At 47.8% G+C, this 140,775-nt stretch overlaps 10 protein-coding genes across 10 annotated transcripts; 9 read left to right on the top strand and 1 right to left on the bottom strand.

Annotated features, from left to right (window-relative positions):
- Window positions 1-82,605: 82,605 nt before the first annotated feature.
- LOC134551684 (potassium channel subfamily K member 16-like) lies at window positions 82,606-92,316 on the bottom strand. The gene is made up of 5 exons (XM_063399585.1): window positions 92,034-92,316; window positions 89,901-90,021; window positions 88,027-88,193; window positions 86,308-86,476; window positions 82,606-83,553 (listed from the first exon to the last, which is right to left on the bottom strand). Exons 1-5 carry the CDS (start codon window positions 92,226-92,228, stop codon window positions 83,201-83,203), a joined length of 1,005 nt encoding a protein of 334 aa, XP_063255655.1. The 5' UTR covers window positions 92,229-92,316; the 3' UTR covers window positions 82,606-83,200.
- Window positions 92,317-98,505: 6,189 nt separating this feature from the next.
- LOC134550654 (inositol 1,4,5-trisphosphate receptor-interacting protein-like 1) lies at window positions 98,506-100,185 on the top strand. The gene has a single exon (XM_063397383.1). It carries the CDS (start codon window positions 98,506-98,508, stop codon window positions 100,183-100,185), a length of 1,680 nt encoding a protein of 559 aa, XP_063253453.1.
- A 3,897-nt stretch (window positions 100,186-104,082) lies between these two features.
- On the top strand, window positions 104,083-105,540 carry LOC134551519 (inositol 1,4,5-trisphosphate receptor-interacting protein-like 1). Its single transcript, XM_063399181.1, has one exon. The coding sequence runs from the start codon at window positions 104,083-104,085 to the stop codon at window positions 105,538-105,540; it is 1,458 nt and encodes a 485-aa protein (XP_063255251.1).
- A 3,121-nt stretch (window positions 105,541-108,661) lies between these two features.
- Window positions 108,662-110,185, top strand: LOC134551517 (inositol 1,4,5-trisphosphate receptor-interacting protein-like 1). Its single transcript, XM_063399180.1, has one exon. It carries the CDS (start codon window positions 108,728-108,730, stop codon window positions 110,183-110,185), a length of 1,458 nt encoding a protein of 485 aa, XP_063255250.1. The 5' UTR covers window positions 108,662-108,727.
- A 3,101-nt stretch (window positions 110,186-113,286) lies between these two features.
- LOC134551516 (inositol 1,4,5-trisphosphate receptor-interacting protein-like 1) lies at window positions 113,287-114,810 on the top strand. The gene has a single exon (XM_063399179.1). It carries the CDS (start codon window positions 113,353-113,355, stop codon window positions 114,808-114,810), a length of 1,458 nt encoding a protein of 485 aa, XP_063255249.1. The 5' UTR covers window positions 113,287-113,352.
- Window positions 114,811-117,900: 3,090 nt separating this feature from the next.
- LOC134551515 (inositol 1,4,5-trisphosphate receptor-interacting protein-like 1) lies at window positions 117,901-119,424 on the top strand. The gene has a single exon (XM_063399178.1). The coding sequence runs from the start codon at window positions 117,967-117,969 to the stop codon at window positions 119,422-119,424; it is 1,458 nt and encodes a 485-aa protein (XP_063255248.1). The 5' UTR covers window positions 117,901-117,966.
- A 3,118-nt stretch (window positions 119,425-122,542) lies between these two features.
- On the top strand, window positions 122,543-124,066 carry LOC134551514 (inositol 1,4,5-trisphosphate receptor-interacting protein-like 1). The gene has a single exon (XM_063399177.1). It carries the CDS (start codon window positions 122,609-122,611, stop codon window positions 124,064-124,066), a length of 1,458 nt encoding a protein of 485 aa, XP_063255247.1. The 5' UTR covers window positions 122,543-122,608.
- A 2,902-nt stretch (window positions 124,067-126,968) lies between these two features.
- On the top strand, window positions 126,969-128,657 carry LOC134550668 (inositol 1,4,5-trisphosphate receptor-interacting protein-like 1). Its single transcript, XM_063397397.1, has one exon. It carries the CDS (start codon window positions 126,969-126,971, stop codon window positions 128,655-128,657), a length of 1,689 nt encoding a protein of 562 aa, XP_063253467.1.
- A 3,820-nt stretch (window positions 128,658-132,477) lies between these two features.
- On the top strand, window positions 132,478-134,001 carry LOC134551513 (inositol 1,4,5-trisphosphate receptor-interacting protein-like 1). Its single transcript, XM_063399176.1, has one exon. The coding sequence runs from the start codon at window positions 132,544-132,546 to the stop codon at window positions 133,999-134,001; it is 1,458 nt and encodes a 485-aa protein (XP_063255246.1). The 5' UTR covers window positions 132,478-132,543.
- A 3,082-nt stretch (window positions 134,002-137,083) lies between these two features.
- On the top strand, window positions 137,084-138,607 carry LOC134551512 (inositol 1,4,5-trisphosphate receptor-interacting protein-like 1). The gene has a single exon (XM_063399175.1). It carries the CDS (start codon window positions 137,150-137,152, stop codon window positions 138,605-138,607), a length of 1,458 nt encoding a protein of 485 aa, XP_063255245.1. The 5' UTR covers window positions 137,084-137,149.
- Window positions 138,608-140,775: the final 2,168 nt, after the last annotated feature.

Below are 140,775 nucleotides of genomic sequence, written 5' to 3'. Positions count from 1 at the left end.
CAAGTCCTTCCTTGCACTTCCATCCACAGCTTCTCACAGCTATTCACAGCTGTGGCATGAGGAACATGCAGACAGTGCCACAGCAACTGCAGCCTGCAGCCAGGACAAAACACCACATTGCAAATTCTGGTTAGAACTGTTTGTTATTGGAGCTTCCTCCTCTTTGGAAAGGCTGTGCTAGTGCTCAGCAATTGCACCTTTACATGGCAAATGCTCCAGTCTCCAAGAAGAGCTTGCACTAAGGTGTGGACACTTGCAGGTGTTTTCTCACTGCCTGTCCCACCCTCACATCAGGCTCTGAGTGAGCCCCCCTGTACAGATGAAGGCTCCCTTAAGTGGTGAGATGAGAGGGAATTGACTGACAGACTTGAAATATTTATAATGAATGCCTGTGTCAGCATGTACCATTTTTTTCCTCTCTACTGAAGGATGCTACACACCAAAATAGAACATATGGTAAATGGACTGGAAGAATTGTTTGTCCTTCTGACTGCTAAAGATCTGTGCTATTTTGGGGGCTCGACTTGCACTCAACCTGCCACAGACATGGGGGACATCTGTTTTGGTCTGCAAAAGCCAGTGAAGTTATGCTAATGTAAACCCCAAGCTTCTGCATGTGTGGCCTGGTGGAGCTGAAGCTGCATGCAAAGCAAATTACTTCTCTCCTCGTACAGTAATGAAAAGCCCTTGTTCCCATCACAGGAAGTCCATGTGATCAAGCTCTGCTTGACACATCTGGCAGTCTGGGCTGGGTGCATCTGTAGGGAAGAGGAGCTGTTCCAGGTGGGAGGGATGTCTGTGCCCTCATGCTGCTCCCAGAGAAGGGTCTGGGCTGCAGCAGACTTTGGTTTCAGCAAACAGAGCTGTTGGCAGGAGCTGGGAGAGTTCTGATGTGTGGCTGGCTTGTTTAGGATGGGATCAGTCTCTTGGATGTTGGTGCTGTTCCCTTATCTCTTGGCTCTATTTGAGGTGACTTAGGGTTCAGCAGCAGCTCCCAGAAATGTGCCTTTCCAGAAGGTTGGTACTGAGCTACTGAAACAGCTGTATGCACATCTGTCTGGTTTGGGGAGGGAGTGCTGAAAGGGCTCCCCTGGCACCCATTCCAAGAAAATATTTACTCACTTTGAAGATAGCATGTTTTGTCAGTCCAGCTTTGGGACAAAACACAGCTTCAGAATAAAGATCCCTTGTGTCCCAGATGATTTCCAAAGCAAGGCAGGAACAGGACTGGGTTGGGAGCCTTTGTAGAACCAAGTGCAGTTAAAAATAAATGAAATATTCTTAATTTCACTTTAGGTAGCATGTCAATGGGACTGAACCCAGCTTGTACACCCTTATAGCAAATAGAAAAGCACAAAGGCAGATGAAATTCAAAATAATTTCCCCTTCCCTCCCACTCCTCCACACATCTGCCAGTGGTTTCTGACATGCTGTGGTGTGAGGACAGACTTTGGAAAATCCAGGCCAGCTCCCCAAAGAACAGGGTGTTAGCACATGTCTGTGCATGTTACTGATGAAAATGGAAAGTACAAGTGGGGAGGGCAGGAGGAGCCAGGCTGATGCCTCCACTCCTCGTTTCCTGGAGGAGGAGTGGGCTGGTGAGGGCTCTCCCTCAGGGGATTGTGAATAAAGTTGTTAAGTCCCAAAAAAAACCCATCTAAAAGAAGTCTGCCAGGAGTGCCCTTCCTCTGCCCAACCCTGGAGCACGTCCAGTGCTTTGCAAACCCTCTCACTGCCACTGCCACCTCATTAATGCCCACAGCCTCTGTGGCCAACTACATGCCTGCTGCCTGCCAGCTTTGAAACATTGCTGCACAATTCCATGAAAAGTTCTTTTTCAGACACTTTTTCTTCTTTTCAGGGTGAAGCTGGGAGTTGTACCAAGGCAAAAAGAGAACAGCAAACATCCTCCAGGAGGTCTGGCCACAGAACAATGGCCAGCAGGTTTCAGTGGCTCCACGTAGTCCTGCGGCCACGTCGGTGGATGAGCTGCACAGGGAGTATTTTAAATCCATGTGAAAGCTCAAGTTCCTTTTCACACTGGCTAGTTAATTTGAAATCTGGCATATATGTGGATTAATGTTTAACCCTTCAGTCTCTGTCCCTGCCTGAATGGCACTGGAGGTATGCAGCTGCCTCATGAAATGTGGACGTTGATGCCCAGGGTAGCGCTGTGTGCAGGAATGCTCTTCCCACCCCTCAGCTGGAAGGGTCCAAAGGATGGAGCATCTCAGCTGCTGGGAAATGTTGAGATGCAGGGGAGAAAGTGCTCTCACTCCTTTGACAGTGTCCAGATTATTGGCTTGGCAGACAAGTAAACAGCTGAACTTGGGCTTCCCCAGTGCATCAGAGATCAAACCCACAGCTCTGAAAGCTCAGTCTCAGCCCCGTGTCTTCACTCGCACCAAGTGGTTTGGCTAAGACCTCCTGAACCATTTTGTATGCTCAGCAGGAAAAGAGAGGGGGTGAACAAGGAGAATTTCAGCCCAAAATGAGAGTTTGTTGCTGCCTCTTGGCTTCTGTTGACTTCAGCTCCCACCATTTCCCTGTCTCCTCCTCAATTATAACTTGTCGTGGAACTCGGTTGCTCATGATGATTTTTCCATGATGTTAAAGCCAGGATCATATTCACTGAGTCTCACTTTTTCTGTAAAAGCCATGAGCAGGAGGGATATAAAATGGGATACAGGATTCATCTGTGTGGGACAGGTAATGTGTGTCTTCTGGAAGGGCCACTCAATGCCTGCACCACTTCCCTTAATTCTGCATGCAGGCAGCACAATGGGGAGGGTAACTTGTTGAACACCTTGCAGATCTTGCTGCTCACACATGATGTCTACCAGCTGTTGTTTTCCCAGTCTTACTGGCCTCTGTTCTTTGATTTCAAAGCTCCAAAGGCGCTTCTCAGATTTTACCATATCTGTAATGGTGTATATCAATATTGAGCCTACAGAGGACGGAGATTTATTTTCTTTTGTAACAAAATACTCCTTTAACAGTGAGCATTGTCTTCCTGAACACCAGTTCAAACCATGTATGAATGGTGTCCCAATTTAGACACAATCCTCCATCTCCAAAGCCTTCTGGGATGATGTTGCTGGAAAAATATTCCTGCGGCCACTGTTGTGCCAATGTTTTAATCCATCTTTTAATAAACTGTAACTGAAGAACAGAGTGTGGAATTCATCAAATGGTGTGTTGTACCTCACTGGGGAGTGGGGTGTTGGAGCCAAAACTGAAGGCAGCTGTTGCAACTGCTGCCTGTAATTCGGCCTCACCAAAATATTGACTATTGTTACTTGTGCCCCAACATGGAAAGCATTTAGCTCAGTGTCGGTATTGGCAGCACTGCCATTGTTGGAGTCGGGACTCTGGAGCCAGTGGAGCAAGCTCAGCCCCCACAGATCTGGGGGGAGGTGGGGCTAGGTGGCTGGAAAGAGCTCCCTGGACGTGCACAGCAGCCTTTGAAACGCCGGGCAATCCGCGTCGATCATCTGTTCCTCATAGAGAAAAGGGGAAGAGTTATTACGAGAGAATAATTAAACCAGCTGAAAGGAGCAAAGTGCTGGCAGGCTGCAACCTCGCTGCACAGACCACACAGCAGCTTGCTGGGATCAGCAGAAAGGGCTGGGGAGCCCCGGGGGAGGCACGGGAGGGAAGCTGGCGTGGTCCTGCAAGACCCTTCTGTCACCCCACGCCGGAGCTCAAACCCGACCGCGCCGACGCTCCTCGGAGCTGAGCTGATCTCCAGCAACAGAGAAGGGTAGCTCAGGCCTCCAAGTGCTTCCTCTGGACTGAAGGTCCAATGAAGAAAAATCTGGTTTGGTCTTAGGGGAATTTTTTGCACTGTGGGAGTGATTAAATGATGACACAGGTATGAATTTCAGTCCTTGGAAATGTTAAAAATTCTGCCCTTAGCAGCCTGGTCTAAGCTGGCTTTGTCCTGAATGAAGAGTGACCTCCAGAAGTCCTCTACAAACTCAACTATTCTGTCATTCTGTGCTTCCACTAGCTGGTCAGGGCATAAACTGGCCATCCTGGACTCGTGTCACCTCTTTATTTTGTGCAAGAGACAAAGGGACCCTCTTGATTAAATATTGGCCTGGTGGGGATTGTGAAAGTTGCCCACTGGTCACTGGGGGCATGTTGGGAACCAGTGTTTGGCCATTGCTCACCACCAGAAAAAATCTCCACTTGAAGACTCTCAGAGATTCACATCTTTTCTTGGTGGCTGGGTCAAATGGTTAATTGCCTTCATTCCTTGAAACACATCTCCTTTCAATCAGAATTGTGTCTGAATTCTAAAGCTGCAGTTCCAGTTTGTCGCTTTACCTGACAATTTATTCTAGGAGAGGCTACTGAAAACCCTCTTCTCCTCAAGAAGGTGAACTCCAGTAAGTCTCAGTATGATATCTTTAGTTTGTGACAGGAGAGTAATTCTCTCCACTCTATCAGTGGGGGACCAAGAGCAGGTAAACCTCTGTTGCGTGGTAACACCTCGCACAGCAGCTCCTTTATCTGCTCCTAGCTCTTAATCTCCACTAGGAAATTGTGCCTGAAATCCATTTCTCTGTTTAGCTGGTGTTTGCCTCCTTCTCTGTGCTGAGGCATTCCAAGGCTGTGATGGCAGGCAGGACTTCTGCCTGTGCCTCTGCTCCAGTCAGCAGCGTGGGAAGGGCTGAGATGGAGAAGGAAGAGGGTCTCAAAGGTCATTGCTCCAGGGAGTGAAACCAGCCTTGTGGGGTCTTCCATGGTGGTGTGTCCCAGGGTCAAGTTCTGCCATGGGTGGCTTGGCAGGGCTTGTCTCACCTGACTCTTCCCTAGCCAGCCTGGGGACCAGCAGGCCAGGGCAGGGTTCAGTGCTTGTTTCACTTCAGAGTTGAGGTTCAGCACGCCCTGGGCTGTGGTGCTGTAGATATACTCTGGATAAAAAATGAGCTGTCCTCCTCTCCCACAAACAAGAATCCCAGAAGTCCTGTTGGGAGCTGGTAGTCAAAGAATTGTTCAGCTGTAGGGTTGCAAGCCAGCCTATGAAGCAGTTTCAAGGCAAGGCTGTAGGAAATGGCTGGTACTTCTGTTCTGGCTAAAACATCCTCAGAGACATCACCATCTCCACTTTAGAGCTAGGGAAACACAGGCTCAGCTTTTCTTAAGTTTAGTCAGTGTGACAAGGTGGATTTCTGCTCTTCTTCCCTGTGGTCTGTATGGTCTGGGTGGAAGCACAGCTTGTTAGGGTGAAAAATCATAGTTTTTCATAATTGTGCCAGTGTCCCCTACCCAGGTGGAAATCCCTGGTGTCAGGGCAGGTGTCCCTTCTGTGCAGTGCTGTGTGACCTCAGAGGACAGATTTCATTTCCAGTGCTCCTGGAGATGACTGAAGATGCAAGTGATGATTGAAGAAGGTGAGGCTGGCAGGGGATGCAATCCCCCTCCTTTCTGAGATAAAAGGAAATACTGAGCCTCTGGTGTTCACTGACATATTCAGTGTTTTACACGTGGCACAGCTGGAATTTGTTCCCACAGTGGTATTGTATTTCCTGTCCTGTATCCTCCTTGGTAAGGAGAAATGTTCATCCCAGCACTCGTGGTGCTGGTGTAACTGGGAGAAGGACCAGACTGCAGCCACTGACTCCAGTGCTGCCTTTCCTTCCCCTCTGAGAAGTCCTTGAACTGACACAGCAGAGCTCAGAAATCAAATTCTACTCCCATCCCAGTCTGGAAAACTGGGCACCAGGATGCAGTCAGGTCCTTTAAGATTATTCAGCTTTTGAAGTGTTTTTATATACTAAAAAAAAAATAAAAATCCATCTTCCATTTCTCTTGTTCCCCCAAATAATTTTTAATAGTGTAGGAACCTCTTAACCTCGTTTTATAGTGAACTATACACCGAGGAAAGATTGAGTTTAGAACCATGAAATCAAAAGTAAATGTTTCCTGGAAAGCTGGCAAAACAAAAATGGACCCTAAGGTTTAATTCTTGCTGGCTTTCAGCTATGTTTCTAGATAGACAATATGAGACAAAAACCCCAACATATTGTTGTCATTCCCTGAATATTGCAACAGGACTCTTGTGTCTACATTGGCCTGAGCTTCAAGCCTTGGGTTCACTTTTTAAAATTCAGCCTGCTTGGAAGTAACAGTGATATCCTGCTTTGGTGGGCTTGCACGCAGCACTAATTCCAGCCCACTAATTCCAATTACCAAGAGAAGGAACAGAGCAGTTCACTGCAGGAAAACAAATAACCTATCCCTTTCTCTTGATCATCTCACACTTAGCTATTCCCAGCCATTAGTTTAAGGGCTCTAATTAAATTCTTCATGAAACTCCTGATTATATACCCCATGTGCAAATAGCTGTTTGTGCAGTGTTGCCAGAGGACCTCAGAGCTGACAGTGCCTCCAGCAAATTCCAGCTTCTGGGAATTCTGGGAGCACCAGCTCCAGTTCCCTTTCTCAGTTTTGACCATTGTTGCCATGAATTTTCCTGGTTTGCTGAGCGTTCATATTAAAGGAGAAATGTGCAGTTTCTCACGCTGGTGAATTGTAAACACAGGACCATGTTTTGTAAATATTGGCAATGTTATGAATTCTTTCTCCAAGACAAGGGGAGGTTGAATGACAGCCTCCTGGGCCAATGTGATGGAGAGGTGGCGATACCCTTCTCCAATCCATGGTCACCTTGCCACAGGTATATAATGGCAAATAAACTGAGGGGCAGGGCTCCTGCCCTGCAAGCTCTGTCGCACCCAGATCTGTGTCCCCAGTCTGGTTTTCTGGTTAGGCCTCCACGGTGATAGACCATAAATAACAAAGTACCTATTTCAGCTTCTTAGGCCTCCACGGAATTGTGAGCTTTGGGAGAAAATAACCTCAATACTTGGAGCTCACAGAGAAGAGGTGGGCACCAGGAAGGCAGCCAAGAGCATCTCTCTAAGGATCTGCAGGCAAGGGAAGAGTGGTGCCCAGTGTTGGAATTCCTGGCTCTTTCCTGCTCTAAGGTCAGAGCAAATAAAACTCAGCAGACGTTGCTTTTGAAGTCTCACTCTGAAATTTATTATCCTTATCTCTTACAAACTCATGAGATGTGAGTTCTCTCTAGCAAGTCAAGAAAGTGAGCTAAAATGGAGTCTATTTAAGTCCCAATTATCCAATAAACAGTTGACATCTATATTATTTATGCTTCTAATCCAATTGTGATCACCCAAAACCCACAATGCAGACTTCTTTCCCCCAGTAACAGAAAACCACCCAGGTTTGTGAAGAAGAAAGAGGAAGAAGGTGCAAAAAAAGACAACTCCTACACCCAGAGTTCTCCATCTTGGCTCCCATATATCACCATACACTAAAATCCCAAATCTAAGCTTTTCAGTCTGTGAGATCACACAACACTATCCAAACTCCATCCCCATGATCCCAGTGTTGTCACTCATTTTTAGAAGCCTGTTTTAAGGCCTCAGGTCACATGCAGTGCTTCCCTGGAGTTCTGTTCCTGTCAGCATAGAGAGTCCAAAATTCTCAGCACCTAGAGTTCCCACAGCCCAGAAAGAAGATAGGACCAAGATACTGCAGAGATTTTTATTTCAGGACTGATTTTCATGTAAATATGGATGGCAAGGAAGCGTGGGTCCTGGACACTTCTTCTGCCCATGGATCATGATGGTGAATGCTGGGACACTGCCCTTAAGCACTTGGCAAGCAGTTCCAAAACGAGAGCATGGGACTGACATTTTTAGAGCTTCTTTTCTTGAAGAAAAGCCACGTGTGGTAGTAGAAAGTGGACTGAGCACTACTTGGTATTAGAAGGAAGAAACATCATTAGAAACTGGGTTTGAAGGAGACCAGTGGCAGAGCTGTGAGTTTGGAGAAGCCTCTGTACACTTACAAAGTGTATAAAATTAAAAGTTCTTTCACCTGGTGGAGTGTTTCTTGCATACCCAAGATGTCCCAGCTTTATAAAATTTTGGTCTTCAATGCCCTCTGGCTGTAGGACAAGACAGAAGATGTTTGAGTCAACCAGTCTTTCCAAAGCCCCTAAATCTCCTGGACTCAATCTTTTCTCGTGTGCTGTGATGTTGGCTCAAAGCACTTTCCAGTCTCCTAGAAAATGTCACTTCACCTGCTGACTAAACTGTTAAACCAGCAACCTCTACTCAGCAGCTTAAACCATCTTATTTTCCTCATCTGAATGAGCTTGCAGTAAACATATTTAACTCTCCTGCTCCTAAATGTCACTTCCAAATCCTCTCTGCTGTCACGCTTAAGCAGCTTGGTGATAATTTTGTGACTTCCCGTGGAGAAAGGGAGGGGTGTCTGAATGCTGTGCAATGAAAGCTTGGATTTTTTCTGGCAGGTACAAAACGTGCTGGGGTTTTCATTTAACCCTGCAAGAGGATGACCTGTACAAATAATGGATTCAAGGGAAAGTTTGGAAAATGGAAAGAGCAGAGGTTGCTGTGCTCTGGCTTCACGTTGGGGCCATCTGGTTCCTGCCATTAATACGAAATGCTGTTGCTGGTAACAAAAGCACAGAGTGTGTGTGGAGGTGGGACTGCAAAGCCTCAGGAGTGCCTGGTGTCAGTGATTTGTTTTTGGGCAGCTGGCAAAAGTGAGGATTGTGTCTCACGTAGGCAGGTAACCCAAATAAACTTCTCTCACCCCTTTCTGGCACCAGCCCAGCCAGCTGGGGAAGGTGCACTTGCACACTCACACACCTTTGAATACTCTGGCAGTGTGGAAGAGCCAAAAAACTCATGGGTGACACCATGGGACATACCCATGCTGTGGACTAGTTTTTCCTGGTGCTGTGGAGCTTGTGCAGAGCCAACACCAGGAACAGCCTCCCCTGCTGAGGCTGAAGGAAATGTGCTGGGCTGCCAGAGCTGACACCACAGACCTTTACAGACCAGAAATCTTTGCTGGTTCTCAAGCCACGGCTGAGCTCGGGTGCCCACATCTGTGCCAAAAAACCCACCTGTGTTTGCATCCTGCTGTTTCATGCAGTGGCACTTGCTGCTCCTTGAATCAAGTCCAGCAGCTCTGGACACTCCCTCCTTCCCTCTGTTCAGGTAGTAACTGCCCTGGGCATTGTTGTTTGGTTCCCCACTGCAGAATTTTCTTGATGCTGAAAGGAAAAGAAGAACTTGATCTCTTCTCATTGTTGCCTAGAAAAAGCACATCCTAGAAAAAAAAATAGAGAGTGAAAAAATATAATGCCACTCTCCTAAGTGTCTCTTAGCTTCTTCATCTTCTTTTTTTTTTTATTTTATTTTTTTTAAGATCTAGAAACAGGAGGTTCTTTCAGTACATTTAGCTCCTATGTGCTGCCTGCCACTAACTTTTCTCCTAAGCTGGCAGTCATTTTCCAAAACAAAAGCTTTTACTTTTCCCCCTATGGCTTTTCCCAGTTATGGTAAATAAAAAATGCAATTGTAGAAAGGATTTCTCACCTTCCACACCGTGTTTGTTTTACATTTCCATATAGGTTCATGCAAAGACATGGGCTCTGAACCTCCCTAATGAAGCTCTTCCTGAATCTCTGGATTTAAAATCTTGCAGCTACCATGCAATTTGTAGCTGAATATTATTTTATAAGCCCCAAATCCCAGTCTATTCACTCTAATGTCATAAACATACCTATATTTAAGGTCATCAAGAGAAATGCTACCAGCTTGTCACCCAACCACAGCATTTTTGTTCTGCAGTGCTTCCCATCTGTTAATCTCTGCTGTGAACTGGCTGCTATGATAAACAAACTGTGCTTTTTCTTGGGCCTGGCTTTATCTGCACCTCCCAGGGGATTTGAAGGAAGGATCACATAGAGACACTCATGGGCAATGGAGAGAAGTTGTTCCTCCTGGGCTGGGATCCCTGAGGTGGCTAACAACTAAAGTTTCCAATAATTTCCAAAGGAGTGGCTGTTTCCCAGAGCTGACTACTACAGCTTGAAAACCACTTCACCAAAAAAGCTTTGCCAGCATCTGCTTAATTTTGGGGCTGTGTTGGATGCAAGCACATCTCTGATTTGCGTCTGGTAAAAATCCACTTGTGTGCTGGTGCCATGCAAGGGGATGAGCCATGTGGGACCCCGTTTCTCGTGGGACAGGAGCTCCCATCACCCAGCCCAGCCCTTGCCCAGTGCAGTTCTTGCTGCCCAAATGGTGCTCACTGCACAGGGCCAGGCAGACAGCATGGCTCCAGACTGCAAATCTCCTGCAGCAGTCAAGCTCCCAGCCCTGTGAACATGGAATCTGCCAAGCCTGGAGGAAGTGAGACCTCCAGGCCATTATTAGCCAACACAAAGCTTATAAAAGACTCTATAAATCAGCCCCTGATAAATAATTTCACGAGGAGGGCTGTGGTGGTGCAGAGCTTGTTTGGTGTTTGAAAGCCCTTGTCATGCCCTGCCAGGGGGACTAAATGCTATCACTGTGCTTCAGGTATTTTACAGTGTGCTGGGAGGGGTGTGTGTGGTTCTTGTTTGTTTGTTTGGTGAGGATTTAGTGTGAGAAATGGGAGAGCCAGGGAGATCCCACACATGGGGAGGGGGAGCAGGCTCTGGGGGACAGGGGCTGATTGATGCTGCAGGACAAACCTCCAGAAGGTGAGCTGGCCATGTTCTAACATCTATTTTGTATATTCTCTTTCGTGCAAAGCTCACAGGTTTTGATCCCTGACACATGGGTGCCTCACATCTGAAAGTGTTCAGGGCCAGGTTGGATGGGGCTTGGTTGAACGTGGTCTGGTGCAAGGTGTCCCTGCCCATGGCACGGGGTTGGATAAACACAGCCTTGAAGGTTCTTTCCAATCCAAACAATTCTATGAGTCTAAGTTGTACTCCTGCTCTGACACATCTCTCCTGACTCTGCTTGTGCTGTTTTGCTGTGCTGCCTCTAAGGCAGACAGTTATTGCCTCCCAGAGAATTCTTCAAAACAGTGTGAATCATTTTCATACGACAGAGTGTTTTGTTTCCATGGTTATTAGAGCCAGGTTAGCTTACATCCATCCTTCCTTGGCACAAAACATTTCTGTTGTCTTTTCAACTTGTGTATTTGTCTGGGCTCCTGCCACTGCTCCAAGATAAGAAATGTTTTCAAAGGAATATGTAAACAAGAGGTATGAAGTTCCCAGTTTAGAAACTAAGAGGTGTATAAAATCAACACGGTGTTCTTCAGAAAATGAGTTGGAATGTTTGAGTCAGGCATAGTCCAGCTCATCAGCTAAAGCTGTTGTCCCTGGCAATGGATAAATCTCAGCCCCCATTGAAAATGCCACTTTGATTTGTTGGTTTGAAACAAACACCCAGCTCCTTGGGAGAAGACTCAGTCTCCAAAGCAGAAGTGGCAGATTCTGACCTACAGCTGGTGCAGAGGAGTAGGAGGGAATCAAGGAGAAGGCTATTTCTCTTGTTTAAGAAAACCATTACTGATTATACAGCTCTGCTTGGGCCTGTTCCAGGTGCATTACAGTAAATGGAAAATCTTCTCTTGACACAAACGGGAGCTGGCCCCAGCTCCAGGGATTAAATTGTCTACAGGTGGATCTTCACAGGGGAACAAATCAGGATCCTGCTGAGCCGCTCCCTGATGAGTTTATTTTACATTCTTGTCATTTGCTGGCCTTACGTGTTTCATGTGTTGCCTTGTGGTGTTTGGCTTGTGGTCAGCTACAGTGGTCAGCTTGTCCAGCTCAAGTTGGTGCCAACCTCTGGGGACACCAGCTGCAACACCCATGGGGACATCTGTGATCCCTGCTCCAGAAATGGAGGGGGTAACCCCAGAGTTCATCACAAGATGCCAACTTCTGGACGAGGTGATGCCTTTCTGTGCTTTACAGAAGGTCCTGGTTGGTAACAACCACTTCTCTGTGAGCAGCTTTCTTTGAGACACAGAGAGCTGGCACCAGAGAGGGATCTTAGCTGGGCCTGGCAGCTCACCCTGGTGTAACACCTGGGAGGGTCTGCATAAATAGTAAATACTGAAGGGAGATGACAGAGATATAAAAGAATATGGCTGTGAAATGGCTTCTGTGAATGGAGCTGTAAAAGCAGCAGATCCAATTAGAGAAAATAGCTTTAAGTGCTTCTTTCTTTTCCCAAGGGAAGGGCTTTCTGCAGGTTTTTCTTCCTTCCTGTTTCCCCCTATTTTCTTGCCCTTATAGTCTTTACTTTTGCTCCTTCAGTTCATAAGCCTTCTTTTTCCTTGACCCAGTGGAGGCAAGGTGAATTTTTTATTGTTGATCTTTCAGGTCTGAGGCTGGTGGCCAAACACACTGCAGAGACCAGGAAAGCCATCCTGAGAGCTCTGCCTCAGAGCACATGGTGACTTCAGCAACACAGGAGGCATTTCCACAAGTGTCCAGCCTCCTAGGAGGAGCCCAGAAGAGCCCCAGATCATCTGTCTGTTCCTAGCAATCTGCTGTGCCACACACTGAGCAATCAACAGCTCTGCACACGCAGTTGGTTCACAGGACGAATCTCCTTGGAGAGATGTAAACACTGGTGAGACGGGTCAGGAAACATCTGTGTGGCAACCAAGGGTGGTTACAGAGGTACCTCATGAAGCAAACCTCACAGCAGCCATGGCAGAACATCATCAGAAGGTGGCAAGGACCTGCCTCAAGTCATGGAAATCAAAGAATTCCTGGAGCATCTGGTGGCACGGGGAAAGCCAAGCGCCTTTGCCTGGACAGCAAGGGGTCATGAGTAAGAGAAAAAAACCCCATCAGGATGTTATATTAAAAGCACATCTGTGCACAGTCTGGAATGGTAAATACATTTTCAGACTCCCCTCATAAAGCTGCAGTGTTTAAAAGTGCTGATAAAGTGCATTCCAAGGTCCCTGAAGTGTTGCAGTGCGCCACACACACTAGGCAGTGTTTATCCGGGAGACCAGCGCAGCGGCTGGAGGTGAATGGGCTGTATGTGTGCAGGGGAAGGATTCATGGGGTGTCACCAGAAAATGGGCCTCAGCTGCCTTCTGCTGGCCCTAGAGACCCTGGGCTACTCTGTTTCACTGTGCCCAGAACAGGCTGGGAAGCTGCTGGCACAGAGGAAGGCCCCAAGCAGCTCTCAGCATCCCTCACCACTGCCCCATTTGTGTGGGACAATACTCCTTCCCTATGAGGTCTGTACACATCCCACAACAGCTGCCCCACTTTTTAAGAGAGGAGTTCACAAATTCTGGGGCTGGTGCTGTTCTTTCTCCTGTGCCAGGTTTTTCTTGTAGGTTTATTATCACTCATCATGCCACTGAATTCCTCTTAGGCTGCCCTTTCTATTCTGCCCTCTCCTTGTGCACTCATGAGCCTTGGATGGGGTGTTGCTGCTCTCAGAGGAGCTGTTTTCTCTCCCCTGGCTCACAGAGGAGCATCCATTCTTCCCACCATATAAGAAGACTATTCAGACTCCTTATTTAGTTCCTCAGAATGAGAGGGTCCTTTGAGAATGGTTTGGAATAGAAGTTTCAAAGCTCTGTTTGCAGCACAAAGCAGGAGGTGAAGATGGATGGTTTGGAAAGCAGCTGCAGAGTTGGGCCAACACCTTTCTGAGGCTTGGCTGTGCTCTGGCTTTAGTGGAAGCTGTGATCTATTACAGACTTCAACAATCTGCAATACAAGTTTTGGGCAAGGGCTGCTGAAGAGTTTATCATGTAAGACAATATTTCAGAATTGCAGTGCCTTGGACCATGCAGTGTTGTGAAGCATTTCTTGCTGCTGTTTGGGCTGTGAGTGCCTAATTAAGCATCTTTACAATAAATTGGTAAAAATGACTGAATCTGGAGAGAAAGAAAGCAACAGAGCTTGGGGAGGAGCTGAATTCTAGAAGGTGACTGTGTAGGCGAGAGGGAGAGGAGAAAGTTCCAAACTAGAGGGGCGGCAGGAGGGATGGCTGAGGCTGGAGAGGGGAAAAGCTGCAGGGGAAGTGGTGTAATGTCTTGGTCCTGCCTGAGCAGTGGTGTGGGAAGGAGTGACAGAGGTGGGGAAGGTGGAACTGGGGGGACAAAGAGAAGCCAAGAAGAGACATTTGAGACACAGAAGACAGCCAGGATACAGCAGTTTCTTGTGACATAAGCTGCAAAAATGGCAGGCAAAACATTGAGCGTCAGCGTGCTTATGATGCCCAGTTTCCCAAGTCTGATGTAAGTGGATTTAACTCCCCAGGAACTTGTAACTCTTCATGTCTTGCACCTCTGGAGCGTACTTTCCTGGCTGCTGACATCTGTCATGCCACCTCCCGCTCGCCGTGCCACCCCGCCACCTGCCCAAACTCACTCACACTTCTGCTCCCGTGAAACGTATGAATCATAACTTCCACTGCTCTCTGCAAGATGGTGTTTTCCAGAAATAGCACCCTGCCAGCCAAGAGACGTGAGATTGCCCGTGTGGTGCTGGGGGCCCAAGGAGAGGAGAGCAAGGAAAACAAACCGCCGACAGCGCAGCGGGAGGAAGGGAAGCGCTCTGCAGGCTCCAGCCCCTCCCTGGGATTTTTCTCAGTGTGAAAGCTCAAACTATCAGAGCGTCCCAGTGCGTGATGAGGTTTGGGAATGGGTCCTCTATTGGTGGAGTATTCTTTGAGCTTCAAAAATAGATTCACTGACGTTTTAAGCTAGGCTAATGGGGGAGGAGTGTTCCGGCTGAAGTAGTGTGAGATGTTTTAATGTCACTTCGTAGAATCACAGAATGGTTTGGGCTGGAAGGGGAACCTCAAGGTCATCCACTTCCAATTCCCCTGCCATGGGCAGGGACCTCCCACTAGAGCAGGTTTTTCCAAGCCCTGTCCAACCTGGCCTTGAGCACTTCCAAGGAGGGACATCCACAGCTTCTCTGGGCAACCTGGGCCTCAGCACCTTCACAGCAAAACCTGCAGTGTTTCCTGATATAAATCCCTTTTTTCCTGGTGTTGGTTTCACATTAGACTTTCCAGTAAGTACAGTATTCCTTTAACTAACTCTAACCCAATCAGATGTGTTATAAATGCATTTGTCATTGGAAATTCTGTGAGGAGCATCTTCTGAGGTGTGGGATAACCATTACAACTGTGCAGCTCGTGCCATACTTGCAATTTATTCCTGATGCTTTGAATTCTTCCTCATCCACATGCTGTTGTTTATACTCCCTGGCCAAATCCTCTAACATGTGGTAAACTATTTCCATATGAACTGATCTTAACTGAGTCCTAATGCACGCTCTTATTTTTGATAAATCAATCTCACAGGTACCCATTAGAAGCAGAGCTGTGTTTATATGAATATTATCACGTATTAAAAAGGCCAGGGCCTTAGAGTAAATTTTGAGCTGAGGCTAAATCACAGTGCCTTACCTATCTAACCAGCTGCAATGGGTATTTTGGTTAAAAATGGTTCCAGAGACACTGTTTTGATGTTGCTGTGTCATGAAGACAAAAGATGCTTTTTCACTGCATAAAGGAAGTGTTATTTGGAGAAGTCATTCTGCTTTTCATAGGGTAAATACTTTCTAGGCTCTCTCATTTCAGTGATTACATCCACTTTTCAAAGCAGGTCTTCCACCTGATGCATTTCAGGAACACAGGTGGATATCATTCTGCACTATTTACTGCCAAAATTTGCTCTTCTCCTGACATATAAATGCTGGTTTGGTATGATACCACCAGGGATGGATTTAGAACATCAAATACACCTGCCAAAGCAATGAGGGGAAAAAAAAGAGGTAGGAAAAATGGAAAAGAGGTATGAAAGGCAATATTATTTTTCTTTTAATAGCTGCTATTTAATTCTGCTCACTCCCCTCTACTTTCTGTTCTGCAGGCTTAAAAGCTGTATTGTATGAAATTAGCCAGTAAAAGTTCCACATTTGCCAGATGTTCAGCTGAGTAAAACCCTCGGCAAAGATTTTTGGAAGGTCGTTTCCTGGAGAACCAGCCTTTCCCCTGCCATCCAAATCGAGGTGTGGACTTGCTGAACCTTTTGATCAAACACTATCTGCAGTTTCACTAAGTCAGATTTATTCCTGTGTAGGGCTGGGCTTCGATGAACCTTGTGGATCCCTCCCAGCTCAGGAAATTCTGTGACTGATGCACGGAGGAATGGAAGAGCTGGCCAGCCAGGGAGGCAGCGCCTTTAGAAGTTGTTCTCACTTAATTCCCACCAGGTATTAATTAGTAGGCTACCATCACATCCATTTCATAAAATGGATTCGTAATAAACTGCGTGAGAGAAGGTTTGTGGTCAGACCGAAATGCCGGGAATTTCCGCAGCGTTTGCAAGTCTTTAGGAACAATGGGGAAGCGAGGAACAGGCTGATAAAAACTCTCCTGGCTGTCGCAATCGCTATCGGGGATCTTTCAGCTGGCAGGGAAGCCGGGTGGTCTGAAGAAACTGGGTAGGAAGCTCTGCTGGGAGTTTCTCTCCTGCACGAAGCAGGGAGGTTTGGCTTTTGTGGATTTTGGTGTGAAATTAATGCTTTTATTTTTTATTTTTATTTTTTTCTCCCCCCAGTGAGGTTGACCAAAGCCAGAATCACAGTATCTTAGAACGGTTTGAATTGTAAAAAACCTTAAAGATGACCTGGTTCCAACCCCCCTGCCATGGCAGCTGGATTTTGTGGGGGAGAGAGTGCTAGCTCCATCCCAGTGCTCTGTCAGACACAGCCCTGACCCTCTGACTCCAAAGGACCTGGAAAGCAGAGTGGAAATGCCCAGGAGGCAGTAGCTGTCCTGCAGCACCCCAGATACCAAAGCAAAGTGTGGCAAAACCTGCTGCTCCATGCCCTAAACCACGGTGGGGAGAACATGCAAACCGTGTCCTCATCAAACATTTAGAAACAGAAATACAACTTTGTGTTTGAAACCGCGGGAGGCTTTTCCCGATTATCCATCCTGCAGCAGTTTTGTTCCCAGAACCTGCTTTCTGAGTGCTAGGCAGAGGGCCATCCTCCTAACTGGTATCAATCAGCAACAGCTCCATTCATTCAGAGGGACCACATTTAGCCCATCTGGACATTAATTTGTCTTTCTGACGGGACTTGAACGCTCACTTTGACGCGCTCGGGAGCTGAGGCTGCCAGCAGTTGTTTCTTTCCTTGGCAAACCTCTGCAGTGCTAACACAAGCACTTTTTTCCCCCCTTACAGCATGCACAGGCACCACAGAAGGGTTTAGCTGCTGGTTGTGGTGATCTCATGTGTTTTTGGAGCTCAGCCTTTTACGAGGGTGGTGCCTGGGGTGCAGACAGATGGGCTCTGCCCACCTCTCCTCTGGATGCTTGAGAGATCTCCCAGGTTTTTCCCTACAGTGTGATTTTGAATCGTGTCTCTTTTATTTGTCTTTTTTCACTCATTACCTGCTGTTCACCGTGGGGCTCCTCGGGGCTTTCTTGCTATAAATTTGATTTGGAAGTAGAAATTGGAAGTAGAAATCAGCGGTTCTGCGATTACAACGAGAAGGGAATGTGTCCCAAAGGCTAGGTGGATGTGGTTTGACTCAGGCTCTTGATACAGAGCTGGAAATTAAAACCATTCTCTGTTGATGTCCCTTTGGATGTCTACAAGAAAAAGACTACCTGGCCCTTTTCCTGGAGGTGAGGCTCATCAGGGAAGCACCACATGTGCTGATGTCTGAAAAAATAAGTAGGCATTGCTAGCAAGGTGAGAGAGTATTTTTATTGAGAAAATTTAAAGAATTACGGTTCTGTTCAAAATAGCCATGCTTTAAATTGAAGGGAGAAAAGTTTTCTGTGTCATGAGATTGAGGCTGATATTAAAGATAACCTTAAATGTGGCCTGAAAGCAAATCAAATCCCTTGCCTAAGCTGTGAGTAAGGCAGTGAAGTGAACATTTAAGGCAAAACCAGGTAGGGGAGTGATAATGAGGCTGTGGGTGCCAAAATTACCACATTCATGAGAGAAGCCAATTTCAGACTTGAGTGCACTCGGGCTGGTGGCAAGGGGACAGAAACAAGGCAGAAAATCTCCATCCCAGAGCATGGAAAATGCACATTCAGGAGCAATGGTGGCTCTTCAGTGCATCAATCTGGGGAAGTGGATGGTGACTGAAAGGTACAGGAAAGACAGGTCTGTACATAAGGAGAGATGGAAGCCCATTGCTGTGACTCCAATTATATGGATATAAATGAAAAATACAGCATGAAGTTAAATAGAAAATTGGAGAGAATGCAGCCCGCATCTAGCAAAGATGGGTTGTAATGTATAAACCTGATATCTTTGATAAAATAATGGATTTTTCTAGACGTAGATTAGATCTGTGGCATTTCCTAGCTGGATTCAGTGAAGTGAATATTGTGCCTTGTGACAAATGATGGGGTGAGCTGACAGGGAAGAATAATACAAGAACTGGAGGTGAGGGGTTATAAAAATCTCCAAAAGGAAGAACCAGTAGATTTTGCTAAAAGTAGAATTTTCAGGGAGGTGGGAAAAAATTGCTGGGGAAGTCCCTCAAGAGCTGGCCTTGAAATGAAGTCTAATTTGTTGTCAGTGATCTTGGGACATCTGGGACAGCACGAGCTGTCCCTGACACAAAGTCCTGGAGTATCTTTTGGGGAGAAGTGGGTGACCTTGAGAGAGAAGGAATGGTGCTGGGATGGGACAGCACAGCTACAGAATCATGGGAATTCCCATTAAGGGGGTCCAGTTCCCCTGTTCAGATAGAAAAAGGAAAAGAGATGTCTTGTGGGTATTAATAGTTTCTGCAGTCCTGAAATATGAGGAAGTCTGGTGTGGAAAAGAGGTGGCTGTAGCTCATAAGGGCAGAGAACAACCAGATGAGCTGTTTTGCTTGGCATGGAGCTGAATTCAGACTGAGTGCATGATGGGAAACAAAATGAGGGACAGAAAGTGATGAAGGTGTTAATAAAGGAGAAGTGTCCACCTGGTCCACAGTAACACCTCCCTTGCTAGTTCAGATGGCAGAATCACACCTGGGGCAAGGCAGCCACCCAGCTGGGGATCCTTTCATCCTGATGGTCTTCAGGTACCAAAAGCAGCTGCAAAAAGGCAGGAAAACCAAACCTGACCTGCAGCAGGACTAAATGTTAGTCATGACTTTCAGTGTAAGAGTTACAAACTGGTGTAGTGGAATGGAGTGGAGCCTGTGCGGTGCCCATCTCTTGGGCTTCTTGGGTCCTGCTCACACCATGCCAGGTGTGAACTGAACCTGTTGTCTGACAGAGCAGAGCACCTGGGCTGGGTTGAGGGGCATCTTTTCCACGGGGTTTTGTCATGGGTCTTGCCCCAGCAATGGGCCATGAAGGCAATTTTTTTTTGGAAGGAACCGGTGCATCCTTTTTGAGCTGTTGTTTTCAGCAGCTGTAGATGCCAATAAGACCATCTGAATAGTTTCAATTTTTGTGCACGTCTTGGAAGCCTTGGGCTATAGGAATTCATCTCTGTCCTCTAGTAACAGCCCTCTGAGGGCTTTTCCCATGATCCAGGCGAGGAAGGCAGTGGATTCATCTGCCACCTCTGGTTCTTTCATAAAGGCTTTCTTACATCAAAGTTCTTACAGTAGTTCTGCCTTTCCTGAGATGAATAGAATAAATTAAAGGAGAATTTTTAAAGAGCCTTTTTAAAAACCCTTTGTGTTTTTTTTGTTTGTTGTTGTGTTGTTTTCTAATTTTTTTAAAAATAAAAGTCCTTGATCTAGCAGAAAAATAATATCTGATCTTGGCACACTGGGGAAAACTAATCCCATGGCTCCTGTTGCTTGTCAGGAAGCCTGGACTGGTGATTCCTGCCAGTGTGACATGCTTTCAGGCTCTCTCTGAGTGCACGTTTTCCTCCCTGATTTAACAGCATTATTTTACACATACGTGCCACTTTTCATCTTAAAGGATGCTGGGGCACTTCACCACCCACATACAGCACTGCCAAAGAGGCAGAAAATAGCAGGCACACTTGAGAGAACCCCTTGTGGTCCCACAGATCCTGACTGAGATCCCTCAGTGCAGTGCACTCTGTGGAGTGTCACCTATTAAGGACGGAAGGCTGATGCAGCAAATGCTGTGCTGGAATAAAATGGAAACTTAAAAACCTTGCAGGTGGTGACTATTGAGCATTATTGTGAGCAAATAAAGTTTTGAAAAGAAAATTATGATGATTATTACAGTTATTAAAGAAGATGTATGGTGATGATGGTCCCTTTAGCCTGTGAGAGGTGAGGTCTCAGCTTAATGCTTGTATGCTCTGAGCTCATTGAAGTATCCTTCTTTCTTATTGCTCATAATTAAATCCACACCTGAGCACTCATTTACTGCAGTAGCCTCTTCTCTCCCCCTTGGATATTCCTGTGGAATACCTTTGCCACCAAAGGCAGAACTTCCCTAATCTTCCTTCCTTCTTCATTAAATTCACAGCTTTGGTAATTTGCAGATATTGTGGAATGTGGCTGTGTTTTCCACCCTGCAGACTTGCAAGGCAACAACATCGTTTAGGCACCATATGGTTCTCAACAAAGTCAGGTTTCAGATCCAACCTAAACAGTTTAATATTATCAAAAGCCCGAGCTCGCTGCAGCAATAACAACCCCTGCTTCCTCTCCCTGCATTGTGTAACCAGAGGAAGAAAGCTCTCAAAGCCAGCAAGCTGCTGTGATCTTGAACAGGGGCTGCAGGGCTGGGGAAAAGCCTTTGTAGCACCTTCATTATGATCCTAGGACGAGTGCCCACCTGGACCACAAAGGAAGTGCAAACCCAGGTCTGGTTTCAATTAGGATGCCTTAAAAACACAGACCAGGTTTAGTTCCTATTGTTGCCATATACAATTAATTTATTTGACGTTTAGGTTTTAATGGGAGAATGTTACATGCCTCCAAGCTGCAGAACACACTGTTGTCTCTATTACAGTTTAATGTATTTTTGACTTTTTCTCTTTTAGGGGCTGGGATCCCAGTTCCCACCAGGTTTAATGCAGGTTCAATATTTTCTGGTGTAGTTAATGTATTTGGCATGAGGAGGGGAGGACAGGCTGGGTGGGGACAGGGGAGCTGGGATGAGGGCTCATTCCTCAAGCTGCACTCATGGTACAGCGATTGGAAAAGACTGAGTCTTCCACTTCCTCACTTAATAGACCAAGAGGTCTCTGTAGAAGATGAGTAATGCTGCGTGGAACAGAGGCCAAAATGGAACAGGAGCCCTGAGATGCCTTTTGTTGCAGCAGCTTGGAGCAATCAGAAATGATTTCCCTCCTTGTGCTGTGATGCTATCAGCTGGCTGAGACCTCTGGGTATAACATTCAGCCTGGAAAAGGGATGGGAGAGACATTTGTGCCTGTTAGGTGACAAACCTAGGAAAACTTTTCCATTTACCTGTTGGGAGCTTCTACTATTAATAGGAGAATAAGAAGGAAGTATAAGTGGTGGTTTAATGTAAAAAGTAAAAGCCATTTACAGATTAATTAGCATTTTAAAGAGCCACAGGGGCTTTTTAGGAGAAAGCTGTATGGAGCTACCAAATGAAGAGATTTATGCAGAAGCAATGATCTACACGTGTTTTCTTGGTACTTACAGGAGGGTGAACATGTTAGAGATATTAGCAATGAGGTGTCTGTTGGTTAGCTGGGACAAAATAAATCATCTCTGTAACACGATGTTTCTTGTGACAAAAGCACCCAGATGTGGCCTTTCCTACCAAACTGCAGTGTAGGATTTGCTGGAGAGAGGTTAGACACAGCTCCCCAGCAAGAAAAGGATTATCCCAGCAGATTATAAGTGGGTCAATTAACAAAACAGTCCTTTCCTACAAGGGGCTGACCCTGATGTAGCAGGACAGGTCCCGTAGAGGAGGATGCAGGGGATGCTTGTCTGCCGTGTTGTCTTTACTGGAGTACGTGGGTTGAATAAGGGGCTTGTGATCTCTGCGTTTGCATATTGATATTGGGAAGAGCTCCCTGAGGAAATGGTGGGGAGCTTTTGCACAGGGAGCTTTCAGGGAAGATGAAATCAGAAAGGATTGAGAGTTGACAGTCTGGGAAAAGTCAACTCGTTCGTAACAAAAGGCAAAATTCAGCCCCTGGGATACAGAAGGCAATCAGGGGAAAAAAAACCTCAATCCTTCTTGCTCGGTGTGCCTGTTAGTTTAGTTTCTGCTGTGGAAAAAGGAACAATAAATGTTACTTTACATGCAGTAAATTAGGTGTGGTCTTTTGATAAAATCATATTGTGCCTTGCTGAAATCTTCATTCTGCCAACAATAAACCTGATTGGATTGTATCAGGAATAAGGTGTTTTACCTTACATATGATTTACCAGCAATGTTTTTGTTAGATGCAGCTATTTGTCTGGAAAGCAGAAGGGCCATTGTACCCTGAAAACAACCCCCTTCCTGTAAGCCCAGCTGAACAGATCTGTCCCTGAGGTGGAACAGCACCACTGAAACCTTCAGGAATGTTGTATTGATGATGATTAAAAGGAGTTGTTTTCCACACCAGGTCTCACCTCCCCCTCTAACTTTGGCATCCTAGAAAGAGGCAGGCAGGGGGAATGATGTTTATGCCCTTGGGTGTGTTTGTGTTTGTGGTGTTTTCACTGCAGAGGACAGTCCCACTAAGTGCTTTGACTCCAAACCAGCAGAGGTGAATTCATGGCCGGCCAAATACTCCATCTCAGCTGGGCAAAGTGTCCATCAAAGTGAGCAGAAGCAGAACCATCAAAGTGGACAGAAAGCTGAACAAAGTGCTCCACCCAATGTGCTTCACACCCATGGAAGCAGCAGCCAGAGGGGACAGTGTTTGTCACCAGATGCCCCATGTGTGGCCTCAGGGGGAAAGGAATGAACATTTTGTGCTTCCCAGCTCTTGCAAGGAGACCTGTGGCCATGCAGGAGGCTGTGAGCAGGAATATCTCAAGGAACAGTTACAAAGGTGCCACGACTGTGGATCCATGTGACCAGGACACACTTGTTCATTCTGATTTCAGTCATGTTTGCACTTTGACACTGGCAATGTGTCTTTGTGGGTTTGCTGTCCTGTAAAAAAAAAAGATTCTCTGGGATTTTTACATTTCTTCACTGGAAGGGTGGCCAAGCATTGGGACAGGTTGCCTGATGGGGGGGGAATTGTCTCTGCCTTGTAAAAGCTGTAGGTGTGTTGCTTAGGTTGATTTGGTGATGGTTTAGTGATGAATCTGGCAGTGTTGGTTAATGGTTGGGCTCAATGGTCTGATCTTTTCCAACATTAATGATTCTGTAATTTTAAAGGTGGAGTTTTTTATTGTTTTCAGCAGGCGTGAGTTATCTGAGTCTGCCTTGGGATTTGGGCTCCAGATAAAATCACCAATAAAAGCTGCTCCTCATTGATGAATTGTCTGGGAATCCTTTGCCTTTGGAGGATGTGTTGTTCCCTTCCTTTTGGAGGAGAAAGGGCTGGTTGGTTACTTGATGTCTGAGCTGCTCTTGCAGTCTCACCTCATCCATCTCAGTCCTGCACCTGCTGTATTTGAGCAAGACAGGGGTTGCAGTTTCTCCAAATGCTTGGAAATTGGGAATGACAGGTGAAGTTGTCATTTGAACCTTTCCATTCCTTTGTGGAAGTGAACATTTTTACTATTTTTTTTTTGCCATGGCTAAATAAGCTGTTTTGGTCCCCAGCTCATTCACAGATTTGACTAAACCAGCTTCACTCAGATTTTCTCCCTAAAACCACCGTGGCACAAAGCCAACGACCTTCACCAGGAATTGCAGGGCGAGAGGTTAAAATACAGAAAATCTGCTCCTCTGGAAAGACTCATTTATGGAGAATTGCAGGTCTCCCACCCCAATGAAAGCTTTTCAGCCACCTGGCGTAGGCGTAACGAGATTAGAGCCCGTGAACACGGCGTCGTCCCGCTGACCCTCCCGACGATTCGTGCCTCCATCCGTGTTTGCAGCGTGGTGAGCGTTTTCTGGTTGACAGCAGCGATGGCAGATGGTGTTTGTTTAATTCAGCTTGTTCCCAGCACGGTGTGGGCGGCTCTCTGCTGCCCAGGTGGAAGCAGGCACAGCGGGATCTGGGACATCCTGCAAGGCTGAGCCCACGGGACGCTTCCGGCACCATCGGGACATTGGTGGGGAGGGGGGTCTGCAGCCCCCTGTGCTTTCACCTTTCTTCTGCTGGGTCCTCTCTACTTTAAAAGTGTAATCCGAGCATTGCTCTGATAAAACAATTAGGCTCAGGCATGCAAAGCTTTTTTGGAGAGGCTTTTTGGAAGGTGAAGTGTGGGCCAGCAGAGGAACGGGATGAAGGGGGTGCAGCTGTGGTGTGGGAATGCTCAGGGGGGTCAGTGGCTTCCAGAAATGGCTGCCAATGTGAAGGACCTGTTCTCACCTGGATTTTAACTTTTAAATCTGTTATGAAATCCTCGGTGGTGGATCATTTTTAAAAGCCCTGGCAGTCCCAAGGCAGGTGGACTGTTCTGTGTCATTGTCCCTGGCACGGCTGTGGTGTGGTGAGAGAGCACATCCCCCCTGTAAATGCACAGGGGAGCGTGGCAGGGGAACAAAGACTGTGTGCTTGTGGATCTGTGAGTGTGTGTGGTGTGTGAGAGAGGGACAGTGCCAGAAGGGGAAGTCTGACCCTGTCCTTCATCCCTCCTGACTGCAGCTATGATTTCCGCTAATGGGAATCTAGAATGTTTCATTGCATGGGGTGTTTAATCTAAATTTCACATGCAACTCCCCTGCAGACAGGTTGAATGAGAGGGGTTTTTTCCCTCTTTCACCCCACCATAGTGCTGGTGACCCTCCCAGAGATAAACAGGGGCTGCTCCCCTGCCTGAGTGGGTCTCTGACTCTTTCCAGAGGAGGGGGCCCAGGAGATGTGGCTGGGAACAGAAGCTCTCTTCCATCTCCTAACATCCTTCAACACGTTTCACCTCCTGCAGCATCCATCAGGGGCCACCAGGGGTGACCCCTGTGCCCAGCCTGGCTGTCCCTTCCCTGGGCTCAGAGGAAAACCTGCAGGGTGTGGGGCCAGGTTCCTAAAGGAAGAATAAGGAGGCAAAGGAATGTTATAGAAGGGGATAAAATTCAGCCTAGGCACACTAAAATGAATCCTATAGGAGCCAAAGCTGAACTGGGGCTGGCTGTTCTGTGTGCTGGTGACAGAAAAACCAGTATGGGGTGTGACTTTCCACATAGCCCAAAAACTATGCAGAAAGTGATTCTGTCCCAGCAGAAAATCTGCTGGGGCTTGTAACATGAAGAAAACTCCTTTGGGTAAGCACAGCTTGATCAAACTCTGCTTCAGAAGCACCAGCTCCTCTCTAAACGTGGAATGTAATGGCTTTTGTACTTGTAGATGTCTCCTTCCCAGTTTGGATTGGGATCACATGTTGCAGTACCCAAAATTAGAGCTAGAATGGGGAGCCTTGCATGTTCATTTCTTGCTGAAATCAGGCTCCACTGAGGCTCCTTAGCATTTTACTGATAATTCTCCTTTGCCAGCAGAACTAGGCATGGGGCCTAATCCTGCCCTTATTAAATTCACTGGAAGTTTTGATGTGGATTTCAATGGCACCAGCACTTTTTCCCAAAGGGACAATGTGTTGGTTTTTTTTTTTTTTTCCTCTACAGCTCAGTCTTGCAACTGGTTTCTGCTGAGTTTTGCTGATTTCCTTCACAGGATCAGTAGCCCTAGCAATGGACAAATAAACAAAAATTATTCCCAGAAATGAACCCAGTCAAAGGGTCATTTGAGTCAGAAATTAGAAATTTAGTTAAAAAATTACTTGGAAATTCCCACATCTGGAATTCCTTTTACAGTAAAATAACTGGGATCAGGAAGTGTTAGATCCCAGCAAATTCCAGTTTGATTGCTAGCAGGTGCAAATGCAAATGAGCAAAGCATCATACCTGCACTTTGGCTTTGGATTTTGCCTTTCCAAATCTTCCAACAAAAACTCTTCATTAGACTTTTTTATCCCGTAGAAGAAAATTAGAAAATTACCGACTTTCAAGTTGGTTTCCTTGATTCCTTTCAAAATGAAAGCATCACTTGGAAACATGTGTGCCTGCAAGTCTGCTTGGAAGCGGGGCTGCCCCCTCTAACCCGGCTCATTTTTTTTAATTCCTTGAAGGTGCCGAAAGACCCCCCAAGAGCTTTTGATCTTTGAAGCTGTTTTATTGCTACCCAAAAAATTATAAGCACAAGAAAAGAAATATTTATTTAAAGACGGGAAAACAGTGAACTCCTGGGTGAGACGGATAAATTAAAAGCTGGAAAAATAACCTCCAACCTGGCCTGTGAGTTCTGGCAAGCTGAATGTCCTTGTCCTGCTGGTCACTGTGTACACCCAAAGAACCCACCTGTGCCAAAGTGTCTTTTTTGCCCAACCTTCCCTAGGTTTGGAGCTGGGCAAGCGAGGAGGCTCTGGATGCTTTTGATGAATCCAGTCTCACTGATTAAAAGGATAAGACATGTCAGAAACTGGAACACAGGGAAATCTTGGGAAAGGGGTGTGAAGGAGATCTGTGAAGGAGATCTGTGAAGTCATGCAGGGTGTGGAGTACAGCAGGGCAATAAAAGCCTCCTTAAAGCCCATCAGTGTCCAGCAGGATGTTGGGAGGGTGCAAAACCTCAAGGAAGTGTTTCTTTACAGGATGGATCAGAAAGGGATCATGCTGCATCCTGTAACCATAGAAGCCAAAGATTTTTAAAGGGTTTACAGTAGATAGACACATTCATGGGTGACAGAACCACCTGTGGCCATGAGGTGCAAACAGGAATTTGAGAGATGGCCACCTGCTCAGCAGCAGACAGATCTACTGTGCAAGGCCCTGGGAAAAGCCCTTTGCCCATCCCTCATTTCTGACACGCTTCCCCAACACACCCTCACTTCCCATGGGACCCCTTATCCTCCCTCCACAGGGACAAATCATCATCTCTGTGAGTTTGTCCTCCTGCCCTAATTCGATGTCACTCTTTAGAGTGTCTCCAATGACAGAACTGCTCCTGAACCCTCTCTGTGTCACTGCACAAAAAAGCTCCCTCTTTGCCAAGGGAGGCCCATGGTATTTCATCTCGCTCGAGGCAACAGATGAGAGAGTTTCCTCTTTTATGGCTTAGCTCAGATGTGGAGCCCACAGAGTTCCCTGGCAGATTATTAAAGCATTAACCATGCTCATTTAATAGCATTGAGATGCAGATAAGATGTAATGTATCATGTATTGTATTCCCCTCTCAGTGTGGCTGAGAACGTCTTCTAATGTCAAGGGCAGGTGTTTTTTGTGTGATACCTACTTAGTGGTATTTATGGTGATATTTGTTCCAGGGTTGCAGTTAATGTCGTGTCCTCTGTTTGGTTACACTCTGAGGTTGAACTGCATGTCTGGCACGTCGTTTGTTCAATTAATAAAACACCCTAATGAAGGTTAACAGCGCAGTGCGGAGCCGACACGCGTAAATCTGCCAGCCGTGCTGGAGAGGCTGCTCAGCAGCATCTCCCCAAGTGCAGATGGGGCAGATTAAAAGTGCTGCAAAACACTGCCAGAAACAGCTCTGAGCACAATCCTTCTGGCAGCCAGAGCTGGAGAAACGACAGAAAAAGAGCTGTGACGGGTCTCCCTGCTTTCAGCTGCCAGGAGCACTGAGGTAAATGTGACTTTTTCTGTGAGCCCTTCTGAGCTTTGAGAGAGCAGCTCCAGGGCTCTGTTTCTCTGAACATGCCTGCTTAGGTTCTCCAGGGCTTCAGGGGGATGCTGGGGCTCTGCTCTGCCAGGGGGAGCTGTTGTGGTGACATTGCAGACAGAGAAATTGCCTCTGTGGAGCCTCTGAGGTGGAGAGGTGGCAGGGGCTGATCCCAGCACAGACCCTGTGATGGCACTGGGCTGGTGCCAACCACCAGCCCAGGTATCCTGCAGTGCCCGTGGAGGAGCTCAGGGCTGCAAAAATGATGTCCTGGTCTCCTCTCTACCCTGGGAAAAGCCTCCCTAAAATCCAGGAAAGCCCTGGGCTGCAGTCTTGCTCCAGCAGCTACTGGGATAGTGTTCAATTATTTTTTGTTCCTTTAGCAAATATGATTTGAAGCCTAGGAAAATGTTAGAGGACTTTGTAATTTTGTTAACAACAATATTGTTAAGGAACAAGTTAAATTTCCAGATAAGTCTGGAGTCAGGAAAAATTTGTAGCTGTCTCTGAGTTATCTACAGCTGATCTGCCACCTAAGCCTGATCTCAGGCTAAAGGGCATGATGGATTTCTTCTACTTCATCAAAACAAGGATGATATTTGAGATCCACACCAAGTATCCGTGGCCCTCCCAATATGCTTAAGTGACACTTTGCTCCCCCATCCTTGGGTGAGAGCCATTGGATTCATGTGCACAAAGCAGAGATGTGCATTGTGCTCAGCAATTTGTTGACGTGTTTACCAACTGCGGCGACTTTTGTTGTTCCGTGGTACAAGGCTTAATTGAATTGTTGCCTTGTTAATTTTTTAATCAACTCATTATAATCTTTTAATGACTTTGGAGCAGTGGAGGTTTTCCAGACCAGGATATGCAGATAACCTGGGGCTTTGGGAGCCAGTTTGAACGATCTTCAGTAAATGAAGTCATTCTACTGTACACTGTAGTTTGTACAGAGATGGTTGTTTAGGATTTCACAGATGTTTTAGACAGGGAGGCCAAAATCAGCAGCAAAGGTATTTCCTGTCTTCTTCCAGAGTTGTTCCTGTGCCCTTTGCTCATTCCATTCTATTTAATTATTTCATTCATTTCCCTGGAGATGAAATGATTTGTCCCAGAGTTCAAGTGCTCCTAATGTGCTCATGCAGCTCAACAGCCATTCCCTGATACACTTCATGCAAGCATTACCTGCCAGTCCTCAGGTGGCCCTGCTGACATCACCCCTCCCCAGAGGTAATTAATCACTCACTGCCTCATTCTCTCCCCTTCATTCACACCCAGCAGTGGCAGAGCCCAGAAAATGGTCACATGGAGAGAAAACACTCCCGGGCATGGCTGGAGGACATTGCTGTGCTTCCTCCTTCCCTGCAGGTCAGTGGCTTTCCAATGAACATGTCACAGCTCAGACTGATGGAGAGGAAGACAGAGTCCTTCCCCAGAACTCACTCATCTTTCACTCTGCTCAGTCAGGTTTGGGAAACCATAAAATAGACCTTTCAAGCATATAAAGATCACCAGGGTAGAACATTTACCCAGATTTAGTGGGGAAGTAACATGAGTGTCATTGATGCAAAGGAAAGCTCTCCATCACCCCAGTTTGAGTCTCAAAGGCAATGCTCTGTGACACTTCAAACACATAAACAGTGTAGTGAGAATAAATATAATATATGGGCTTTGCCAATGCAAATGAAAAGCAATTATCCCAAATCGCAGTCTTAATTTATAAGCAGTCAGTATAATTTGAAAAACTGAAATCTGATGTTGCTAAATCAAATTCCTGTAATTCCACTGGGCATTAAGCACATAATAAGATTACACTGTGCACTGAGCATGTCCTTGTTAAATCTGCTGGCTACTGCATTTTTATTGCTCTCCTGGGGGTTTATTGAGTTTACACTTCCAGTAAAAGGTAATGTTTTCACAGTGTCTTTGGTGTGTTGGCCACACAAGTCTGTCTGCAGCAGGCAGAATTGTTAAGCCATATAATTTGCTTACATCCCTTAGTGGCTGAATTGGAAAAATAAAATGGCAATTAAAAGACACCATGCAGTTGTATATAACCAAATTAAAAATAATAATAATGAATCTGCTGTACTGTAATCAGTAAGGGAAGGAAGCCATGCATAAATGGTGAAGGTCTAGCTGTGAGACAGCTGAATTGATGAGCTCTGCTGCTCAGGCTTGGTTCTGAATGCCTGAATAGTGGTGCTAATATGATATCTGCAATTTATATACAAAAGTGACCTTGAGACTAGCTGCTCTCCAAACAAGCAGGAAGAATGGCATTTCTTTGCAACAGGCTGTCTGCAAACTTGGGAAACAGAGAAGGCAGGGGATAAAGGGAGGAGACCAGGTAACTTGGATTTTGGCCAGTGAGAGTCCCTGTGAACAGCACGATATTTCCTAGGGAAGACACAGAGATCAAATGAGCCATTTTAAAAGGAGGCAAGAAGCTAAGAAGAAACAATTTCCATCCCAACAAACCAAAGCAAGACAAAATGAATGCAACAGAGACACCAAAGAGATTTGCACACCTGTGAGGACTTAGCATGGACATCCTTGCAGGACCATCCCAGTGTCCACCTGCAGATGTGTTCTCCTGATGTTTGATTCCCTCCTCCTCTCTTATAAGAGTTGTTTAAACTTTTAGGTGTAGAAGTCTTCTTGAACATGCTTATCATTAATCAGGGTAATGCTGGATAAGCTTGATAGATGCATTAATTTACATTTTAAATCTTTGCTGTTGTGTCTGGGACAATTCCAGTGTAAAACTGTGGGCTCAGATCTCTCCTAAGAAGTGACACTGTTATTCCCTGGGACCTTGTAGGGTTGTGTAATCATCCTGTAATATTTAAATCTCAGTGCTCTTGAAGGGTCATCCTTTGTTCTCCCGGTTAGCTCACCTTCCAGAACACTTTTACAGTCAAGGTTCCAAGAACACCCTGCTTTCACAGATGAATTTTGTCAGAAAAGAACAGACCAAGGGAGCATTCCCCTCTGGGACTAAAGATAATTCTGCTAAGCAGGATTTGTGATGGCAGCATGAGAACAGTGCTGTGACCACTTATAAAGCCCCAAACCTCTGCTTAGGACTGGACCTGAATTGGAGAAGAGACTTTCATAGAATCACAGAATCATGGAATGGTTTGGGTGGAAGGGGATTTTCAGAACTATCTCTTTCCAACCCCCCTTACCCTGGGCGCAGACACCTTCCACTAGATCAGGTTGCTCTAAGCCCCATCCAGCCTGGTCTGGAATACCTCCATGCCAGACATTTCTCTGGCATGCTCTTGCAGTTTCCAGCAGCTGATTCTTGAGGAGAAAAAAATTTAAAAAGAGGGGAAAAAAAAAAAAAAGAAGAAAAAAAAAAAAGAAAAAAAAAAAGAAAAAGAAAAAAAAAGAAAAAAAAAGCTGGTTACTTATATAGGATTCCTGATCTGTACACAGAACTTCCTGGACTGACTTTTTCCTTCACCACTCCTTGTTTTCTGCAGATGCAGCATTACAGAGCCAAGCACATGTGAGGTCAGATTCTCACCTCTGGGGTGTCCTGCTGCTCATGCCAGCTTGTGTGGAAAAAGTGATGGAGGGTCACTCATCATGCAGTGAGTGCTCAGCTCTCTGCAGGGACTCATTTTGCTCTGGGTTTAATGATTTGCAACCTGGAGGAGTTTCATATGTCTAAACCCTCATGTCCTCTAGCCAGTCACCAGCTATTCCTGAAATCTGAATGTCAAGGCCAAAGTTTGTGTCAAACCTGCCTGGGCAATGCTGGAGGTTTCTCTTTGAAATGGTTTCTCAGGGGTAGATACACCAAGACTTTGACTGAATTCTTCCATTATTTGAGATTTATTGCTGGCAGTGGACAACTTCCTTTGGGAAAAGCTTAACATGAGATGACAGTAATTCACCAGAAGTTTGGCATGGTTTTACCCGAGGGAACTCTAAACCAGCAAGCCTTCCCATGACATAAATATCACAGAGGTCACAGAGCAATTAGGATTAGGGTTACAATTGTGTTTATCAGTGTCAGGACAATTATGTCTTCTAGCTTTGTTTGATGGGCAGCTTGAGACACCTACTTTGGAAAACTTACTGGGAAAGGGAAAAGCTTGAATCATAAACCTCAGCAGTGCTGTGTGTGCCATGCAGGCTGCCCCTTAAATGCTGAAAACATACTGGCACTGCCAGAACTGGATTTTCACACTTTTTTTTTCCACCACAAAGACCAGGAGGAAGTGAGAAGAAACTCAGCACACACAAATGGAGGTGCACCTTCCCATGTAAGGCCAGTGCTTGTGGGACAACCACAGTGCCTTGATCAGGTGCCAAAAAATTGATGAGGGCTCCAGCAAACACTAAAGAATTTAATGCAAGAAAGATACACAGAAACCACATCTGTCTTGTGTTTAAAAAGGGCTGAAGCTGGAGAAATATCAGTAACTGCTTCCCTGAGGTCAGGCTCTTCCACAGCCTTCTCCTCTTGAGTTAGGCTGATCTGTGCTCTGATGGCTATTGCCATGCTGGTTTGTTGTGCTGCAGCCTTCCACATTTGGACTTTGGGGGCATAAAACAGCCTCTGTTGTGCCCTCCCTTCCTCCCCTTCCCCCTGACATGCTGCATCTGATGTGTGGGATTAGAACCATGCAACCCTCTGAGCTTGTGCTTGGCACATCTCACACCAGGAAGGCAGAAACAAGGTGTGGGCTCAGAGACCACTGCCAGAAAATTATCCCAGAGGGAAGGCAGCTTTTATTTATGACCTCAGTTCATCACATGAGCAATAACTCACTTTATTCCTGCTCAGGGGTGGTGCTTTTCCTCTGAAAGGATGAGATGTAGCTTTTCATGAGGACCACACTTGTGTCTCTTTTCCAGAGAGGAAAGATGAGGATTCTGTATGTTTTCCATGCTGTAATCAATTTATTGCTTTATGGGATTCAGAGCTCCCCAGGAAAGTGTCCTGGATTGTGTCATGGTGCACACTACTTGCATGGAGACCTTTGATTCAGCTGGCAGACATTAAAGAAGACAAAATAAGTTTAGCCAGAATGCTCAGTAATGACTGCATGTGTGCAGCTGCAAGAAAAGCAGTGGCAATTGAGCCAAGAGTGGGAATTATTGGCAGCAGGGTCTGCATTCATGTGTGATTTATATTTTTTCTCCTGATTTATAATTTCTTTACCAGCTGTGCAAGGTCCCTGCTATGTCCCCACCTCACTGCTGTCCACCCTGCTGCCTCCCCAGGGCTCCTCAGATCCACAGCTGAGCATGACCTGCTCCTGACATTGGCTTCCACTGCCTGAGAGCCAGGGAGGTGCTCCTGAGGTTCCTCCAAGCCATAAATATTTGGGGTGATGTAGTGGAGTAAGAACTTCCCCTGTATACCTTACCCCAGGTCTGGAGGAGCTGGAAACAGACTGGGAGCTCAGGAACTGGGGCTGAAGCCAGAAAAACCAGAGCCAGCAAGGGAAAGATGTTTCAAGCTTCAATCCAGTACAGAAATTGTACAATCCAGTCAGAAAATTCCCATCTCAAGGCTTGACAAAATTGTCCTGACAAGATGGATTTTGTCCTCATTGTATGTTTTCTTCCTCCTCTCACCACCAGTGGGGCTGAGAGCTTATGGACAGCACTAGTGTCCCTCACATGCTGGTTTAACACCTTCACCTTCTCCTGCAGGATGCAGGGCTGCAGTTTGTGCTCAGGGCAGCTGGCGTGGAAAAGGTTGAAGCTGTTGAGGACACAGTTCTTTGCAGCTGAAGTCATTTTTACAAAACCTTCAGGAGCCAACTGGTGGGCAGAGGAAGAAGGAAACATTTGTATAAATACATCTCTGGGTTAAGGGATGCTGCAGCCTCCTCTCCACTTGCTGAGGAAACTTGACATAATTCCAGGAGCAGACTGAGCTGAAGAAGCAGAGCCTTGAGTACTCCTAGTCTTCAAGTGGGTTTTTCCTGTGTTTCTACAAGCAACTCAATGACTGAGGTAATGTCCAGCTGCAGCCAGGACTGACAGGCCACCCTTGGTCCCACATTTTGGGTGTGCAGCAGTCAGAAATATTGCCACAGGATGGAGACAGACCACGAGCCCCAGCAGTGCTGGTAGCTGCTCCCACTGGCATGCAGAGCCTTCATTTGTAGGATAAAAGGATAAAAGGAAGAAAAAGAAGGATGGTTTCTCTGGCTTGTTAATACGCAGGGTTTCTGCTGGGTGAAGAAGATGTCAAAACTCCGGGCCTCAGAGCAGTGAGGAGGCCAATAGAGCACAGAAAATGGGAAGCTGGAGACAAAGTACCTGCTTGTAATGAGCTGTTTTTTCAAAGAGTGGCTCTGCAGACTGGCTGGAGTCTGCACACACCTCCCCCCATCCCAGCACAGCCACGGTCTCTGCTGGGGCTGCTTCAGCTCAGGGTTTTGAATTAAACACAATTATGTCCTTGGAGAGGTGAAATCCTGGTCCTGTTGGCCCTAAAGCCAAAGCTCTTTTTTGACATTTCATAGAGTTATAGAACCATTGAAGCTGGAAAAGACCTTTAAAATCAGAGTCCAACCATTAACCCAGGTTCTCCACTAAACCATGTCCCCAAGTGCCACTTCCATGTGTCTTTTGAGGACATCCAGGGATGGAGGTCCCACCACTTTCCTGGGTAACCTGTTCCAGTGCCTGATCACCGTTTCCATTAAGAAATTGTTCCCAACATCCAATCTAAACCTCCCCTGACACAACTTGAAGCTGTTTCCTCTTGTCCTGTCCCTTGTTACCTGGGGGAAGAGCCCCACCTCCACCTGGCTGGCACCTCCTTTCAGAGAGCTGTAGAGCTCTGCCCCACCCTCCCAGGGACAGGGACAGAGCTGGTGGCCAGGCTGGTGTAATTTGCTGCTGGGGACTGCTGAGGAGGCAGGACTCACCCTTCCAGATGTGTGGTTTGGGGAGCCTGGGAACACCAGGTGTTGCTCAGCCAGGTGCTGCCACTGGGAAGGATGGTTTTTCCCTCAAAGGACCTCAGCAGGGACTTACAGGGAAGCCCTGGGGTAATTCCTGAGCTTTTCTGGCCTGGCAGCTCTGAGTGCAGCTGGACTTGGGCTGTGCTTTGCTGGGAGATGGCACAGCAGAAGCCACACTGTGTTTTCAGCGTTTTCCCCTTCCATCTCTGCTCCTGCAAACAGCAGAGCTGCCTCTCACACCAAGCTCTGGTGTTCAGAAAGGTGTGATTTCTGTGGAAGTTGTGAATTTTTGCGGTAAGACTTCCCTTTCTTCTCTTCCTTGTGATGGCAAATAGATTCTTGCAAATATAGCACAGGTTTATTTGAAAGGTTGGATCAGCAAAGTGCAATAGTGCATTGTACAAAGAAATGAGAAACAGATCCCAACTGTACTATTCCTTTGCCTTATAGTACATGAGGCTTTTTACACTATATTTAGAAATTCTTGTGGGTATGCTTAAGCCTTACAAGTTATAAAATTTGGAGCCTGCTGTTGCTAGATTAGGTCTGAGTTAGAGGCAGAGAGGGGATGCTGCTTTTACAGTCGTCCCAGTAGCTCCACCTCAGTACCAGGAGGGTGCAATCCCCCACAGATGGATGCATCTCCTGAAAACCTCATGCATAATTCTTTCTGGATGCTTTCCTTGCCCTCTTCAGCAGTGTTGGTCTCTTTTCCTCCCCCTGGGGAGGTCCTACCCCAGCAGGAACACAGCCTGTCAAGCCATTGCCTTTAGACCCTGGTGGGTGGTTTTGAGGCCAATACATCCAATTTGAATTGTCCTGTTACAAAAGGATGTCACTGACTGAGTTTGATTCTGCATTGGAGACACCAGAAGTACCAAACACCTCCTGCAGTTTCTCTGCTGGGAACAGCAGTCAAATTTATCCCCTGCTCTTTTGCACTCTTTGCAAGATGTACACCTCCAGTTGCCATTGCTTTCAAAGACTTAGAATCACTCCTTCCAGGTGGGATATAAATTTTTTTTGAACCACATGACAGCGTAAATACTTCTGCAAAGTGGAAGTGGGATTTCGTGCAGGCTTAGCCACGTACCTCAAGACCCACCCTCCTGGTGCCATAGGGGACTGATCCACAGGAGCCAACACTGGCTGAATCAAAGTGCTAGGGCTGAGGAAGAACTTGTAAAACATCTGTATTTTGCCTGTAGAAATCCCTGTTGATGGCAGTTTGGAAAAACAGGTCTCTGCTGGGAAGGGATGAACCAGGGATAAGGGACAGTCAGGACCAGCCAGATGTGATGCTCCTTGCAGTCTCCCAAGTGTATGACCAGCTCCCCATATCCCTAAAGATCATTTGTTCCCCACTTCCCACTCCTCAAACCCCCAGAATGTCCTGGTTTGCAGAGGAATTAACCACCATGCATGTACAAAATGATCTTGTTTTCTCAGCAGGGTGACCCACTGGTTCCTGGCTGGGATCTAACACCAGAGCTGCTGCTGTGCTGTTCAGCCAGCTGCTATTGATTTTTGTGTCGTGCACATTGATAGAGATGGTGCAGGTGGGAAATTGTGAGAGGAGACATAAATAATAAACTAAGGAAAGCTGCAGCAGTGGGGTGAGCGAAAAGCAGTCTGGCATTTACTGGAAGGCAGAGTTTAACGGGTAATTTTTCAACACAAAGACAGTTTTGCTCCAGAAAATGTTGGGCCTGCTTTAGCTGTTAGCTGTGCAAGGGGAATTTGGAACCAGTCCTGGGCCAGTGCAGAGAGTGGGGACAGAGTCAGCCCCACCAATTTCCTTGTGTCTTTTCCCATATGGCAGAGTCAGGAATAGTCTGTGCCCCTGCCAAGTACCCGGGCTAACAGTGGCCCTGCTGATCAATTAGCAACTCCAATCAACCTGGCAAGTAGGGCTTTTTAATCAAGATTTTTCTTTGGGGGAACGAGCTAAGTTGTCTTTCTTGCTCACTGTTCAGGTAGATTTACTGAGTGTGGGATAGTTGGAAGGGAAAGGAGGCCCAAGTGAGGGTTTGCTTAACACAATATGAGTTTCTAATATAAGGTAAAAGCCTTGCCAGCTGTCTTGGACCAAAATTACAAGCTCCTTCTCTCCTGTCTAGCACCTTTTATTCAGGAGGTACTGCACCATGCTGTGTAAGAACAAAGTCATGAGCCAGACGACAGGGAGGAAAAGGGACCTGTCATTTCTGAGATGGGAGAATTCAGCATGTGCACGGTCTGGGTCTTGTTTGTGGTGCTCACAGGAGCTGCAGCTCCTGTCCTGGGACCCACCAGAAGAGTGACAAGCTGTAGGGGAGACCTTTGGTGTCCTCAAGAGGATCCACTTGGGATCAAGAGAGTGCTCACAGCTGCATCATGCTGGGAACAAATAACCCACGAGTTCCAGTTATCCGCTGATCCGCTTTGGTGAGGAACAGAAAAGGAAAAGCTATGTCTAGAGCTGAGCCAGCTGTGCAGAGTGAGGAAAGGACCTGAAAACCACTGAGAGAAGAGTGTTAGAAAACTCAGGGTGACCAGGAGGAGAACTGGGACAGGAAAACCCTCTCCCTTCTGATGCCTTTGGAGCAGGTTGTTTTACCACCAGCTTGGTTCCACCCAGCTCCCTGTGCACACCCAAGGGTGCTGGCACAGAGGATGCAGCTCTGGGAGAGGCTGCCCACACTCCCTGCCCTCACAAACCTGGCCACAGCATCAGGAATCTCCCTTCCCTCCCCAGTTGTTTTTCCAGCAAGGAGCATTAATCAGTCAATTTGCCCGTGGTGCAGATGTCTGTCTGGAACTGTAATGACATTTACTAAAGGGGGCTAGAAATTATCACGGGGGGACTGCAAATAATGAAGGCAATGCCATTTATTGACACACGTGGAAGCTGTTTAATTTGGGATGTTGGCTGTCAGAAAATAGAGCTCTTTTGTGGCAGCAAGGCAATATTGTGCTTAATTTCAAGGTTCGTGCTTGCTTTGGGAAAGGAGCTGTTTTCAGCTTTTAGGTTTGGAGTTTCTTCACAGCAATAACCTATCAATTCAACACACATCTAAGTGTCTGATCTGCCTTGGCCTGAAAACTTTGATGATTTCTGCCAAGGATTTCTAGCTAGGAAAGGACATGAGAATTTTCATTTTTTCCCCTTCCAAATGCAGCTGCAAGCCAAGCCCTCAAGCCTGGGCCCTTGGGTGCCTTTCAGCCCCCAGCTTCTCATTTAGACATTCTGCTTCCCATTTATGACAGGCAACTTGGTTTTCTTTGATTTTTTAATGTGTTTAAAAGAGGCAAGCTCTTGGCCACCTTGTTGTAGAGTCAGCCAAGTGGACCAAGGTTTGATGGACCCCAAAATCCACTTTGATGTCACTTTGATGTCCACTTTTTAGGTACCACTTTGATGTCTCAAAGTGGCACCTAAAGCTGAGCATTGTGGGTTTAAAGACCAGGAAAACATCTCCTGTGAGGAGAGGATCCAGGTGCAGACCTCCTAAACTAATCTGGTTCTGTAGATCTCACACAAGAGACCGTGGAGTGCCCAGCACCTCAAAAACTGGGTGACAAACTTGGATGGTGCAAGAGCCAAGGTTTGCACAGGTCAGCTTTGCCCCTGAGTGCAGCTCCCACCAGGGCTGAGGGCTTGGTGCCACTTTGCATCCCCATCTTCCCATGGGGAACTGTGAAAAAAATTGGCTTTTTTTGCATATGTAATACAGAGGGGAGGGAGGACAGGGGCACACTGATTATTTTGGAATAATTTTTGACATCTTCGCTGTCTGGGCTGCTCAGAGTCACCTCTGGGATTAAAGCCCTCACAAGTGGCTCCAACAGAAATCTCCTCTCCCAAAGATGTGTATGCATTAGGGCTTATTTCACTGCTTCATTAAGAAATGGGACCAGGGGCCACCTCAGGGGTCACCAAATCCTGTCTCCTGCCACTGCAGGTAGACATGCTGTTAATCCCTTTATTATTGTACAAGGGCAGAGCTCGTGCAGCCTGGAAGTGGCACTGGGAAAGGCCCAAGGTCCCTTTACAGGACATCTGCCAGGGTCACATCCATCTCCAGACACATCTTCTGGGTTGCTGAAGCCCCAGAGGAGGCAGCCTGGCTTGTTAATTTTAAGTGTGCTTGATATGGTGTAGTTTGCAAAGCTATTATCATGAAAGGGCTCAGCAGCATGTAATCAGTGCTCAGCCCTACAAAAGGATCTCTGTTATGCTCAGGCTTCTCCAAAGGCCAGTTATAATCGACATTATTTATGTGGAAAAGTATTATTAGCTGAGTTTCCTTTATTTTCTTTCTTTTTTTTTTTTTTTTTTTTTTTTTTTAATGGAAAGATTTTAAGGGAGTTCTTTGTAAGGAGTCCCAGAGGCTCTGGGACTTTCTCTTTCCTGATGGGATTAGATTTTTTATTTATTTACTTTTTTTTTTTAACTGAATATTTGAAATACCAGGAAGGGATATAATGTTAAAGCCAAGCCAGTCAATGTGTAATTGTGGCACCAGTCTAGCCAGTGTGAAAAATGGTATTTTCTGTGTCATTATGAGAGCCTGGGAAATTTAAGAGTTTACCTTTTAACAGTCTCCCTAAGAACATGGGCACACGTTAATGATTGGAATAGGCAATTAAATGCAAAAACGGCTGACACCCTCAATGGCACAGGGTGGGGTTTGTAATGAATTAGACCTAGAAATAGATACTGGCAAAAAGCACCTCTGGAACTATTAAAAAAAAAAAAAAAAAAAAAAAAAAGAAGCTCAATCAGGCACTGCAGAAATCTCAATCACTGTGACAGCTCTGCCTCTGCCTTGAGTTTGTGGAGCAGAGAGGTTCCAGTGAGGGTCTCCTGCTCATGACAGCCTGGGCAGGAGTCCTCCTGCCTGGTGGCCATTTGTCCTGGCAGCTGTTGCAGAAAAAAAGATGGAAAATGGGCCGAATTGTAGGGTTTGGAGTTAATTTGGAGCAGACCCAGGGCTGTTCTGCCTGGACCCAGCAAGCCCTCAAAGCGAGTTTTTGCACTGACTGAATCACCTGCAAATGCTGTTTTATGGAAGTGAGAACTCAAGGAACCACGGAAGCTACAACAGAAAGAAAATGCCCACTCAGAGTCTGCTCTGGACAGCTCTGCACTCAATGCACAAGTGCTTTAACTCATTAGTGCCTTGTTTCATCAGGAATTTGGGATAAAGCTGGTGAAGAATTGGGCACTGGATTTACCAGGGCTCCAAAGCAGCCCTGTCACTGCAGGATGTGATGCTGTGCATCTCGAGGTGCAACCCACACCCTCCTGAAATGGACCCTGAATCGAATCCAGGCTGGTTCTGGTCAGGCTTGGACTGGAAAATCCTCATGGGTCCCTTCCAACTCAGGCTATTCCATGAACCAGTGTGCTTCGGGGCCATTCTTTCCCAGCCTGGCATACAGCACTACTTTTCTTTCTGCTGTGATCTTTATCCTTCATTCCCTGCAAATATTTACAGCGCCGATTGCAAATTAGCCTTTCTGCCTTTTGTAATGCATAAGGACGAGAGACGCTCGTTGAATATTCAGGATATTAACCAAAAAAAAAAAAAAAAAAAAAAAAAAAAAAAAAAAAAAAAAAAAAAAAAAAGCCATGTCCAGCATTTGCTGTAAATATGTATAAATGCTTATTGGATCTTACCCAGTAGCACCTGTTTCTTCTGGAAGAAAAATGCAAACAGGAGCCTTCTAAATGAAATGGCAAATTCAGGCGGTGTAAGGCAGGGAATGCTAATGAGCGATCGGGCACGGCGACCCTGCTCAGCCGAGGGGACACTCGGGGACAGAGAGATGGCTCTGATTAAACCCCAGCCACCTCAGCTCCCCGGGGGCCTGCAGATTAAAGAGCACCTGAATTCCTCTCACGCTCCGTGCTGAGCATCCCTCAGCCCGCAGCTCCCTCCAGCCACTGTGATGCCTCCTATCCACAAAAACACCAGACTGGCACTCTGCTCCCTCCTGCAGCCTCGGGCTGGCCAATTATTCTGCTTTAATTAACCCCTTAAACATGGTTTTTAATTTTTTTAAAATTATTATTATTTTTTAACAGGCGTGGGCTTTGCAGTGTTTATGCCTTAATGAAGTAAAGAAGTGATGCAGTGATAAATTAACCCTCCTGCTCGAGGTGGCGATGGGGCGTGACAAGTGAAGGGTTGTGCAGGTGGGGATTCAGGGAAGTTTAGTGCATTGCTGCACTTCAGGGATGCAGCTTTTCCTTTTTTTTTTTATCTTTCCCTGTGGAATGTCTTTGTCTCTCTTTTGGTTTTGCAGCAATTTTGATGTTTTAGCATAAGTTTGTCTTTTATTATGCGACTGAATATGAAAATGCTGAAAGTGCCTTTGTTCAGCAGGTTAATTTTCTCGCTGATGATTAAAAGGAGACAATCATTTAAGACAGCAGAATAAAAAATCGCACTTGGGATTTTCACTAGACCAAGAAATAGAGTGGAGGGATTTTAATAAAGGGCTGTCTAATTTGGATTTCTTTCTTTTTAACCAGAACGTGGAAACTGCTTCCCATTATGCAAAATCAATAATACCATTTTGAAATCCCATTTTCATATTTAATAGTTTGCTTCACATTGATGCTGGATCTTTCTGCATTCCAGCAGACTGACCCCAAAACTCAATGTAGGGGTATTTTCTGCAGTGACCTTCTATGTAAAACCTGATATTTTGTCTTCCAGCAATGGCCACTCTTGCTCTGTACTGAGGGGGACAAAAAGTTTAAGGTCAGAGGAGATGTTGGCGTGACAGAGGAGGGGATGAGTGGGGTCTGAATCTTATGTGGACTTGGAGCTTCTGCAGGATGATTCCAGGGAGGGGATTCCTCCCCCTGTGCCATCAGCAGATCCCTCTGTGCAACATCCCCAGCCCAGGAGTCCCCACTGGAGCTGACACAGCTTGAGGGACTCCTGCTCACACCCTGAGGCCTCTCCACATTGTCGTGGTCACTTTTTAATTCTAGCCAATATTCAGGCTAGGAATTTTGGTGCATATAGAGGATAACTCCCAAAACCTCATTTGCTGGGGGCCAAAAGCTCAAAAGCTTTGTGTAATATATTACAAATTTTTGTAATTTTTAAAAAATTATTTCTGGCCACTTTCTCTACACTCTTGAGTGCAGCTGAGTCCTGTTTCAGTTGTAGTGAGTTTTTTAGTTTTGGGTTTATTTCCTCCACAGTGTAGAGGGCCAAAAAGATTTTTACCCTGGTAAAAAAAGATATTCACTGTGCTTCAAGTGCCTGAGACTCCTGCTCATGCTCGTGAACAACTGTAAGAGCAGACATAAAACAGGTATGGAGCATCCTGGATGGTCCTGTGAGTCAGACCAAGGGAATTTTGGGACAGGACCTTGCAGAAGCCTTTTTTCTCCAGGAGCATTTGTAGTTCCACAGCCCCTCCTTGGCCTGGTGGTGTCCTCAGCTACTGGTGACAGCCTGGAGCCCTCCAGCTCTGATCAGTCCTGCAGCTCCTTCCATGCACAGCTGGAAACCCTCTTAGAAAAGTTGTTAAATTAAGTGAAAGCCAGGCTACCCCGGAGCAAAGAGAGCTCCCTCAGAAACAACGTTTGATTTGCAACCCTTCCCTCCCATGAGCTGCTCAAAGCAGCCCTGTGTTATACAGGTAAGGATGTGGCTGAGCAGCTATTGAAAATATGTAAAGCTGCAGAAAATAAATGGGCTGGACCTGCAATAACTCTCAGGGTGCCTCTGGCCTCCTGAAACAGCCATTTCATCACTGCCCTGCCCGTGTCTGCTCACATTTACTGACAGAATTTTTCACCCCAGCATGCAGGGAGAGGCTGGGGTGAACAAGGAGCCCTGGGCGGGCAGGATGTGAGATGCAGACAGCCTGGGGTGGAAGTCAAGGGTGTGAAATGGGAGGAAAAGTTGTTTCTCAGGCAAACCTCACCTTGCAGGGGCGGGCAGGGTGTTCAAGCTGGGACAGACTGTCCCATGCCCACCACAGCTCTGCCCTATCCTGTCTGGGGATCCTTTTGGTCCTGGCGACTTGTCTCTGCCTGCCTTCACAAAACCACCTCCTTACACCTCTTGCTCTCCCCTCTAGGAGTTAGGAAGTTCAGGTTTTCCATTCCAGCTTCCCTCCTCCCCTCCCTTTTGCACTCTGCAGCGTTTCCACATGTTCATCTCCGGGATCTCAGCTCAGCTTGGCCCACAGGCAGAAGAGTTTCCCATCATGAGAGCTGCAGACATGCACGGTGACTCTCAAACAATGATGTGTGGGGGAAACCATCCTCCAGCCTCCGTCCTCCCTGCTCAGGGGGCTCTGGAGCGGGCAGAGGCTGAGCAGGCACTGGGCTGCTGGCCAGCCTGCTCTTGACCATGAAAAAACAAGGCAAATACCATGACAGATCACAGTTCTGGCTTTGGGAAGGCACCAGCTTGTGCAGAATAACGCTGTCTCCTGCTGGATGGTGGAAAATGATCTTGTCTGGCAGAACATGCCACCCAGGTCCACCCCAGAGTGGCCTGTGATGGTTTTGTTCCTCCTGAGCAAGGGAAGTCTGGGCAGGCTGCAGAGCAGAAGAGTCATTGCCTGGAAAACTGGGAAAGTCACCATGGCAGGACCTGGAAGGGAACTGTGGAATAGCCATGTGCCTCCCCTCTTCCACAGACACCCCAGCAGTGTCCCAATCTCCTGGAGGGTGTGTAGAGACAGTAGTGTGAGGTGGGAAGCTTGGCCTTGCTGGCTCTGTCTGGCCCAGGACACAAGGTCCACCTCAGTGGCCTTTCCTTGCAGGAGGAGCACTCTTACCCAGGGCCACACATTCATGACTCCAGGGAGATTTCTGGCATCTCCTGAAATGGAATACAAAGCCCATCACCTGCCCCTGCTGCTGTGCTGTCAGGTACATCACAGTCTCTGTTCAGTTCCCCAGCACAGCCCAGGAGTCCCTCTCCTCCCAGTGACACCACCAGCCTTGTCTGCACACATCTGCATCAATCCAAATGCTCACATCCTGTCAGTCATGCCCAAATCCTCTGAGATCTCCCCCTGCCTCTCTCAAACATCACAAATGTAAAACTATCTCCAGCTTCCTGTGCTGCTTCCTTGCAGAAAATCCCTGCACAGGCAACACGGCAAACCTGTGAGGCAAAAGTCTTTCCAGCTCAATGGTGACTTTATACAGGACAGGAGAAACTCCATCACCAGCTGAAGAAGTCAAAGTTATGGATCACAGTGGGGGCAGAAAGGATCCCTTACTTGGGGGGGTCAGGCCCCACTTGCAGGTGCAGCAGCTGTGCTGTGCTGGGTGACAAGAACACTGTAAAAAAGCACACTTTGATTTACCTTCAGCCATAGCCAGCAGCACATGCCTGGGGAAAGCAGCAGGACAGGACCTGCACTCAGTGATAATTCTCTGATAGACTCCTCCACCGTGCTGCAGTGCAGAGAGTTCACAGGTCAACGTGGGTATCTTTGTAGAAGACCCAGAGGGGCTTTTTTCTATATAAATATGGCTCACATTTGCTTAAGCAAAGGAAACTTGCAGCTGTCTCTGTGCCCCAGAGAGGGGAGCACCACATTGAAACCCACAAAGTGTGATGGAGCAACTCTTGGGGTTTCTTTTTGTTTGTATTTTTTTTAAATTTGTGGCCATTTGTTGCTGCTGGTTTTATCTGCCACTGATAATTTCGCAGGCTGATCCTCAGTTTTTGCAGTAGCTGTGGTACTGAGGGGTAGCTCCTCATTCACTTCCTTTGGGTCATTTGTCATCCTTGGTTTCTCCCTTTTTTCCCTTTCTGGGGTGTCTCAATCTCCTGGAGCTGAGCAGCTCTGTACCCCTGGGGCATCTCCTCTGTGCCACATCGGGTTCATCTTGCTGAGATGGTGAAAGGCAAAGGAACACAATATTCAAGGATTTCTGGCTAATTCTCCATTCCTGATCGAACTTTTCACAGTTCCCCTTGTCAGAGGTTACCAACCTCCATGCTGATGTTTCACAGCCACAGAATCAGAGAAAGGTTTGGGTGGGAAGGGACCTTAAAGCCCATCTCAATCCAGTGTCTACCATGGCAGGAACACCTTCCACTATCCCAGGCTGCTCCAAGACCCCTCCAACCTGGCCTTGGACACTTCCAGGGATGGGACAGCCACAACTTCTGTGGGAAAAGTGTCACTGTGAAGTCCCTGGAGCACTGGGCTAACTGCCTGAAAAGCCAACTGAGTGCATTGTCCAAAGGCTTTGCAGAAAATTGGTTGAAGATGTAGACAAATGGACAATACTGTAGCTAATAGGAGGTTATGTTGGCTCCTGTAGGACTAACTGAAAATGTTGCCAGCTGGATACAAAAAGGGAAAAGTAATACTGAATAATTTATTTTTAAATAAAACACACATATGTTGCAAAGTGACTGGATTAAAGCTTCTGGGACTTGGGGAATTTTGTGGAATGCGTGTGAAATTCAAAATGTGTACTGTGCTGAGCTGAAGATTAGGCTGTTTCCAACTTTGATATTTTCTAGCTTTCCCTCACCTGCCTTGCAATGGCCCTGGGCAGTTTAAGCTGTGTTATCAGATGTGTGCTGGACATGTCTGATGAATGCCAAGATCTCACAGTTTGAGCAGACAGCTACTGCTCTGATCTGAACTGCTGCAGACTTTGAACAGGCTGTGTTTAAGCTGAAAGTGGGTGGTCTGAGCTGTCTGCAGACAGTCTAACTTGAGAGGGATCTTATTCCTGGAGCATATCTAACACCATATATCAAAAGTTACTTTGATTCTTATCAATATTCTGGAGGCAAAACTTCAAAATATGCCATTAAAACAAAGAGGCATGACTGATCTTTTTAAGAATTCTTGTGAATTTATTGTTCTCTTAAAGTCAAATAACCTAGGAACAGAAAATATATTTTCTGAGTAGATATGTAGGTTAAAGCAACTTCCTCTGTTTAAAAAAAAAAAGAAGAAGAACAAAAACTTTGGAAAACTATTTTTTCAGACCTTCCTGACGTTGTTTTGGTTGCACTAAAGAGTCTCCTTAAAGCTGTTCTCACAGCACAGCTGAAAATGACCTCCAGCAAGAGACAATTTCTTCAGCAAACAGCCAGCAAAAGCCCTATTAAAGAAAGTATCCTCATTCCTCACATGACACACAACCTAAATAATGGCCTTGTGCTGTCCCTGTGTCTTGATGATGTACATTCTGAGCCCGAGGGGATTTTCCAGAAGGGAGGAGGGCATGGATGGTCAGAGGGGAGACATGCAGCTATGTAAATACAGAAAGATTGCTGTTGTTTTATGCTCATATATATTTTATGCTCATTTATATTAGCTGAAGATAATATAACTTCCTGCTCCACCTACATCAGAGATACAGGCTTTGTACTGCTCTGTAACTTGAAAATCTCTGTGATTAAGAGTAGCTTTATTGTACAAGAAAGGGCAAAGCAAGGGAAAACTATGCTGGGAGTTCTGCACTCTCCTCAACTTTTACTTCTTTTGCTTGGGTCAAATGAATATATTATTTAAACTTGGAAATGTCTTGATGAAATTTCAAGAGCCATTAGGTTAAAGACACTATTATCTAAACTTTTTGTTTGCTTGATCTTTTTTTGGAAGGAGCAGTATAATTGATGATGGTAGAGACAATGCCCACAACTTCTTCCAGAACTCTCCAATAGTGTTTCAAAAACCCAGGGCACAGACCAGACATCCACATTCCCTTTCTGAATCACTCTGAAAATATTGGTGGGCCAAAGTCTCCACAACAGCTTTGGAAAGCAGCCAGCAGCTTCCTGGTTTCAGCTGCATCATTTGGTATTTCCCTGTGCATGAGAGAGGGCAAAATGGGATTTAATTCACTTTTCAACCCTGTGTGTGCTCCTAAGACACAATGCTTTAATGATTTTAAGCAGTCTTGTGTTGGAGACAGGCTTCTTATAAAAAGAAAAACAACTCTCATTGTGTAATTACTCAAAACAAAGCATAATGTAATTTTGCAAACAGCAAGAGCTTTGTTTTTTTCCAATTTCACATTAATTTTATTGGCCCCAAATCTGGGGCTGTTTTTGTGTTTGGGCTTTAACCAGGAGCAGAGTATTTCCTGTAAAAGTGCTGTTAACTCTCTGGCACTGTGTTTCCTCCTCCATAGTTTTGCTGTGAAGGAGTTGGTAGATTTATACAAGCTGAACACACTTTCCTAGTGACACTTTTTATTTTTTTCTGGTGATCATGTTTCCTAGAGGGTGCAGGCTTGTCTCTTTGGTTTACACTGTTTTCTACCAGTGGGGAAAGCACATACATCTGTGTCAGTCAACTTATACAAAGAACAGCTGGTTTAGCCCCTTAGAGATATTTTCCCCTTCAACAGAATTGTTTGGTCTTGTCTTTGCTGCTAAATTTTTAAATTTTTTTTCCCAGCCCCAGGGGAACAAGTGCTTGTCCAATATCCCGAGGTAAAAACACAAACAAGGCAGTAAAACTGAAGCACCCTGTGAGATAAATTTGCAGAGGTCAACTTCAAGCAAGATCACAGCGTTGACCTTGGTGAGTTTACCCAGAGTAAAACCCAAGTCCTCTGTCTTGGCTGAGTTGTTTACCTGAAGAGAGCTGCTGGCCATTAGTTACCTTCCAGTGAAAAGAAATAGAACTGTTTTTCCCTGGTGAAGACAAGCCTTTGGAGAGCTGACAAAAAGTTTGGTTGTATAGTCAGAATTTAAAATAAAGTGGAGATGCTGTTGCCTTTAACTCCTGAGAGCAGCTCCAGCAGGAAGGCACTTGGGACAGCCTGTGCTGGCTGAGCAAGGCCTCCCTGGCCAAATTTGCTTTTTCCCTGCTCACCCTCACCACCCTGCCTTGAGGAAATTCTCAGGTGGACTGGATCTCACAGAATCACAGAACATCCTGAGCTGGGAGGGACCCACAAAGATCATTGAGTCCAGCTCCTGGATCTGTACCTGACAGCACCAACAATCTCACCATGTGCCTGAGAGTGTTACCCAAACTCTTTTTGAACTCAGGCAGGCTGTGACTAAAGCTTGAGGGCTTTACATCCACTGGCCCACTTTTGAATTTTCCTGCGTGCAGAAACCTACCTCTGATAATCACAGCATCCCAGGATGGCTGAGGTTGAAGGAACCTCAAAGCCCATCCCGTTCCAATCCCCAGACATGGGCAGGGACTCCTTCCACTACACCACTACACCAGCTTGCCCCATCCCACCTGGCCTGGAACCCTTCCAGGGATAATCCTACCAAAATGACTCAGCCTGGAGGTGCTGTCTTGGCAGCAAGGTTGTAGAGGAGCTGGAATATGACATTTGGAGACCCAAAGGTCCTTTGGGGTTTGGCAAAGAGCTGCAAGAATTGGCCAGGCTTCAGCTGTGACAAAGTGACACAGCCTCCTCCACAGAGTGGAGAACAGACACACACATTCCATTTCCTGGCCTTGGAGCTGGTAAAAGTGGCACTGCCAATGGTTTGCACTATTCTAAGCAGTGCCATTTTAAATCACATGTGCATGGCATTCCACTGCTGTGCCTTGAATCCAGTGGGATGGGATGGGATGGGATGGGATGGGATGGGGTGGGATGGGATGGGATAATGGGATGGGGTGGGATGGGATGGGATGGGATAATGGGATGGGATGGGATAATGGGATGGGATGGGATGGGATGGGATAATGGGATGGGATAATGTGATGGGATGGGATGGGATAATGGGATGGGGTGGGATGGGATGGGATAATGGGATGGGGTGGGATGGGATGGGATAATGGGATGGGATAATGGGATGGGATGGGATGGGATAATGGGATGGGATAATGGGATGGGATGGGATAATGGGATGGGATGGGATAATGGGATGGGGTGGGATGGGATAATGGGATGGGATGGGATGGGATGGGATGGGATGGGATGGGATGGGATGGGATGGGATGGGATGGGATGGGATGGGATGGGATGGGATGGGATGGGATGGGATGGGATGGGATGGGATGGGATGGGATGGGATGGGATGGGATGGGATGGGATGGGATGGGATGGGATGGGATAATGGGATGGGATGGGATAATGGGATGGGATGGGAAAATGGGGTGGGATGGGATGGGATAATGGGGTGGGATGGGATGGGATGGGATGGGATGGGATGGGATGGGATGGGATGGGATGGGATGGGATGGGATGGGATGGGATGGGATGGGATGGGATGGGATGGGATGGGATGGGATGGGGGACCATCAGTGAGATGCTGAGGGGGCTGTTGGCACATCTGCAAGTGCTGGATGTGGTGCTTGGAGAGAGGATGGAAGGCAAGAGCCAAAGGACAGCACTTTAAACTACAAAGAAGAGAGGAGACAGGCCAGAAACCACAGTGCAAAGGTCCTTAGAGACTGGTAATATTTCCTCTCACTGGCCAAAGAGGGCTTCCTGCTGGTCTGTGCAAACAACCCCACTGCATTAATGGGGTCCTCAGGCATCTGGGGACAGGTGGGGTCCACAAAGGAGACCTGTCCTCTGCAAATGGGGTTAAACAAGCCCAAACTGCATTTTCACAAATCCTCAGTGGGGCTGCAGCTCCACACCCAGGAACTGGAAACTGGGCTGAACCCCAAGATATCTGTCCCTGATAAAAGGAAGACAAGCTCTTAGCCACAGAAGAGCTCTCTTCTTCCTGGCTCACCACCCTGCCAGTATAAAAATCAAGAAGTGCTCTAGTTGTTGTGGTCTGTAAAGCTAACATTTCAAACCTGAGGAAATGCTTGTTGCTGAAAAAAAAATTAAAAATGAACTTTCGAAATAATGAGCTTTTTCAAATAATATCATTTGTTTCCTATAAACCTGGCCTGGAAAGATTAAGTGTTCCCCAAGGGAGCACAGCATTTGAGATGGTCCTGACCTCTCTCCATGTGTAATGTGTGTTGTCAGAAGGGCTTTCACCAGGTGTTATTTGTTTAAACAGATTTCTGGTGACGCCATGGCTACAGATGACCTTTAGGGACTGGGTTGATAAGGAAGGAGTAATTAAAACAACCCCCTGAAAGCAGATCTAGAGACCCATCAGGAAGCCAGGGATGCAGATGAAAGTGCTTTGGCTCCACAGCTCTGAAAATAAAAAAAATAAAAAAAACCCAGAGAAGAGTCCTGTGGGTTTTAAGATGGCTGGAAGAGGATAATATTTCTGGGCAAAGAGATTTTTGAGTCAGTCTTGGGGTTACAGCAGCATGTTTTCAATAAAAGTGCAGCTGTATCAATGTACCTTCCTGCACTTACAGTATTGTTGTCTTAACAGAAACAAACCCAAGGACCTCAAATATGATGAGATCAGAAAGGGTTGTAGTGATTTATTGAGGATTTTGAGGTGGGGAGGTTCAACAGGTGGGAAATTGGCAGAGGGCAGGCAACATGCACAAGGCCACGTGGAAAATCTGAGTCAGAGAGCTGTTCTGGGATGTCTTAAACTCCAAGTGAACATCCCAATTGCCAGAACATCCTTTTGCTCTGCAAGAGGTCTCTGGTCCCTGTTCCTGCTGCACTAGGGCTGCTGCAGGAGCCAAACAGTTCAGCTCCATCCGTTCCTTATCCCATTTTATTTATTTGTTTCACATGGTTTGCTATTTCAGTGTGAGTGAATCATCCCAGAGATCTCTCTGAGTGCTGGATTCAGAACTTTCCCCTCCCAGGCACCATTCCTCACCTAGTCACAACCTTAGGGTACTAACCCCCCCTGCCTTACCCCTGCTGTGGATTTAGTGTGTTTTGAGCTTGTGAAAAGATTTTGCATTAAAGCCCAGGGCATCAACTGATGAAAAATTACTCAGAAACCACTTCAGGTCATAATTCTTTTCCCCTCTGTGTCCTGTCTGGGTGGGAGATTAGGGTGAGGTGATCTTCCAGCCATCCAGGTGTTAATGGGAACAGATAAAAACATTCCTCCTCTTTCAGGGGTGCTCGGTTGTGTTTCTCTCCTTTCTGTGCAGGTGATGAGTTTCTCTTTGTCTGTTAACTGAGAAACAAATCAGTGGGAGCGTTATCTGGGAGGCATCTACCTCACTTTCAAATGTGGTTAAAATTGGCGAGCTGGTTCAAAAGTTTGAGGGTGGAGAGGAACCAGGAACTGGCTGTATCCTCATTTAAACCTTGTTTCCTGAGGTAAGAATGGCTCCTACCCCTGCTGCACAAACTTCACCTTCTCTTGCTGGGTACCAGGCAGCTAATTGCCTGCGGTTAATAATGAACTCACCCGTTCACAGCTTGCCCTGACTAAGTCAAAGGGAATCCTCCTTCACTCTCCAACTCTTTTTGCCACCACCCACCACCCAAACCTGCTCTGCCTTCCAGGGTCTTGCAGAGATCGACTTTGATGCCAAGCTCAGCTCTCTGAAGAGTAACTCCCTCCAGCTGGGATGTGTCCAGCCGCTGTTATCTCCGTGCCTTTGAAGGTGCCTATCTGCAATGCACTTCCCTGCACTGCTGTTTTTCCTTCTCCAAGTCCTTTCAACAGCCCCTTCGCAGCTGCCTTTGCCTCCACCTCGAGCATTTGGCAGTGCAAAACCAAACAGGGAAGTGGAGTCACCCAGACTGTTGATTAAATATTCCCCCTCCATGCCGTGGGCTCTGGGATGGGATGCTGTGAGCAGGGATGTTTCCCTTTGCCCAGTGTCCCACCGGCTCTTTCCCACAAGGAGAACTTCAGGAGTCTGCCATGTCTCCAGGGCTGAGAGCAGCACAGTGGGACAAAACCAGTACAGCTGTCATGCTGGTTGGAAGTGAGCCCCGGGGAAAATCCCTGCTTCAAACAGCTCTGAGCTCTGGAAGGAAGTTTTAGCCCAGGACCAAGAACTGATTAGCGAGTGGGGTTTTTTTTCCTGCATGCATTTATCCTCTGCTCATGAGGATCCCTGGGCCTCTGGCAGTGGCAAAACAAGCCAGATGTTGAGATACTCAAAAGCTGATCAGGATCCTGCCCTGATCAGCTTTTGCTCCATCCAGTCTGCCCTTGAACCCTTCCAGGGATGGGGCATTCATAGCTTCTCTGGACAATGTGTGCCAGTGCCTTGCCACCCTCACAGCCAAGAATTTCTTCCTAATATCGAATCTGAATCTACTCTTTCAGCAGAAGAACAATCATTTATAGAGGATTACAGTGCATTTTGAGGGTTAGGTGAAATCTCCAAGTGAGTGCTGGTTAACTGGGAATAAGTAAATGAATTTTTCATTCAGTTTGGCCTTTGCTCAGGACAAGTGGTTGAGTCTCCTCTCCCTGATCTCACTCATCTCTGAAGATGCAGGCAGTTCATTAGAGTTGTCTGTCTCTGAGCAACTAAAGATCAAGGTGTGCATACATTAGCCCGAGGAAAACACATCAGGCCAAGGAGACAAAACAACCCGGGCTCAGCACTACAGCTGAGTGCAATTGTGTGCTGCCACACACCACTGCATATGGCCCTGGATCTCTCCAGTCTGCTTCTGCACAGGAATAATTCAGGAGTGAATATGGGGTCTATTTGTAGGTCAGCCTGTCGAACCCCGAGCATCGCTCCCGGCAGAGGTTACTTGGAACAGAGCCCACGAAACCCCACTGAGCTCCCCATTGAGATACATATAGACCATTGTGTACTGCACATTAATGCAGGGTAATTATGCCGTGCTGGAAACCTTTCAAGTCAGCATTCATCATTCACAAATCGTCTTAAACCAGTTTGTGCTGCTCTTGTGCCTGAAAGTGAATTGTGCGGAGCTGGCAGCCATAACCACCGCTGCAGCAGGGCGTATAAAAGCCCTTTCATTGTGGAGTTGGTGGTTTTGGTGTAGCTTCCCTGTCTCATCAAGGAGCACCATAATTCACTGCAAAAATCTGTAACTCCTGCAGCATCCAGAGCCTCTGGCTTGCTGAGCATGAGCGACTCCAGCCTGAGCTGTGGTGGGATCATTGCCCCAATCCCCAAGCGTGCCATCAGGAGAGACACTGAGTGGAGGCTCCCCTGGAAGTTGGTCCAGATTGCCCTTCCCAGGTGGTAGGGCTGTGCTGGCTGCATGGGATAGGGCAGGGGGAGGAACACCATCCTCAGCAGCAGCTCTCAAGTTGAGCTAATAAAGAGGCAAGCAGGCATTTGCAAATATCACGCTGGGCGAATTCTCCAGGGCCTCTGTCGCAGCTGCAACATGAAAGAGATGATAATGAATATCTCGTCTGTTCCGTGGCCTTTCGGGCTCTTCCTGGGTTTGCTGCAGGAGTGTGGTATGCAAAGAGCGAGCCTCCAGCCTCGTGCACCAAATTAGGTGGTAAAAATAATTGTGAAGCAATTTGCGGCTCGGTTTCATTATGTTGTTTTTTCCTTTCCTTCAGGAGCTGCAGACGCATAGGAACAGCCTCAAGACTCCTTTTGTGAAGATCTTCCAGCTCAATTATGTTTTCTGCATCATTTCAATGTCCAGCATGTAAAAGAAGAATGATCCATCCAGGCTGCTGGTGATGGGAGGAGTGAAACTGAGTTAAAAACCCCTTTGAAGAGTACATATAAAACATTGCTCCCACTAACGTCTATGCTAAACCTTCCATGGGTCTCATTACAGACAGATTTTCTCCAGGCTCCAATTTTAAGTGGAGCTGCTCACATCCTCACAACAAGCACCTTAATAAGCTTTTGCAAACTTGAAGCCTTAACTCATGGTCCCAGCTGCTGGATGTGGGAAAGATATATGAGCCCCTCCTCTTGCCATGCGAGAGACTGCTCTCTACATGACATTAATTGCTCTCTGCCTCACTTAATAAGAGTCTGCTTTCAGCAGCCGAATATAACCATGTAATCAGAAGAATTTCTGTTTATTGTTAAAATGTTTTCATGCCTAGAAAATGAAGACCTCTGGAATGTGTCTGACGGCGACACGACACGGGCGTCGAGAGCGAGCGCGAGCGTCTGGAGCGCTGCGCTGCGGTTTGCTCCTCGGCCTCCCCCTGCCCTGCTCAGCCACGAGCCACAGCCCAGCTAGGATTTAATTTCAGATTAAGGAGCCTGAGGCAGAAAGGGCATTTCATGAGAAGAGAGGGAACAGTGTGGCAGGTTATGCTGCCCGTGTGCTTTGAGGGGGTGAGCGCACCGAGAGATGCCCTGGCCTCCGACAGCGACCTGCCACAATCCCAAAGGACGAGCAGCTGGAGCGTGTCCTGAGCACGTGCACCACTCCTGCAGCGAGGGTGAGCTGTCAGATGTGTTACAGCTTTGCCACAGCAGGGATGGCATGGAGACATCCCTGGCAATGCCCTTCCTCCCAGGATAATCCCATGCCAGCTGTCCGCACCACCCCGCCCCATAGATCCCACCACAGGATGCCGTGCAAGGATGGAGAGGACAGTCCGTCCTTTGGGGTGCCAGCTTGCACTTTAGGATGCTGTCACCTTAGGCCATGTCCCTGGCACTCAGTGTCCCTTCTGGCTCTCCCCATCCAAGCAGGCTGTCCCAGGTGTTTTCAGTGGAGGGAGAGGGCCCCAGGGTGGGTGGATGTCATTCTAGAGAGGGACTTTCTCCAGGAAACTTTTCCCAGGTGCTTTCATTTCTTGCAGGAGCTGTGCTGGAGAAAATCTGGGTCGACAGAAGACATCCTCCCTCCAAAACAAAATCTCATACTAGTGCTCATGGCTTTTAATTGGGCAGCACCCTCTCAGCTAAATTAACTGGTGCTCATCTGGTTCCTCCTGCTGCACACTCCCCCACCCAAATCCCAGACTAGCATCCACCTGGATCTAATTAGAGCTGGAAGAAAATAAAGATTTTGAGAAGCTGTGTCTGGAACAGGCACTTTTCAGAGGTTCTTTTGCCTATGGGTGTACATTGAAGGAGCCACTATGCAGGAAGAGCAGGCTGCGTGTCAGGGGAGAGATCCTCAGCGTGTCCCCTCTCTAAACATCACAGAGAGGGGTTCCTACAGCACTCAGCTGCTGAGGCAGCAGGGACACACGTGCCCCAGGCATCCCTTGCCCTATCTGGCCTTGGCTTTACCTATTTATTTCTTAGTAAGTGCATCTGAGCCAGGAAAATTACTGTTTTGGCTGCTTCTCCCTTCACCCGTGAGTGATTTTTTCATCTCCAGGCAGCCACCTGTGTACTGGGCACAAGGGACTCAGTAAGGACTGAAAAGCACAGATTTTTTTTTTTTTTTTTTCCATTGCATCCTGCACGTTTCCAAGGGGAGCCCTTTCCCCTCTGCCAAGGTTCAATGCAGCTCTTATGCACTGGATCCACAAAAAAAAAAACAACCCCAGTAAATACAGCACAGAAGCATGCTTTGTGTGCTCCCCTGCCTGAGAAAAGTGGTGTAGAGCAACTAGAGTTTCAAAGCTTCCTTCGATAGGACCTTTCATTCCCTGTGGGATTTTGGGCACCACGAAGCCGAGCTAACTCAGCAAATGTGTTTACTTTTGTGAGCTGGAGAGCCACAAGGCAGGAATTCACAGCAACCCCAACTTCTTAGCACAGAACCAATAACATTATGAGCACCTCAGGGCAGCCATGAACAAGGGCTTCTTTTATAGGCAGGAAAGTGTAATACAAAGTGATTCTCGGCCACAGGAAGAGGGAAAATCGCCCAGGTAAACGTGCAGTGGGAACTGCAAACTGGATTCTTTCTGAAAAGTTTAATAATTCTGTGTTATTCCGTGAAAGCTTTCCGGTATTATGAGCAATAACCCCCCTCCTCCATCCCTACATGTTAAAGTAATTAGATTGCAAAATGCAATGGCTACATAATGCATCCATGGCTTTTGTTATTTAGTGGGGATTTTTTGGTTCGTTTCTCTACCCCCATGAGTTTAACTGAAGTCCAAAAGAAATCAGAGGCTGAAATAAATGGTGACAAGCTGGGTGCTCCCTTGGGGTCTGCAGCCTCACTGACACACACATTTCTTCAAAAAAATCCTAGGAAATGTAAAGGCAAAGTAGAAAAGTCTCAATATGCCAAGATGCTGCAGAAGACGTTTGGCTGCTCCTCAGGAACTGGTTCTCTGGATCAGCCCTTTAAGAGTGAGGATTTTCCTGTCCAGGCAGCCCAGCACACTGGTGTTGCTAAATGAAATTACACACGGATCACTGGGGCAGGGAAAAGAGAAATAAAATGTGCTACTCCTCAAATAAAGGGCTGCAGTGTATCACCTTGTCAGGCTGGAAGGAAACTCCAGCTTATGAGGGAAATAGCAAGGTTGGCTCTTTTCTGAAGATTAAGCAGCGCTAGTGCTGCCTGGAATTTAATTAAAGATACATCTATTTGCTTTATATCCTGGCTTGCTGTTTGACCAGAGAGGAGTTTGGATGTGAAGTCAGGTGCTTCCTAAAGAGCTGAGGACCACCAGGAGAAGTCCTGGCTCTGCTTCCACCCCTCAGAGAGGGTAAAAGCCGAGGTCCCATCCCGAAGGGATGGTGCTGGCCTGTCAGGAGAGGGAGCTCCGACCACACCACCCGGCCGGGAGCCCTCTCTGCTCATTCCCGGATTTCTGCCCTCACCTTCAGCTCCTGCTGCTCTGAGCTGGCCTGAGCATCAGCATCCAACCTCAGCTCCCTCTGCTCTGTGGGGCTGCAGCAGAGACCTCTGTCCCAGCCAGGGAAATGAAATTACACACAGAATCACACACAGAATGACAAGGTTGGAAGAGACCTTCAAGATCATTGAGTCCAACCCATATCCTAACACTCAATTAAACCACAGCACCCACTGCCACATCCAGTCTTTGTTTAAACACATCCAGGGATGGTGACTCCACCACCTCCCCAGGCAGACCATTCCAGCACTTTATCACTCTTTCTGTGAAATACATTTTCCTGATATCCAACCTATATTTCCCTTGGTGCAGCTGAAGACTGAGTCCTCTCATTCCAGAGACCAACCCCACCTGACACAGCCACCTTTCAGGGAGTTGTAGAGAGTGATAAGGTCACCCCTGAGTCTCCTTTTCTCCAGGCTGAACACCCCCAGCTCCCTCAGCCGTTCCTCACAGGGTTTGTGCTCCAGCCCCTCACCAGCCAAGAAACTCCCCAGGGCACCTCTGGTGCTCCCCAGGAGAGCTGAGGGTGGGTTTGGAGGGAGGGTTTGGAGGGTGGGTTTGGAGGGTGGGTTTGGAGGGTGGGTTTGGGGGGTGTGTTTGGAGGGTGGGTTTGGGGGGTGGGTTTGGGGGGTGGGTTTGGGGGGTGGGTTTGGAGGGTGGGTTTGGGGGGTGGGTTTGGGGGGTGTGTTTGGAGGGTGTGTTTGGAGGGTGGGTTTGGGGGGTGGGTTTGGGGGGTGGGTTTGGGGGGTGGGTTTGGGGGGTGGGTTTGGAGGGTGGGTTTGGAGGGTGGGTTTGGAGGGTGGGTTTGGGGGGTGGGTTTGGAGGGTGGGTTTGGAGGGTGGGTTTGGTGCCTGCCAGGGGCTCCTTTCCCTGTCACAGCCCAGACCATCAGTCCCCCACGGTCCTCTCTGTGTTTATGGTGTGCTGGGGAAGCTTTCCATAGCCAGTGGTTCTTGTGGGGGGCTTGTAACACTTGCAGCTGTAACACCAAGCAAGATGTGCCATGCAAAAAGCTTTCAACTAAATAAATGAAATCCATTTATTTAAATTTATGCAAAAAAGACTGTAATAAATGGAAGAGTATTTTTTAAATGCATGTCACACAACGAATTCTACAGAAAATGCAGATACTGAGGACTAGTTATCAGCTGCTGGGATCCAGCTGATCAATATGTATCAATCCAGAGGAGAGCAGAAAATCATAAGTAGGGATTTCCATCATCATATTAATTCCTGTAGTACCTGATGGCTTCCCAGTCCCCTAATTAATTGAGCCTCATGACCTCTGGAGGTACCAAGTGCTCTGAAGGGGAAAAAAGCACAGAGCAACACACAACTTCAATTCTAGACCTCAGCTCTTGGCTTGGATCACAGAATCACAGATTGGTTAGGGCTGGAAGTGAGGGTGCCAAGGGAGGATGGATCCAGCCCTTTCCCAGACCATCCCAGTCCCACTGGAGACCACCATGCCCAGATGTCCCTCATTCCTTCTGCAAGCTGAGATGAGATGGATTCATCTCATAAACCCCCTGAGCTTTGAAATGAAGACCAGCAGGTTCTGTGGTGAGCCAGCAGAGGTGGTCATGAAAAGGCACAAAAATGTGTTACCTGTCCCTGCTCTAAAATACCCTCTCAGCTGTAAAGTGTTCATTTTCCTTGATCCCCTTCTAGACCACAACCTGGCCAGTGTTTGCCTGTGCTGGGATTTATCTTTCCAGGTGATTTGGTCATTGTTTCCACTCCAGAAGCTTCTCAGACGGGGAGAGTTTTCCCTTTCTGAAGCATTTTTGCTCTCTGTGGATAAAGTGTAGCCTCAGCTCTTTGTAAATCAGAGCTCTCACCTTGAACTACGAACAGTCCTAACCACAATTTAATAAAAACCAAAGGAGGTCACAGTGGGAGCCAAAGCAGCTGGGACCAGGAGGCTTCCTTGCATCTCTAAATGCTGTCCTAATGCTGAGGAGTGTTGCAAAAGACAAATGCTCTTTTCTGGAAACCCACACCAGCATTTCTCTGCTTCTGGCTGCTGCCAAGAATGTTCCCTTCAGCACAGGATGAGGCCAATCCCAGCCTTTTTTTGCTGCTGGGAGTGCTGGGTTTGGTGTAACAGCCTGTGACCTGTGTTGGGGCTTACCTGGCCATTCAGTAGCAGTTCACAGGGTTGTAACTTCTCCCCGGAAGACTTTAAAAATCCAGTGTAAAAATATCATGAAAATACAAAGAGGCTTGTTTGGCACATAGCATCGATTTCTGTCCCCACAGCTGGCTTCATGTGATAGTCTGAAATATTACTTGTAATGTTATGAGATCCAGAGTGATCTTCAAATTGATGATGTCCCTTTAGAATGACTTTCAAAAAATCCTTTTCAAGTAGATGACAGATTTTGAATACCACCCGCAGAGTTCAGCCTGTATCAGTGTCACTGTTCTTGCACAGCTGTAGCAAACCCTCTCCATCTGGACTTTAAAAGATTTGACTTTAAAAAGGAAAAGCAGCAAACCCCCGATCATTAACCAGGACCCATTTGCCAGAGATTGGTGAAATTAAAGAGGGCTCACGTTAAATTACTTCCATCCAGCATGTATGACACACTGAATTTGTTACACTTGGGAAATCGTGATATTCCTTCTGCTATTACGAGGTAGAAATACAAAAATTCCTAATAAAGGAACACACACACACTCACACATGAAAAATCAGCTTCTTATGGCATTTCTCTTTGAAGTTGCTGTGGCTCAGTGCCAGTGAGAAGTCACAGGCTCATCTGCAGCTGCCTTGCTGGACCCTTTGTGCTAACAGAGACATTGGATTTGCTGCCAAAATTCGAATCAGTGCCCTCCTTTCTCTCAGACTGATATGACCAGCACAGTGTTTTGCAGGCCCAAAAGGATCTTCCTTTTACTTTTTTTTTTTTTCAATTCTGCTTCTTGATTTTCAGAAAATGCAAACTGTTGCTGTCTCAAGTGCAACAGGCATGGAGAGATCTGCACTTGAGCACCAGGGGACATTGTCTTCGAGGGGAATTCACCTCCAGGCATCTTCTACAGCAGCATCTTACCCTCAGAGCCTGCCCTCTTTAGCTGATAGTCTGTCCTGCTTTTGATGGCCATCTGTCTCTTATCTCCTGTGGGTTATCCGAGGATACAGAGCTGAGGACTCATCTGAAGTGCTGGTGGCATCCAGGCTGCGTGGGTTATCTGAGGCGTGAGTTGTGAGCACCAGAAATGAACAGAAATTAATTCAAATCCGACGTGCAGAGCTGTTGAGAAACAGGACAAGCCCCTGTGAAGCCTTGCCTCCTCCTCAGCCTCCCACATCCAGCATGGGCAGAGCCTGCCTCCATTGGGAAGTGTACAAATAGCCAGGAATCCAGCTGGTGTGAGGGAGGGGAGAGGGTGAGGCTGCAAGAACACGAAGAAGAGAATGAGGAGGAGGAGGAGGAGTTGATTTTTGTTGATCTCTTCCACAGGCTGACCTTTGTCACTGTCTTCTCTGGAGAGGTGATCTTTCTTATCTGCTCCTTGCAAATTCCTTGTGAGATGTACACAAAGAGGACGCCCAAGACTGTGATGGATGGAGGGATGGACATGGATGGATGTAAGGACACGAGCAGAAAACTCAACTTCCCCTCTCCTCTCCTGCTTCTCCACTTTTCCTACACAAGTATTCATGTCCCATCACTCATCACTTCCTTCAATCCTGACAACTGACGAGAGAGTGTTTGGGACTCAAGGTCTTTATTTAGTTTTCTAATCAAAAAATTTAAATGTATGAGTTGACACAATAGGCAAAGAGCCATAAGTTCCACTGCTTGCTATTATGTGTGATTCTTCTTTGAGCAAATATATAATCACAGCCCTAAGTTATAATAATTATGTAATATTTCTTGATAGAAGCAATTGGAATGCATTGTGTAGGGAAGTAATTACAGCCTACTTTGGTTCCTTTGTTTCTGAGTGGGTGGCATTTATGGGTAAAAAAATTATGCATGCTCAAAAATCTTTATAAAATGTTGGGTTCTCAGAAAATCTTGGACCTTCTCAGATGTATGGGATTTTAAAGGGATAACAAAATCTTTTTATTTTCTGCAGAGCAAAAATGTGTATTAAGTTAACCAAGAAACATTTAGTTCTAAGGATGATAGAACATCAAGGCAAATGTTTTCCTTACCAAAAAAAAAAAAAGAGGAGAGCTTATAAATTTACACATTCAAATAATCTTAATGGGTGTGTGCACGTTCCCTCTCTCACACACACACAGAAGGTATGAGCTGCTTTTAAGATGACACCTTAAATATGGATTTTTATCCTGTAACAGTTTCATGTTGGAGGGTTCCTATTTGTAATTAAATTTCTGAGAAAACCTTCACAGTAGTGACAGAGCAAAAATTGGCTTAAAGGAATAAATTAACAATAATAGCATAAAAGAAGAAATGTCAGGCAGACTGCTACAACACTGTCTAATTTGCTTTTCTGATCACATCAGCGAAGGTCTGGAAATAAGCAGATGCATTAACATTTATCTAGGAATGATAAAAGTTGCCATCCTGCCAGATATTCAGTTGGTTTATTAATTACCAGCAGAAACCCGAGATGAGATGTGTGTTGGTTCAACTTCTTAACTGCTCACTGGAGAATGTTTTTAAAGGGATTTCCTGCAGAGAAATAAGAGATGTTCGGGAAATATTTTTGAAGCTTGAAAACAAAAATGTTAAGTTTCAGTCCCTGATCTTGGTAAGTCTTTCATCAAGTGTATGGGGAACTGGTAAAGGATGCAGGAAGTGGGCTGAAGAGGAGAAAAGATCACAGGAACACAAATATTTATCCTGGAGGTATGGGGTGGCCTTTTCTACAGAGCAAGTGAAGAGGCTCTTCCAATAACAAGGTGTTCTCAATCAATCCTGCACCCATTACTGCCATGCTGAGTGCCAAAGTTGGTGTTGAAGAAGCTGAAAATGGTGTTTTCCATGTCAGACTTGGGTCCTCTTCAGTCCTGCCAGTGCCTTTTCTCACTAAAACTCATTGCTGACTCTGGAGATTAGATGAGGCATCTCCCAGTCAGGGGCACGTCTGGTGCACTGAGCATTTCTTCACTTAGATCTGCCTATTTTATCTGCCTGCTCCCCAAGGAAAGCTTTGCCAGTGGTTTCCCAAGATGAAAAGAAAATGTGTGATTTTCCTCACTCTGCACATAAGCCCAGATATTTTTGTTCCTTTTGACTGCTTCCTGATCAATAGGCCAATTTTAGCTAGTGACCCTTTTCAGAATGCTCTCCTGGCCACTAGAGAGTCTCTAATTTGCTCAAAAATTGCCCTGGTGAGAGCAGAAATAGGCAGCTTGTCCCCAGCTCTGTGTAGTGTTTTTGCATGGGCTATATATATAATTCCCTGTTTTTTCTGGTTATAGACCTACATGCAGGCCCCCATTGGAAGCCTTTTCTCTGTGGTTGAGTAGCACTTAGGATTAATTTTTTTAATGTGTATTTTTAAGATACACTTTTTTCATGTGTCAGTTTTGTTCTGGATGCCTGCTGCCTAGAAAAAGTGATGGCACGATAGCAAAGCCCACCCTCTTCCACATATTTTGACTAATTGCCTCAAAACATCCTGTGTTAGATTCAGGCTGTGTTCTACACCCACCTCACCACCATTTTTTCTTTTTTTTTTTCCCACTGGCTTTCTGAAGCAAGGCTGCCAAAGCTGCCCAAATCCTCAGAGATAAATTAGAGGTGAAAGCTGGCTGCTCCTGAGTGGGGTGGGTGAGGAGAAAGCCACAACTGCTCCCTATCCTACAGGGCAGCTCCTGTGTCACTGTGAAAAACTTTATTTGCCAGGAGGATGAAGGAATTCCATGCTGAATTTGATGGCAACATTGCTGATGGGTTTGGGCAGGGTTTGAGGAGGTGGAGGGCTCTTGGCTCATCCCTGGCTCTTTAGCCTGGTTTTCCTCCAGACCTGAGTCTCACCTGAAGGAAGATTTTCAGGAACACACACCTCAGAATGTGCCAACTCCACAGCTGCTGCCTACCTTCCTGATGCTCGGTATTGAGATTCAAATTCCTTTTTTGAAAGATTGCAATTTACACATCAGTGTTATTGTAACAGCGGAGATTTCTTAATGACTTCCTGTCAAGTACAAAATGCAAGCTAATTTCTGATCCTAAAGGAGTGCTGTGACAAAGACATTTTTAATGACAACGTTTGGTACAACCAAACCCCTCTGCTTCTCCAGGTCAGTATGTGCAGCTCATCCTCCTGTGACTCCTGCCCTGATGTCCTTCCCCCCATAAAAGTAGCACAGCTCGAGTAAGAAAAGTCAAAATTTTTTTTTAAAAAATTGTTTTCATATGAATCTTAGAGTGATTAATTTATCCTATTGGTTTCAGAGCATGAAAATGTGATCCCACCCCAGGTAAAAGCTTTTTGGAATATGCCTGATAACTCCACAGCATGACTTCCTTCAGCACCCAGTATTAATAAATAGCACCTCTCATTAATAAAATACAACAAGAGAAAAAGCTGTCCCAGAAGCCAAACATCTCTTCTAATTCACAAAAGAGTTAACAGGCAATCCTGCACCTCGCAGGGAGACCTTTGCTACACATTTTTAATGGTCTGGGCTCTTGGTAGGTGAAAGGAAAGTTCCAAGCAATAATTCAGGTTTAAAATACTGTCTCGGTGCCAAGTAATCAAACTAGTTTTAAGTGAAGCAATTAGCAAGCATTAGAAAGGCAGCTATTTCCTGCTTGAAGGTGGTAAACTCTGTGCCTCTTATTATGATTTCTCTGGGGATGTGAGTAATGGGCTACAGAGCTTTTGGAGGGGTAGAGAGGGTTTTTTTGCATGTGTGGAAATACTGGCAATGTCCTAAATCCTTGCCAATTTACTTGATACGAATGACGATGAGGGTGGAACAAAGTCCTTACTCTTTTCTGGTGGTTTGAGCAAGATGTGTGCCAAAATCAGTAAGGTGGTTTTCTCATTAGTTCCTTACAAACAGGTTTTTCCTTCCCGGTTCTGCCTCACCAGATCCCCATTTCTGGGAGCAGGCTGGGGCTGGAATGAGCAGATGAGGCAAACCCTGGTCATTCTGCTGCCTCTGCTAGATTTTGTGGAGGGGGTTGATGAAACACAGGTGGGGACCACATCTCCCTGAAGCAGAGTTTTCTCCTTGAAACCGCTTGATTTTTTGCCAAGGGGAGCTCTCAGAGCTGCATTTCCAAGGCGAGGTGGCTCCTGATGGGTGCAGCTGCATCAACAGTCTGTTTTAACCTAAATGGGTGCTTTTGGAGCCAATCTGTGACTTGTCCTAATTTCCTACACTTCACTTTGTGAGCACAATTTACCTAAACTTAACCCTGGAGCGCCAGAGCAGATCTCTCCCTCACCTCCCTCAGTGCCTCTCTCTTCCACCACAGCTTTATAAAGTGGCATCCACACCTAAGGCTCCTTGGATTATTGAGGAATCTCTCTGTTGGCTTTGCTGGGCTTTGAAAAACACTGTAGGGGCTCCAAGTGAATGGACATGCAGCCAAAGAAGCAAGGCTGACACCCTGCCAAAATTCAGGACGTGTCCCTGAAGTCTCAGCATGACACAGGGCAAACCCCTGCCCTAAAGGGGAACCTCGACACAAGATCCAAAAACAGAAGTTTCATGAGTTTTTCATGAAACTGCAATTTGTTCTTTTTGTTTTGAACACTGGGGAAAAAAACACCCCGCCATTTTCTAAACGAAAAGGGTGAATCTTAGGGAATATTGAAATTAATTTGCTTTCTATCATTTTTATTCCTTCGTTTGCAAATTCACAAATAGGTTGGAAAGCATGAAAACCAAATTCTTCATCAACATTTCAGATTTCGGCCAGCACATGCCTTTATCTGGTACTGAGCCTGAGGAAGCTGGTTTTATTTTAACAAGTCCAGATCATAAATGTGATCAGGTGGAATTTTATGTAAGCACCAGCTGAAACCTGTGCTGGTACAGTTATTGCTGTGCATAAGCAAAAAAGGAAAGCCCACAAAAAAGCTGTGGAGTCTTACCTCAGGTTAAAGAAACAATGGGAACTTTAGCAGAAAATGGGGAATTACATACTTTTATGAAAAGACTTGAATTTGTGTAACCACAGGAAGCAGAGGGAGAAGGTCCCCCTCCCAATCCCTCGGATTTTCAATCCAAATTTGTTCTTAACTTTTCCTCTGAACACGTAGGACAACGGGGGTTTTTCTGACAGGGTGTCTAGATATTGAAGATAACCACAATGGTGCTTAAGCTATCAGATTTTGTGGCTGTGCTGGGAAAAAGAGCAGAGAAGAGGAAGAAGCAGCACTTCTAGCAGGATGGACCTCAACCCAGACAGGTAGTGGCAAAAGAGCCTCCTGTTTGGAAAAAAGGGAATGCCTGTTTTCCAGCTGACAGCTCAGCTGATGAGTCTACCAGCTCATTGCAAAGCCTCTTGCCTGCTCTTTATTTCTTATTATCGTGGCATCTGTGCAAAATTTGGTGGTTTTCACAGCTTTGATTTTCACACTCAGTTTTTTTTTCTGGTGGAGGCATGAATGCCTTTACAGCAATCCAAGCACCTTCCTGGTGGGCTCGAATTCACAGAGAAACAAGGCACAAGTTGGAAACTATTCAGCCACAGCTGAGAGATGAGATATTTTCCCTCAGAAGATGCAATGTTTTTTAAGAGCTCTGCCAGCCCAGCCGGCTGCAGATGGAAATGTTGCTGTGTGTCTCTGGGGGGGTCACCCCTCAGAGATGGGCACTAATTACATGCTGCTGGTGGCTTTGGTCCCCTGCTTGTGACCCCCTTCTGCCAGGGTGAAGCTCTCATGATTGCAGATGCAGTCAAAGGCCACCTGTACTGTGACTAAGTAAAGTGCTGTGGAAAAAAAAGCACTCTGAAAAATCCAGCCTTGTGCTTTCTCAAATTAGCAGATGCTTTTAATGCTGTTGACCTTCCTATCTCTGCATCTCTGCTCCCTGTCTCCAAAAATGGGGATAATGGCATCATTTGGGGGCACAGGGCTCTGCTGAAGATACACCCATTAGTGCTGGTGAGGTTTTCAGTCTCAAAGAGGGAGCACTTCATAGGAATGCTGAGCCCAGGGCTGGAAAGGTTTGCAAAGGGAATGAGGCTGTGTGATGAGCAGGGAGAGAAACACCCAGCACCCACCCTGTGTGGAGATCTGGATTATTGTGGATGGAGAAAAGCAGGGTGTGATGGATGGCAGGCAAATAGGTCTGTGGTCACATCTTTCAAGATTGTGCTATGATGTATGCAGAGGAGACTAAACCAAAGTGGATGGCACTCTGTGTGTGTGTGCATACACAGGCACAAGATCTAATTTTAAATTAACAGCTAGGGTGAAGCAGTCATTTTGAATGGTGAGATTCACAGGCATGAGTGTGTGAAGCTGGGGGTGGCTGTGAAATGCGTATTTATCAGAAATAAAATAAAATAAAATAAAATAAAATAAAATAAAATAAAATAAAATAAAATAAAATAAAATAAAATAAAATAAAATAAAATAAAATAAAATAAAATAAAATAAAATAAAATGCATAGATATTTCCAATCCTGCCATGGAAAGATCCTCTGCTGACATCAAAATGAACAGGACAGTAAAAAAATAACCTGTGGTAGGCAAAGGGCACCACATTTTGGCACAGGGCAGATGCCCAGGAATTTCAGGATGACAATAACCAGGGCTGCTAAGGCTGACCTCAAAGGTTCAGGACTTCATCAGAAACCAGGATCCTTCCAGGGTGTCCATCCCCCTGTCTGGGCCAGGAGAGCCTCCTGCACTGCTGTGCCTGAGGTCTCCACTGCCTCCTGCCTCCTCTGCCCCTGCCTGATCCATCTCCTCCTGGCTGCCTTTAGCCAGTACCTGCTCAATATTAAGGTGATATTTGTAGTTCCTGCAGCCCCATTTCTTGAGGGCTGGGACTGGAAAGGCAGAGAAATGGCTGTGCTCCACCTCTGGTGGGGTGGCAACCTCTGTTCAGCTGGGGCTGCCTGAGGGTTATAAACCTCTGGTCCAGGGGGACGGTCCCTGCAGGAGCTGGGGTGTGTAATGTGGCCTCTCCTGAAATATCTAATTGCTTCTGCATCAGCATTTGGAAGCAGAACAGCAAGATTTACACCTAACAGCTTACACTTGCCAGCAACATTCCCCAAACTCTCCTCACTACCCCTTCCCAACCCCAAATGTAATGTCTTTTTTAATGTATTTTATTTCCAACCTGAGTGTATAAACTTTGCTTACTGAGCTGCTAAAGTCTGAAGATTGAATCCTCTGTATCCTCTATTCACTCCATTTTCTTTCAGGCAGGTCTGATCACTGCTTGAAATATTCCCCTTCCATCCAGCTGATGGAGATTTTTCACAGTGGAGTGCAGAGCATCTCCACCTGAGCAGTGCTGTGTTATTAGCTTGGGAAGCTGTGACCTTGAAGGTTTTATATTTAATTTATTTCAGCATTCCAGCCATAGAGATGTTTGCTCTGATTAGACCCAGTAAATTACCCTCCACAGATGAATTATCAGGGGATTTTCTTCTATTTTTTTTCCCTGCCCATTCTCAAACAACTCAGAATGAGTTTGGATACTTAGGCCTGTGTGGCTGGAAATCTTAAATGACTTCTTTTCCACAGCACAGGTCCCCAAGCAGTTTACAGTGAATTTTCCTGAACATCTACCCATCCTGTCTGTGCCATTTATGCTGTCACCCCCTGGCTAATGTGATTATCAAAACTTTTCAACAATTAAATAAGTGACAAATTCTCTGCAGTTTTGACCAGTGATTAGCAAACAGGTAGCTGTGGATCCATGGGGATATTCCTATCTGCACCCCTAAATAAGCTTCAACTTTGGAAGTGTTCAAAGCCAGCTTGGATGGGGCTCTAAGTAACCTGAGCTAATGGAAGCTGTGCCATGGCAGGGGGTTGGAATGAGAAGATCTTTAAGGTATCTTCAAACCCAAACCATTCAATGATTCTATGACTCCATGGTAAGTCATTCTCTTGGCATTCTGGGAGTGAGGTGATATTTCTTAACAATTTAGGATAGGAGAGAGAAACAATGAAAAAAAACAACAGAAGGTCTTAATGAAAGTCAACAAAATTTTTTTCTGGAGTTAAGTACCTTGATTCATATAACCTGCTATGGCAGTGACCATGCCTTCTCTAGATGAATAGCATTGCTTGCAGAAATATTTGTTATTCTGGTAATAGAAAAGTGGAATTTCTTCTTGGTGTGTGAACTTCAGACACACCAAGCAGAGAGGAGGAGAGCTGAACCAAATATTTAACATTTCCTGGTTCCATATGAGGAAGAGGTGTGCTTTTTCTGCAACATTTTTTTTCCACCAGAGGTACAGCAAGTACTTGCAAGCAGTTGAGTAACAGGAGCTTAATTCTTTATCACATTTGCCCCAGCAAGAAGCCTCTGTGCAACTCTGAGCCAAATGCAAATGCAAAGCAAAGCACATTAGCTCCAGTCACCCTGCAGGGACATTTTGTTTTGCATCTGCAGGAGCTCTAAAAACTGCACATGGGCAGCCCCTGTGGCTTACTTTGTTAGCAGGAACTTTTTCTGAGCTTCCCTAATTCAGTCACCTGCAGCTACATGAATATTTCCCTGGGGAAGAGAAGGTTATGTCAGCATTTAGAAAAGGGCTTTTCCCAGAATGACTCAAGGAGTGGAAACAAGGATAGATGCACAATTCTGGATATGTTTTTCTCCTTGGGGGACGTCTTTTCCCTGTGCAGGAGCTGTGGAGGCCAGGTTCAAGCCAGTGTGCTCGTGGTTCCCAGCAGAGCACTCAAAAAATCCTGTCAGGACAAGAGTTCACCCTGTAAGACCCAGGGCTGTGCTACCTCCCCTTTCACTTGCTAAACTTCCTGCAGGCTCTTCAGCTTCACCTGACTTGTGGGGCAGTGATGAATTTTGCCTGCTCTCCAGCACCTCTGTCCTGGCATGCTCCCAGCCCTGGGCTCAGGGACTCCATTAGGAATTTACTGCATTTGCAGAACAAGCTATCATTCCAAAAAGCATTATTTGCTAATACCTCTGCAGCTCCATGAGAAGGTTTTCCCCCACAAACTCATTTTCTAGCTTAGATGAGGATGGAAATGACAGAAGGTGGTGGCTCCAGGTACCCTGACATTTATTTCCTAGCAGTGATTTGGATAATGCTTCCCAGCTCTGGGAGGAAGAAAGGCTGGATTTTTGTTTGTTTGTTTGTTTGTTCTTATACCAAAGGCTGGAAAATGTGAATTTAATCCTTGAACTGTGTAAATTAAATCCTAAATGCAGAATGGCTGGAAAAGGCACGGGGGTTACTCCAGCCAGGAAATAGCCCCATCAAATGGGGTTTTTTTGATCAAAACTGCTCAAAGTGTATTTTGCAATTTTCACACCCAAAGAAGAAGTGTTGCAATGAATGAGGACACAGTGATTCAAGGTCTAGCATAAAATTCTCCTGCACATTAGCTCTGTTTCTTTGGGGTCTGCATAGCTACAGGCAAGCCAGAGCTTTGGCAGGTCAGGGGAACGTGTTTAAGCCTGGGCTCCAGTGACCTCACTAACCAAACAGATGAAGCTAAAAATAAATGCAAGATGTTGTAGACATACAGGAGCCCCTGTTGCCTGAACTGTTTGCAAAAGGAAGAGACTGATTCTCCTGCTTTCAGTTTGTTGTTGGAGATAAGAGCTCACATCAGACAGTTTGGGTGTGGGGGGCTCCTTTGGTCTCATTTTCCCAGACAGCAAATACTGCATAAAGATCCTCCAGAAATCCCTCCTGCTCTCTGCATTCCTATTCCCTAAATACTTCAGGCCCTTACATTTTTATGGCTAGATAATGAGGCCAGACCAAATCTGTCATCTGATCTCTCTGCTAATGTAGCAGACACAGCTTTCCAATCCCAGCTTAAGCCGATTTTACTTAACTGTGACCTCTGTAGCTGATGGGAGCTGAAACAAAACTCCTTCAGTCCAGGTCCTGGGGTTTGGACAATGTGTGATTAAAGCTCTCTACAAGTCCATTTGGAAATCCATAAAACTACCTAGTCAACATGCTGAGTTTAGAGTAACTATAAATTATCTTAAGCAAATAACTTGCCTCGATCACAGAAGTGGGATTTCATATTCACAATTTGAGAATCAAAGGGGACTGGCACAGGAAAATTACAACAGACCATTTTCAGTTTTCCCCTGTAACATGGACTCAAAATGATTTCAGCAAAGGTTGGGTGTGCTGGGCTATGGGACATGAAGATGGACCTCCAGGGATCTTGAGGTATCTCATTTTTCAGAGGCTACAAAAGCAGAATTGAGTGACGGTAGCTGGTCATGAAGGTGAGAAACCTTTGTGTTGCCATGGCTCTGATTGCCAGAGCAGACTCCATGTGTCTTCACCCCAAGATGAGCCTGGAAAACACATTTCTGAAGGTTAGTGGAGCACTGAGTATTTACATGGATTGGGGCAGGCAGACCCAGGCCAGTGACAGCCCCAGAGGTGTAACAGGGACAACCAGACTGAATCTCCCCTAAGAAATCTCACATCAAACAGCCACACTGATGCTGGCAGGGCCTCCACAGATGTGGAGATGGAGATGAGCAGAGGTGCAACCTCTGGAGGGAATAGGAAGTTCCCATTGTTCCTTCCCCTCTTAATTAGCCATGGTCTTTTAATAGCAAAGCTCCCAGGTGCAAAGGGAACGTGGGTCTCACGGGCTGGACAGGGACATTTGCCATCCCCACCACAGCATCACTTCCCACACTGAGGTGATTTCCTCCTTTTTGTATTTGGAAGGCAGTACTGGGGAACACGGTTCCTTAGGTGATATTTTAAAATATTTTTCCTGCTGGCAGGAGGAGAAAAGGCTTCCAGAACGAGACCTGACCTTTTGCGTGCTGCGGGGCTGATTCCCGGAGGGGCCCATTGAATTCCTCCCTAATGAGAAAGGGCTTTGTTTTTGTGAATGGCCCCATTTGCCTGCCGATCAGCTGGAAAACTTCCTCTCCTGGGGCTGGGCTGGTGGCTCATCCTACCCCCCTCTGCATGGGGAGGCCCCCACGTACCCCCCAGTGGAACCCTCTGCTTCCTCTGGAGCAATATGGTCTTCAGCACTTCTTCCCCAGGTGATCTCAAGGTGTGCTCCACAGATGATCTTCAGTTTGGGGAAGTCCAGGAGCTCTGACTAAACCCCAAAGGCCCTGGGTAAATCTGACCTGCCTCTGATCTTAAAAGAGCTTCACAGTCCCTGCTAGTCCCAAAGGAGGGAGAATTTGGGATGTGCAGACAGGTCCTTTCCTCCAGGAAAGGCAGAGGTGACCTCTCCACTGCTTGTTTCTGCCCTGTGCCCCAATTTCTCCTTTATGCAGTCATTTCCTTTTGCTCTGCACTGTAACAAACCTAATCTCATCCCTCCATCCCTCCATCCCTCCATCCCTCCATCCCTCCATCCCTCCATCCCTCCATCCCTCCATCCCTCCATCCCTCCATCCCTCCATCCCTCCATCCCTCCATCCCTCCATCCCTCCATCCCTCTTTCCTTGCCCTGGAGCCTGCTGCAGCGGAAGGGATAAACACAGTTTCCCTTCCTTGCTCCAGGCTGCAATGCAACTTTTCCTTATTCTCCCTCTCTGGTCTCCTAGGATCATCTGTAATGAACTTTACAGGTTAACCCCAGTGTTAGCTCAGCTCTGTGCAAATTTGTAATACAGGTATGTAAAGAAAACCCCAGAACAGTCCTCTTCTCTTTTTTTTTGGTAAGAAAAAAGGAATGTGATAGGAATGTGTCACTGTAACAGCTGCAGCACAGAAAGGGGAAGCTGGACCTGGGGTGAGAGTTGATAAGAGTTTCCACCATGGGTACCCTGGGATGCAGGAGGTGAAAAGGGACAGAAAAGGGCTGAAAATGCTTGACAAAAGGGAGATGAAAAAAGGGGTTCAGTCTTCCATTCCTCCCTGCTGGTGGGGCTCAGCAAGGACGTGCTTGCTTGAGATTTGCACTTTGCTTCCTCAGCCTCAAGTCCCATTTCTGCTGTTGGCCAAACCCCTGGGCCTGGCTGCATCTCACCTGCAAGGTATTCTCTGTGTGGATTCTACACAAACTGCTGCACTCAGATCCCTGAAGAGCAGAGCAGAGCAGCACCAGTGGCTTTGTGCACAGCCAAGATGCACCACACCCCCTTTTCCCTGTGAGTAACAAGGGCTGGAGAGCGTTTGCTGTGTCGCAGCACCTCTGAAGGGGCTGACACGTTTCACCAGGCAGGTACAAATAATTGCTTTACATTGCACAAAGGCAGTGGAGGGCCAGGGACTGGCTGTTAAAATGTTTGTGGTGACACCGTGTAAGGCTCTGTGACAGGAATTCACCTCGGTGTAATTAATTCTGAGGCTCTGTCACTGAATCTAGTTCTCCTCAGATGAAGCTGGTGTTCAATAGGCTCAAAAACTTGCCGTGTCAGTCCACTTTGTACTTGAGAGGAGACATGTACCTCGGGCTGGGGGGAAGGGAGGGGAGGCAAATATGCTGATGACTGAGAGACACTGAGATATGCTGGTAATGGGGCCAGCCAAGAGGCAGAGGGAGAATAAATAAACATAATTTGGAAGTGACAGTCTGTCTGGCATTGTACTGCGGTCTGCTAAGATTTCTGTTTTTAAAGGATGCAGTAATTTAGTGAAAGCAATATGGTGAAAGGGCTCTGGTATTATCGATTAGCTTGGATCCATAAATTTCTGCTGAGCTCCCTGAAAATGCGTGAGATAAGGATGCAGGATAGATGGAGGCTGGATCCAGACTGATGTGCAGGTCTCAATGGTGCTTGCATCACAAAATGTGACCTTAAGGACAACTAGAGTGGGAATGAAGGGGCTTTTAGTAGTCTGTGGCAAGTCTTGATTGGGTGTAAAACCAGTGAAATCATAGGACTCATAGAAGCCACTGAATAGTTTGGGTTGGAAGGGACCTTACAGATCACCCAGTTCCATCCCCTGCCAGTTCCATGGGCACCTTCCACAACACCAGGCTGCTCCAAGCCCCATCCAACTCTGCCAGGGCTGGGGCAGCCACAGCTTTTACTGGGCCGCCAGTGAAACTGGTCTTACTCAAACCCTTCAGGTCCTCCTGTACTTTAGGGAGACTGTGCTGGGCTGCAGTGACAGGGAAGCCTGTTTGAAGGTGTCTCAGGATGTGTGTGGGTCCCTGTGGAGATGGACTGCTGAGCTGGGAGATGGAGGGGAAGCACAAACAACCCAGTCCAGCAGCTGGCAGAGCTGCTGGGTCACTCATGAACCATCATGGATCTATTCCAGTATCCCAATGCATCCTTTCTGTCACACATTTGCTCTTGGTTTTTGGTGAGTGGGTTGCAACCCCTTGGGGCATGGGAACTTTGTGAGGCAAACCCTTATTCCTTGTGATGCTCTCTCTAATTGAGGTTTCTTTGCAAGAGTAAGTGGGCAGCATTATCAGAAATGCTTATTCCCAAATTTGAGCTTCTGATCCCTGTTTGGAGGAAATTTGACAGGTCAGGTTTCCACATAGCCTGGAACTGGCAAATGCATTGCACGTTGCCAGCAAGTCTTTGCTGATTTTTCTTGGTGGCCCTCCAGACAAGAACATTCTCACATTCTGGGGATTCAACGTTTTATTGCATCAGGGACCAGCTGTGGTCAGATTTGGCAGAGCCAGTGGCATCTTGCCAGCTGTCAGGCCTGTGCTCAAGGCTGGAGTTTCTTCAGAGAAGCTGTGTGAGGAACAGACTATCCCTTTCTCATGCTTCAGAGGTAGAAGGGAAGCAGCTTCTTTCAGGTGCCTGGTCTTGCAATGATCTTGAGTGCCTCAAGGACAGCCAGGGAAATTGTGGGCTTTTCTTTGGACCACCACTGCTTCCTCATGGATTTTACACTTGCTGAGCTCTCTCCCACAGCACCAGGTCCTTTTGCAGATGATGCCAGAGCTCCCTTGACTCATCCTCCCACGGAAGTCTGTACCCACCTGGCTCCAGCTCAGTCACATGTTTCCCATCCAAACATTGGCTGTTTTTTCGGGATTAGGCCCTGTGTGCTGGTCTTCGGTGGATTGGATCCAAACCCTAGAAATGTCCATGAAGAAATTCCTGTTTGTTTCAGCTTTGGACCTGGTGCCAAGTTCCCAGCACTGTGCTGAGCATGAGCCAGGATCCTGCTGAAGGCAATATCTGATGCAGTACTATGTCACCCCTTTGGATTCCCTGTCTTCAGCTTTTAAACCCCAGAAAACGTGTTTTACTCAGCTCCCTAATGGTTATTCAAGAACACGAGATTGGAAGATGATTCCTTGAATCATCGAGTCCTCTGTTCTCTCTGGCAACCATGCCACTCAAATCTTTGCATAAATCTCAGTTTTGACTGTAAATTAATCTGTTTGACCCTTTAAACCATGGCTAGCCTCTCATGCATGTTGCATCCTTTTTCTGCCCAACATGCAAGTGTGTTGTAGAGTCGTTTCTAGCAGAACTTGGCTGCTGTCATTATCAGCTCACACCTTCTACTCCCACCCCATCTGTGCCTGGCACTATTTTCATGCATAATACATCGATCATCTGCAGCCTGGTAGGGGGGGAAATCATCACTTCAAGTCACTTGTCTGAATTCAAGCCACATCTGAGCTATATCCTTCGCTGAATTCCATATCTATAGTTTGATAAAAGGGAGGGAAACCAGTGAGAAGGCTTCAGGCTCCTCCTGTCTGCAAGATCTCCAAATCAAATATTGTGTTTCCTTTGAGAGCCTAATGGGCCACAGTCAAAGCTGGTGGAAATCCAGGCAACTCTGATGCACTCTTGCAGCAATGCCAGCTGATACCAGGCAAAGGAAAAGGGCTCTGTTGTGTTTGCTTATCTTGGTTTTCTGCAGTGCAAAGCCTCTCCTCTTTTGCAGGTTGGATGGGCCCTTGTGAATATATGACTGATATTCAACCGTGCTGCTCTTCATTTACACCAGCACGGCTGGGAAGAGCCCCAGTGCTTCATTCTGGGAGACACATCTTCAAAGAGTGACGTACACGTAACAAACTTGATTTTGAAGTCTCTCAGGAAGGCTTTGAAAACAAAGGCTCAAATTCCAGAGTAAGTAGAAAGACCCTGGTTCCTAGTGGTGAAAGCTTCCTACCAGAATTATTCCCAGAGGCAGTACAGACTTTACATTTTGCCTCATCTAAATGCATTAGGAGGGGTATTAAATTTCACATGTGCTGCACATTGATGTAATTCTCCTGACATGTCTGTTTGCACCATTATGAAATAAGGGATTTCCTTTCCCTTTCTTTCCACATTTGCCTTGCTCCCTGGGGATCTCGAGGATATGATCCATTGGCATACAAGGATTAGGGCTCTTACACAGAGGACTTAAAAAAAGCTTCGTCATTGTGCTAACAGAGGTCTCGGGACAGCATCCTGCATTAGCAGTGCTTGACTAGACTGACAGCCTATGGCTGGGAGAGATCCATCCATCTTCCTTGTCATGATCCCTCCAGGCCCTGCCCAGACTTTGTGAGGATGAACCCTTTGGTGCAGGAGAACCCTGAGGCTCTTTTCATGTAAAAACAACACCTCTGTACCCTACAAGCCTTCCCCAACCCAATCTGGCATTTCCTTTGGTCACACTTTTTTTTTTTTTTTTTTTTTTTTTTTTTTTTTTTTTTTTTTTGTGATATTCAGGGGGAAGGGGGTGTTTAAACAAACAGCCCCCGAACATCCCCTCAGTCATCTGCGGGTACCAGGTGAGGTTGGAGGATGCTCTGCCACCCTACACACCCCTCTGCAGCCCTGGAGGGGTGACCAGCAGTGCCCCTGGGACCCCTCACCTCTGCTGCCTCAGTGCTTGGCTCTGCTTGTGACTTTATTCTGCATCACAGCTCCACGCTGCGACAGGGACGATGTAAATGCCACCTTTGAGCAGAACTCAGGGTCTTTTCCTTCCCCGTAATTCTTAAATGCACTTAATCTTGTGGGCAGTAAAGGGAGGGCAGAGTTCAAGGGAAGAAGAGGCAGAATTTGGATTTTTAAGCCTTTTTTTTTTTTTTTTCTTAACAAACAAATTTAGATCGCTGAAAGAGAGTCGTAAAATGAACTCAACAAGCCAAGGGAAATAGAGGAGACAACCAATTCCTTGAAAAGTCAACACTGACCTTACTACACAGACTTGAGGGCACCCTGTCTTCCTTCTCTGGGAACACCTGTGCCTGTGCTCTCAGATCCTTTACACGGGGCTGATTGCTCCATTTCTCAGCTCATCAGCTGGATGGGACCCAGGAATGTGCACTGGAAGAGATGAATATGTATACGGTCAGAAAAGGCACTGCAGAACAACCTCGCTTTTACCTTCAGGTAAAAAGTTCTTTGCCAACAACTTGTGATTCTTCAGACCAAAAGTTATGAAGGAATATATATAACTTTATATATATAGATAGGTGATTACATATATTAAAAAATACATAAATACATAAACATAAATATATATATGTAATATGTATATATATAAATATGTATGTGTGTATATATATAAAAAAAAATAATGAACACCTACACAACACCTTGTGGGAAGGGAAGCACCTATATGGTCCACATCAGCACAGTGTGCAAACAAAATGTTTGCTTGCACAGCTATGAACTACATTTTTTTGATTTTATCAGTGATTCGAGCACTTTATCCAGGTGGACTGGGAACTCTCCTGCCTGTCTGTCCCAGGCAGGGAGCAGGGACTGGAGGAGAGCTCTGTGTGGGGTTTTCTGCACGGTTTGTTCTGTGCCTCTTTCTTGCTTGGGTTGATGGTGACATCTGGAGGCTCTGTCGCGTGTGTGCACGGTGAGTTTACAGAATCCTGGAAACAGGGAATGATTTGGATTGGAAAGGACCTAAAAGACCATCTTGTTCCAAAGCCCTGCCAGGGGCAGGGACACCCACTGGACCAGGTTGTTCCAAGCCCCATCCATCTAATTCGGCCTGGAAAAGGGCTGGGATGGGCACTCACAGCTCCTCTGGGCAACTGTGCCAGGACCTCAAAACCCTATGGGGAACAATTTCTCTCTAATATCTAACCTAAGCCTGCCTGCCCTCTGTCAGTTTGAAGCCCACCTCCCCTCGTCCTGTCCCTCCATGTCCTTGTAAAAAGTCTTTCTACAGCCACAATGCATTTTTTGTCTCAGCTGATGGACACCTGTGCATAAAGGAGGGTTACCTGTCGTGTAGGCTGCTCCCAAAAATCAGCCACCATCCCTAATACCACAGGGGAGAGTGCTCTGCCTGTCCTTTATGCCACCTCTCCTCACCCTGCTGTCACCACGTACAACAGATGGCCTTGGTGGGGGAGTGACAACACTTCTCATTTCTGTAACTCACTGCTCTGCTTTTTGGCATGTGTGAAGTAAGTGTGGGCTTTGGGGGTTTTAGCGTGAGTTTGCCATTCTCTGGTTTTGTCCTTGAATCACATTTACTGAGAAAACCACGTACCAAAGCAGGGGTCAAGATGGAAATTTCCCTGGCTGCCCCACCAATCCCTTCCCACCCTGGTATGGTTGAGTACAGTTCACTGCTACAAATGCCAGTGTGCAAATTTCATGCACCAAGAATTGTGCTTTTCCCTTGACATCCCTGGAGGATATTTTCCACCTGCACTGGTTGGTTTGCCAAGGCAGGCTGAGCCCCCACAGAGACCTGTGAGATGATGACTGGGAAGTGTTGTTACCAAACCCCAGCCCTAAAAATGACCCATCTTTGAGCAAAAGGCATGTTCAGGCTTTTGCTCAGAGACCTGCTGCAAGCAAGGAATAGGCTTTTACAGGAAGGAATTTTACACGAATTTTACAGGAATTCTGGAAATTCCTCTTTTTTGTTTGCCCCTGGCATTTTTTGGCTATTTGGCATCACCCAAATGTGACTGTTGTCACAACACTCAGCCTTTAAGAACTTTGTAGGCCTTGCTGCTGGGCCATGTTCTCCAGGAGTTGCCCATGCATTTCAAGCTCTGCTGCATCCATTCTTCATCCTATCACCCACTTGAAGGCTGTAAGGAAGAAAGAAACCAGGAAGGAAAGGAAGAAAAGAAAAAAAAAATTAAAATGTATGTGTTGGACTTTTATACTGGAAATTGGGAAACTGGCTGAAGTTTTGCAGAGAATGGCATTGACCTCTAATTGATTTTTGTCTACTTTGGGGCAATAGACAGGCCCCAACCCCAGCACTGATTTGTGGCAGACTTGCACAACAGAGTTGCTGAATGCTCCTGCATGCTTTGTGAAGAGGCAGACTGCTTGGATAGGACAATTGGTGTCCAGTACCTGGAAGGTGCCCATACTGGGCTTCTTGCATCTTTCTAATTCTCAGGCAGTAAGTATTTTATTTTGAGATTAATGCCTGGACTTTTGAAGTTGAAAATAGACAGATGAAACCTGCCTAGGTTTCATCCTTGATTTCCAGTAAATCTCCAAAGCCATTTTATATTTAAGACCTTAAACCTTGCTTTTAAAGCATTCAATGAGTCATTTAGATGAATGGAACTGTGAATTCTGGGGACTTTCTGTACAAATTCTGACTTATGCTCTTTTCTGGTCTTGATGCATAGTTTTCTCCATGCCAAAAGATGAGCAGTCATCTTTTACTTTTAAGAAGCTGGATTCACCTCAAACCACATTTGTTCTTTGAGAACATCAGCATCTTTCTGGCTAATCCCTCTCAAGGAAGCCATCAACTTAAATTGTAGATTCTACCTCCCTTCATTTTTCAATGACTCATTCTTGTTATTATTATTGTTCTGCTTATCAGGGTATCTCTCTTTCTGGGGATGTATTATTTCATGCTTCAGCATCTCACCACAAAGTACATATGTAGTTTCCAACCACAGATGTAAGAGTAATTGAAAGAGAAATTTGGAAACTGTTTATTCAGGAGACGTGTCTCCTAAATCATGTTTGGATTGGATTCAATAATTGCCCTAATTTTAACTCAGCATAATGAACCTTTCCAAACCCATCTATGGTGGAGAATCACTCTAACTGAGTCCAGAACCACTTGAGATGGTAAATGCTGAATTTCCTAAGCAGGTTTTAGTTCTCATTCTGGGTTGAAGGTGAGACTGGCTGCAGGGATGCAACAACATGGACAAGGCTCTCTGGAGGCAGCATTTTTGCTTCCCTTTAACTTTTTAGCCCCAGGATGGCTAAATATTGAGTTTACTAGTAATGCAGTAAAGTCAGTGTTGCCCCAGGCTGGTCCTCAGCCATCCAAGTGAGGGATCCCAAAGGATCCCCTTTCCTCACAGAGTGAGATCTGGTGTTCAATCTGTGTTCAACACCACTTTGAACCCTACAAAAATGGAACGAGAGACCTGCCTGGCACCAAAACCTGGGGCTTTGGTTTCTTTGGGTGTGATCATGAGGGGTGGATTACAAGCAAGCCTTTGTAGAGCGATTAGTTATGTTTGTTAAACCAGTTCTGAGCTGGATCCAGCCTTCTGGTCACGAGTCAGGCGAGAAAGCACAAGTCCAAGTGTGACAGAGTGGAAAACAGCATGTGTGTGGCCCATGCTTAGCTGTAAAAAAATATCCCACTGGCTGTGTGATGTTACATTAGCCAAGGTGTTCTGCTGCTTTGAGTAGTGCCTCTGCTTCCAGAAATAAAAAATAATCTCTCCAAATGAACTGGCAATTAATTGAGGGAGACCTCAAACGATCCCTAACAGCCCATATACTAATTAAAGACAGATCAAAGTGCAATTTCTCCTGTTCTCTCTGAAGGCAATTGAATTAATTCCTCATGGCTTTCCCTTGGTTTCAAGTGCAGAAGTGCACACTGTTTCCTAGCTGGCAGCAAAGATGTGGGTGATGTATGAGGAGCAGCACAGACTGAATGCAGGAACATGCTGCTGCCATTTAATCCCAGATAATATATTTCACAATCCTGCTCCTGGAGTTTTTCAGCAACTGGTTTAATGTATTGGAAAGTATTTGGCTTGCTTTGGAAATGTTTCCCATTTGAATACAAGCTGCAGTGGGAGAGCTGGCAGTTGCACAGGAGGCTGCTCTGTGAAAATTGGATTCCCCTGTGTGGGAATGGGTCACAGGGAGGGCTTTGAGTAACTCCCAGAAAAGGCTGCAGGCTGGACAGATCTGCCAGTGGAGAACCCTTCTGCTTGGTCTCCAGAGGATTTCTGTCACTCTGTCCCTTGGCAGAACAGGGATTTTGGAAGGGATTTATTCCTTGTTTCTGTCCCTTGGGCAAGGAGAACGTGCAGAAGAAGAGCAAAGCCTGGCTAATGCTCATGAACTAAAAATCTTGGGATTATTTTAAATCTCCAGATGTGGAGTAGAATCTCTGCTCTAATTCTGCTCTCAATTCAAGTCTATTTTTTTTTAACCTCAGCAACTACAGAACCACTGTCTGGGTCTAGTTTATCAGTAAGCAATACCAGGACTCCTGGTCCTGGCTGAGAGAGCCAGAGGTCTGATGCATGAGTTTGGGATACACTGAATTTTCTCTGGTGTCCTGTTATCTGCACAGGAATCAATGATTCCCCCTTCCAGGGGTGATGTGAGGACAATTTCTGTGGCTGTTGTGAGATGCTCTGAGGATGATAATGCTGGAAAAGGCTGCTTGCTCCAGCCCTGGGGAGATTTGTTTCTGTGCCTAAGCCCTTCTGGAGACAGATTTATCGTTCAGCTTAAGAACGAGGAACAATACCACATCCAAAAAAGTTCTTCTCCCACCCTGGCTTGCAGCTTTCCCAGGCTTTCCCCTTGCCTTTCCCAGCAGAGAGGACCACACACCCTTTGGTGCTGGTTCTTCCTTCCACATATCTGCAGCTCCTATCTCCACCCCTGGTGCTGCATGAGGCACTGCCTGCCCTCCAGGCTGCTGCAGAGGGGGGCAGCCCCTCCACACCCCAGATCCTGCACCCAAACTTGTCTTTTTGCACGTTTTTTCCAGACTAATCCCTTTCCCTGTGGGGCAGGGAGTGGGAATGTGAGCCTTGACCCTGACACAGATTTTGTGCATGGGAAGATTCTGCATGGGGAGTGTGATGGGAGTGCTCCCCACCATGGGCACCGTGAGTGGGGATCCTTCTCGTGGTGGTTTGCTGACAGAAAGCCATCACATCCTCAGCTGGCCTCCACTCAGCTGTCTCAGTGTGGGCAGAAGGCAGGGACCTTGGCTGGACCAGCCAGAGGTGCTCGTCCCCATCTCTTTCTGGAGAAGGAGGCATTTTTTATCCTTTCGCAAGCTCGTGTGAACTGGATAAAAATACAGGGCGGTGTCCTCTGGCTCCCACTGACAAAAGGGAGCTGCACAGTGAGAGGTGGAGAAAAGCCTCCCAAACCTGGCAGGGATGTGAGGGGAAAGGGTCTGCAGCACACAGCCACTGGAGGGCACAAGGAGCAAAGCTAAGACTCTTCTCCTCTGCAGGAGGAAGGATTTAGGAATCCTTCCCTTCCCTTCTTTCTCAGAGCAGCTGAGTTCCTCCTGAGAGCTTTTTTTTTATATTTTTTTAATCCTTGAGGATGTGTTTTCTGTGTGTTCCCAGGCTGGCATCTACAGCTGAAGGGACACCTTAATTCTTGGTGCCTGAGGATGGACAGCCTCATGATGGCCATTCCTGGCTAAAGTTTCCTGGATCCTCTGGCCCTGGGTGGCTTTTTCAGTCCCTCTGTGCCACATCCTTACCCTGGGGCATGGCAGGAGGAATGAGTTAAAATGCCCGCAGCCTATGGCAATAACTACACAGCACAGATGGACTCCTGAAGTGGGAAGTGCTTGGCTTTCAAGGCTCATTGTTAAACACTCACCAGGGAAAAGGAACAAGAATTTGTCCTGTTTTGCTCCAAGAGCCACTGCCTGGCTCTGTGCTTGCTGTTTACAGTCAGAGTCCATGGGATGTCTCTCCTGCTCTGCCTGAAATGTCTAAAAAAAGCATCTTTGGTTACCCTGTGTTACAATGGGACATCAGCAGCTTGTTCCAGGGCTGAGCTGAGTTGTTTGTGACAACAAGGAGTAGTGGGAAGATGAGGAAACCCTGTTAGGTCTGGGTGACATCAGACTCCAGGAACTGGCATGGAAGGAATTATGAGAGGCTGTGCAAAATGACCATTCCACCCAAAGGCAGGATTGTCATACCCCCCAAACCAGCCCTGAGAGTCTCTACATTAGACTGGGAGTGGGGTTAATGATCTTTCTAGGAAAGGCTGGGAGAAAAAAATTAGAATGATGCCTGGAAAATAATAATGTGGGTTAATGTTCAGTGAGAGGAGAAAACAGAGAGGTGAAGAGATCCCTGCCTGGAGGCATCCAGCTGCTTTCTCTGCTGGCTCTGGTGTTGGCTTGTGACAGCAATAGGATTCTGGCTTGTACAAGGACCTCTGTGTCCCATGATATCCGTGCCACCCTTCCTTGATTTCAGCCAGGTCTTGTCCCTGCTGCCTCAAAAATGTTTGCTGACAGTGAGACATATGATGTGAGAAGTCAGCCTTGAGAGTAACACTGGAAAATAATTTGTGGAGGGAAAGAAAGTACATATTTGGCCAGGTCTACATGCCAGGTCTTGAACCAGCAGAATTGCTTTGGCAAGAAGCATGGTTCTGTTTGGCTGAGATAGTTATGAACCCAGCTTCAAGGCTGACTGCATCTTTATGACCTGAAATTGCTTTATAGCTGTAATTTATTCTCCCTTTCATACAGGAATAACTCTGCCATGGGCTGGTCATGCTGTAAATAACACCCGGAGGGTGAGAAAAGAATAATTATTCAGTCTGACCAAACAGGAACATGAGTGGCTCACAATAACCTGTCAGGGGACAGGTTCAGCTCTGTCAGAGTGAGGGACTTGGTGCAGTAAAGCTGTGGACTGCCCTGGGGGGTCCTGTGGGTGCTGAGTGAGTTCAGCATTTGGGGAAATCCACGGACTTTGATGTACAGAGACCCCATCTCCTGCATGGGCAGCCTTGTGGCTGGCAGAGGGCTTGGTCCCCTGTGCTGGGGCATGGCAGAGCTGCCTGTCCCCTGCACAGCTTGGGGACATGTTAGGCATGGTCAGAGATGGTGCTGGGCTGCACTGTGACCATCAGCACACATGGGATGTTTCACCTCTGTGACTCTGTCTACCCCAGCTGCTTTGCCAGCTCTTGAGGGCTGGGTTTTCGTGCATTTTTGGCACAGAGAAGGCCTGTGGCACATTGATCAACCCTTTGAAGGTCAGAGTCTTCACCCAGAGGTGGTCTGCAGGCCAGACAGCACGTCTGAAAAACCATGCCCAGATCTGACATCCTTTTTTTTTTTTTTTTAACCTGGTTGAAGGTTTAGATACCACTCACCCTTGGAAAGCAACAGCACCATGGAATCATTGCTAAATGGCTTCAAAATCAAAACATAGCAGCAAGGACTCCTCCTTTCCAACTGGTCTCTGCTCTTATGAAAAACGTACAGAATAAAATAATTATAAAAATTCAATTAAAGACATGGGTTTATGGGTTCTTTATAAACACTACCAGAAAGGTTTTTCAGAGCCATGGGGATAAAAGCTGAAATTGCCTTTATTCATCTTAGTATAAAACAGGAAGAGGTAGAATCAATCATTTCTAATATGCTAACCTTTTCATAACCCTGTCCATTAGATGCTTCCAGTGCCTCTGAACTGAGCTCAGGTCTTGTCATTTGAACCTGTCTTTCAGACCACAACACCTTATCCAATACAATGGTTCAAGTCAGGCATCTAGTAAGTAATAAACCCTTATTTCTTCTTCCAAAAGTGCTATGCAATGCTCCAGAAAAGCTTGTGCATGTCAGTTACTGGAAGAGACACGATTTCTTGCAAGCTGCAAAATCCAAACAGAACCAGCAAGCTCTGCCATGCCCCTCCTCTGCATTTTTTGTGAAAGCACCTTAAAAACACCTTGCAAAGCAAGTGCACTTCTCAGGCTGTTAGCACAACCTAGCTGCAAACTGAGGAGCAAATTTCTTACCATTAATATTCAGGCTTTGTGTAACTGCAAGTCTTGAGCTCTAAAAGGTCATATCTCAGCAAATGGCAGGAGAAATTTTATTTCTATGTGAAGTTCCTCAGAATAATTAACTAGCAATTCTTCAGTGAAGAATTAAATTATCAACACGTTAAAGTAATAGTTTTGCTATTAGAAAACACTTTTTTTTCATTTTTTGTGTGTTCAGAATCTGCTGTTAATGGCTCCATTTTCTGTGCATCCCCTCCAGCACGTGGTGGTGGCAGTTCTTCTTCTGGAATAAATTGAACAGGCCAGCATCTTCTTTGCTGGCTTCCTACACTGTCCTTACTCACCTTTCCAATTTCCTGGAAATCCTTGACAATTATTTTTTCAGTATCTTCTAGTACTGTTGTCAATAAATTAAACAGCAGAGCAATCCAGGCAAGGCCAAAAAGAATCCAAATGGCCACAAGCACTCGATAGTAGGAAAAATATTTCCTGTCAGACTGTTTGCCTGAAGATAAGGGGGGAGAAAGAAGGAGAAAATTAACAAGCTAAAATTGTCTTGCCAGCATAAAGTGGAACAGCCTAATGAATTCATCAATATGTTTTATAGTGAGTACTTTAAGGTTACTTTTTCACTGTAGTGGAGACTCAGCTCCATAGCATTAGGTTAAGGCTGGGCAATTCTCCTATTGTTGCAATAAACTGATATATGCAATAAACATGATACAAATCTGCTGGCCTGTCAAATGACACACTGGAATTGAAGGGAATCATTCTGTGAGTCTATGATTCTGTGATTGAGGTGAATTACCATCAGAGCAGGTTATTTTTTCCCCTTTACTGCAAATGAATCCCAGTTCAACTGCTGCATGTTCAGGTAAATGAAATAATGTTGGAAGTAGTGTTAAATGGTATTGTATCATCTTGGAATTATGCCTAAACTCCCAAAGCACTAAAAGCAGAACACAGTGGGCCACTATAACCACACAACCATTATTATCTGGGTGATTGTAATTCCCTGTATTTCTATAGAGTGTGATTATAAACTAATAACTATTTCTTTTAAATTACAGGTACCTGTGATCATACAAAGAGAGTAGCTGCAATTCCCAATTCACTTTTCAATGGCTTCAGGAACTTCCTCCATTTAAAAAAACTACATGACTGACAAGAATTTACTGACACATGCCAAGAACAGAACTTCCTGTGCTGGAAACCAGTGGGCCCAAGCTTATTTCATGCAGTCTGATCCTCTCAGCATCAGCCAGGACCTCACACCCTCTGTTCTACATGGGTCATTTGATCCTTCAGATGTCAGCAACCCATCCCCAACATACAGAGAGCATTTGCTTGGCCCCACACAATATGATTATCATGATACAGGTGATGGGGCCCTGCCATCTGCAGGACACTTGGTGATGTCTCTCATGGAGTGCTCCAAGTCACTTCACAGAGTTGATAACACAGCAATGTGCATGGATGGGGAGATCACCACAAATCCCACGGTGAACCCGCCCAGAAGGAGCCCAGGTGCTGGCAACTCTTTTCAAGGCCTGCAGTGCTCTGTACTGCAGAGATTAATGTGCAAGGTTTTTGTTCTTTGTTATCCAAGAGCTCTGGAAATGGGGCAGCAGTGGGCAGGTTTGTCCTCATGGACAGGTATCCAATATCCAACAGCTGTTTCTTTTTCTGCTGCTGCCATTGAGCTGGCAAAGGGATTCTCAGCCTTGGTACAAAGCATCTCCTTGTTGTGCTCTTATCTGGAGTTCATGATGTGGGCTTAGCAAAGCCACAAGTAATCTCTTAGTAATGTTAACCCCAAACTGGACTGGAGCAGGGAATATTCAGGTAACAACCCCCAGGGAGTTTCACCCTAGAGGTATCACCTATAGGTACATGTATTCCCAACAGTTAAATCCAGCCTGAGCCATCTTCCTAGCATGGCTCAGCTTCCAAACAGGCTCAGCTACAAATCAGTTTTGAATTACTAAAATGCAAATCAAATCAAACCTGTTCTGTTCCATTTGGCCAGTGCAAAAACATTTGTCATTTGTAAGCAATTCCCAGTGCATAATTCTCAGAGCAGTTATTGATTCTGCTCGCTTCACTGTGAAGATGTGAAGCATTAAACTTACCAACATTTTATTACTGTTGTTAAGGCCAATTAAGACAAACACTGGCACAGAAAAATATTTCAACTCCAGTTAAGTCATCCTAATGAAGATGAAATCATAGAGCCACGAGGCCTAGCTAATTGTTTTAAATAACAATAAAAAAGTTAAAACACAATTAATTGTATTTGTAAAGCAATATGGCTGCAGATAAGGAAATGCTATGGAAGTCATGTTTTTCAGGCTGTGACTTGCAATCATTATTGTAAAATACACCTGTGATTTGGACAAGGAAAGATGTTTTGGAGCTCAGTTTTTCTCCTCATGCTCAGTGGCACCAGCCACTCTCCACCATTCTGTAAAGCAGACTATTTCAAGGAATAGATTTAGAGAAATTAGAGTTCAGTTGTTTTCCTACTTCTTCTGTGGACACTGATTGGGCTCCTGGTAATTATTTTGCAGTTCCTTTGGAAACTTATTCCATGGAGAGTGTATTTTGCCCAGCAGCTCCCCAGAAATGCTTTGAGAAGCATTCCAGAACACTTGAGTGTAGTTTAAACAGTGTTTCTTCAGGGGAAATCCTAAGCTCTGTCTTGTGAAGATAGACAACCTCCAGAGATATTCAGGAGACTAAAGAAGGCCACTTTTGCAGTGATGTATATATTTAATCCCCATGTCTAATAATGTGAGTAGATTTCCCCAGTTTCCCATGCCTTGGATTTCCATCTCTTAGTCTGTTGTGTGAAGTCCTATATTCTGAAACATGCCCAATTATTTCTTCACTCTACACTGTGAAACACAAATCTGAGATGGCTAAAGCAGTGATACAAACCTTTTTTTGTACGACTGTCATAAACTGTTCCCTTTTGGTAATAAAAAATCCGCTTTCCCTTCCCTCATCCTCCCCTCAACAAGATGCTTGTCTTCTTTGCACCCCAGAGCACCTCATTTGCTTATCTTTTGATGACTTTGTGCTTTTATCAGCACATGTAATCCCAGAGAAGAGAGTATTTCCCATCAGAACTGTACAAGGCAAAGTCTAGGCAAAGACTCTTGACAGATTTGTCTCTACAGTTCATTCAGGCAACCCATGGGAATTACAGTCATTATCCTGGTGTTTTGACGTGTTTCCTCTCTGGAAACAACCTTACCTACTACATAATCTCCAAAGCCAATGGTGCTGAGGGTGATAAATGCAAAGTAAATTCCTTCGCTGTAGGACCAGCCCTCTGTTATCTGGAAAAAGACTGATGGCAAGCACAGAAAAACCAGGATCCCCGTTGCCAGGAAGAACAGAAGGGTCAGAAATTTGATCTTCTTCTGAAAAACAAACCAGCCCAATTATAATCATGATTTGAAACACAAGAAAGCTATATATAAAGGTGGCTATTCAAAGTGGGTGGCTGTCTGGGATCAGGAGGATCTGAAGGATTTCTAGTGAGTGCTTTTCCTCTGGAAATACCTTAGTTTTGCTTAGAAGCAGAGGGAAGCCAGGTGTTATGGGTGTTGCATGTCCACAGTGGCCTTGGGAGATGTAGTCTTTTACCTGATTGTAACCATGACTGTGACTATTGGAGGAATTCCTATCTAATGACATTTACCAGAGTCAAACCATTTTCATTTATCACCACACAACTTCATTTTTAACTTTTAGGTATTTAGGGTTGGCATCTAAATTCAGATTTGCCTGGGAAAGGAGTCTTTTTTTATAAAAATTAATTGCACCATTTCTGACATTACTATCTTCAAGAGTCTTGATTATTGACTTTTTTTCTCATTGCATCAATGCCACAACTTGGCTCCTCCCCAGTGGATATCTTACTACATAAAAAATATTCAACTAATGAGCTCTTGATAAAGAAGAGCCTGGACAGTGACTTTTGAACCATTCTACTTCCCAGCAGTCATGAAGGAGTTTTGACTAGAGAACAAGACTTGTTACATGTAGAGATTTATCAGCCAGACACACATAGTTTTATATATATAGAATTTTTCAAATCCAGATTGCCTGGAAACTAATGGATAACTTTTCATGCCCTCATGAGTTGTGTACATGCTTGAGTCTGTATCTGACTGAGCCTTATCTTCTGTTTAAGTTTGCCAGATATGACAAGAAATTCAGCAATCTAAACAGGGTTATCTGTAGCAATCATACCTTGTCCTGAAAGAGAATTACAGTAGGAGACACAGAAAAGCTAATCTCACCTCCTCAGCAGTGCTGAGAGAAGAGGAGGAGCTGAAAATAAATTTGGGCATAAACCAGACAAAAGATATCCTGTCTGTAGCTTGTTACAGGTGTCTCCTCATATTTCAGCAGCCAGGCACAAATGGACAACTTCAGCCTGATGCTTCCTTTCTGTCTAAATTAAGGGTGGAGGGGGACTGAAGAACTGGGTAATCACTTAGGAGGGGTAACACATTCTGCATTGAGTCAAAATCCATTGAAACCTCTACTCCTCACCTAGTTTTTACAGCTTTGCACAGCTCACCTGCTTTTTGCTGCCTCAAGATTGATGCTTAATCACCCTTATTGGTTTCAAAGGGAAGCATGCACTTCCCTAGGGTGTTGGCTCCTGAGATAAGTGTCTCAAGAAGTGGGGTGGGATGCCCACTCTCTCCACTGACTGCTGAAGGGGGCTGGATTTCTGCCATGTAGATGGGAAGACAACATGCATCCCTTTCTCTGAATATCTCCTCTATGGCTGACATGCCTGCTTAGCTCTGCAAGTGAAGAACTTCTCTTTTCCTGCCCTAGAACAACATCTAACTCAGCACAAGAGCAAATATAATTGAGGGTAAGGCAGCATATAACTTGAGAAAAACACTAGAAGAGAACATGTAACTGTGCCTGAGTAAGTAAAACCATTTACCTTTCTCATTCCTTTCTCGTACAGGAATTTCCCCAGCTTTTTACAGAGCAGGGAGAGCATCTTACCAACGTGGTGCAGAAAAACAATGTTCAGAGGGATTCCAAAAAGAGCAAAAAACACACAGAAGATCTGTCCCCCAGCAGTTTTAGGATGTAATGTGCCATAGCCTGTAAAAAAAGAGATGGGTCAGAGGAGATCTTCCAAAGAACAGGAGCAACTCACAGTTACATTCACCCCTACTCCAATCCAGCCTGCCTTTGACCCTAAAATATGTGGCTAATGCTTCTCAGCCCAATTGCACCCTTTTTCCTCTGAAAAAGGCAGTAAGCAGATGAAGTGGTTCACCCTGCATGTTTGGGGGATTGCAGAGAGCACTGTGTGTTCCCAGCACAGCCTTAGTGGGAACAAAAACACCATCAAGAAGTAATTATGGGAAACATGCTCTGTCCTGTGACAGATAATGGCAAGTCAGAAAATAGAAGTCTGAGGATCTGGAAGACATCAGGGCTGGATGTAAGAGCCACATGCAGCCATCTCCAGCTTCTTCTTGATCTGCCTGTGTGTTAATGACCTCCCTGGCTACATCCCAGAAAGTTGCTATGTCCAGATACTGACTCCAGCCCCAAGCACTGCAGTGTGCATTAAAATAGATGGTGCTAATTAGTCCAGGCCTTGCCAGTGGCTGATTTATTCATGCCAGAGAGAGGTTTGCCTTAAAGTCCTACTAAGAGAGGATTTATCTAAGTAGTGGAACAACCCCAAACATGTCCTTTAGTCTCAAGACTCTTGGACCCCATGAGCTACATCCCCGAGTGCAAGAGTACTGAACTTTCTGTATGTCCTTATGCTATCAATGACCCTGGGAAAACGCATTTCCCAAGTTCATCCCAAGGCATCCTTTACTTGGAAAATGCAGTGTTTTCTTTGGGAAAAAAGACAAAAGAACCAAGTGATTTTTGGGCTATTAGATTCTCACATGCACGAGCTGTCTTGTGCCCTCTGTTGCAGAAATATTCCAGTTTCAGTGATGGGTCAGAACCCTCCCCTTGTACAGCAGGAGATCTCCCTGTGGGCTCAGGCAGCCCTTGCACAGCTCCCATGATGCTGGGACACTGCTGGGGCCCTTGGGACGTGTCACACTCACAGATCAGTGAGGCAGAGGTGCTTAGGGTCTGGTGGGAGAGAGGCCTCAGCATCACTCTGTAAAAACATAGACTTGACTTCCACTGCATGACTGTCAAGCAGGTGTCAACAGTATGGATTTTATCCTTGAGTTTGGCAGGCCTGCACTTTCTGGGATGTACATTTGAAAGAAAGGACAAAGCAGGTAGGGGCAGGCAGGCTCTGTAAAGGTCAGAACAGCTTGAAGCAGCAGTGTAAAATTCTCAGCATTTGCTTTTACCCCTTCCCATTGTTTTTTTTTCCTTCTGGCATGTTACTAACTGAATATGTGAATTAACAGCTCAAAACAAGTTATGGAGACAGTGCCCAGGCCCCAGCAAGATTCACTTCTTTCCCTACATTTTTTATGCTTTACAGCACCCTCAGATTTAAAGCCTGGAATAAACACCAGGAAAGTGAAGTTTATCTCCCACCCATAAATATCAGCAGAGTGAACATTATAACAGATGACTTGAAAAGAAGAAACAAGTGGGAAATAATAGGAAAGGCCAGTGATGCTTGACAAGCCAAAATAAAGCATGAAGAGCTGTGCAGTGGGAAGGTCTTAGGATGGTGAAGTCCATGCCTGATTGCCATCCATGACGACAAAGAGCTGGAGATTTTATCCTGGAATGTATTATCCATTCATGTCCTAATAACCAGACATAATAAACATCACACAAGCACACATAAATGGAAAGCATTAGACCTACCTATTGTGGAGACAACTGTGCCTGCAAAGAAGAAGGAGTTGCTGAAATCCCAGTTGCTCTCTTCAAACTGTGATTCATTTCCAACAGGGTATACTCCATTTTGAATGGCTTCAATCAGGTTCTGGGAGAGAAAGCAAAGTTTGGTATCATCATGACTCCTTTTCTCAAATGCCTTCTGCAAAAATATTATAGGTTTGGCCAACTGCTGCTCCTTTCCTGTGAGTACCACTCACCTCACTTCAGAGATTGTCTGACACCATTCACACCTTCTCCTCCAAGGTTGGAAAGCTGTTGTCCAGTGGTTTTGGGAGTTCAGCTTCTGCCCTGTCTGTGCTGACTGCTCAAGCGAGTGTTTGGAGAGAAACTTCCTTTTAGTGTGACCAAAGACCTTGTTTCTTTCAGGCCATGTAATTTGGAAAATCATGATCCTGTGGGTGACTAGCATGTGGCAGAGCACTGGTTCAAGAGGTGGGGGGTGGCTGGTTGTTGGATTTGGACTTGCACTTGAGATGGCAGTGGTGGATGCAAGATCTGATCACCCACCTGTCTGAGCAGTGGCTCCAATCCCTCCCAGGAGTGCCTCAGTGAGTTTTGTCATGGCACACATGAGACACACGGAGAACTTCATTTCAAGTCTGTATTTTGATTAGTGTCACAATTAAATTCAGAGAAAGCCCATTGTTTTGCAAAGCCTGACATACACGCTCTTCTCCAAATCCGCGTATTCTCCAAATACATGCATTCTGTATGTGTATTTTATACACATAAATTTACACATTTTTTGCAAACACACAAGTTTGCAAAGTTGCCTTTGAGAGGAGGTTAGAGAAACAACAGTCAGAGATGATTTGGGTTGAGTTGAGACTGCCCTGCCACACAAGGCATGACTGAATATTTCTTCCACCTCCCCAGTGCTATCATTTATCACTTTATGCATTTTCAGATTCTTCCTTGGTTTAAATTCTAAGTGCTGTTGTTTTTTTAATTTTTTTTTTTAAGTTAAAAGGAAATTTTAAAAGCAAACAGTATCCAGTTATCCTTGTCTTTAGCAAACAGAGAACATCGGACTGGACATCTAGAAGGCAGGCTGGTTTGTACAGAAACACTTGAGATAAAATCAAGGACAGAGCCCTGCCAGAAGCAGGACATGTGCTGGAATAAATTGCACCAGCAAAATCTTCATCCCTGCTTCTTCCCTCACTATGTTTTTTGCTGGTGTCTCAGAAAATCGAGACTAAGAAAAATAATTTTCACAGCCCTTGCACAAAGATTTCTTTGTCTTAAAAGCTCATCCTTTTTTTCCTCTTCTTGAAACACTCATCTTTTTTTTTTTTTTTTAATCTTCTCTCCTACCCATAAAAAACAAGGTGAAAAGGATGCAACCATGGGTGAAACAGGGGCTGAATTGCTGGCTGTGCTATTAGAAACACCAGTTCTTTCCCACATTTCTTTATTCTGTAAACTGCCCATTAAGAGCTCCACTAGTTTTCCTTGTGGAAATGCTTCTAGCAAGGCTTTAACTCCTCATTTTCTCCTGTGTTATAGCAGATAGACCTATTAAACACCCAAGTTGAAGAGACAGCCATATTCATCTTCCTGTGTCATGACCAGAAATATTTTGTCCCGGCCAGGCTACCTGTTTCACTTCTGGAGCACCCTCAAAACCTAAACTCTGATCATACCACCCTCCTTGTAGTTATTTGAAGTGTTGGTTTGGTTTTTTTTTTTTTCCATACAGACCTTTCCTTATTGTTCCTCTGTGCTATCTGTGATGCTATTTTAAGTGGCAGCCACACCTCTCCATTTCAGACAGCCTCATTTTTCTTGCCATGCCACCCATTGTGCACGAGCACAGCTCCACTAAAAGCAGAATCAACAGGAGGCAAGACCCCAAAAACCCAGGACATTGTGGGATGTGGATTTTTAACAGCTAACACACACAAGGTTTTTTCCAGCTACACAAGCTGGAGTAAGCTGCCTGCCCACACCAGAGAGGGGTTTGCTGGAAGTATCCAAGTGACCACAATCAGAAGGAAAGCAGTGAGAGTTACCCTTAGTTAGCAAGGATGAGTAGGAAACAACATCTTCTGGGGAAAGAGGAGGGAGAAATGGTTTCTGCAGGGCTCCACTCACCGCCATGAACTGCTCCATCTCCGCCACCGTGAGCTGCGTGAAGTTCTGCAGAAAAGCCTCCTTCATCTGGGCAGCTGCCCTCTTCTCCTGCTTCTCAGCTGTCCTCTCCAGGGCCTGGAACACGGCAGCACCCACCAGCAGGTAGACAAAGTAGCTGGCCACCAGCAAAGCTGTCTGCAGCTTGCCACTGCACATGGCCTTCAGTGTGACACTGCAGGGGACCAGGAGTGAGAGGTGGTGATTGTAAATCCCTCACACTCCTGGGAAGCCTCCCCCGGGCAGGAAGAGCCCTCCCAGCTCTGGTTTCCTCTGGGATCCTGCACTGGCAGGGCAGGATCTGGAGAGCTGCCAGATGCATTCATTGGGAAGTTGGAGGGGAAAAAAATAAACCACAACAAACCCAACCCCCCACAAAAAAAACAACTTTCCATTCTCTGGGCTGCATGCTGTTTAAGGATTTCCTCTTGTCTGTGAAACTCTCCCTTGCTGAGTTCTCAGGAAGAGCGGGTCAGGATTTGAGGAGCTGGCAGGTGGCCATCTCCTGCTCAGAAGGCTCTGGGGACAGGTGAGGATAGTCTGTAAGGGATCCACAGGGGAGTTTGCTTGGAAAACCATTGTTTGCCCACCTGTGTCTCCTGCCGAATCCAAGACCTGGACTCCAGGGCAAGCCTCTGATCCCAGAAGCTCCTTCTTGCCCTGTGTTCGGGGGCAGCCTCAGGGAAATGCAGCTGGACTGTTCTTTTGGGCTTCACTCGCCTGCTGGCAGCACAGGGCAGGGTCATGCAGCCCTGCAGAGCCTCAGCAGCTCAGAGCAAAACCTCGGACACACAGGCAAATGGCTGTGGGTTACATATGTGCCAAACCTGAACAGGTTCTTCTGCCAGCAATTCCTCTGCAGTGTATCCAGGGGAATACATCACACTGGTCCTGGGTGCACAGTTAGATGGATAAAAAAGTGGCTATGCCATCGAATCTGTGGAGTCATAAAATCATAGGATTGCTCAGGTTGGAAAAGACCTCTAAGATCATCAGAAGTGATGCTTGGGACACAGGTTACTGGTGGGCTTGGCAGTGCTGGATTAATGGCTGGACTTGATGACCTTAAGGGTCTTTTCCCGCCCTAGTGACTGAGATTCTCTGTTATCTGCAGCAATGTAGCCTCTGCTGATTTCAGAAGGATGGTTCTCATGCATTGAGAAGTCACTTATATGATGGTCAGAGTCAAGAATAATTTGGATGCCACTGAGAAAAATTTGTAGGGTGAGAGAAGGAAGTCCTTGAATGAAGATGTTGATTTTGGAACAGATAGCAGACAGGTCTGAGCTTGGCTGCACCATGGACATTGTTAACACTCATTAATTTTCTTGACTTTGTATTTTCAAGCATTTTCATTTGCTCTGTGCACAATTTCTTATTTATTTCAGCAGATGCCCTGCTTTAATAATGAGAACACACTGAAGCAAATCACGCTTTGAAAAAGCATTTAAAATGCATCATATATTCTGCTCTTCAAGTCTTTGTGTTTTTATTGAGTTTGAAAACACCAAGAAAAAGGCAGAGGCTCTGAGATTAGCTTTGCAGAACTGGTATAAACAAGAAGCGGCACGTGGCTTCACTCTGTCAACTGCAGGTTGTCCTTTCACATATAAATCTGTTTAACCTTAGAGGAAAACAGGAAGACTATGAATGAAGGTAAGCAGCTTCCGAAACCCTTACATGTTTGAAGATTTTCCTTAGGGTTACTGGAAAAGGGTTTGTAGGAACAGGATGTGTCGTGTTTCCTTTAACTTCTTTTGAAGCTACACGTCAAAGGTGTGCTTCTTCCTCAGATTTAAATTATTGCTCTAAAATAAGGACAGTCATGGCTCCATCCTTTTGTGTCTCTCAGTCTCCCAGCCCTGTGAGATAAGATAAAGCCCTTTACATGTACAAATGCAACGTCTTCATCATTCTCAACAGACATGAAGATAATAAAAGTGGATTATTTCCTCAGTTCATCTGAGGGGAAAATGGATGGGAAAAAATTAAACTCATGGAAGATCATGAGAATTTTGATATTGATGGCAGCTGCAGTAGTTTGATTGGGTGGGTAAGATGCCAAGAAACCTCATCTTTCTTATGCTGTCTCCTCCAGTCTGTATATATATACTAAATTGGGTTTCCCTCTAAACCCCTATTTGTGTCTCCATCTCCATAAACAAGGAAGTTTGGTGACCTTGGTTTTTCTCTAGCTGTGGAACAAGGAATACACATCAACTCTTCTCAGTCTGTTTCTTCATATGAAGAACCTTTAATAACCTGCCTGTGTGTCTTTAATAACCACTAGAGATTGTTCAGATGTGAGATGAGTGTCCCATCATGCAGCATCTTGTTCATGCTTGGGTTCACACTTCCACAGGGAAAAAGGTAGGGAAAACACAGCTCACTGCTGGGATGTTTGCAGATGAGTTGCTTTGAGAAAGAAAAGAAGGGGGAATTCACTCTGTGGAATGCTTTGCTTGAAGCCATTCCTCATAAAGGTATTTTCCATTAGTGGTGACTGTTCTCTGCTGATTTTGCCTAGATTAGAAACTGCAAAACATGCTCTTGGTGGAGGCTGCTAGAACTGTACTGCTTGTTATAGCTACTGAGTGTTAGGGGCTTGAGACAAAGCATTATTGACTCAGTTTCCCCACAGGGATCTGGGTACTGGGTTAGCTTCATACCATTCACCCCAGTTATGAAAACAGAGCACTTCCCAGGTGGGCACAACACCCTCATCCAAAGGCTGATGCTGACACTTCACCCTGTTTCATAACCACACTGATAACCTGTCTAGATAGCTGGGAAGGTAAATGGGAACACCATACCTGTGAACCAGTCACCATTACCTTTGTACACTGGGAGATCATGAATACACCCCACCTGGGTGCAAGTTATCGTAGAAATCAAAGTCATAGAATGGTTTGGGTTGGAAAGGACCTTAAAAATCATCTACTTCCAATCCCTGTGCTGTGGGCAAGGAAGCCACCCACTATGTCAGGAAGGGCCATGCTCAGGGCCTCATCCAGCCTGGCCTTGAACACTGCCAGGCAAGTTAATAGAACCCTTCTAGTTAATCAAAACAAATTACTCCTGGCAGGATCTCTTCTCTCGTGTTCCCCAACACCTTGGGCCATATGGTCTGACAGACCTATTCAATGGCATTTGTTTCTCAGGAAGGAGCTGAAGAAATGGAAGTGAGGCCCCATCACTGTGGCTTTCAGTTGTGGGAAACCGACAGATCCAGATACCAAGGACTTCTCCACAACCCATAAATTGACCGGACTTCTGCTGGTCCATTTTACACACACAGAATCATACAGAATCACAATGTTGGAAGAGACCTTCAAGATCATTGAGTCCAGCCCATGCCTTAACACCTCAACTAAACCACAGCACCAAGTGCCACATCCCGTCTTTGTTTAAACACATCCAGGGATGGTGACTCCACCACCTCCCCAGGGAGACCATTCCAGCACTTTATCACTCTTTCTGTGAAAAGTATTTTCCTGATATCCAGTCTATATTTCCCTTGGCACAGCTGAAGACTGAGTCCTCTCATTCCAGAGACCAACCCCACCTGACACAGCCACCTTTCAGGGAGTTATAAAGAGTCATAAGGTCACCCCTGAGTCTCCTTTTCTCCAGGCTGAACATCCCCAGCTCCCTCAGCCGTTCCTCACAGGGTTTGTGCTCCAGGCCCCTCACCAGCCTCGTTGCCTCCTCTGGACGCGCTCAAGTGTCTCTGTGTCCTTCCCAAACGGAGGGGCCCAAACTGGACACAGCACTGGAGGTGTGGCCTTACCAGTGCTGAGTCCAGGGACAGAATGACCTCCCTGCTCCTGCTGCCCACACCATTCCTGATCCAGGCCAGGAGGCCATTGGCCTTCTTGGCCACCAGGGCCCACTGCTGGCTCGTGTTCAGTTGGCTGTTGACCAGAACCCCCAGGTCCCCTTCTGCCTGGGCACTGTCCCACTGTCCACTGTTCCCACAGGACTGCCCCACTGCCACCAACCTGTGGCTTGTAGTTACAGCAATAAGATCCACTGAGCTGCCAGAGGCTGTGGTGGGTTGGAGTGTAGTTTCCTGGCAGGGGTGGGAGCAGAATGTGGCTATCATGGCACTGCAAACCTCGTGCCCAGGTGGAGAGAGGGCTGGCAGCTCCCTCAGGGCCCGGGAGCTGGGAGCTGAATGTGCTAACACTGCGGTCTGTCTGTCCCACTGCCCTCACCCAGGGAGCAGGGCAGCCCTGGAGAGTCTCAGCAGGTCCAGTCAGCCCTGGTGCTCATGGAGCATGTTTATGGGGATGACTTAGGATGAGTTCAAGTCAGGAAGTCATCCTGCAGCTCAGCCAAGCAGGGCTGTGGGCACTGGGCCAGGCAGAGTCTCCTGGTGGGCTCAGTTTTTGGGACCCATGGCTGGGCTGGGCAAGCTGGAATGGGCAACTTGCAGTGCCACTGGAACAAGGACTGACAGCCCTGGTTCGGGCTGGAGGTGGATCCTGGGCCACGGAGGGTAGAAGGGAAGCTCGTGTGGACTGGTCATTGCCTTGGCAGACATGGAGACAGCGTGTCTGGTAAGGCAGTTAATTAATACTTCTTGTTCCTGAGCTAGGAGACATCCATGACGCAGTTAAGGGACCAGTGAAGGAGAAGCCATGCTGACTTTTTCCACCTGCATTATTTACCCAGTCCATTGCAGGGAAATCCAGGCAGTGAGATCCAGGGGTAATAGAGGGCAGGGAGCATTTCCTGCCTGTAACATGATGTGCTGGGACAGGGTTTTCTTACACTGAGTCCTGCTTTTCCTCATCCACACTCCAGTCATATCCACAGTTTAACCATTTGTTTTTTCTACATATGGCATCTTGCTGCAGCATTATGTATTCTGTGTCCTTAAGTGGATTATAGCCTGAAATAAATTCCAGTTTAATGGAAAATATCAGTTTCCATGGGAATAGCTTACCATGTGATTGTGGTTGTACTTCCTGTTGTGCTTAGGGCTAAAACCATTAAATGATCTGTATTTTTTACACTTTCTTACAGTTCTCCTATAAATAACTATTCCTCATAACTGGTCAGAACATTCAGTCTTCAAATGTGGGTCATTTTGGGTTTTATGCTATGATCTTACACCAGATTATTAAACACTTAGGCTAAAGCTGGTTTCCACTGAGATCCTCATACTTCCCAGTTTGTTATTTCAGGTCTGCAAAGCCAAATTCCTGTGGATGGCTATCAGCTATCAAGGAAATGGGCTGATATTCAGAAGTGAAGAAAATCCTGAAGCTGGTGACTTGCCTTTGGTAGTTGGCTAAGACCTCTGGTATTCAGGAGGTAAAGGCTGCTGTGTCAGGCAACCCAGCATGGAAAACCACCCAAGTGCTGTGTGAGTCCTGGCCCACAGCATTGCAATGGTGATCAATTGAGCCCAGGAAGAAGGGAGAAGTGTGGTAAAGATATTTTAAAGTTTGGTTTTTTTTATTATCCCACTCTGATTTGATTGGCAGCAGATTAAATATGTTTCCTCTAGATGGGCCAGAGCAATCTGTCTGTTCTTGTCTCAACCCACAAGCCTTTGGTCCTTATTTTCTCTCTCTGTCCAGCCAAGGTCAACTGACCACAAGCAGTGAGTAGTGGTGCCTGCATTCCCTGCCAAAGTGAGGCAGACACTCAGCACAGGAAGCATTTGCTCAAGATGCCATTTAATGGCATCTTTGCACAGGGTGAAACTTCCAGAGGGATTGGACTCTCTCAAAAAGGGAGGGAATTCAGTGTCCGTGTGGTAACAGGAGTCTCTAGTTCCAGGCTCCTTGCCAGGTCCTCTTCATCTTCGGATCTGACTCCCAGAGTGAGCTTTTGATGCTGGAGAAAGGTGCAGCACCAACTTCCAGCACTGACAAAGCAGTGTCTTCTCCATGTCCTGTGTGCTCAGGAATGTGGCACCTCCTCCCCAGGGAGTCAAGGACGGGTAGATACTCTGCTGAAAAGCAGTGAAGGTACAGAGGCCCTTTAGCAGTACCACACACTTGGACCCACCACAGCCAGATTTTCTACTCCACTATGAATTGTGCCAGCATGCAAGCTGCTCAAGCTGCAGATATAACCCTCGTGGAAGGTTCTCACAGAAGCCACACCTGTAGTCCTTTCACTACTTAACCTGCACTTTGGTGTGCATTTTGTGTGTATCCAGCCTTTGATTGCTTCAGGCTACACTAGTGGTTGAGTGGGGGTGGGGAAAAAGGGTGGGGCTGGCTGGGTTGTGATGTGCTGTGACACCTGTGACATCACGGGGGACGTGTCACAATGGGGCAGCTCTAAAAGGCCCCAGCAGGTAACGCTGGCCTGGCATTGCTTGGGCAAGCGGTGAGTGCGCACGTGCTGGGGAGCCTGGGCTGGGGACAAGGGCTGGGGCAGAAACGCCTCACCCGGGGCTGGGTTCTCCCCCTGCATGCAGGGACAGCGCCTCATGGGACAGACTTGGGCAGCCCACGGTGCTGCTGCTGCTGCTGGTGGGGCAGTGGGACTGGCCTTGCTGCCTGCCAGCTGTCTGGAGCCCTGTCCTTCCTGCCCCCATATCCCTGCAATTCCCATCCCTGCTGCCCTCATTGTCATGTCCCTCCCTCACAGCCCCACTCAAGGCCTTCTCTTCATCCTCCTCCAGACCATGGATCTCATAACATTCCTTTACATGCTCCTGCAAAGCCTCATCCACTACCTGCGGAGGGTGGGTGATGTTTGGGATGAGAAGACTCATCAGCGCATGGAGCTGCGTGCAAAGCGCTTGGAAAAGAAGAGAATTCAGCTGGAGCAGGAGCTGGAGCAGCTGGCCCTGAGGCAGAATGAAGGGGTCTGGGAAGACCTGCTCTGGTCTGCCTTGCAGCTCTGGCAGGTCTGGGCAGTTGCTGGCTTCTTCATCCTTCTCTTGGGACTGTATTTTTTCTGGAGGAAAAGGAGTGATGAGGCAGAAAACAATGGCGAGGAAGACCAAGAAGACGACGTTCTTGATGACGATCTGAGATGGCTTTTAGAACAGATACCATGGCCTGTACAGGACCTGCAGGCAGGCTGCGAGTGGACAACTGGTCTCATGGACAATTACACAGTTTACTTTGGACACGTCTTATCAAACAGTTTCTACCCAGTCCTGCAGCGAGCCATCGGGGTGGGCAGTGCCTTTGAAGGCTGGAGTCCCCGTGAGCAGGACGTTGTCTATCAGGTGCTCATCCCCATGACTCCTCCGCCAGGCCACAGCTTCCACCTGGAGCTGGACTCTGCAGGGCACAAGCACGTGAGGAACTTCCGTGTCCGCGTGCAGCTGGAGTGCACCTGCACAGGAGAGCAGCAGGGCGAGAACCTGCTGTGCTTCCTGCACCAGCCCGAGGAGGAGCTGAGGAGCAGTCAGGAGCCCAGCCTCCTGGACACCCTGTGCATCGGCTCCTACCTGGATGTGCACAAAACTGCCCGCTGGTTCTGCCAGCTGGTGAGAGCAGTCTGGCCAGCTCTGCCTCACTCACACAATTGGCACTTGACGCTGCTGCCCTCCAGACGCTCCTGCCAGTTCAAGGTGACCAATGGCATTGAAAGCTTCAGGATGGAGATGCTGTTTGGCGTGCGAAGGGGTGACTCAGACATCTTTGTGAGCAGCCAGACTGCAGAGGCCTACACCCCAAGCACAACCTGGCCAGAGACCTATGCTGTGGCAGAGGTAAAGTTCTTCAAGTACATCGCCAGCCAGGCCCCCGCTGACAGCTTGCACCTGAGATGCCTGCAGCTCTTCATCCATGTTCAGCTGGGCTTTGGTTTTTCCACCTACATGGTCAAGACCATTGTCATGCACCTCCTGAACATCATCCCCGTGTCACACTGGCGCAGGAGGTATTTTTTGCAGCGCCTGGGGGATATCAATGTGAACCTGCGCCGCTGCCTGGAGAGGAAACGCCTGAACCACTTTGTCATAGGCAACAAGAGACTTCCTCAGGAGATCAGCTTGCCCCTGGACATTGCATCAGCTGAGCCACCCAATCTCCTCCATCACCTGGCACAGTCCCCGGCTGCCCACTCCCAGGCGATGAGCGAGTACCAGGATCTTCAGCATCGGCTCGAAAGTATGCTGCTCAATGGCCACTGAAGGAGTGCTCATGCTCAGGACACTGCCTGTGCTTGTGGGCCTCACAGACAGTGGCAGAAAGGCCCCTCACAGTTCCAGAAAAAATACAGGAGAACGTGGGATACAGAGGGAGAAGGTGAAACGCTGTGCACCAGCACTCTGCCAGCAGCAGCAGCAGTGTCATCTCAACAGTCTTAGAAACCTATTTTTCATTCCTGACTGAGAACCCAAGTGGAATAACATTTTTTGTTGACAAACCTTCAAATAAAGTTACAAAAAAAAGACTTGAATGATGGAAAATTACTGTGACTAAAGCCCACTGTGTTGCAACTATGAAGCAGTCCAAACTGAGACCCTTTGAGCTCTTGATTCCCAGAATATTAGGGACTAATATGTGTGTCTCTAACAGTGGTAACTGGATGGCAGTGGAGCCAACCAAGGAGTGTTGTTAATAGCCAAAGACTGTTAGTATTAACATGCTGTGAGAAATCCAAGATTTGGCTGGAGAAGGGGGGGCGTAGGAGGAAATAGGGCAGCACTTTTCTGTCAGGAAGAACTATGGCACAGTACAGCATGAACATAGGAATGAGGCCAAGAAGAGGGCATGGACTCTAGAGTGGGATTAAGACCACCAAAAACCACCAAAGCCTTTTGACCATTTCCAGGAAGACCTGAAAGAAGGGACTGTATATGGCAATTAATTGACATAGAAAGTGGGAAACCTGTCTTTAGGGTGGAGAAACCTGTTCATGAAAAGGTAATCCCCAAGCCTGGGGAGTGGTCTCAGGATCCTGGACATCTCACAGACCAGACCAGCACAGCTGGATTGATGCTGAACCCAGGATTATCACCTGGATTGGCACTGCAGCCAGGATTGACATCCCATTAACTGGATCAACACTGCAACCAGGACTGGTGTTTTCTTTTTCTCTCTTCTTCGGTCTTTTTCTTTCTCTCTTTCTTTAATTCATCTCACCCTCTTTAATTCCTCTCTTCCCTTTAACCCTACCCCTTTATCCAAAACACACTGCCATGTGCTTATATAGTAGGTCAGGGACTAACATATCGATTTCCAAGCCAGCTAATAAAATTTTCTGATTGTTTGTTTGGACCCCCTGTCTTTTGTTATGCCTTTTGATCACAAGGGTTTTCAATTCCTAGGTGCTTCCTTCCCCTTAAAGATGTGTCATCACACTACAGTGGCTACAAAGATGACTTTCATCCCCTCTTCCTCTCATACTGTCACAGCCAGGGTGACCATTTCAGGTGGACCCAGAAATTCTTGCTGGCAGCTCCAGCTGTTCAGGGACCAAGCAAGAGGCATCACTAATATTCCTCCTTTGTGCTCGCTGGAGTCTATGTGGAGAATCTGCCCAGCCTTAGACACTCCCTGGGGAAAAGCTGACACAGACCAGAGCATGCAGGAGGACATGGAGAAGGTACTGCTCAGTCAGCAGGGGGAATTGATGGCACACCTTTCCTCTAGAGTAAAAGCTCACTCATGGAGTCAAACCTGAAGTAGCTGAAGAGGTCCTGGCCAGGGGGCTTGTGAGAGAGAGTGCTGTTACCATTTGGACACTGACTACCATCCCTTTTTTGAGAGAGTCTATTCCCTCTGTGAGCTTTACCCAGTCTCTAATGGATCACTGAGCCAAGATGATGGCACTGGTGGATGAGACTGTAAGGAATGAAAGGAAATCTCTAGATCAGTCACACAAAGTCATACTCATGGGGCACTTCAACTTCTCAGCTGCAAATGGGAACATCATGGAGAAGCGCTGAACAAGCCCAGAAAATTCCTGAAGTTCACATTGAAAAGCGCTTTTTGACATGGGTACTGTGGCAGCACACCAGGAAAAGTGCCTTCCTAGAGCTGTGGTTTGTACATGGAGATGCTCTTGTGGGGGAAGTGGTGATTGGTGCTGTCTTGGCCACAGAAATCAAGAAATGCTTGAGTAAAAAATCTCACGTGTTATGGGAAAAGCTCTCCGCAGAGCTACTCCCCAGGGCTGTGGGAGAGCAAGCTCAAGGAACTAATTAATAAGGGCCCCTGAGCATGTACTTTCAAGGGTACTGATGTCCACAAATGCAAGTCCTTTTTATTAGAAACATTTCTGTTAGAGCACAAGTCTGATGAAGAGGCGCTGAGGGAGATGGGTGTGTCCAGCAGAGAGAAAAAGTGCCTCAAGGGGGAACCTTATGGTTCTCTACAGCTCCCTCAAGGGGATTTGTGTCCAGGTCAATGTATTCTCCCAGGTGTGGCAGGGCATCTGGCCCTGTTCAAGAGCTGACCTGTTGTCTATTAACTGGTCAGATAATTCAAACAGGACAAACTGTCTTGCAGTGCATTCTTTTGGTGCCATGGGCTGAACAGTGGGCTGGCATCTCCCAAGTGCCAATGAACATCGTACTGTTGAAGTGAGATCTGGAAAGAGAAGCTGGATTTCTGACTGACAGGCACCTCACTTCATCCCTATAAATGCCATACCAAACTTTGACAAAGCAGAAATTTTCTATATATTTCTCTGGAAATGTGTGAGTTTCTCCCATGAACAAGGACACTTGTTTTGTGGTTACTGTCGTGGAGGTTAAGTGAAATCTTTGTGGTATGTTACATTTGACTCCTAATCAATGCTGCTTTTTAACAAGAGTTAATATAGACACCTTCATGTCATACACTGTTTATGCTATGCTGTAATCTAGTTCTTTTTCATTTTATACTGAGTAGTAAGTAACTCTGACTGAGATATTTTGTCTATTATCTCCTGCCTGCTCAATACATAATTAGTTTATAAATAGATTTGATCCTTAGAACTGGAGGGCAACAGTGATCTCTGGAATATGAACAGTGGTCAAAATCTTAGGCTCAGGTAGAGCTTGTCTGAAGTTCCCCCTTGTCCTGTGACATGAAAAAAACAAGCAATAGGACCAGAGAAAATTAGTTGCAATTTGCATCAGATTAAGATATTTAGATTGGAAGTTTAGAAAAATGCTTTCATCAAAAATGATACCAGGGGAATGGGAACATGCTGCCTAGGGAAATGGCTGAGTCACCACACTTGAAAAACTTATGGAATATTTGGGGACCTGGCTGATGGGTGCAGAGGGCAGCGTTAAGTGTGCAGTTGGACTGTGTGATCTTCAGGGACTTTTTCAACCTCACAGACAAAAAGATTGAAATGCACCTCAACCAGTAAGGCATCAGAGCTTAGACTCAATGATCCTCAAGGCTGCCTTCCAACATGGATGTCTAGGAGATTGCCAATGCAGGTGAATGCAGATGAAAAGAAATCCAAAATAAAGAACAATGGCAGTTCTTGGAAGAAGATTCACACAAAGGCAGCCTTAAGCATTACACCAGGGCCACTGGGAGTGGCTGAGCCAGGGTGGGGACAAAGGGTGGGATTGACTGGGTTGTGATGTGCTGTGACACCTGTGACATCACAGGGGACGTGTCACAATGGGGGCAGCTCTAAAAGGCCCCAGCAGGTAACGCTGGCCTGGCATTGCTTGGGCAAGCGGTGAGTGCGCACATGCTGGGGAGCCTAGGCTGGGGACAAGGGCTGGGGCAGAAACGCCTCACCCGGGGCTGGGTTCTCCCCCTGCATGCAGGGACAGCCCCTCATGGGACAGCCTTGGGCAGCCCACGGTGCTGCTGCTGCTCTTGGTGGGGCAGCAGGAAAGGCCTTGCTGCCTGCCAGCTGTCTGGGGCCCTGTCCTTCCTGCCCCCATATCCCTGCAATTCCCTTCCCTGCTGCACTCATTGTCATGTCCCTCCCTCACAGCCCCACTCAAGGCCTTCTCTCCCTCCTCCTGCAGACCATGAATTCCATAATACTCCTTCTCGTGCTCTTGAAGAGCCTCATCCAGTACCCGCAGCCCGTGGGTGATGTCTGGGATGAGGAGACACGACTGCGCATGGAAGTGCGTGCAAAGCAGCTGGAATGGGAGAGGATTCGGCTAGAGCGGGAGGTGGAGCAGCTCACCCTGAAGCAGGTGCAGCTCTTGCAGCCCTTGGCTGTTGCTGTGCTCGTGCTGCTGGTCTTGGTGCTCTGGTATATCGGGTGGAAAAGGAGCCTGAGGAGAGAGGAGTTAGAAGAGGAAAACAACGGTGCAGCTGAAGAGGGAGGCAGAAATGTGCAGGCAAATGAGGAAGATGATGTTGAAAATGGAGGCGTCCATGGAGCTGCAAATGCAGAAAACAACAACGATGTGGCAAATGAAGAGCAAGAAGAAGAAAACTGTGTAAATGATGACGCTGGAAGAATTCTAATGGAGCGCATAGAGTGGCCTGTACAGGACCTGCAGAAAGGCTGTGAGTGGACAACTGGCCTCATGCATAAGTATATAGCTTACTTTGGAGAGGTGTTATCAAACAGTTTCTACCCAGTCCTGCAGCCAGCCATCGGGGTGGGCAGTGCCTTTGAAGGCTGGAGTCCCCGTGAGCAGGACGTTGTCTATCAGGTGCTCATCCCCATGACTCCTCCGCCAGGCCACAGCTTCCACCTGGAGCTGGACTCTGCAGGGCACAGGCACGTGAGGAACTTCCGTGTCCGCGTGCAGCTGGAGTGCACCTGCACAGGAGAGCAGCAGGGGGAGAACCTGCTGTGCTTCCTGCACCAGCCCGAGGAGGAGCTGAGGAGCAATCAGGAGCCCAGCCTCCTGGACACCCTGTGCACCGACTGCTACCTGGATGTGCACAAAACTGCCCGCTGGTTCTGCCAGCTGGTGAGAGCAGTCTGGCCAGCTCTGCCTCACTCACACAACTGGCACTTGATGCTGCTGCCCTCCAGACGATCCTGCCAGTTCAAGGTGACCAATGGCATTGAAAGCTTCAGGATGGAGATGCTGTTTGGGGTGAGGAGAGATGACTCAGACATCTTTGTGAGCAGCCAGACTGCAGAGGCCTACACCCCAAGCACAACCTGGCAAGAGACCTATGCTGTGGCAGAGGCGAAGTTCTTCAACCACATCGCCAGCCAGGCCCCACCTGACAGTCTGCACCTCAAATGCCTCCAGTTCTTCGTCCATCTTCAGGTGGGCATTGGCTTTTCCACCTACACCATGAAGACCATTGTCATGCACATGCTCAATGGCCTGCCCGTGTCATCGTGGCGCAGGGGAGATTTCCTGCTGCAACTGATGGACATCGTCGAGATCCTGTGCTTGTGTGTGCAAGCAAAACGCCTCAACCACTTCATTGTGGGGAACCGCAGGCTTCCTGAAGAGATCCGTTTACCCCGAGATGTGCAGACGGGTCAGACGTGCAATCTCTTCCATCAGCTGGCACAGGAATCGGCCGCCCACAGGCAGGCCATGAGTGAGTACCAGGTGCTGCGAACGCGGTTCGAGAGAATCCTTCTCGGGGAAGACTGAAGGAATGCAGGCACGGAGTCATGGCTATGAGAGCAGAGCTGTGCTTGGGCTGCTCACACCTGGCAGTGGAGAAGCACCTCACAGTCCAAGTCTGGTGCTTGAAGGAGAAGAGGATGCCTGCAACGGCTCTGGCAAAGGTCCCACAGCCTCTCCTGCTGCCTCAGCACGTGGAAGGCCACAGGAGGATTTATTCTCCCTCCTTGTATCGTTTTCCAAAGAAAGGCACCCGGATCCGCATTAAGCCCCGCTTAAGTATGAACTCTCCCATTCCAAAAAAAGCTCATGAAGAGACCGCACGCCGAACATGCAGCAGCAAAGTCACCAAAGCCCACCTGGAACATGCAGTTGTTCCTGGCCTTTGAGAAGGGCTGAAAATTAGAGCATGAAGGAAGGAGGAATGTGGCACAGAGAAAGACCGAAGAAGACACAAGGCAAAAAGGAGCAAGAGGAAAAATCAGCATTGCTCGCCCACAGCCATTCAATGGATGGAGTCTCTTCTTGTCTGCAGAAGGGACACCTTTGGGTCAGCATTGGACCAACTGTTGGAGTTAGAGCTGACCCGAATTTTTGTATATATAAGAATCCAGATTTTTTTCCATAGAGATAGACAGATAGATAGATAGATAGATAGATAGATAGATAGATAGATAGATAGATGAGAGATAGATAGATAGATAGATAGATAGAGTGTATACAAGTTATATAGTATAAGGTTTATCAATTATCATATAGAATAGAAAAGGACAATAAAACAAAACAATTTACCAATAAAAATAATATCAAAGATATGAAATATGTAATTATGGCATGAGGGTTGGGCTGGTGCAGGTCAGGCTCTGCTCCCAGGAAACAAGGCAAAGGATAAGAGGAAATGGCCTCCACTTCTGCCAGGGAGGCTTAGATTGGGTAGGAGGGAAAAATTTCTCCTCTGAAAGGGTTGTCAAGCGCTGGCACAAGCTGCCCATGAAATTGGTGGAATTGTTACTGCTTGAGGCACTAAAGGATAACGTGGATGTGGCATTTAGGGACATGGTTTCGAGGTGGATTTGTCAGAGTCAGGTTGGTGCCCTCCGACTTGGTGGCAGGACGAATGTGGGGCGGGACACAGCCCAGATGCTGGCAGCTGTGACCTGACTCAAGCCATACCCATGAACCTGACACGTTGGCTGGCACCGGTGCTGGCAGCTGAGCCACTGGCCACAGGCCACCTCACCCCACTGCAGAACCCTTTCAGGGTCAAGCTGGGCTGAGAGAGAAAGGTCAGCAGCTCTCCCAGCTCCTCAGCACAAGGTGAGAAAAGAGAAACACACGTAGCCATCTACCCCTTGAAGTGACACATCATAACAGAGGAAAGAGAGGGGCAAAGGCACAATTTTGAGATCCATCTACACAACACTGGCAAGGGACCATTCAAATCCAGGTCTCCAGCATTGAAAATGTCACAGCTTTTCCTGCTGCTAAAATACTCCAAACAAAACACCACACAAAGCCCAAACCCAAACAATAATGTTTGAATTTTCCATGATTGAGGGCTGATAGAAGCTGCTGCCTGGTGCTGATGGTCTCTTCTCTGCACGTTTCTCGTCTTTGCTCATCTCAGGGCTCCACAAAGCCAGGGGAGGGTTGCTTCCTGCTCTTGCCTGTGCTGACACCAAACAGCCTTGGGGTGCCCAGTGCTGTTAGCAGGAGAGCTGGTGAAAGTCACCACAACCCACGCAGCCTTCTCCTCCAAGGCTCCACAAATACCATGGCAGGAAGCTGTAGTCTAAGCTGCATTTCACCTCAGATCCCCTCTTCACAGTCTGGCTGTGCAGGTCAGCACAATTCATACAGACATCTGGGAACATCCCAGTACGGAATTTCACTCCAAACCTTTCCATACTCTAGAAGGAAAATTCTGATTTTTCCTTCTGCTAGGAAGGGGATGGATTCCCTTGGCTGATGGATTTGGCACCAAGCTTCTCCTCACATGGAAACGCTTCTGGGAAACCTGAAACTCTTCTGCCCACTGACAACCCCTTTTGTCCCTCTGGATCATGGGAAGTCCACTGCAAAAGCAGCACCTTTCTCTCCTCTGCCAAGAGCTGGCTTCACAGCCCAGCTGCCTGACACGGTGCAGATGGTCCCCGAAGGGAGGTTGTAGCTAGGTGGGGATCAGTATAGTAGCCCAGAGAACAAACAAGATGACCAGAGGAAAATGAGCTCAGGTTGTTCCTCAGAAGCTTTTGATGGGATCTCTAGGAAATATTCCTGCAAAGAAAAGGATATCAAGCTGAGGAACAGGCTGCCTAGGGAAATGGCTGAGTCAGCACCCTCAGAAAGGTTTCAAAGTCATGTGCATGTGGCATTTGGGGACCTGGCTGATGGGTGCAGCAGGCAGTGTTAAGTGTGCAGTTGGACTGTGTGATCTTCAGGGATTTTTTCAACCTCGCTGACACAGAGATTGAAGTGCACCTCAACCAGTAAGGAATCAAAGCTTAGACTCAATGATCCTCAAGGCTGCCTTCCAACATGGATGTCTAGGAGATTGCCAATGCAGGTGAATGCCGATGAAAAGAAATCCAAAATAAAGAACAATGGCAGTTCTTGGAAGAAGATTCACACAAAGGCAGCCTTAAGCATTACACCAGAGCCACTGGGAGTGGCTGAGCCAGGGTGGGGACAAAGGGTGGAGCTGGCTGGGTTGTGATGTGCTGTGACACCTGTGACATCACAGGGGACGTGTCACAATGGGGGCAGCTCTAAAAGGCCCCAGCAGGTAACGCTGGCCTGGCATTGCTTGGGCAAGCGGTGAGTGCGCACGTGCTGGGGAGCCTGGGCTGGGGACAAGGGCTGGGGCAGAAACGCCTCACCCGGGGCTGGGTTCTCCCCCTGCATGCAGGGACAGCCCCTCATGGGACAGCCTTGGGCAGCCCACAGTGATGCTTCTGCTGCTGGTGGGGCAGTGGGACTGGCCTTGCTGCCTGCCAGCTGTCTGGAGCCCTGTCCTTCCTGCCCCCAGATCCCTGCAATTCCCTTCCCTGCTGCACTCATTGTCATGTCCCACCCTCACAGCCCCACTCAAGGCCTTCTCTCCCTCCTCCTGCAGACCATGAATTCCATAATACTCCTTCTCGTGCTCTTGAAGAGCCTCATCCAGTACCCGCAGCCCGTGGGTGATGTCTGGGATGAGGAGACACGACTGCGCATGGAAGTGCGTGCAAAGCAGCTGGAATGGGAGAGGATTCGGCTAGAGCGGGAGGTGGAGCAGCTCACCCTCAAGCAGGTGCAGCTCTTGCAGCCCTTGGCTGTTGCTGTGCTCGTGCTGCTGGTCTTGGTGCTCTGGTTTATCGGGTGGAAAAGGAGCCTGAGGAGAGAGGAGTTAGAAGAGGAAAAAAACGGTGCAGCTGAAGAGGGAGGCAGAAATGTGCAGGCAAATGAGGAAGATGATGTTGAAAATGGAGGCGTCCGTGGAGCTGCAAATGCAGAAAACAACAACGATGTGGCAAATGAAGAGCAAGAAGAAGAAAGCTATGTAAATGATGACGCTGGAAGAATTCTAATGGAGCGCATAGAGTGGCCTGTACAGGACCTGCAGAAAGGCTGTGAGTGGACAACTGGCCTCATGCATAAGTATATAGCTTACTTTGGAGAGGTCTTATCAAACAGTTTCTACCCAGTCCTGCAGCCAGCCATCGGGGTGGGCAGTGCCTTTGAAGGCTGGAGTCCCCGTGAGCAGGACGTTGTGTATCAGGTGCTCATCCCCATGACTCCTCCGCCAGGCCACAGCTTCCACCTGGAGCTGGACTCCGCAGGGCACAGGCACGTGAGGAACTTCCGTGTCCGCGTGCAGCTGGAGTGCACCTGCACAGGAGAGCAGCAGGGCGAGAACCTGCTGTGCTTCCTGCACCAGCCCGAGGAGGAGCTGAGGAGCAATCAGGAGCCCAGCCTCCTGGACACCCTGTGCACCGACTGCTACCTGGATGTGCACAAAACTGCCCGCTGGTTCTGCCAGCTGGTGAGAGCAGTCTGGCCAGCTCTGCCTCACTCACACAATTGGCACTTGACGCTGCTGCCCTCCAGACGATCCTGCCAGTTCAAGGTGACCAATGGCATTGAAAGCTTCAGGATGGAGATGCTGTTCGGGGTGAGGAGAGATGACTCAGACATCTTTGTGAGCAGCCAGACTGCAGAGGCCTACACCCCAAGCACAACCTGGCCAGAGACCTATGCTGTGGCAGAGGCAAAGTTCTTCAACCACATCGCCAGCCAGGCCCCACCTGACAGTCTGCACCTCAAATGCCTCCAGTTCTTCGTCCATCTTCAGCTGGGCATTGGCTTTTCCACCTACACCATGAAGACCATTGTCATGCACCTGCTCAATGGCCTGCCCGTGTCATCGTGGCGCAGGGGAGATTTCCTGCTGCAACTGATGGACATCGTCGAGATCCTGTGCTTGTGTGTGCAAGCAAAACGCCTCAACCACTTCATTGTGGGGAACCGCAGGCTTCCTGAAGAGATCCGTTTACCCCGAGATGTGCAGACGGGTCAGACGTACAATCTCTTCCATCAGCTGGCGCAGGAATCGGCCGCCCACAGGCAGGCCATGAGTGAGTACCAGGTGCTGCGAACGCGGTTCGAGAGAATCCTTCTCGGGGAAGACTGAAGGAATGCAGGCACGGAGTCATGGCTATGAGAGCAGAGCTGTGCTTGGGCTGCTCACACCTGGCAGCGGAGAAGCACCTCACAGTCCAAGTCTGGTGCTTGAAGGAGAAGAGGATGCCTGCAACGGCTCTGGCAAAGGTCCCACAGCCTCTCCTGCTGCCTCAGGTTGTGGAAGGCCACAGGAGGATTTATTTTGCCTCCTTGTATCGTTTTCCAAAGAAAGGCACCCGGATCCGCATTAAGCCCCGCTTAAGTATGAACTCTCCCATTCCAAAAAAAGCTCATGAAGAGACCGCACGCCGAACATGCAGCAGCAAAGTCACCAAAGCCCACCTGGAACATGCAGTTGTTCCTGGCCTTTGAGAAGGGCTGAAAATTAGAGCATGAAGGAAGGAGGAATGTGGCACAGAGAAAGACAGAAGAAGACACAGGGCAAAAAGGAGCAAGAGGAAAAATCAGCATTGCTCGCCCACAGCCATTCAATGGATGGAGTCTCTTCTTGTCTGCAGAAGGGACACCTTTGGGTCAGCATTGGACCAACTGTTGGAGTTAGAGCTGACCCGAATTTTTGTATATATAAGAATCCAGATTTTTTTCCATAGAGATAGACAGATAGATAGATAGATAGATAGATAGATAGATGAGAGATAGATAGATAGATAGTTAGAGTGTATACAAGTTATATAGTATAAGGTTTATCAATTATCATATAGAATAGAAAAGGACAATAAAACAAAACAATTTACCAATAAAAATAATATCAAAGATATGAAATATGTAATTATGGCATGAGGGTTGGGCTGGTGCAGGTCAGGCTCTGCTCCCAGGAAACAAGGCAAAGGATAAGAGGAAATGGCCTCCACTTCTGCCAGGGAGGCTTAGATTGGGTAGGAGGGAAAAATTTCTCCTCTGAAAGGGTTGTCAAGCGCTGGCACAAGCTGCCCATGAAATTGGTGGAATTGTTACTGCTTGAGGCACTAAAGGATAATGTGGATGTGGCATTTAGGGACATGGTTTCGAGGTGGATTTGTCAGAGTCAGGTCGGTGCCCTCCAACTTGGTGGCAGGACGAATGTGGGGCGGGACACAGCCCAGATGCTGGCAGCTGTGACCTGACTCAAGCCATACCCATGAGCCTGACACGTTGGCTGGCACCGGTGCTGGCAGCTGAGCCACTGGCCACAGGCCACCTCACCCCACTGCAGAACCCTTTCAGGGTCAAGCTGGGCTGAGAGAGAAAGGTCAGCAGCTCTCCCAGCTCCTCAGCACAAGGTGAGAAAAGAGAAACACACGTAGCCATCTACCCCTTGAAGTGACACATCATAACAGAGGAAAGAGAGGGGCAAAGGCACAATTTTGAGATCCATCTACACAACACTGGCAAGGGACCATTCAAATCCAGGTCTCCAGCATTGAAAATGTCACAGCTTTTCCTGCTGCTAAAATACTCCAAACAAAACACCACACAAAGCCCAAACCCAAACAATAATGTTTGAATTTTCCGTGATTGAGGGCTGAGAGAAGCTGCTGCCTGGTTCTGATGGTCTCTTCTCTGCACGTTTCTCGTCTTTGCTCATCTCAGGGCTCCACAAAGCCAGGGCAGGGTTGCTTCCTGCTCTTGCCTGTGCTGACACCAAACAGCCTTGGGGTGCCCAGTGCTGTTAGCAGGAGAGCTGGTGAAAGTCACCACAACCCACGCAGCCTTCTCCTCCAAGGCTCCACAAATACCATGGCAGGAAGCTGTAGTCTAATCTGGATTTCACTTGAGATCCCTTCTTCACAGTCTGGCTGTGCAGGTCAGCAAAATTCATACAGACATCTGGGAACATCCCAGCACAGAATTTCACTCCAAATCTTTCCATTCTCTACAGGGAAAATTCTGATTTTTCCTTCTGCTAGGAAGGGGATGGATTCCCTTGGCTGATGGATTTGGCACCAAGCTTCTCCTCACATGGAAACGCTTCTGGGAAACCTGAAACTCTTCTGCCCACTGACAACCCCTTTTGTCCCTCTGGATCATGGGAAGTCCACTGCAAAAGCAGCACCTTCCTCTCCTCTGCCAGGAGCTGGCTTCACAGCCCAGCTGCCTGACACGGTGCAGATGGTCCCCGAAGGGAGGTTGTAGCTAGGTGGGGATCAGTATAGTAGCCCAGAGAACAAACAAGATGACCAGAGGAAAATGAGCTCAGGTTGTTCCTCAGAAGCTTTTGATGGGATCTCTAGGAAATATTCCTGCAAAGAAAAGGATATCAAGCTGAGGAACAGGCTGCCTAGGGAAATGGCTGAGTCAGCACCCTCAGAAAGGTTTCAAAGTCATGTGCATGTGGCATTTGGGGACCTGGCTGATGGGTGCAGCAGGCAGTGTTAAGTGTGCAGTTGGACTGTGTGATCTTCAGGGATTTTTTCAACCTCGCTGACACAGAGATTGAAGTGCACCTCAACCAGTAAGGAATCAAAGCTTAGACTCAATGATCCTCAAGGCTGCCTTCCAATATGGATGTCTAGGAGATTGCAAATGCAGGTGAATGCAGATGAAAAGAAATCCAAAATAAAGAACAATGGCAGTTCTTGGAAGAAGATTCACACAAAGGCAGCCTTAAGCATTACACCAGGGCCACTGGGAGTGGCTGAGCCAGGGTGGGGACAAAGGGTGGAGCTGGCTGGGTTGTGATGTGCTGTGACACCTGTGACATCACAGGGGACGTGTCACAGTGGGGGCAGCTCTAAAAGGCCCCAGCAGGTAACGCTGGCCCGGCATTGCTTGGGCAAGCGGTGAGTGCGCACGTGCTGGGGAGCCTGGGCTGGGGACAAGGGCTGGGGCAGAAACGCCTCACCCGGGGCTGGGTTCTCCCCCTGCATGCAGGGACAGCCCCTCATGGGACAGCCTTGGGCAGCCCACAGTGATGCTTCTGCTGCTGGTGGGGCAGTGGGACTGGCCTTGCTGCCTGCCAGCTGTCTGGAGCCCTGTCCTTCCTGCCCCCATATCCCTGCAATTCCCTTCCCTGCTGCCCTCATTGTCATGTCCCACCCTCACAGCCCCACTCAAGGCCTTCTCTCCCTCCTCCTGCAGACCATGAATTCCATAATACTCCTTCTCGTGCTCTTGAAGAGCCTCATCCAGTACCCGCAGCCCGTGGGTGATGTCTGGGATGAGGAGACACGACTGCGCATGGAAGTGCGTGCAAAGCAGCTGGAATGGGAGAGGATTCGGCTAGAGCGGGAGGTGGAGCAGCTCACCCTCAAGCAGGTGCAGCTCTTGCAGCCCTTGGCTGTTGCTGTGCTCGTGCTGCTGGTCTTGGTGCTCTGGTTTATCGGGTGGAAAAGGAGCCTGAGGAGAGAGGAGTTAGAAGAGGAAAACAACGGTGCAGCTGAAGAGGGAGGCAGAAATGTGCAGGCAAATGAGGAAGATGATGTTGAAAATGGAGGCGTCCATGGAGCTGCAAATGCAGAAAACAACAACGATGTGGCAAATGAAGAGCATGAAGAAGAAAACTGTGTAAATGATGACGCTGGAAGAATTCTAATGGAGCGCATAGAGTGGCCTGTACAGGACCTGCAGAAAGGCTGTGAGTGGACAACTGGCCTCATGCATAAGTATATAGCTTACTTTGGAGAGGTGTTATCAAACAGTTTCTACCCAGTCCTGCAGCCAGCCATCGGGGTGGGCAGTGCCTTTGAAGGCTGGAGTCCCCGTGAGCAGGACGTTGTCTATCAGGTGCTCATCCCCATGACTCCTCCGCCAGGCCACAGCTTCCACCTGGAGCTGGACTCTGCAGAGCACAGGCACGTGAGGAACTTCCGTGTCCGCGTGCAGCTGGAGTGCACCTGCACAGGAGAGCAGCAGGGCGAGAACCTGCTGTGCTTCCTGCACCAGCCCGAGGAGGAGCTGAGGAGCAATCAGGAGCCCAGCCTCCTGGACACCCTGTGCACCGACTGCTACCTGGATGTGCACAAAACTGCCCGCTGGTTCTGCCAGCTGGTGAGAGCAGTCTGGCCAGCTCTGCCTCACTCACACAACTGGCACTTGACGCTGCTGCCCTCCAGACGATCCTGCCAGTTCAAGGTGACCAATGGCATTGAAAGCTACAGGATGGAGATGCTGTTTGGGGTGAGGAGAGATGACTCAGACATCTTTGTGAGCAGCCAGACTGCAGAGGCCTACACCCCAAGCACAACCTGGCCAGAGACCTATGCTGTGGCAGAGGCAAAGTTCTTCAACCACATCGCCAGCCAGGCCCCACCTGACAGTCTGCACCTCAAATGCCTCCAGTTCTTCGTCCATCTTCAGCTGGGCATTGGCTTTTCCACCTACACCATGAAGACCATTGTCATGCACCTGCTCAATGGCCTGCCCGTGTCATCGTGGCGCAGGGGAGATTTCCTGCTGCAACTGATGGACATCGTCGAGATCCTGTGCTTGTGTGTGCAAGCAAAACGCCTCAACCACTTCATTGTGGGGAACCGCAGGCTTCCTGAAGAGATCCGTTTACCCCGAGATGTGCAGACGGGTCAGACGTGCAATCTCTTCCATCAGCTGGCACAGGAATCGGCCGCCCACAGGCAGGCCATGAGTGAGTACCAGGTGCTGCGAACGCGGTTCGAGAGAATCCTTCTCGGGGAAGACTGAAGGAATGCAGGCACGGAGTCATGGCTATGAGAGCAGAGCTGTGCTTGGGCTGCTCACACCTGGCAGCGGAGAAGCACCTCACAGTCCAAGTCTGGTGCTTGAAGGAGAAGAGGATGCCTGCAACGGCTCTGGCAAAGGTCCCACAGCCTCTCCTGCTGCCTCAGGTTGTGGAAGGCCACAGGAGGATTTATTTTGCCTCCTTGTATCGTTTTCCAAAGAAAGGCACCCGGATCCGCATTAAGCCCCGCTTAAGTATGAACTCTCCCATTCCAAAAAAAGCTCATCAAGAGACCGCACGCCGAACATGCAGCAGCAAAGTCACCAAAGCCCACCTGGAACATGCAGTTGTTCCTGGCCTTTGAGAAGGGCTGAAAATTAGAGCATGAAGGAAGGAGGAATGTGGCACAGAGAAAGACAGAAGAAGACACAGGGCAAAAAGGAGCAAGAGGAAAAATCAGCATTGCTCGCCCACAGCCATTCAATGGATGGAGTCTCTTCTTGTCTGCAGAAGGGACACCTTTGGGTCAGCATTGGACCAACTGTTGGAGTTAGAGCTGACCCGAATTTTTGTATATATAAGAATCCAGATTTTTTTCCATAGAGATAGACAGATAGATAGATAGATAGATAGATAGATAGATAGATAGATAGATAGAGTGTATACAAGTTATATAGTATAAGGTTTATCAATTATCATATAGAATAGAAAAGGACAATAAAACAAAACAATTTACCAATAAAAATAATATCAAAGATATGAAATATGTAATTATGGCATGAGGGTTGGGCTGGTGCAGGTCAGGCTCTGCTCCCAGGAAACAAGGCAAAGGATAAGAGGAAATGGCCTCCACTTCTGCCAGGGAGGCTTAGATTGGGTAGGAGGGAAAAATTTCTCCTCTGAAAGGGTTGTCAAGCGCTGGCACAAGCTGCCCATGAAATTGGTGGAATTGTTACTGCTTGAGGCACTAAAGGATAATGTGGATGTGGCATTTAGGGACATGGTTTCGAGGTGGATTTGTCAGAGTCAGGTCGGTGCCCTCCAACTTGGTGGCAGGACGAATGTGGGGCGGGACACAGCCCAGATGCTGGCAGCTGTGACCTGACTCAAGCCATACCCATGAACCTGACACGTTGGCTGGCACCAGTGCTGGCAGCTGAGCCACTGGCCACAGGCCACCTCACCCCACTGCAGAACCCTTTCAGGGTCAAGCTGGGCTGAGAGAGAAAGGTCAGCAGCTCTCCCAGCTCCTCAGCACAAGGTGAGAAAAGAGAAACACACGTAGCCATCTACCCCTTGAAGTGACACATCATAACAGAGGAAAGAGAGGGGCAAAGGCACAATTTTGAGATCCATCTACACAACACTGGCAAGGGACCATTCAAATCCAGGTCTCCAGCATTGAAAATGTCACAGCTTTTCCTGCTGCTAAAATACTCCAAACAAAACACCACACAAAGCCCAAACCCAAACAATAATGTTTGAATTTTCCGTGATTGAGGGCTGATAGAAGCTGCTGCCTGGTGCTGATGGTCTCCTCTCTGCACGTTTCTCGTCTTTGCTCATCTCAGGGCTCCACAAAGCCAGGGGAGGGTTTCTTCCTGCTCTTGCCTGTGCTGACACCAAACAGCCTTGGGGTGCCCAGTGCTGTTAGCAGGAGAGCTGGTGAAAGTCACCACAACCCACGCAGCCTTCTCCTCCAAGGCTCCACAAATACCATGGCAGGAAGCTGTAGTCTAATCTGGATTTCACTTGAGATCCCTTCTTCACAGTCTCGCTGTGCAGGTCAGCAACATTCACACAGACATCTGGGAACATCCCAGTACGGAATTTCACTCCAAACCTTTCCATACTCTAGAAGGAAAATTCTGATTTTTCCTTCTGCTAGGAAGGGGATGGATTCCCTTGGCTGATGGATTTGGCACCAAGCTTCTCCTCACATGGAAACGCTTCTGGGAAACCTGAAACTCTTCTGCCCACTGACAACCCCTTTTGTCCCTCTGGATCATGGGAAGTCCACTGCAAAAGCAGCACCTTTCTCTCCTCTGCCAAGAGCTGGCTTCACAGCCCAGCTGCCTGACACGGTGCAGATGGTCCCCGAAGGGAGGTTGTAGCTAGGTGGGGATCAGTATAGTAGCCCAGAGAACAAACAAGATGACCAGAGGAAAATGAGCTCAGGTTGTTCCTCAGAAGCTTTTGATGGGATCTCTAGGAAATATTCCTGCAAAGAAAAGGATATCAAGCTGAGGAACAGGCTGCCTAGGGAAATGGCTGAGTCAGCACCCTCAGAAAGGTTTCAAAGTCATGTGCATGTGGCATTTGGGGACCTGGCTGATGGGTGCAGCAGGCAGTGTTAAGTGTGCAGTTGGACTGTGTGATCTTCAGGGATTTTTTCAACCTCGCTGACACAGAGATTGAAGTGCACCTCAACCAGTAAGGAATCAAAGCTTAGACTCAATGATCCTCAAGGCTGCCTTCCAACATGGATGTCTAGGAGATTGCCAATGCAGGTGAATGCCGATGAAAAGAAATCCAAAATAAAGAACAATGGCAGTTCTTGGAAGAAGATTCACACAAAGGCAGCCTTAAGCATTACACCAGAGCCACTGGGAGTGGCTGAGCCAGGGTGGGGACAAAGGGTGGAGCTGGCTGGGTTGTGATGTGCTGTGACACCTGTGACATCACAGGGGACGTGTCACAATGGGGGCAGCTCTAAAAGGCCCCAGCAGGTAACGCTGGCCCGGCATTGCTTGGGCAAGCGGTGAGTGCGCACGTGCTGGGGAGCCTGGGCTGGGGACAAGGGCTGGGGCAGAAACGCCTCACCCGGGGCTGGGTTCTCCCCCTGCATGCAGGGACAGCCCCTCATGGGACAGCCTTGGGCAGCCCACAGTGATGCTTCTGCTGCTGGTGGGGCAGTGGGACTGGCCTTGCTGCCTGCCAGCTGTCTGGGGCCCTGTCCTTCCTGCCCCCAGATCCCTGCAATTCCCTTCCCTGCTGCACTCATTGTCATGTCCCACCCTCACAGCCCCACTCAAGGCCTTCTCTCCCTCCTCCTGCAGACCATGAATTCCATAATACTCCTTCTCGTGCTCTTGAAGAGCCTCATCCAGTACCCGCAGCCCGTGGGTGATGTCTGGGATGAGGAGACACGACTGCGCATGGAAGTGCGTGCAAAGCAGCTGGAATGGGAGAGGATTCGGCTAGAGCGGGAGGTGGAGCAGCTCACCCTCAAGCAGGTGCAGCTCTTGCAGCCCTTGGCTGTTGCTGTGCTCGTGCTGCTGGTCTTGGTGCTCTGGTTTATCGGGTGGAAAAGGAGCCTGAGGAGAGAGGAGTTAGAAGAGGAAAACAACGGTGCAGCTGAAGAGGGAGGCAGAAATGTGCAGGCAAATGAGGAAGATGATGTTGAAAATGGAGGCGTCCGTGGAGCTGCAAATGCAGAAAACAACAACGATGTGGCAAATGAAGAGCAAGAAGAAGAAAGCTATGTAAATGATGACGCTGGAAGAATTCTAATGGAGCGCATAGAGTGGCCTGTACAGGACCTGCAGAAAGGCTGTGAGTGGACAACTGGCCTCATGCATAAGTATATAGCTTACTTTGGAGAGGTGTTATCAAACAGTTTCTACCCAGTCCTGCAGCCAGCCATCGGGGTGGGCAGTGCCTTTGAAGGCTGGAGTCCCCGTGAGCAGGACGTTGTCTATCAGGTGCTCATCCCCATGACTCCTCCGCCAGGCCACAGCTTCCACCTGGAGCTGGACTCCGCAGAGCACAGGCACGTGAGGAACTTCCGTGTCCGCGTGCAGCTGGAGTGCACCTGCACAGGAGAGCAGCAGGGCGAGAACCTGCTGTGCTTCCTGCACCAGCCCGAGGAGGAGCTGAGGAGCAATCAGGAGCCCAGCCTCCTGGACACCCTGTGCACCGACTGCTACCTGGATGTGCACAAAACTGCCCGCTGGTTCTGCCAGCTGGTGAGAGCAGTCTGGCCAGCTCTGCCTCACTCACACAATTGGCACTTGACGCTGCTGCCCTCCAGACGATCCTGCCAGTTCAAGGTGACCAATGGCATTGAAAGCTTCAGGATGGAGATGCTGTTTGGGGTGAGGAGAGATGACTCAGACATCTTTGTGAGCAGCCAGACTGCAGAGGCCTACACCCCAAGCACAACCTGGCCAGAGACCTATGCTGTGGCAGAGGCAAAGTTCTTCAACCACATCGCCAGCCAGGCCCCACCTGACAGTCTGCACCTCAAATGCCTCCAGTTCTTCGTCCATCTTCAGCTGGGCATTGGCTTCTCCACCTACACCATGAAGACCATTGTCATGCACATGCTCAATGGCCTGCCCGTGTCATCGTGGCGCAGGGGAGATTTCCTGCTGCAACTGATGGACATCGTCGAGATCCTGTGCTTGTGTGTGCAAGCAAAACGCCTCAACCACTTCATTGTGGGGAACCGCAGGCTTCCTGAAGAGATCCGTTTACCCCGAGATGTGCAGACGGGTCAGACGTGCAATCTCTTCCATCAGCTGGCACAGGAATCGGCCGCCCACAGGCAGGCCATGAGTGAGTACCAGGTGCTGCGAACGCGGTTCGAGAGAATCCTTCTCGGGGAAGACTGAAGGAATGCAGGCACGGAGTCATGGCTATGAGAGCAGAGCTGTGCTTGGGCTGCTCACACCTGGCAGCGGAGAAGCACCTCACAGTCCAAGTCTGGTGCTTGAAGGAGAAGAGGATGCCTGCAACGGCTCTGGCAAAGGTCCCACAGCCTCTCCTGCTGCCTCAGGTTGTGGAAGGCCACAGGAGGATTTATTTTGCCTCCTTGTATCGTTTTCCAAAGAAAGGCACCCGGATCCGCATTAAGCCCCGCTTAAGTATGAACTCTCCCATTCCAAAAAAAGCTCATCAAGAGACCGCACGCCGAACATGCAGCAGCAAAGTCACCAAAGCCCACCTGGAACATGCAGTTGTTCCTGGCCTTTGAGAAGGGCTGAAAATTAGAGCATGAAGGAAGGAGGAATGTGGCACAGAGAAAGACAGAAGAAGACACAGGGCAAAAAGGAGCAAGAGGAAAAATCAGCATTGCTCGCCCACAGCCATTCAATGGATGGAGTCTCTTCTTGTCTGCAGAAGGGACACCTTTGGGTCAGCACTGGACCAACTGTTGGAGTTAGAGCTGACCCGAATTTTTGTATATATAAGAATCCAGATCTTTTTCCATAGAGATAGACAGATAGATAGATAGATAGATAGATAGATAGATAGATAGATAGATGAGAGATAGATAGATAGATAGATAGATAGAGTGTATACAAGTTATATAGTATAAGGTTTATCAATTATCATATAGAATAGAAAAGGACAATAAAACAAAACAATTTACCAATAAAAATAATATCAAAGATATGAAATATGTAATTATGGCATGAGGGTTGGGCTGGTGCAGGTCAGGCTCTGCTCCCAGGAAACAAGGCAAAGGATAAGAGGAAATGGCCTCCACTTCTGCCAGGGAGGCTTAGATTGGGTAGGAGGGAAAAATTTCTCCTCTGAAAGGGTTGTCAAGCGCTGGCACAAGCTGCCCATGAAATTGGTGGAATTGTTACTGCTTGAGGCACTAAAGGATAATGTGGATGTGGCATTTAGGGACATGGTTTCGAGGTGGATTTGTCAGAGTCAGGTTGGTGCCCTCCAACTTGGTGGCAGGACGAATGTGGGGCGGGACACAGCCCAGATGCTGGCAGCTGTGACCTGACTCAAGCCATACCCATGAACCTGACACGTTGGCTGGCACCGGTGCTGGCAGCTGAGCCACTGGCCACAGGCCACCTCACCCCACTGCAGAACCCTTTCAGGGTCAAGCTGGGCTGAGAGAGAAAGGTCAGCAGCTCTCCCAGCTCCTCAGCACAAGGTGAGAAAAGAGAAACACATGTAGCCATCTACCCCTTGAAGTGACACATCATAACAGAGGAAAGAGGGGGGCAAAGGCACAATTTTGAGATCCATCTACACAACACTGGCAAGGGGACCCTTCAAATCCAGGTCTCCAGCATTGAAAATGCCACAGCTTTTCCTGCTGCTAAAAAACTCCAAACAAAACACCACACAAAGCCCAAACCTAAAGAGTAATGTTTGAATTTTCTGTGATTGAGGGCTGAGAGAAGCTGCTGCCTGGTGCTGATGGTCTCTTCTCTGGACGCTTCTCGTCTTTGCTCATCTCAGGGCTCCACAAAGCCAGGGCAGGGTTTCTTCCTGCTCTTGCCTGTGCTGACACCAAACAGCCTTGGGGTGCCCAGTGCTGTTAGCAGGAGAGCTGGTGAAAGTCACCACAACCCACGCAGCCTTCTCCTCCAAGGCTCCACAAATACCATGGCAGGAAGCTGTAGTCTAATCTGGATTTCACTTGAGATCCCTTCTTCACAGTCTCGCTGTGCAGGTCAGCAACATTCACACAGACATCTGGGAACATCCCAGTACGGAATTTCACTCCAAACCTTTCCATACTCTAGAAAGAAAATTCTGATTTTTCCTTCTGCTAGGAAGGGGATGGATTCCCTTGGCTGATGGATTTGGCACCAAGCTTCTCCTCACATGGAAACGCTTCTGGGAAACCTGAAACTCTTCTGCCCACTGACAACCCCTTTTGTCCCTCTGGATCATGGGAAGTCCACTGCAAAAGCAGCACCTTTCTCTCCTCTGCCAGGAGCTGGCTTCACAGCCCAGCTGCCTGACACGGTGCAGATGGTCCCCGAAGGGAGGTTGTAGCTAGGTGGGGATCATTATATTAGCCCAGAGAACAAAAAAGATTGCAAGAGGAAAATGAGTTTAGGTTGTGCACGGTAGCTTTTGATGGGATCTCTAGTAAATATTCCTGCAAAGAAAAGGATATCAAGCTGAGGAACAGGCTGCCTGGGGAAATGGCTGAGTCAGCACCCTCAGAAAGGTTTCAAAGTCATGTGCATGTGGCATTTGGGGACCTGGCTGATGGGTGCAGCAGGCAGTGTTAAGTGTGCGGTTGGACTGTGTGATCTTCAGGGACATTTTTCAACCTCGCTGACACAGAGATTAATGTATACCTCAACCAGTAAGGAATCAGAGCTTAGACTCATTGATCCTCAAGGCTGCCTTCCAACATGGATGTCTAGGAGATTGCCAATGCAGGTGAATGCAGATGAAAAGAAATCCAAAAGAATGAACAATGGCAGTTCTTGGAAGAAGATTCACACAAAGGCAGCCTTAAGCATTACACCAGGGCCACTGGGAGTGGCTGAGCCAGGGTGGGGACAAAGGGTGGGGCTGGCTGGGTTGTGATGTGCTGTGACACCTGTGACATCACAGGAGATGTGTCACAATAGGGGCAGCTCTAAAAGGCCCCAGCAGGTAACGCTGGCCTGGCATTGCTTGGGCAAGCGGTGAGTGCGCACGTGCTGGGGAGCCTGGGCTGGGGACAAGGGCTGGGGCAGAAACGCCTCACCCGGGGCTGGGTTCTCCCCCTGCATGCAGGGACAGCCCCTCATGGGACAGCCTTGGGCAGCCCACGGTGCTGCTGCTGCTGCTGGTGGGGCAGTGGGACTGGCCTTGCTGCCTGCCAGCTGTCTGGGGCCCTGTCCTTCCTGCCCCCATATCCCTGCAATTCCCTTCCCTGCTGCACTCATTGTCATGTCCCACCCTCACAGCCCCACTCAAGGCCTTCTCTCCCTCCTCCTGCAGACCATGAATTCCATAATACTCCTTCTCGTGCTCTTGAAGAGCCTCATCCAGTACCCGCAGCCCGTGGGTGATGTCTGGGATGAGGAGACACGACTGCGCATGGAAGTGCGTGCAAAGCAGCTGGAATGGGAGAGGATTCGGCTAGAGCGGGAGGTGGAACAGCTCACCCTCAAGCAGGTGCAGCTCTTGCAGCCCTTGGCTGTTGCTGTGCTCGTGCTGCTGGTCTTGGTGCTCTGGTTTATCGGGTGGAAAAGGAGCCTGAGGAGAGAGGAGTTAGAAGAGGAAAACAACGGTGCAGCTGAAGAGGGAGGCAGAAATGTGCAGGCAAATGAGGAAGATGATGTTGAAAATGGAGGCGTCCATGGAGCTGCAAATGCGGAAAACAACAATGATGTGGCAAATGAAGAGCATGAAGAAGAAAACTGTGTAAATGATGACGCTGGAAGAATTCTAATGGAGCGCATAGAGTGGCCTGTACAGGACCTGCAGAAAGGCTGTGAGTGGTCAGCTGGCCTCATGGAGAACTATATAGCTTACTTTGGAGAGGTGTTATCAAACAGTTTCTACCCAGTCCTGCAGCCAGCCATCGGGGTGGGCAGTGCCTTTGAAGGCTGGAGTCCCCGTGAGCAGGACGTTGTGTATCAGGTGCTCATCCCCATGACTCCTCCGCCAGGCCACAGCTTCCACCTGGAGCTGGACTCTGCAGGGCACAGGCACGTGAGGAACTTCCGTGTCCGCGTGCAGCTGGAGTGCACCTGCACAGGAGAGCAGCAGGGGGAGAACCTGCTGTGCTTCCTGCACCAGCCCGAGGAGGAGCTGAGGAGCAATCAGGAGCCCAGCCTCCTGGACACCCTGTGCACCGACTGCTACCTGGATGTGCACAAAACTGCCCGCTGGTTCTGCCAGCTGGTGAGAGCAGTCTGGCCAGCTCTGCCTCACTCACACAACTGGCACTTGACGCTGCTGCCCTCCAGACGCTCCTGCCAATTCAAGGTGACCAATGGCATTGAAAGCTTCAGGATGGAGATGCTGTTTGGGGTGAGGAGAGATGACTCAGACATCTTTGTGAGCAGCCAGACTGCAGAGGCCTACACCCCAAGCACAACCTGGCCAGAGACCTATGCTGTGGCAGAGGCAAAGTTCTTCAACCACATCGCCAGCCAGGCCCCACCTGACAGTCTGCACCTCAAATGCCTCCAGTTCTTCGTCCATCTTCAGCTGGGCATTGGCTTCTCCACCTACACCATGAAGACCATTGTCATGCACCTGCTCAATGTCGTGCCCGTGTCATCGTGGCGCAGGGGAGATTTTCTGCTGCAACTGATGGACATCATCGAGAGCCTGCACTTATGTGTGGAAGCAAAACACCTCAACCACTTCATTGTGGGGAACCGCAGGCTTCCTGAAGAGATCCGTTTACCCCGAGATGTGCAGACGGGTCAGACGTGCAATCTCTTCCATCAGCTGGCACAGGAATCGGCCGCCCACAGGCAGGCCATGAGTGAGTACCAGGTGCTGCGAACGCGGTTCGAGAGAATCCTTCTCGGGGAAGACTGAAGGAATGCAGGCATGGAGTCATGGCTATGAGAGCAGAGCTGTGCTTGGGCTGCTCACACCTGGCAGTGGAGAAGCACCTCACAGTCCAAGTCTGGTGCTTGAAGGAGAAGAGGATGCCTGCAACGGCTCTGGCAAAGGTCCCACAGCCTCTCCTGCCGCCTCAGCTTGTGGAAGGCCACAGGAGGATTTATTCTCCCTCCTTGTATCGTTTTCCAAAGAAAGGCACCCAGATCCGCATTAAGCCCCGCTTAAGTATGAACTCTCCCATTCCAAAAATGCTCATGAAGAGACCACACGCCGAACATGCAGCAGCAAAGTCACCAAAGCCCACCTGGAACATGCAGTTGTTCCTGGCCTTTTGAGAAGGGCTGAAAATTAGAGCATGAAGGAAGGAGGAATGTGGAACAGAGAAAGACCGAAGAAGTCACAAGGCAAAAAGGAGCAAGAGGAAAAATCAGCATTGCTCGCCCACAGCCATTCAATGGATGGAGTCTCTTCTTGTCTGCAGAAGGGACACCTTTGGGTCAGCATTGGACCAACTGTTGGAGTTAGAGCTGACCCGAATTTTTGTGTATATAAGAATCCAGATTTTTTTTCATAGAGATAGACAGATAGATAGATAGATAGATAGATAGATAGATAGATAGATAGATAGATAGATAGATAGATGAGAGATAGATAGATGAGAGATAGATAGATAGATAGATAGATAGAGTGTATACAAGTTATATAGTATAAGGTTTATCAATTATCATATAGAATAGAAAAGGACAATAAAACAAAACAATTTACCAATAAAAATAATATCAAAGATATGAAATATGTAATTATGGCATGAGGGTTGGGCTGGTGCAGGTCAGGCTCTGCTCCCAGGAAACAAGGCAAAGGATAAGAGGAAATGGCCTCCACTTCTGCCAGGGAGGCTTAGATTGGGTAGGAGGGAAAAATTTCTCCTCTGAAAGGGTTGTCAAGCGCTGGCACAAGCTGCCCATGAAATTGGTGGAATTGTTACTGCTTGAGGCACTAAAGGATAACGTGGATGTGGCATTTAGGGACATGGTTTCGAGGTGGATTTGTCAGAGTCAGGTTGGTGCCCTCCAACTTGGTGGCAGGACGAATGTGGGGCGGGACACAGCCCAGATGCTGGCAGCTGTGACCTGACTCAAGCCATACCCATGAACCTGACACGTTGGCTGGCACCAGTGCTGGCAGCTGAGCCACTGGCCACAGGCCACCTCACCCCACTGCAGAACCCTTTCAGGGTCAAGCTGGGCTGAGAGAGAAAGGTCAGCAGCTCTCCCAGCTCCTCAGCACAAGGTGAGAAAAGAGAAACACACGTAGCCATCTACCCCTTGAAGTGACACATCATAACAGAGGAAAGAGAGGGGCAAAGGCACAATTTTGAGATCCATCTACACAACACTGGCAAGGGACCATTCAAATCCAGGTCTCCAGCATTGAAAATGTCACAGCTTTTCCTGCTGCTAAAATACTCCAAACAAAACACCACACAAAGCCCAAACCCAAACAATAATGTTTGAATTTTCCGTGATTGAGGGCTGATAGAAGCTGCTGCCTGGTGCTGATGGTCTCTTCTCTGCACGTTTCTCGTCTTTGCTCATCTCAGGGCTCCACAAAGCCAGGGCAGGGTTGCTTCCTGCTCTTGCCTGTGCTGACACCAAACAGCCTTGGGGTGCCCAGTGCTGTTAGCAGGAGAGCTGGTGAAAGTCACCACAACCCACGCAGCCTTCTCCTTCAAGGCTCCACAAATACCATGGCGGGAAGCTGTAGTCTAAGCTGCATTTCACCTCAGATCCCCTCTTCACAGTCTCGCTGTGCAGGTCAGCACAATTCATACAGACATCTGGGAACATCCCAGCACAGAATTTCACTCCAAATCTTTCCATTCTCTACAGGGAAAATTCTGATTTTTCCTTCTGCTAGGAAGGGGATGGATTCCCTTGGCTGATGGATTTGGCACCAAGCTTCTCCTCACATGGAAACGCTTCTGGGAAACCTGAAACTCTTCTGCCCACTGACAACCCCTTTTGTCCCTCTGGATCATGGGAAGTCCACTGCAAGAGCAGCACCTTTCTCTCCTCTGCCAAGAGCTGGCTTCACAGCCCAGCTGCCTGACACGGTGCAGATGGTCCCCGAAGGGAGGTTGTAGCTAGGTGGGGATCAGTATAGTAGCCCAGAGAACAAACAAGATGACCAGAGGAAAATGAGCTCAGGTTGTTCCTCAGAAGCTTTTGATGGGATCTCTAGGAAATATTCCTGCAAAGAAAAGGATATCAAGCTGAGGAACAGGCTGCCTAGGGAAATGGCTGAGTCAGCACCCTCAGAAAGGTTTCAAAGTCATGTGCATGTGGCATTTGGGGACCTGGCTGATGGGTGCAGCAGGCAGCGTTAAGTGTGCAGTTGGACTGTGTGATCTTCAGGGACTTTTTCAACCTCACTGACACAGAGATTGAAGTGCACCTCAACCAGTAAGGAATCAGAGCTTAGACTCATTGATCCTCAAGGCTGCCTTCCAACATGGATGTCTAGGAGACTGCCAATACAGGTGAATGCAGATGAAGAGAAATGCAAAAGAAAGAACAATGGCAGTTCTTGAAAGAAGATTCACACAAAGGCAGCCTTAAGCATTACACCAGGGGCACTGGGAGTGGCTGAGGCAGGTTGGGGACAAAGGGTGGGGCTGGCTGGGTTGTGATGTGCTGTGACACCTGTGACATCACGGGGGACATGTCACAATGGGGGCAGCTCTAAAAGGCCCCAGCAGGTAACGCTGGCCCGGCATTGCTTGGGCAAGCGGTGAGTGCGCACGTGCTGGGGAGCCTGGGCTGGGGACAAGGGCTGGGGCAGAAACGCCTCACCCGGGGCTGGGTTCTCCCCCTGCATGCAGGGACAGCCCCTCATGGGACAGCCTTGGGCAGCCCACAGTGATGCTTCTGCTGCTGCTGGGACAGCAGGACAGGCCTTGCTGCCTGCCAGCTCTCTGGGGCCCTGTCGTTCCTGCCCCAAGATGCCTGCGATTCCCATCCCTGCTGCCCTCATTGTCATGTCCCACCCTCACAGCCCCACTCAAGGCCTTCTCTTCATCCTCCTCCAGACCATGGATCCCATAACTTTCCTTTACATGCTCCTGCAAAGCCTCATCCACTACCTGCGGGGCGTGGGGTATGTTTGGGATGAGGAAACACGTCAGCGCATGGAGGAGCATGCAAAGCGCCAGGAACAGAAAAAGCTTCTGCTGGAGTTGCAGGTGGAGCAGCTGGCCTTAACGCAGAGTAGAGCTGCACAATATTTGCCACTGTTAGCAATTGCTGCATTTCTGGTCCTTGTCTTGGTCCTATGGTTTATGGGGTGGAGAAGTACCCTGAGGAGAGAGGAGTTTCAAGAAGAAAATGTGAATGCAAATGAAGAAGAGGATGTTGGTAATGAAGTACTTGTTCGCATTCAAGAGAACATAGGAAGAAATCTAATGGAGCGCATAGAGTGGCCTGTACAGGACCTGCAGGCAGGCTGCGAGTGGATAACTGGCCTCATGGAGAACTATATAGCTTACTTTGGAGAGGTCTTATCAAACAGTTTCTACCCAGTCCTGCAGCCAGCCATCGGGGTGGGCAGTGCCTTTGAAGGCTGGAGTCCCCGTGAGCAGGACGTTGTGTATCAGGTGCTCATCCCCATGACTCCTCCGCCAGGCCACAGCTTCCACCTGGAGCCGGACTCTGCAGAGCACAGGCACATGAGGAACTTCCGTGTCCGCGTGCAGCTGGAGTGCACCTGCACAGGAGAGCAGCAGGGGGAGAACCTGCTGTGCTTCCTGCACCAGCCCGAGGAGGAGCTGAGGAGCAGTCAGGAGCCCAGCCTCCTGGACACCCTGTGCACCGACTGCTACCTGGATGTGCACAAAACTGCCCGCTGGTTCTGCCAGCTGGTGAGAGCAGTCTGGCCAGCTCTGCCTCACTCACACAACTGGCACTTGACGCTGCTGCCCTCCAGACGCTCCTGCCAGTTCAAGGTGACCAATGGCATTGAAAGCTTCAGGGTGGAGATGCTGTTTGGGGTGCGAAGGGGTGACTCAGACATCTTTGTGAGCAGCCAGACTGCAGAGGCCTACACCCCAAGCACAACCTGGCCAGAGACCTATGCTGTGGCAGAGGTGAAGTTCTTCAAGTACATTGCCAGCCAGGCCCCCGCTGACAGCTTGCACCTGAGATGCCTGCAGCTCTTCATCCATGTTCAGCTGGGCTTTGGTTTTTCCACCTACATGGTCAAGACCATTGTCATGCACCTCCTGAACATCATCCCCGTGTCACACTGGCGCAGGAGGTATTTTTTGCAGCGCCTGGGGGATATCAATGTGAACCTGCGCCGCTGCCTGGAGAGGAAACGCCTCAACCACTTTGTCATAGGCAACAAGAGACTTCCTCAGGAGATCAGCTTGCCCCTGGACATTGCATCAGCTGAGCCACCCAATCTCCTCCATCACCTGGCACAGTCCCCGGCTGCCCACTCCCAGGCGATGAGCGAGTACCAGGATCTTCAGCATCGGCTCGAAAGTATGCTGCTCAATGGCCACTGAAGGAGTGCTCATGCTCAGGACACTGCCTGTGCTGTGGGCCTTACAGGCAGTGGCAGAAAGGCCCCTCACAGTTCCAGAAAAAAGACAGGAGAACGTGGGATACAGAGAGAGAAGGTGAAACGCTGTGCACCAGCACTCTGCCAGCAGCAGCAGCAGCAGTGTCATCTCGACAGTCTTAGAAACTTATTTTTCTTTCCTGACTGAGAACCCAAGTGGAATAATATTTTTGTTGACAAACCTTCAAATAAAGTTACAAGAAAAAGACTTGAATGATGGAAAATTACTGTGACTAAAGCCCACTGTATTGCAACTATAAAGCAGTCCAAACTGAGACCTGAGCTCTTGATTCCCAGAATATTAGGGACTTATATGTGTGTCTCTAACAGTGGTAACTGGATGGCAATGGAGCCAACCAAGGACTGTTGGTAATAGCCAAAGACTGTTAGTATTAACATGCTGTGAGAAATCCAAGATTTGGCTGGAGAAGGGGGGGGTAGGAGGAAATAGGGCAGCACTTTTCTGTCAGGAAGAACTATGGCACAGTACAGCATGAACACAGGAATGAGGCCAAGAAGAGGGCATGGACTCTAGAGTGGGATTAAGACCACCAAAAACCACCAAAGCCTTTTGACCATTTCCAGGAAGGCCTGAAAGAAGGGACTGTATATGGCAATTAATTGACATAGAAAGTGGGAAACCTGTCTTTAGGGTGGAGAAACCTGTTCATAAAAAGGTAACCCCCAAGCCTGGGAAGTGGCCTCAGGACCCTGGACATCTCACAGACCAGACCAGCACAGTTGGATTGATGCTGAACCCAGGATTATCACCTGGATTGGCACTGCAGCCAGGATTGACATCCCATTAACTGGATCAACACTGCAACCAGGACTGGTGTTTTCTTTTTCTCTCTTCTTCGGTCTTTTTCTTTCTCTCTTTCTTTAATTCCTCTCACCCTCTTTAATTCCTCTCTTCCCTTTAACCCTACCACTTTATCCAAAACACACTGCCATGTGCTTATAGAGTAGGTCAGGGACTCACATATCGATTTCCAAGCCAGCTAATAAAATTTTCTGATTGTTTGTTTGGACCCCCTGTCTTTTGTTATGCCTTTTGATCACAAGGGTTTTCAATTCCTAGGTGCTTCCTTCCCCTTAAAGATGTGTCATCACACTACAGTGGCTACAAAGATGACTTTCATCCCCTCTTCCTCTCATACTGTCACAGCCAGGGTGACCATTTCAGATGGACCCAGAAATTCTTGCTGGCAGCTCCAGCTGGTCAGGGACCAAGCAAGAGGCATCACTAATATTCCTCCTTCTGCTCACTGGAGTCTGTGTGGAGAATCTGCCCAGCCTTAGACACTCCCTGGGGAAAAGCTGACACAGACCAGAGCATGCAGGAGGACATGAAGAAGACACTGTTCAGTCAGCAAGAGGAATTGCTGCCACACCTTTCCTCCAAAGTAAAAGCACACTCATGGAGTCAAACCTGAAGTAGCTGAAGAGGTCCTGGCCAGGGGGCTTGTGAGAGAGAGTGCTGTTACCATTTGGACACTGACTGCCATCCCTTTTTTCAGAGAGTCTATTCCCTCTGTGAGCTTTACCCAGTCTGTAATGGATCAGTGAGCCAAGATGATGGCACTGGTGGATGAGACTATAAGGAATGAAAGGAAATCTCTAGATCAGTCACACAAAGTCATATTCATGGGGCACTTCAACTTCTCAGCTGCAAATGGGATCATGGAGAAGTGCTGAACAAGCCCCGAAAATTCCTGAAGTTCACATTGAAAAGCGCTTTTTGACATGGGTACTGTGGCAGCACACCAGGAAAAGTGCCCTCCTAGAGCTGTGGTTTGTACATGGAGATGCTCTTGTGGGGGAAGTGGTGATTGGTGCTGTCTTGGCCACAGAAATCAAGAAATGCTTGAGTAAAAAATCTTAGGTGTTATGGGAAAAACTCTCCCCAGAGCTACTCCCCAGGGCTGTGGGAGAGCAAGCTCAAGGAACTAATTAATAAGGGCCCCTGAGCATGTACTTTCAAGGGTACTGATGTCCACAAATGCAAGTCCTTTTGATTAGAAACATTTCTGTTAGAGCACAAGTCTGATGAAGAGGAGCTGAGGGAGATGGGTGTGTCCAGCAGAGAGAAAAAGTGCCTCAAGGGGGAACCTTATGGTTCTCTACAGCTCCCTGAAGGGAGGTGGTAGCCAGGTCAATGTATTCTCCCAGGTGTGGCAGGGCATCAGGCCCTGTTCAAGAGCTGACCTGTTGTCTATTAACTGGTCAGATAATTCAAACAGGACAAACTGTCTTGCAGTGCATTCTTTTGGTGCCATGGGCTGAACAGTGGGCTGGCATCTCCCAAGTGCCAATGAACATCGTACTGTTGAAGTGAGATCTGGAAAGAGAAGCTGTATTTCTGACTGACAGGCACCTCACTTCATGCCTATAAATGCCATACCAAACTTTGACAAAGCAGAAATTTTCTATATATTTCTCTGGAAATGTGTGAGTTTCTCCCATGAACAAGGACACTTGTTTTGTGGTTACTGCCGTGGAGGTTGTTATCTTTGTGGTATGTTACATTTGACTCCTAATCAATGCTGCTTTTTAACAAGAGTTAATATAGACACCTTCATGTCATACACTGTTTATGTTATGCTGTAATCTAGTTCTTTTTCATTTTATACTGAGTAGTAAGTAACTCTGACTGAGATATTTTGTCTATTATCTCCTGCCTGCTCAATACATAATTAGTTTATAAATAGATTTGATCCTTAGAACTTGAGGGCAACAGTGATCTCTGGAATATGAACAGTGGTCAAAATCTTAGGCTCAGGCAGAGCTTGTATGAAGTTCCCCCTTGTCCTGTGACATGAAAAAAACAAGCAATAGGACCAGAGAAAATTAGTTGCAATTTGCATCAGATTAAGATATTTAGATTGGAAGTTTAGAAAAATGCTTTCATCAAAAATGATACCAGGGGAATGGGAACATGCTGCCTAGGGAAATGGCTGAGTCACCACACTTGAAAAACTTATGGAATATTTGGGGACCTGGCTGATGGGTGCAGCAGGCAGCGTTAAGTGTGCAGTTGGACTGTGTGATCTTCAGGGACTTTTTCAACCTCACAGACAAAAAGATTGAAGTGCACCTCAACCAGTAAGGAATCAGAGCTTAGACTCATTGATCCTCAAGGCTGCCTTCCAACATGGATCTCTAGGAGATTGCCAATGCAGGTGAATGCAGATGAAAAGAAATCCAAAAGAATGAACAATGGCATTTCTTGGATGAAGATTCACACAAAGGCAGCCTTAAGCATTACACCAGGGCCACTGGGAGTGGCTGAGCCAGGGTGGGGACAAAGGGTGGGATTGACTGGGTTGTGATGTGCTGTGACACCTGTGACATCACAGGGGACGTGTCACAATGGGGGCAGCTCTAAAAGGCCCCAGCAGGTAACGCTGGCCTGGCATTGCTTGGGCAAGCGGTGAGTGCGCACGTGCTGGGGAGCCTGGGCTGGGGACAAGGGCTGGGGCAGAAACGCCTCACCCGGGGCTGGGTTCTCCCCCTGCATGCAGGGACAGCCCCTCATGGGACAGCCTTGGGCAGCCCACGGTGCTGCTGCTGCTGCTGGTGGAACAGTGGGACAGGCCTTGCTGCCTGCCAGCTGTCTGGGGCCCTGTCCTTCCTGCCCTCAAATCCCTGAGCATCCTGTCCTCCCACCGGCAAGCCGTACTTCCCTCCCTCACAGCCCCACTCAAGGCCTTCTCTCCCTCCTCCTGCAGACCATGAATTCCATAATACTCCTTCTCGTGCTCTTGAAGAGCCTCATCCAGTACCCGCAGCCCGTGGGTGATGTCTGGGATGAGGAGACACGACTGCGCATGGAAGTGCGTGCAAAGCAGCTGGAATGGGAGAGGATTCGGCTAGAGCGGGAGGTGGAGCAGCTCACCCTCAAGCAGGTGCAGCTCTTGCAGCCCTTGGCTGTTGCTGTGCTCGTGCTGCTGGTCTTGGTGCTCTGGTTTATTGGGTGGAAAAGTAGCCTGAGGAGAGAGGAGTTAGAAGAGGAAAACAACGGTGCAGCTGAAGAGGGAGGCAGAAATGTGCAGGCAAATGAGGAAGATGATGTTGAACATGAAGGCGTCCATGGAGCTGCAAATGCGGAAAACAACAATGATGTGGCAAATGAAGAGCATGAAGAAGAAAACTGTGTAAATGATGATGCTGGAAGAATTCTATTGGAGCGCATAGAGTGGCCTGTACAGGACCTGCAGAAAGGCTGTGAGTGGACAGCTGGCCTCATGGAGAACTATATAGCTTACTTTGGAGAGGTGTTATCAAACAGTTTCTACCCAGTCCTGCAGCCAGCCATCGGGGTGGGCAGTGCCTTTGAAGGCTGGAGTCCCCGTGAGCAGGACGTTGTCTATCAGGTGCTCATCCCCATGACTCCTCCGCCAGGCCACAGCTTCCACCTGGAGCTGGACTCTGCAGAGCACAGGCACGTGAGGAACTTCCGTGTCCGCGTGCAGCTGGAGTGCACCTGCACAGGAGAGCAGCAGGGGGAGAACCTGCTGTGCTTCCTGCACCAGCCCGAGGAGGAGCTGAGGAGCAGTCAGGAGCCCAGCCTCCTGGACACCCTGTGCACCGACTGCTACCTGGATGTGCACAAAACTGCCCGCTGGTTCTGCCAGCTGGTGAGAGCAGTCTGGCCAGCTCTGCCTCACTCACACAACTGGCACTTAACGCTGCTGCCCTCCAGACGCTCCTGCCAATTCAAGGTGAGCAATGGCATTGAAAGCTTCAGGATGGAGATGCTGTTTGGGGTGAGGAGAGATGACTCAGACATCTTTGTGAGCAGCCAGACTGCAGAGGCCTACACCCCAAGCACAACCTGGCCAGAGACCTATGCTGTGGCAGAGGCAAAGTTCTTCAACCACATCGCCAGCCAGGCCCCACCTGACAGTCTGCACCTCAGATGCCTCCAGTTCTTCGTCCATCTTCAGCTGGGCATTGGCTTTTCCACCTACACCATGAAGACCATTGTCATGCACCTGCTCAATGTCGTGCCCGTGTCATCGTGGCGCAGGGGAGATTTTCTGCTGCGACTGCTGGACATCATCGAGAGCCTGCACTTATGTGTGGAAGCAAAACACCTCAACCACTTCATTGTGGGGAACCGCAGGCTTCCTGAAGAGATCCGTTTACCCCGAGATGTGCAGACGGGTCAGACGTACAATCTCTTCCATCAGCTGGCACAGGAATCGGCCGCCCACAGGCAGGCCATGAGTGAGTACCAGGTGCTGCGAACGCGGTTCGAGAGAATCCTTCTCGGGGAAGACTGAAGGAATGCAGGCACGGAGTCATGGCTATGAGAGCAGAGCTGTGCTTGGGCTGCTCACACCTGGCAGCGGAGAAGCACCTCACAGTCCAAGTCTGGTGCTTGAAGGAGAAGAGGATGCCTGCAACGGCTCTGGCAAAGGTCCCATAGCCTCTCCTGCCGCCTCAGCTTGTGGAAGGCCACAGGAGGATTTATTCTCCCTCCTTGTATCGTTTTCCAAAGAAAGGCACCCGGATCCGCATTAAGCCCCGCTTAAGTATGAACTCTCCCATTCCAAAAAAAGCTCATCAAGAGACCGCACGCCGAACATGCAGCACCAAAGTCACCAAAGCCCACCTGGAACATGCAGTTGTTCCTGGCCTTTGAGAAGGGCTGCAAATTAGAGCATGAAGGAAGGAGGAATGTGGCACAGAGAAAGACAGAAGAAGACACAGGGCAAAAAGGAGCAAGAGGAAAAATCAGCATTGCTCGCCCACAGCCATTCAATGGATGGAGTCTCTTCTTGTCTGCAGAAGGGACACCTTTGGGTCAGCATTGGACCAACTGTTGGAGTTAGAGCTGACCTCAATTTTTGTATATATAAGAATCCAGATTTTTTTCCATAGAGATAGACAGATAGATAGATAGATAGATAGATAGATAGATAGATAGATAGAGTGTATACAAGTTATATAGTATAAGGTTTATCAGTTATCATATAGAATAGAAAAGGACAATAAAACAAAACAATTTACCAATAAAAATAATATCAAAGATATGAAATATGCAATTATGGCATGAGGGTTGGGCTGGTGCAGGTCAGGCTCTGCTGCCAGGAAACAAGGCAGAGGATGAGAGGAAATGGCCTCCACTTCTGCCAGGAAGGCTTAGATTGGGTAGGAGGGAAAAATTTCTCCTCTGAAAGGGTTGTTAAGCACTGCCAAAGGCTGCCCATGGAATTGGTGGAACTGTTACTGCTTGAGGCACTAAAGGATAATGTGGATGTGGCATTTAGGGACATGGTTTCGAGGTGGATTTGTCAGAGTCAGGTTGGTGCCCTCCGACTTGGTGGCAGGACGAATGTGGGGCGGGACACAGCCCAGATGCTGGCAACTGTGACCTGACTCAAGCCATACCCATGAGCCTGACACGTTGGCTGGCACCAGTGCTGGCAGCTGAGCCACTGGCCACAGGCCACCTCACCCCACTGCAGAACCCTTTCAGGGTCAAGCTGGGCCGAGAGAGAAAGGTCAGCAGCTCTCCCAGCTCCTCAGCACAAGGTGGGAAAAGAGAAACACACGTAGCCATCTACCCCTTGAAGTGACACATCATAACAGAGGAAAGAGAGGGGCAAAGGCACAATTTTGAGATCCACCTACACAACACTGGCAAGGGACCATTCCAATCCAGGTCTCCAGCATTGAAAATGACACAGCTTTTCCTGCTGCTAAAAAACTCCAAACAAAACACTACACAAAGCCCAAACCCAAACAATAATGTTTGAATTTTCTGTGATTGAGGGCTGAGAGAAGCTGCTGCCTGGTGCTGATGGTCTCTTCTCTGCACGCTTCTCGTCTTTGCTCATCTCAGGGCTCCACAAAGCCAGGGGAGAGTTGCTTCCTGCTCTTGCCTGTGCTGACACCAAACAGCCTTGGGGTGCCCAGTGCTGTTAGCAGGAGAGCTGGTGAAAGTCACCACAACCCACGCAGCCTTCTCCTTCAAGGCTCCACAAATACCATGGCAGGAAGCTGTAGTCTAAGCTGGATTTCACTTGAGATCCCTTCTTCACAGTCTGGCTGTGCAGGTCAGCAAAATTCACACAGACATCCGGGAACATCCCAGCACAGAATTTCACTCCAAACCTTTCCATTCTCTACAGGGAAAATTCTGATTTTTCCTTCTGCTAGGAAGGGGATGGATTCCCTTGGCTGATGGATTTGGCACCAAGCTTCTCCTCACATGGAAACGCTTCTGGGAAACCCGAAACTCTTCTGCCCACTGACAACCCCTTTTGTCCCTCTGGATCATGGGAAGTCCACTGCAAAAGCAGCACCTTTCTCTCCTCTGCCAGGAGCTGGCTTCACAGCCCAGCTGCCTGACACGGTGCAGATGGTCCCCGAAGGGAGGTTGTAGCTAGGTGGGGATCATTATATTAGCCCAGAGAACAAAAAAGATTGCAAGAGGAAAATGAGTTTAGGTTGTGCCACAGTAGCTTTTGATGGGATCTCTAGGAAATATTCCTGCAAAGAAAAGGATATCAAGCTGAGGAACAGGCTGCCTAGGGAAATGGCTGAGTCAGCACCCTCAGAAAGGTTTCAAAGTCATGTGCATGTGGCATTTGGGGACCTGGCTGATGGGCGCAGCAGGCAGCGTTAAGTGTGCAGTTTGCCTGTGTGACCTTCAGGGACTTTTTCAACCTCGCTGACACAGAGATTGAAGATTGAACCAGTAAGGAATCAGAGCTTAGACTCAATGATCCTCAAGGCTGCCTTCCAACATGGATGTCTAGGAGATTGCCAATGCAGGTGAATGCAGATGAAGAGAAATCCAAAATAAAGAACAATGGCAGTTCTTGGAAGAAGATTCACACAAAGGCAGCCTTAAGCATTACACCAGGGCCACTGGGAGTGGCTGAGCCAGGGTGGGGACAAAGGGTGGGGCTGGCTGGGTTGTGATGTGCTGTGACACCTGTGACATCACAGGGGACGTGTCACAATGGGGGCAGCTCTAAAAGGCCCCAGCAGGTAACGCTGGCCCGGCATTGCTTGGGCAAGCGGTGAGTGCGCACGTGCTGGGGAGCCTGGGCTGGGGACAAGGGCTGGGGCAGAAACGCCTCACCCGGGGCTGGGTTCTCCCCCTGCATGCAGGGACAGCCCCTCATGGGACAGCCTTGGGAAGCCCACGGTGCTGCTGCTGCTGCTGGTGGGGCAGTGGGACTGGCCTTGCTGCCTGCCAGCTGTCTGGGGCCCTGTCCTTCCTGCCCCCATATCCCTGCAATTCCCTTCCCTGCTGCCCTCATTGTCATGTCCCACCCTCACAGCCCCACTCAAGGCCTTCTCTCCCTCCTCCTGCAGACCATGAATTCCATAATACTCCTTCTCGTGCTCTTGAAGAGCCTCATCCAGTACCCGCAGCCCGTGGGTGATGTCTGGGATGAGGAGACACGACTGCGCATGGAAGTGCGTGCAAAGCAGCTGGAATGGGAGAGGATTCGGCTAGAGCGGGAGGTGGAGCAGCTCACCCTGAAGCAGGTGCAGCTCTTGCAGCCCTTGGCTGTTGCTGTGCTCATGCTGCTGGTCTTGGTGCTCTGGTTTATCGGGTGGAAAAGGAGCCTGAGGAGAGAGGAGTTAGAAGAGGAAAACAACGGTGCAGCTGAAGAGGGAGGCAGAAATGTGCAGGCAAATGAGGAAGATGATGTTGAAAATGGAGGCGTCCATGGAGCTGCAAATGCGGAAAACAACAATGATGTGGCAAATGAAGAGCATGAAGAAGAAAACTGTGTAAATGATGACGCTGGAAGAATTCTATTGGAGCGCATAGAGTGGCCTGTACAGGACCTGCAGAAAGGCTGTGAGTGGACAGCTGGCCTCATGGAGAACTATATAGCTTACTTTGGAGAGGTGTTATCAAACAGTTTCTACCCAGCCCTGCAGCCAGCCATCGGGGTGGGCAGTGCCTTTGAAGGCTGGAGTCCCCGTGAGCAGGACGTTGTGTATCAGGTGCTCATCCCCATGACTCCTCCGCCAGGCCACAGCTTCCACCTGGAGCTGGACTCTGCAGGGCACAGGCACGTGAGGAACTTCCGTGTCCGCGTGCAGCTGGAGTGCACCTGCACAGGAGAGCAGCAGGGCGAGAACCTGCTGTGCTTCCTGCACCAGCCCGAGGAGGAGCTGAGGAGCAATCAGGAGCCCAGCCTCCTGGACACCCTGTGCACCGACTGCTACCTGGATGTGCACAAAACTGCCCGCTGGTTCTGCCAGCTGGTGAGAGCAGTCTGGCCAGCTCTGCCTCACTCACACAACTGGCACTTAACGCTGCTGCCCTCCAGACGCTCCTGCCAATTCAAGGTGACCAATGGCATTGAAAGCTTCAGGATGGAGATGCTGTTTGGGGTGAGGAGAGATGACTCAGACATCTTTGTGAGCAGCCAGACTGCAGAGGCCTACACCCCAAGCACAACCTGGCCAGAGACCTATGCTGTGGCAGAGGCAAAGTTCTTCAACCACATCGCCAGCCAGGCCCCACCTGACAGTCTGCACCTCAAATGCCTCCAGTTCTTCGTCCATCTTCAGCTGGGCATTGGCTTTTCCACCTACACCATGAAGACCATTGTCATGCACCTGCTCAATGGCCTGCCCGTGTCATCGTGGCGCAGGGGAGATTTTCTGCTGCGACTGCTGGACATCATCGAGAGCCTGCACTTATGTGTGGAAGCAAAACACCTCAACCACTTCATTGTGGGGAACCGCAGGCTTCCTGAAGAGATCCGTTTACCCCGAGATGTGCAGACGGGTCAGACGTACAATCTCTTCCATCAGCTGGCGCAGGAATCGGCCGCCCACAGGCAGGCCATGAGTGAGTACCAGGTGCTGCGAACGCGGTTCGAGAGAATCCTTCTCGGTGAAGACTGAAGGAATGCAGGCACGGAGTCATGGCTATGAGAGCAGAGCTGTGCTTGGGCTCCTCACACCTGGCAGCGGAGAAGCACCTCACAGTCCAAGTCTGGTGCTTGAAGGAGAAGAGGATGCCTGCAACGGCTCTGGCAAAGGTCCCACAGCCTCTCCTGCTGCCTCAGCACGTGGAAGGCCACAGGAGGATTTATTCTCCCTCCTTGTATCGTTTTCCAAAGAAAGGCACCCAGATTCGCATTAAGCCCCGCTTAAGTATGAACTCTCCCATTCCAAAAATGCTCATGAAGAGACCGCACGCCGAACATGCAGCAGCAAAGTCACCAAAGCCCACCTGGAACATGCAGTTGTTCCTGGCCTTTGAGAAGGGCTGAAAATTAGAGCATGAAGGAAGGAGGAATGTGGCACAGAGAAAGACAGAAGAAGACACAGGGCAAAAAGGAGCAAGAGGAAAAATCAGCATTGCTCGCCCACAGCCATTCAATGGATGGAGTCTCTTCTTGTCTGCAGAAGGGACACCTTTGGGTCAGCATTGGACCAACTGTTGGAGTTAGAGCTGACCTCAATTTTTGTATATATAAGAATCCAGATTTTTTTCCATAGAGATAGACAGATAGATAGATAGATAGATAGATAGATAGATAGATAGATAGAGTGTATACAAGTTATACAGTATAAGGTTTATCAATTATCATATAGAATAGAAAAGGACAATAAAACAAAACAATTTACCAATAAAAATAATATCAAAGATATGAAATATGCAATTATGGCATGAGGGTTGGGCTGGTGCAGGTCAGGCTCTGCTCCCAGGAAACGAGGCAGAGGATGAGAGGAAATGGCCTCCACTTCTGCCAGGAAGGCTTAGATTGGGTAGGAGGGAAAAATTTCTCCTCTGAAAGGGTTGTTAAGCACTGCCAAAGGCTGCCCATGGAATTGGTGGAACTGTTACTGCTTGAGGCACTAAAGGATAATGTGGATGTGGCATTTAGGGACATGGTTTCGAGGTGGATTTGTCAGAGTCAGGTTGGTGCCTTCCGACGTGGTGGCAGGACGAATGTGGGGCGGGACACAGCCCAGATGCTGGCAACTGTGACCTGACTCAAGCCATACCCATGAGCCTGACACGTTGGCTGGCACCAGTGCTGGCAGCTGAGCCACTGGCCACAGGCCACCTCACCCCACTGCAGAACCCTTTCAGGGTCAAGCTGGGCCGAGAGAGAAAGGTCAGCAGCTCTCCCAGCTCCTCAGCACAAGGTGGGAAAAGAGAAACACACGTAGCCATCTACCCCTTGAAGTGACACATCATAACAGAGGAAAGAGAGGGGCAAAAGCACAATTTTGAGATCCACCTACACAACACTGGCAAGGGACCATTCCAATCCAGGTCTCCAGCATTGAAAATGACACAGCTTTTCCTGCTGCTAAAAAACTCCAAACAAAACACTACACAAAGCCCAAACCCAAACAATAATGTTTGAATTTTCCGTGATTGAGGGCTGATAGAAGCTGCTGCCTGGTGCTGATGGTCTCTTCTCTGCACGCTTCTCGTCTTTGCTCATCTCAGGGCTCCACAAAGCCAGGGGAGAGTTGCTTCCTGCTCTTGCCTGTGCTGACACCAAACAGCCTTGGGGTGCCCAGTGCTGTTAGCAGGAGAGCTGGTGAAAGTCACCACAACCCACGCAGCCTTCTCCTTCAAGGCTCCACAAATACCATGGCAGGAAGCTGTAGTCTAAGCTGGATTTCACTTGAGATCCCTTCTTCACAGTCTGGCTGTGCAGGTCAGCAAAATTCACACAGACATCTGGGAACATCCCAGCACAGAATTTCACTCCAAACCTTTCCATTCTCTACAGGGAAAATTCTGATTTTTCCTTCTGCTAGGAAGGGGATGGATTCCCTTGGCTGATGGATTTGGCACCAAGCTTCTCCTCACATGGAAACGCTTCTGGGAAACCCGAAACTCTTCTGCCCACTGACAACCCCTTTTGTCCCTCTGGATCATGGGAAGTCCACTGCAAAAGCAGCACCTTTCTCTCCTCTGCCAGGAGCTGGCTTCACAGCCCAGCTGCCTGACACGGTGCAGATGGTCCCCGAAGGGAGGTTGTAGCTAGGTGGGGATCATTATATTAGCCCAGAGAACAAAAAAGATTGCAAGAGGAAAATGAGTT

The sequence above is a fragment of the Prinia subflava genome, chromosome 5 (genome assembly GCF_021018805.1).
Source record: "Prinia subflava isolate CZ2003 ecotype Zambia chromosome 5, Cam_Psub_1.2, whole genome shotgun sequence".
Classification (NCBI taxonomy): domain Eukaryota; kingdom Metazoa; phylum Chordata; class Aves; order Passeriformes; family Cisticolidae; genus Prinia; species Prinia subflava.
Note: the sequence above shows the minus strand (reverse complement) of the source record. Positions and strands in the feature narration are given on the sequence as shown.

Bases quoted from the DNA above. Each gene is read 5' to 3' on its own strand.
- LOC134551515 (XM_063399178.1), top strand. From the start codon at position 117,967: ATGGAAGTGCGTGCAAAGCAGCTGGAATGGGAGAGGATTCGGCTAGAG.
- LOC134550668 (XM_063397397.1), top strand. From the start codon at position 126,969: ATGCAGGGACAGCCCCTCATGGGACAGCCTTGGGCAGCCCACAGTGAT.
- LOC134551519 (XM_063399181.1), top strand. From the start codon at position 104,083: ATGGAAGTGCGTGCAAAGCAGCTGGAATGGGAGAGGATTCGGCTAGAG.
- LOC134550654 (XM_063397383.1), top strand. From the start codon at position 98,506: ATGCAGGGACAGCGCCTCATGGGACAGACTTGGGCAGCCCACGGTGCT.
- LOC134551516 (XM_063399179.1), top strand. From the start codon at position 113,353: ATGGAAGTGCGTGCAAAGCAGCTGGAATGGGAGAGGATTCGGCTAGAG.
- LOC134551517 (XM_063399180.1), top strand. From the start codon at position 108,728: ATGGAAGTGCGTGCAAAGCAGCTGGAATGGGAGAGGATTCGGCTAGAG.
- LOC134551684 (XM_063399585.1), bottom strand. From the start codon at position 92,228: ATGTGCAGTGGCAAGCTGCAGACAGCTTTGCTGGTGGCCAGCTACTTT. The intron at 88,194-89,900 runs GTAGGTCTAATG...CTTTTTTTACAG, and splicing joins CACAGTTGTCTCCACAATAG to GCTATGGCACATTACATCCT. The intron at 83,554-86,307 runs GTAAGGTTGTTT...CCTTATCTTCAG, and splicing joins CTTTGGAGATTATGTAGTAG to GCAAACAGTCTGACAGGAAA.
- LOC134551514 (XM_063399177.1), top strand. From the start codon at position 122,609: ATGGAAGTGCGTGCAAAGCAGCTGGAATGGGAGAGGATTCGGCTAGAG.
- LOC134551513 (XM_063399176.1), top strand. From the start codon at position 132,544: ATGGAAGTGCGTGCAAAGCAGCTGGAATGGGAGAGGATTCGGCTAGAG.
- LOC134551512 (XM_063399175.1), top strand. From the start codon at position 137,150: ATGGAAGTGCGTGCAAAGCAGCTGGAATGGGAGAGGATTCGGCTAGAG.